The sequence below is a fragment of the Pseudorasbora parva genome, chromosome 14 (assembly GCF_024679245.1).
Source record: "Pseudorasbora parva isolate DD20220531a chromosome 14, ASM2467924v1, whole genome shotgun sequence".
Lineage (NCBI taxonomy): Eukaryota > Metazoa > Chordata > Actinopteri > Cypriniformes > Gobionidae > Pseudorasbora > Pseudorasbora parva.
This window is the reverse complement of record NC_090185.1, coordinates 17,505,585-17,649,763: the sequence shown is the minus strand read 5'-3', so window position 1 is coordinate 17,649,763 and position 144,179 is coordinate 17,505,585. Positions and strand designations below refer to the sequence as shown.

The 144,179-nt window shown below is 36.2% G+C and overlaps 6 protein-coding genes across 9 annotated transcripts in view; 4 read left to right on the top strand and 2 right to left on the bottom strand.

The window, feature by feature from the left end:
* Positions 1–2,181, bottom strand: part of mstna (myostatin a) — an 8,300-nt gene extending 6,119 nt beyond the window's left edge. The window contains exon 1 of the mRNA XM_067415717.1: positions 1–2,181. This exon is cut by the window's left edge and continues 390 nt beyond it. The gene's annotated coding sequence lies outside the window, so the exon portion shown is untranslated.
* Positions 2,182–3,009: 828 nt separating this feature from the next.
* ftcd (formimidoyltransferase cyclodeaminase) lies at positions 3,010–9,014 on the bottom strand. The gene is made up of 14 exons (XM_067415716.1): positions 8,858–9,014; positions 7,967–8,150; positions 7,761–7,889; positions 7,591–7,679; positions 7,024–7,203; positions 6,724–6,861; positions 6,499–6,630; positions 6,368–6,429; positions 6,144–6,273; positions 4,351–4,512; positions 4,137–4,180; positions 3,587–3,725; positions 3,374–3,469; positions 3,010–3,175 (listed from the first exon to the last, which is right to left on the bottom strand). The coding sequence occupies exons 1-14, from the start codon at positions 8,909–8,911 to the stop codon at positions 3,092–3,094; spliced, it is 1,623 nt and encodes a 540-aa protein (XP_067271817.1). The 5' UTR covers positions 8,912–9,014; the 3' UTR covers positions 3,010–3,091.
* A 1,062-nt stretch (positions 9,015–10,076) lies between these two features.
* Positions 10,077–17,416, top strand: cnot9 (CCR4-NOT transcription complex subunit 9). The gene is made up of 8 exons (XM_067415715.1): positions 10,077–10,267; positions 10,748–10,930; positions 14,979–15,094; positions 15,189–15,298; positions 15,386–15,495; positions 15,602–15,700; positions 16,455–16,546; positions 16,886–17,416. Exons 1-8 carry the CDS (start codon positions 10,250–10,252, stop codon positions 17,052–17,054), a joined length of 897 nt encoding a protein of 298 aa, XP_067271816.1. The 5' UTR covers positions 10,077–10,249; the 3' UTR covers positions 17,055–17,416.
* Positions 17,417–18,830: 1,414 nt separating this feature from the next.
* Positions 18,831–38,083, top strand: plcd4a (phospholipase C, delta 4a). Its single transcript, XM_067415714.1, has 16 exons — positions 18,831–20,048; positions 21,771–21,824; positions 22,525–22,683; positions 24,534–24,762; positions 25,026–25,155; positions 25,310–25,541; positions 25,773–25,974; positions 26,135–26,279; positions 27,789–27,941; positions 29,667–29,834; positions 32,628–32,784; positions 32,875–32,991; positions 35,597–35,775; positions 35,857–35,989; positions 36,246–36,395; positions 36,476–38,083. Exons 2-16 carry the CDS (start codon positions 21,785–21,787, stop codon positions 36,565–36,567), a joined length of 2,286 nt encoding a protein of 761 aa, XP_067271815.1. The 5' UTR covers positions 18,831–20,048; positions 21,771–21,784; the 3' UTR covers positions 36,568–38,083.
* A 1,511-nt stretch (positions 38,084–39,594) lies between these two features.
* On the top strand, positions 39,595–55,037 carry slx9 (SLX9 ribosome biogenesis factor). 2 transcript variants are annotated; one of them, XM_067415730.1, is made up of 6 exons: positions 39,595–39,916; positions 40,065–40,191; positions 49,573–49,641; positions 51,680–51,845; positions 53,559–53,627; positions 54,615–55,037. In XM_067415730.1, the coding sequence occupies exons 1-6, from the start codon at positions 39,725–39,727 to the stop codon at positions 54,745–54,747; spliced, it is 756 nt and encodes a 251-aa protein (XP_067271831.1). In that variant the 5' UTR covers positions 39,595–39,724; the 3' UTR covers positions 54,748–55,037. The 2 variants fall into 2 exon arrangements, with proteins under 2 accessions (XP_067271831.1, XP_067271830.1); XM_067415729.1 differs by having other exon boundaries at positions 49,561–49,641.
* Positions 55,038–58,972: 3,935 nt separating this feature from the next.
* On the top strand, positions 58,973–140,096 carry adarb1a (adenosine deaminase RNA specific B1a). 3 transcript variants are annotated; one of them, XM_067415711.1, is made up of 12 exons: positions 58,973–59,183; positions 75,150–75,204; positions 123,999–124,025; positions 126,369–126,437; positions 130,252–131,189; positions 133,396–133,510; positions 133,588–133,756; positions 134,346–134,497; positions 134,619–134,787; positions 136,467–136,648; positions 136,737–136,915; positions 137,027–140,096. In XM_067415711.1, exons 3-12 carry the CDS (start codon positions 124,016–124,018, stop codon positions 137,201–137,203), a joined length of 2,160 nt encoding a protein of 719 aa, XP_067271812.1. In that variant the 5' UTR covers positions 58,973–59,183; positions 75,150–75,204; positions 123,999–124,015; the 3' UTR covers positions 137,204–140,096. The 3 variants fall into 3 exon arrangements, with proteins under 3 accessions (XP_067271812.1, XP_067271811.1, XP_067271814.1); XM_067415710.1 differs by lacking the exons at positions 58,973–59,183; positions 75,150–75,204 and adding an exon at positions 76,817–76,971; XM_067415713.1 differs by lacking the exons at positions 58,973–59,183; positions 75,150–75,204; positions 123,999–124,025 and having other exon boundaries at positions 126,367–126,438; positions 130,206–131,189.
* Positions 140,097–144,179: the final 4,083 nt, after the last annotated feature.

The window sequence follows — 144,179 nt, the reverse complement described above, 5'->3', positions numbered from 1 at the left end:
ATGTCTCTTTGTAGACGTTTACACATTTGGGAATGGACAGCACCTTTACCCACTCTCTCCAAACAGCACTGGACAGATGTGCAGCCTCCCAGGCAGTTTTATACTTAGGATTCCCTGCTGTTAGATATCATGTGATTGGTTGGATTAATAAGAACGAGTCCAGATGAGACAGCACAGAGAAGTTTTGCACTTTGGGTCAATTCTAAAAGCGAGTTTTGATTTGAGGATTTTCAGGGGCTGTATGTTTTGTTGTCCATTCCATATGATTTTTCAGTTTAATGATCCATTTAAATCTGATGAGCCCATGTGTGTAATAATAATGCGTTTGATTTATATAGCGCTTTTCAAGGCACTCAAAGCGCTTTACATTGAAGGGGGGAATCTCCTCAACCACCACCAATGTGCAGCATCCACCTGGATGATGCGACGGCAGCCATATTGCGCCAGAACGCTCACCACACACCAGCTGATTGGTGGAGAGGAGACCGAGTGATGAAGGCAATCAGGATATGGGGATTATTAGGAGGCCATGATGGACAGGGGCCAGTGGGCAAATGGGTGTAGCCATTCAGGTGTTTTTAAATCATTCTAAGACCTCTGGAAATTAATGTTTATCATGCTGCTCTGAGGATATGGATTTCTATGATGTTTCTAGGTGGTCGTTAAGATGGTTACTTGGGAGGTTTTTGCATATTACTATACATTTGTGAGTTTTAGCATGTTATATATTAGTTGCTAGGGTGTTGCTAGGTAGTTATTAGCATGTTTGGTGTTTTTTATGGATCATTACTAGGGGGTGAATGACCTTGTTATGTTGCTTTGACGTTATGGATCGTTACTAGGGGGTTGCTAAGTTGTTCTGAAAGGTTTGTACAGCATTAGATGTGGTTTGATTGTATTTGTAGGTGGTTGCTATGAGGTTGCTAGGGTGATTTTTATCTTGTTGCTATACAGTTGAGAGTGTTTTTTAAAGGCATTGTTATGTTGTAGCTTTGACTTTATGAATTGTTTCTAGGGGGTTGCTGGGTTGTTCTTACAGGTTTTTGAAGTGTTGCTATATGGTTGTCAATGTGTCTAGGTGGCTGCTAGGGGTTTCAGAATGAATTTTCTTTTGTTGCTAATGTTATACAATTCAGAGAGTGTTTTGAGTGTCCTTTTTGACATGATATGAATGGGTAGTTGCTAGGGGGTTGCTAGGTTGTTCTGAGAAGATTTTAGAGTTTTATACAAAATATCTAAACACCTGAAAATGGGTGCATTCACCAGTTTATATTGGTGTATGCGCTTTTTTCACTGTTAGACCACAGCTGTAACTTTTAACATTTGTGTTTTGGTGATGTGGTACTTCTTGAATATGCAGGAGAGTGGACTGAGGAAATTATTGCTACAGCTGTTCTGTACCAATTGCAGATACAGATGTCTCTTCTCTCCCTATCTCTCTTTTTCCAGCAGTGCAGTTTTAATAAATGCATAAATAACAACATGTGATAGCTGTGCTGATATCAGAGGGAGTGAGACGCTGAGGGTTGCCTTTGGTGGGTCAGTCACAGCACCACCTGCTGGTGGATTATCAAGTTCTTTCAAGAATGATTATGCATGCTGTAGGGTTCAGATGCTGAACCACAATACTCATTTATGAAAAATGTAAATTAAACAGGCTGTTTTGCACGCCTAAAACGTTTTTACATGCCAAATCATCTCATTGCTAATATTGTCACTAACTTAAATTAATTACTTGAAAATGGCAAAGTGCGTTATCTAATGGAAAAAAAAAGAGTGGTGGTTGTCAGTGCAGAACTCGCAGCTATTATGCTGAGGTTGCCAGGTTGCCTATGATTTTCTGGCTCTTTGATTGAGTAAAAGATCCCATCCTCAATCTGTTACCAATCCAGTCACCTTGATTTTACCAAGTGAAACGTCCCCGGATCAGCATATTTTGTTGATCCCGGAACAACATTTCTGTCCAAAAATGTTGTCCTAACCCTATCCCTAAACTTAAACCTAACTCTTCCCATAATATATCATTAAAATCAGAAGGAAATGATAGGGGAATAACACTGATGTAACGTAGCTAACCACGGGGTAAGCATTCTTTTTAAGACAACTTCATGTTGTTGCTTTGTAATTATGAATTGTTAGGTCAATGCAAGATTGTTCTGAAAGGTTTTTACAATGTTAGATGTGATTGATTGTAATTTTTGATTGTAATTGTAGGCAGTTGCGCTCAGGTTGATAGACATTTTTCTTAGCTTTTTGCTATACAATCGAGTGTGTTCTTTTTTAAGACATCGTCATGTTGTTGTTTTGCCATTGTGGATCATTATTAGGGCGTTGCTAGGTTGATCTTGTTATATGGTTGACAACTTTAGTTTTATGGTTGACTTTTTTCAATGTGTCTTTCAGGGGTTTCTGAGTGATTTTTTTTCTTGTTGCTATACAGTTGAGAGTGTTATTTTTAAGACATTGTCATGTTGTTGCTTTGCTGTTACGGATCATTACTAGAGGGTTACTAGGTTTTTCTAAAATATAACCAGGGTGTTGAGATGTGGTTGCTATGATGTTCTGGCTATTTGCTTGAGTCAAAAGATCCCGTCCTCAATCTCTTTTATTCTAGCCCCTTTTATGGTTTGGACTCAATGAATTTGCAAAGTAAGGTGTGGATCAGCATAAATTGTTGTCATATCCTTAAACTTATACCTAACCCTACCCATAACTTATCCCTAAATTCAGAGGGAAATTATAGGTGAATAACCTGGTTGTGAGCCTAAACTTGATATAAACTGTACATTTGTCCTTCACCTCTGATTGGTTGGTTTGAATGTTAATCCAGGAACATGTTGCCCTTGGTGAAATCCTGTTCACCGGCATTGTCCACCATGGTAAAATCATAATTCTAGTTACTTTGTAAAGTGGGTAGGCCTATAAACAAATGGAAAATGCATTTAGAGTAACATCCTTACAATGTAAGTCTGGGTCATGTGCACAGAAAAAATCCCCCACAAATTGTAATTCAGTGTGTCTTCAATTCATTGTCTTTATTTATTTGATCTTGTGTGAGTTTCTGCCTGTGCCATCTGTACAGACTGTGCCATCATTTCCTCTGGTCAGCCGCCTGCAGTGCAACATTGGCATTTTCTCTGGCGCTCTTTAACAGCATAGACACTTTCGCTTCAGTCTACAAATTAAGAAACCACAAAAATATCCATGATCACCGGGAACAGCGCCAATTGGTTTTTTTGACATTTATGACTTCCTCAAAACAAGTTTCGTATCACATTGTGTGTGGGTTATTATACATGAGAAGGAAAAACGTGTGGCTTATTAAATGCATCATCATGGCCTAGATAGTTTTTGAATGTTTCCAGATACTCACAGCAGCCCTGAATGAAGCGTCCGTGATGTCCTTCAGGTTTATAATGACGTTGTAATATGCTCCATATACTGCAGTTTCCAAAGCTTTAGCCGCTACCTGCACATGACACGAATCGTGCCATTTTTGTTAACACAAGATGTTAGTGCAAAGTGCTTTGATTAGAAGGACGTTTTTAATTTTATTTTGTGTCTTCACACACATTAAGTAATTCACCTGAATGTCTGATTTACATGCCACGTTTCCGTACTTCACCATCTCTTTGAGAGCAGGCCACAGTGAGTTTATTCTCTCTGCCAGAGACAGAGGGACGCCCACGGCTGCCTTCAGACCCTCCTGCATGGCTTCCTCCCTCCTGTACAATGAAAGAACAAGTTTCAGTACTCATTACTCATTGAAAATAACTGTAGCCACATTAGGGGTCTGATGCATTTGAAAGGTTGTTGTAGCTACAGTGCCATGTTTTTATGTGTTGCTTTGCCAATGCTGTTCTGCAACTACCTTTCCACAAAGGAAGAAGTTTACCTTGGCGGATAAATGCAGGTTGAATGGTTGTGCAATATTATTTGTATAAGTCAGATTCTTATAAAATATAAATGTTGAGTCTATGCATGCGTGGTATGTTTTTCAATAAACCAAACCCTTAAACTGGTTTTACGGGATACAGAATGTTCTTTAATTGTCCAATGACATGTTTTGTCTCTAGGCTGATGGAGGAGAAGTTCCATTTTGCTTGTTTAACCATCACAGAGGCGATGAACCATACCTTTTGATTTCATCTGCCGTGCCTTTGGGTAATTTCAGGGCAGCCTGCAACAACAAACATGCAGGGAAATAATTATTCCCTTTCATCTAGATTCTTGACATATTACAGCAGTTTCCATGGTCTGATGTTACACAAGTGCTGTATTTATAATGGCAAATTAATTCATACATTTCATATCATTTTTAAAGGCAGTGAATGATTTTTGTGTATGTACCATGTAGCTGTTAAAGGCTGTTGAATCAGCGTCCACTTTTAACAATAAGTCGTTCATGGCTTCATGAAATGGAGGGATAAGTTTCCTCATCTCCGCATCCAAAGACTCAAACTGTTTCTTCCCGTATGTCATCTGACCGACCATGCAGCCCAGAGCTGCACCCTTATAATTAGATACATGTATTTAGTCAAATCGATTAATTGTTATTATTTATATCTACATTCAGAAAAAGGGATACAAAAGCTGTCACTGGGGCAGTGCCCCATATTGTACATATTATAATCAAAATGGTGCATATTAAATTATCATTTCATTGACAACTTTTGTACCATATTTTCTAAGACTGTAACATAAAAGTTTGTGAGTTTTTATATATGTGTGTGTGTGTGTGTGTGTGTGTGTGTGTGTGTGTGTGTGTGTGTGTGTGTGTGTGTGTGTGTGTGTGTGTGTGTGTGTGTGTGTGTGTGTGTGTGTGTGTGTGTGTGTTATTATATTTAAATATATATTATATACCGATCAGGCATAGCATGATGAACACTGACAGGTGAAGTGAATAACACTGATTATCTTTTCATCACGGCACCTGTTAGTGGGTGGGATATTTTAGGCAGCATGGGAATATTTTGTCCTCAAAGTTGATGTGTTAGAAGCAAAAAAAAATGGGCAAGCGTAAGGATTTGCACAAGTTTGACATAGCTAGACAACTGGGTCAGAGCATCTCCAAAACTGCAGCTCTTGTGGGGTGTTCCCGGTCTGCAGTGGTCAGTTTCTATCAAAAGTTGTCCAAGGAGAACTGGCGACAGGGTCATGGTGGCCAAGGCTCATTGATGCACGTGGGGAGTGAAGGCTGTCCCGTGTGATCTGATCAAACAGACGAGCTACTGTAGCTCAAGTTGCTCAAGAAATTAATGCTGGTTCTGATAGAACGGTGTCAGAATACACAGTAAATCACAGTTTGTTGCAAATCTGGCTGCATAGCTGCAGACCAGTCAGGGTGCCCATGCTGACCCCTGTCCGCCGCCAAAAGTGCAAACAGGGGGCACGTGGGCATCAGAACTCGACCACAGAGCAATGGAAGGAGGTGGCCTGGTGTGATAAATCATGTTTTCTTTTACGTCACGTCGATGGCCGGGTGTGTGTGCTTCACTTACCTGGGGAACACATGGCACCAGTATGCACTATGGGAAGGAGGCAGTGTGATGCTTTGGACAATGTTCTGGGCAATGTGATGCTTGGGTCTTGCCATCCATGTGGATGTTACTTTGACACGCACCAACTACCTATGCATTGTTGCACACCATGTACATCCTTTCATGTAAACGGTATTCCCTGGTGACTGTGGTCTCTTTTCACAGGATAATGTGCCCTGCCACAAAGCAAAAATTGCTTCAGGAATGGTTTGAGGAACACAACAACCAGTTTGAGGTGTTGACTTGGCCTCCAAATTCCGCAGATCTCAATCCAATCGATGTGCTAAACAAACAAGCCTGATCCATGGAGGCCCTACCTCGCAACTTACACACCTTCAGGGGTCTAGTGGAGTTCATACCTCAATGGGTCAGGGCTGTTTTGGCAGCAAAAGGGGAACCTACACATTATTACATGGTATACACATGATCATAATGTTATGCCTAATCGGTGTATATATATATATATGTGTGTGTGTGTGTGTGTGTGTGTGTGTGTGTGTGTATATATATATATATATATATATATATATATATATATATATATATATATATATATATATATACAGTATATTTTATATTCAGTATGTGTAGCTTTATAATTACCATAGCAGCGATTGCAGCAGAAACGGACCCTCCACCAGGAGCCGCTGTTCTGGCCCCAACGCTGTGGACAAACTTCTGCAGAGACAGAGACACAAGCCGCCCATCATCCTGATTGTCCTGGACCATATACCTAAATTCAGCATTAAACAATCAGATACAGTGCTAGTGTTAGACATTGAGATGGCAAATAATTTTTATTCCACTAACATACTTTTGGCACTTACTCTATGATTCTCTCCTTTGGAACAAATGACCCCAAAGAGTCGAGTCCTAGTTTGCTGATAACCTGAGAGAAAAAAATTGAGAGGAATGAAGTTGAGTTGCTACCAAGTTGAACGTGTTGATTTTAACCCACCAGTCGGATTTTGTGCTCCTCTTCCACAACAAACAGCTTTTCTCTCTGGATGTAGAAGTCTGCACAGTCCAGCATCGTCTTCAGAGGAATCAGACCAACTATCTGAGACCCCACCACTGGCAGGTTCAAATCCTGGACAGGTAGAAGGGACTTTTGATTCATGCAATTTCAAATGTTTTTGATTCTGTTTCTAATTCAGATCTGACTGATTGAATGCTAACTCACCTTGGCATCTCTACAGATCTCTTCATACACCATGTGCATGGGTGTCAACTCAAAGTCCAGGATGTTAGTGGACACCTGAGCCAGGTTGGACTCTTCCAGGTACCATCCCATTCCCTGAACCTTTTTGAGAAGTCCAGGCTGCAGCAGAAGCATTCACAACACTTTCAGTGTATTACCAGAAAGAAGAACATAATAAAAACCTCAAGAACGTGATAGGTATAATTAAGTTGGATTCTCAAGTTCTAGATTTGACGCACAATGAAAACCGAGACAATACAATGACGTCAGACATGGACATACTTGATCTTTGCCACGGCCCTGTTCTCTAATATCCAGTGCGATTCTGTGAGCCTGTTCCTTTGTGCTCAGAAGGTTCACATTGAAGGCGATGAGAAATTTTCGGGCGCCTGTGACAGTGGCGCCCCAAGATGGGACGAAGGTAGCAGGGCCGTATTCAGGGGCCCATTCACTTTTTTTCAACTGGGGAACAAAGAACAAAAGGGCAAAAAAATTTTTGTTAATAAGTGTTTACTGGCACAAAGGCGGGGAAAACCTGTCACTCACATGAGATTGACTAATAGCAAACCACAACTATCCAATGATCAATTCCCGTTGGACAAAATCAAGTCCCGCCCTAAATTTATTCTTGTTCTTGAGCCGTTTCACACATGGATATACATAACAACAGGGAAGAAAAGACTATCCCAAATTCCGTTTCATGCCAACTTTAAGGTATGAGATGTCTTGAGGAATCTTTGGAAAAAGTTCTCTCAAAGTTCTGTCAAAGTTCTGTCAAGTGAGGTCACAGTTATGACATCATGAAGTGAGAAGTGAGGTCACAGAATTAAGGTCAAGATGAATTTTTACCTTTTCTGGTAATGCCTCGTATTCCCCTGCACGGACAGAGGGAAGTGACCTTCTGCTTTCTTTTCTAGCCGCCTCTCCGTAGAGATACACTACAGACCAAGACAAGAGGAATGTAGGATGGAACTGAAGTGATTCTCAAATAGTTATTAATAATAGACACCATGACACACCTGGTACATGCAGCATGTCTGACAATCTCTGGCCAAATTTATTGGCACACTGTACACACTCTTCCATGGTGACGTTCTGCACTGGTATGAAGGGACAGACGTCCATCGCACCCATTCGAGGATGTTCACCTGTTCAAAAATATCATTTTTACCAAATAAATTCATGTGATGCATCTTTACATCTGCTACTGCCTTCACAGCTGTACCTGAGTGTTTGCTCATGTCTATGAGTTTAAACGCAACACGTGCAGCATTCAGTGCCCCCTCGATTACAGCCTCAGGTGGGCCCACAAAAGTGTACACCGTCCTGTTAGTCGAAGACCCTGGATCGACGTCCAGCAAACTGCAGCCCTCCGTAGCAGAGATGGCATCGGCTATGGCGTCAATGACCTGGATATTATATTGCCCAAAATATTGTCATGTAATACAAAGTATGTGATCTAACAAAATAAATGACATTTGTAAAATGTTAAACACACACACACACACACACACACACACACACACACACACACACACACACACACACACTTTGTGTTCTAAGATAAATAGTTTTAAATATTTTGTTTTAAAACAATCTGTAAATGTTGACCTTGTAATGGCTTTTCATAGTCTTTAGTCTAAAAAACACTTATATGTATCTCTAATTGGTAGGTTATCATTAAAACAACCAGGCTAAACCAACTTGATAGATTAAAGTCTCACTAAAGATTCACTAAAGAGAGCCAACTCATTAGAGTTCTATAATCGGGTAACACAGGTCTCGATATTGTTTTTTGATTCACTAAAAAGAACTAGCACGGGCTACACTGAGCTGCAAATTAGATCTGCTGTAAATTACAGTATAAAAAGAAACGACTGGTTTGACTCACTCTTTGTTTTTAAAGAGTCGTTTGTTTGGGAGTCGAACTGCTCGACTGAATAATTTTTCGGCAATCGGACTACAGTAGTTCCTTATGTTTATGATTGCGGCTTTTTCGATGTAGGCTATAAACTCTGTCAGAGTATTTTTGTACAGTGTTCGGTCCACATCTGCGGAAGAACCGATATTTTAATGTTTTATTTTTATTTTTATGAATCCAGTCAATCTGTCTTACCTCTTTGTTTCGCCCCTCTGAGAAATTGGGTACACATTCCACCAATTTAGCCATGACTGCAAGAAAACACTAACTTTCCTTTCACACACTTGTATACTGACTGTGGTTGCCCAAACTGGAACCTATAAAGCGTCTGCAGACATATCTTTTGAATAATTAACCTGTCCTGTGGACTGCATTTAGGTCATTTTGCAATGATTCTTCTATCTTTACAGATAGCCACTTTTGGGGAGGGCTTCCCATCAAACATTATTCAGACTTTGGGAAAACCTCCCAAAAAAGTCTTATGAATGCAGTGTCCTTTTCAAAGCAGTTTCTGGCTGGCTTTATGCTTAGTTAAAGATTTGGCCTTGAACATAATGAAATTTGGTATCATTATGTAGCAACAAATAAGATAACAGACAGTTTAATACATTACTTTTGAAAAGCATCCAAACAGTTGCATCACATCCAAAAGAAACAGAGGCTGTTATGTCTGGTTAATGAATGATCCATAAGGGGCCAAAGAGCGGGAAGAGAACAAATTTACCCCCTTCCCAATGTTTTTGGATGGGACAAAACCTCAAAGTAACAATGATAGGTGTTTAAAGTTCACAGAAAGGTTTCTTATATAGCCTGAAATTTAAAATGATTAAATAATGGCCTGATTTTAAAATTAAATATGAATATAAAAAATGTAATAGGCTAGACTATGAAAAATCACAATTAATTGATGGTATCTTTAAAAAGAAGACCAAATTCATTCTTTTTATAAAGGGTAAATTATCACATTATTTTCTGGACAAATTAACTACTGAACATCATATAATATAATAACAATTGTTTAATAAAAATGTTGCTGTTGTTATTATCCTTGTATTCTTATTGTATTATGTCTATGGCCTATAATGATATATTATATAGCTAATGATTATCATTTATAATATTAATATATGAACATAGTTTAGCATGGGGTAGCAATAAACACTAGATCCTTCATTACCCAAATTATTTTATAAGGGGTAAATTATCGTATTTTCTGGACAAATTAACTAGCCTACTATTAACAACAACAACATTGCTGTTGTTATTATCCTTATATTTATTATTATTTTATTACGTATAATAATATAATGATTATAATTTATAATATCATTTATCATATTAAAATATCAACACTTTTTGTTTTTCAACACGGGGGCAGTAATGAACGCTAGAGCCGTCATTACCCGCCAACATCTCGCGCAGAAGAAGAAACGCCAACCGGAAGAGAACCGTACAAGAAGAAACACCAGCGGAAGGCGGTTGTTTTTTTATTAGCTTATTTGCTAATGTAAACCCGATTTAATTCTCGTTGTTTTAAAAACTACTGCTCACTTTTACTCTGGAGATCACAATAAAGTGGTAGGGAGGATGTTGGCTACAGGAGCGGTGAGTTTTTGAAGGTTTTGAGCGTTTTACGCTTGTTTATGTTGGGGCCTGAGAGAGCTAATGGTTAAAGCTAATGCAGCCGGTTACTATGGTGATTATATTAAAGCATATATGTTGCTTTATATTAGAATATGCGTGTATATATATTGCGCAGTTTGCCTCTACATAGTTATTAGCGCACCTAATTTTTTAAAGAAAGAGTCTTTCGAGTTTTCCACACGTGTGTAGTGCTGTTTGTAAACATGTGTTGGTATTTAGTTAGTTATGAATGTGAGAATAATAATTAAAGATTATATTAGGAAATGTAACCGGTCTATAAGTAATTATAAGATACAGAAATTGGATAGAAAAGAGTGTATTACAATGTGAATGGGAATCAACATTGACTGCCTAATAAAAGTTGGTTCTGAATTCCTAATATACCAGTTGCTTGGATTTGTCTGGTGTTAAATTAAGTTGTGTAATCTCTCTGTCCTGTAGACTGTAACCACGGCGGGTCTGGCGCAGGTGGACCGTGAGAAGATCTATCAGTGGATCAATGAGCTCTCTAGTCCTGAAACGCGTGAGAACGCCCTGCTGGAGCTCAGCAAGAAGAGGGAGTCGGTGACAGATCTGGCCCCGATGCTCTGGCACTCCTGCGGGACTATAGCGGCTCTCCTGCAGGTGCCTGTCAATCACTTAATGCTGAATTCAACACTAGATAAACTGATAATTGTTTAGGAATAAATATTATAGTCTGACATGGTTATACTCACTAAAGGTAAGGGCACACCAAACCGACACCAAAGAACTAGCGCTGATGAAGCTGACTGTGTTTTCGCCTCGCTTCGGGGAATAAAATAGCACCTGAACACAAGAAAAGGACTACAGGCGACTGTCAACTAGAACGCACATTCTGCGCATGCGTGTAAAGTAGGGTTGGGCGATGTCACTTAAATCGGCAGCTGACGATGTGTACAGTAAAACATCGCGATGGACGATATCGGGGAGAAATAATAATAATTTCATTTCGTTTTTGTTTTTTCGAACTAGAGCTTAGATCGGTTCAAAAAAAATCAAGACCGACCCTACCCAAGCCAATGCTCCCGAGAGACCGGCCCTGCCCGACACATTAACTGTAATTATAAGCCCCATTTAAACCCTACCATTTTTTAATTTGTGGACGTTCTGTCGAGAACGAAACTCAATGACTAATGAGCGGAGCGGAGCCAGTGTGACTCAGCTCAATAATCTGCAGGCGCGCGCTCATGAACCCAGCGGTAAAATGATGTTCGTTCAAATCCAGCTCAGACATGACATAAATCTGTAGCTTACTATACTTGTTGTAGCCATTAAACAATGTTTTTAATTTATGTTTAAATATTATATCCTAATATTTTTTAATTTCATCTGATTATGATAGGCTATAAGTGCAAAGATGCGAGTGGGTCAGAAATGATTTTGGTGGTTATATTTAGTTTAATATTAAGTTTTGTTTTGTAAAAATCCTTTCTTTCGTTTTCTACAAATTGTCTCTTAATTTTAATAAAGGTTTCTTCGGCCAATTGCATGTATTTAATTAATAAGAAGCAAATAAGTAGCCTAGACTATGAGGTCGCGGAAGCGATCGCTTTCATTGCTCATGAACTGAAGCACGTCTCAAATAAACTGAAACTCAGCAGGCTTGCCTCACAGACATGAGAAATATGTAGCCTAATATGTGTAGAAACGAAAAGATTTAAATAAGCATGGTGCAGTGTTCAGAACTCACGGTAAACAACCAGCTGGATACAGATGATCACGCCGATGGGCATGAGCGGGATGGTAAAGTTTAAGGGATTTTTTCTTACCTCATACTGAATATTTTCGGGTGAAAGCACATTTTAAACAAGTAGCACTTATTCACACACAAACTAACCGTTCTCTCTAATGCAATCAAAAACATCGTGTAGTGCTTACCTGCATACAGTTATCAGTAGACAGCAGGTAGCCTATTCAGTTATTATATTCTATTATATGATTTTGAATGAGCAGACATCTGTATTGCTCCGTAGATAAAATAACTGATGAAAACGTTCATCTTTCCAAACATACAAACAAATTTGCACTGCAAAAAGCATCAATGATATTTAACTTTTGATAAAGCCAGTTTGGCATAGTGGGGGGAAAATGCACACAAATGTTCCAAGAAACCACGTTGAAACTAGGCTCTTAATCTCCTATTGTTTATTTTTTTTATTTTTTTTTCAGTTAATGCAGGTTATAAACCGAACTTTATGATGATATTTCAGAGCTTACTAAAATACTTTAGCAGTTATTAGCCGCAAATTTCCTCGGAGCGAAGACGGAGCGGTGTTTCTGATATCAGTGGGCGAGGAGAGGGAGATGGTGAACCCGGAGCGGAGCTGGAGTGGAGGGATTCTTGAATGCTTAGAAAGAGCGTGGAGGGGAAATTGCGCTCAGGCTACTCTGGTGTGTTGACTCGCAAGATTCGCAGCTGGGCGGGGGCGGGGCTGCACGATGGTGTTTCTCCATCGTGATGTCGCACAGCCATCACAACCCTAGTGTAAAGGAGTTAATTGTCTATTTAAATGGATATATTCGTCTATATTCATCATTCAAAAAGGGAAAGAGAAACTATGACTGCAGGTATACTCATAAAATTAAGCAGCGCTTGCTTACCATTTTTGAATATCAATCATGTGCTTATTCCACTCCAGTTCAGTTCAGTTCAGTTTATTATTCATCCGTACAGGAAATTTAATTTGCACAAGTGTCCCAAACACATAATTTATACAATCACACACGTCATTACAATTACAGTTGGTTTAACATAGAAACGGCAGTCGGTATGAATGAGTGTTTAAATCTCTTTGTTCTCCCTCCTATTGCTCTGTATCTACGTCCAGATCTACGTCCAGATCTGTATCTACGTCCAGATCTACGTTCTCCCTCCTATTGCTCTGTATCTGCACTCCCCTCATGTTATTATAAAAAAAGTGCTGCTTTTTTGCTCAGGTAAAATTACGTAAAAATTATAACAGCCTTCTGTCTATACAGTTTTGACTGACTTCCTCACTTTCATTACTTTTGCTCTTATTCTCTTGCACTGATATGTTCGCTAAGCGGAACAGCCAATCAGAGTTCTCTCTCTCATCGATGGCCCGACACCGAGTCTACATGTTGAATCACCCAAAACAAACCCAAAAGCGTCCCCCTTACCATGTCAAGGAAAAAGCTACATGTTTAGCACAGCAGAGCTCGCTCGGAGCGCTCAATGTGCTGTAAAGCTTCAATTAATATTAATAATATTTGTTTCAATCACTGAATGAAGCCTGCTATATGTGGGACAAGAGTCGCTTGTCTTGTGACCTTAAATTGCTTGCACAAACCTCTTGATCAGCAAAGTTTGTTCATTTAAACCGTTATCCGCAGTGAGGACGAGAGAGCGCGCGCAGATGCGGGCGCACGAGAGAGAGAGGTCTGCACTCTGCGGTCTTTGCCATTAGTTAATTTGTATATAATAATATATAATAATAATTTATAATAACAATCTACTTCTTTTTGTTTAAGTAATACGTTGTCAAATATGTATAAACTTAAATAGACAAACTATACAAGTAGTTAATGTCTCTTTGTATTCATTTGTCCTGTTATTGACGTAATGCGCGTCATTGACAAAATCGCGCCCAGATGTTCGAATATTCGTGTTTGTTTTTGAGGGGATATTCGAACGTCATTTTTGAGCAATTTTGACAGCCCTATTATGAAGTCAAAAGTGTTAAATAAAATGTATAAAATAATTGCTTCTGTGGCGGAAACAAGCTTCCATACAACATTAAAGAAAATGTTATAACTGCGATTTATGGTACTATAATGCTTTAAGTGTGTAAAATTAATTGAAATGATCTTTAAATATATTTAAAAAGCTAAAAATGTTGTTTAAATACAATGACTACTGTATAGGCCTAAACAAAAATCTGTAGCTGTGTAAAAATTTTATTTAAACAATTGCATTCAAATGAAAATAAGATAAAACTTAACTAATGAATTTATAAAAATACAGTATAAAGTTAGCAATTGATACAAAAATAAAATAAAAACAAATATTTTTATTAAATTGTGATTTGTAATTTATAAAGAGATAATTAGCTAAATTCTTATTGATTTTTAACAATTTTCAATTTATAAATAATTTTAGTTTTGATGACATTTGATAGTCAAAATATTTATGTATAAGGATTGTATCAGAAGATGTATTTGCAGAAAAACTCGTAATGAAAATGTTTTAACAAGTTAAGTATAACATTGAAATTATAATTCTCTCATATATATATATATTATATTTAAAGATTGATTTGTAACTGCATTTTTAATAATTTTGATTTATAAAAATGGAATTTCAGTAAATCTTTTCAAATATTAATAGGGAGAAAAGCAATAATATAAAAAAGTAATTTAACATTTTGCAGGGGGGGGGGGAACAGATGAACTAAAAAGTAATGAAAATTATGCAATAGATAAATTTAATAATTAAAGATATGCAAAAAAAATATTACTTTTCATATATAAAATTGTAACTGCATTTTCATAAATTTGATTTTTCTTTTTCAGTTTAAATATTAATAAATAATATATGTATGAAGTAAATTATAATAATACCAGTAAAGGACAGATTTCTTTATAAAGGTTCAAGCTGTATAAACTAGTTTTTATTTTATTTTTTTTACAGGAAATTGTGAATATCTACCCATCCATAAACCCCCCGACACTGACAGCACATCAGTCTAACCGAGTGTGTAACGCTTTAGCCCTGCTGCAGTGTGTCGCCTCGCACGTAGAGACACGGTAACTCATTTCCTGTATATTACAGAAATAAAGAACAAAAAGACAGTCTTTAATCCTGTGCCACACTGACTCTTTGTATGTTTTTCATCCTCAGCTCTGCTTTCCTGGCAGCTCACATCCCTCTGTTTTTATATCCCTTCCTGCACACGGTCAGTAAAACTCGACCCTTCGAATACCTGCGACTTACAAGTCTGGGTGTTATCGGTAAGAAAACCAGCTAATGCAGGGGAAAAAAACAACTGTTTTAGTAGATATAGATAAGAGTGCATTTGAAATATGGTTCTTTTATAGGAGCACTGGTGAAGACAGACGAGCAGGAGGTGATCAATTTCCTGTTGACCACAGAAATCATTCCTCTCTGTCTGCGCATCATGGAGTCTGGCAGCGAACTCTCGAAAACGGTTTGGTTACAAAAACGTCACTGAATTTCTTCTTGCATATATATAATTTGGGCCAGTTTGAGGTAAATCCAGGATTCAGAACGATTCATGTATTTTTCTCTTTCAGGTAGCCACGTTTATACTGCAGAAGATCCTCTTGGATGACACGGGTCTTGCGTATATCTGCCAGACCTATGAACGCTTTTCACATGTTGCCATGATTCTGGTGATTATCTATTATTCGTATTGTTCAGTATTATTATTATGGTTGATTAGCATCTGTTACTTATGTCAATCAGACTGAACGTTAAACAAGTTTGATACTTTGGGACCTTTTTACCGTTCTCAAGCGCAGGTGCACTTAGGTCATGTCCGAATCCACTTTTGCTAATTTAACGATGAAAAAAAAACATTTGGCTCGCCAGGCACATAAGCAAAAGGGTAGTACCTAGTCTCTTAATGAGTCATGGGTGTGTTTTGGGCATAATATACAACAAATCAATCAGAGTCTCGACTCCCTTTACCTTTAAAACCTGTTGCGCTTGCACCATGGAGGATTCCCTATTTACTATTGATGGTGAAATTTGGTGAGCAGAAAGACTCTTCTCCAGAGAGGAATCCTTTTATTTTTCATATTTAAATATGTTTGTGTGCTGTTGCGCATCCCTGTGTGTGTAATAAGCAGAGTGTACATGCGTTGTGCATCTGCCTATAGGCGCATATTACTAACGCACCCTTTAAATAACACAAAAAATACTACGCTATTGACTTTAGACAAGTTTTCAGTTGCCTCAAAAAATAACCATTGTGTCAGACTGAAACTTGTAAAAAACACTTGTGCCTGGTGTCACATTGCACAAGGTTATGATAGGGTGCCAAATATTGCCTGTTTGGACAGAATGTCTCTGATTGGCTGCTATTTGCAGTTCTGAATTGTGATTGGCTCATTTAAATATTTTTTTGTGATTTTTGTCTTGCAGGGGAAGATGGTTCTTCAGCTGTCTAAGGAGCCCTCGGCTCGCCTGCTGAAACATGTTGTGCGATGTTATTTACGACTTTCTGACAACTCCAGGTATTTTTTCCCCTGTTTTTCTAGTTCCTTGCTAATTTTGTGCCTGTTGGAGGTGCACAAACGCTACAGTTAGGAAGAGAGCACATTTGTGCTGCTTAATCATTTGAGATTGCTATTAATACAATATGAAATAAAAACCTGGTTAAATATGGTAATATTAGAATGATTTCTAGAGGATCATGTGACTGAAGACAGGAGTAATAATGCTTTTTTTTAATCAAAATTTAATGCAATTTAGAAAATACACATTTTTATATTTAAATACATTTTTAATATGCAAATTATATAAAAAAAAAAAATGATTTGGCTTTATAAAACACTATATTTTCTGTTTGTCAGGGCGAGAGAAGCTCTGCGTCAGTGTCTGCCGGACCAGCTGAAGGACACCACGTTTGCTCAAGTGCTAAAGGACGACTCCACCACCAAACGCTGGCTCGCACAGCTCGTCAAAAACCTACAGGAAGGGCAGGTCACAGACCCGCGCGGCATCCCTTTACCGCCTCAGTAACACACACTCGCACTCATTCAAAACCCTCCAGGACGGCCAGCACCTCACCCGTACACACATCAGACTGTTCTTACATACAAGGGCACTTAACATTTTTTGCCAAGAAGCTCAAAAACGGTGCTCAGCATTCACGGTTTGTTTTTCGAGATATTAAAATTGACTTTGGACTCTGCTGGACTGAGGAAGAGTCAGTCTCAACCATTATTAGGTTTTTTTTGTGTTCTTTTTCCTCTATGCCTTTTTGACAGAATCAAGAGGAACTGAAAGACTGTATTGTCTGTATTTTTCATCAAAAAAAGAAGAAAAGAAAACGTGTTTGTAATTTTGAATGCTGTTAAATAAACAGTGTCATGTCATCGTAATTGTCAAGTGAAATTGCCGAACGCTGTGATGGAATTCAGATATTTTGCACTGGAAAGAATTTTTAAACTTTGAAGTTATGAAAAGATGTAAGTGTATAGTATTAAAAGTTTAGCGAGTTTAGTAGTTTTGCGAAAGTCGTTTGGCCGTTCATAAAACGGGTTAGTTTAGGGTTAAGTTTGCCCTGACTTTGAGCTGTTAGCACACGCACCAATACGTTGAGAGCAGATAATTTTGCACTCATAATTATATATATACAGAATGAGATATACATTAATAATTTCACCAGTGTAAACATTTTTCCAAGATCACTGGATGGCACTTGCTGTATTAAACATATAATGGGACAATAATTAGTGTACTATAGTTTCAAAATTTTACAGTTTTAACATTTCATATTTTTTGCATTGGCTGCCACCAGCTGGCTGAAAGCCTGCTCTGGAACAGTAAAATAATGGCCACTTGTTTTCAATTTAGACATTTTAAAAGCAATGTATGTAGTGAAACCAGTGGTAAACAATTTATGTTATTAAAGTACTGTTCCCTGTTCAGTATTATTCAACAGAAATGTAAATGTGCCATTTTCCATAAACCATGAAATAAAGTCCAAGTTGCAAGCGACATCAACTGAACGGTCAGTTGAATTTAGTTGCTAATCACCTTTTATGTAATGAACGATCTGATACGTCGTTAAACCCAAGGTGAGAGTTTCATTGAGGTGCTGTCTGCAATGGAAAGTGTTCGAGCGTGTGTGTTCGTATAGGAGTCTGGAAGCGCTCCAGCCATTGGCTCGATGATATAGCCGGTAGGCAGGGACCCCCTTTTAAAGATGTCTGCTGTGTGTGTGTAAGCTGAGCTCAGACATTGAGCTCAGTTGTGTTTTATTCATGAACAGAAACACGATGAAGGGACAAGAAGTATTCCTAATGGGAGATAAAGCCAGTTACAACCGAACTTGATCGTCGAGACCCCGGTTTGGGAATAAAGTGCTCCAAATGTGTTGATATTTCGAATAAAATGTTTGATATTGGCCTAATACTTTTTTTCCCTCCGTTATCCCCTTTCTTGTTTCTGTCCTAACAGTTTAATGGGGTTACTAAATGTTGAATGCCTATCTGAGTAACTTCATCCGATCATCTGAGGGCTCCGCTAAAGGGCCCCAGGGAAGGAAGCCAAACGTAGACAATAGACTTTTGAGTTGTGCACTACAAACACGTATTAAACTCCCTGACATGCGCGTTTCAGAGCCAGACTGAAAGCGGGCGGTGCTGTTACATATAAGGCTTTCAAGGTGCCATTTGAATATTTAATGAACATTCAGTCACTTATTTGATCATCTGTATATGTAGTAAAGTGATGCCCCTTCATAATTTTTAAAGGGAACACTTTTTATAAACTTAGTGCACATTGCTAACAGTTTCTACTGACCAGATACTGGCATTACTTGTACAGGTAAGTATTTACCGAAGCCTCTTGAAGGTAAGGTTCGCTAAAAAAGCGCTGAATAAACTGTTTTTGAGGGAAAACGGCTTATTATTTAATGAATCGACAGCCCATCAGTTAAACTTCAACATGTTTTCTCTTAAACAAAGTTTTGGATTGAACTATTTTTAAAGTTTATACCGAAAATAAAAAGTTTTATAAGAGAAGTCACAGACAATTTCGCGTGGGATGATTCAGATATTCAGTGCTTTTTCAGTAAAGCACGCCGCCACTGGACTCTAGAGCAGTGGAGACGTGTTCTCTGGAGTGACGAATCACACTTCTCTGTCTGGCAATAGAATGGACGAGTCTGCGTTTGGCGGTTACCAGGAGAACGGTACTCACCTGACTGCATTGTGCCGAGTGTAAAGTTTGGTGGAGGGGGGATTATGGTGTGAGGTTGCTTTTCAGTGGTTGGGCTTTATCTCTTAGTTCCAGTGAAAGGAACTCTTAATGTTTCAGCATACCAAGACATTTTGGACAATTTCATGCTCCCAACTTGGTGGGAACAGTTTAGGGATGGCCCCTTACTATTCCAACATGACTGCGCACCAGTCCACAAAGCAAGGTCCGTGAAGACATGGATGAGCGAGATTGGTTTGGAGGATCTTGACTGGCCTGCACAGAGTCCTGACCTCAAACCAACAGAAACCTCATGGCAACACACTAAAAACACTTAGCAAATGCTACAATACAATCAAAATTGCAATTGTGCAGCAACTCCCTAACATTATGTCTAAAAACCACCCAGAGCATGTGACCCACCCAAAACCTATAGGTTGTCACATCGCAGGAATGCAACACTCCAGTTACGCAGTACCGGGATTGTGTTTCCTCCACAAAACTGACATACCCTCGTTTTATCTGAACAGAGGGACAGAGAGACGCAAGACAGAGCAGCCAGAGGGGGAAGGAAGACAAGATGTTTTGACTCCCAAAGGAGAAAGAAAGTATATTTTGTGGATAACAGCCTGTGTTTGTGTGGATTTGTGTGTGTGTGTCAGAGGGAGGTGTGTTGTGGTAAGATCAGCTGTGGTGAGATGTGGACGGTCAGTCCGGCTCTGTTGCAGCGGGGGCCACATTACACCGGCTTCTCCTGAATTGTGCTCATCTTCAAAGCCGAATACAGATCCGACTATGAGCCCACAGAGGGTAAGTGGATCTTCAACCCTAAGATTTTAACAATTATAATACATAAATAAATAGCCTTCTTTATTATAAACGTTCATGTACCGATCCAGGATACTTGTACAGATACTCTTCATACCTGTTGCTTTTGTCTTTCTGCTGTTAGTTAAATAGTTCTATTTTTTATTTTTAACATTTATACAAATGATGATTAAAAAAAAAACTTTTATATTGTTGTTTTATTTATTTTTAAATTGTTTTAATTTTTAATAAAACAAGATGTAAATAAAAATACAGTGCATATAAAAGTAATATTATTTAGCAGTAATCACTTAATGTTTTCACACATTTCTGTGTGCTGTTGTCATGCTTATAATTTTGGTGTTAGAGTGGGTTGTAACAGCAGTTAGCAATAGATTATTTGAAATAATCTGGAGAATTGAGAAAAATACTTGAGTTGAGCATGCTTTTGTTAAGAACGCAACAGTAATGTTGGACATTTTGTCTGCCATCTTTAAGGCGACTGACCGTTGCCTCGTGAAATCTGAATCTCCATTTCAACTTTGGCTGGGTTTTACAACACGTCTATAAATGCTCACATGGCAAGCTTGTGGTTGTTAATTTTTTTGTTTTAAGATTAGTGTGTTCTTAATTTTAACATAAACTATTGCTGTCAAATCTTGCTTGGTTTGAGTGCCATTTTGTCATGCAAATAAAAACAAAAACTCACCATTATGGTGATCAGTGTTCACTTTGGTTGGGTTTCAAAGGAAAAGTAATGCTTTTAAAAGTTGACCTAGCATCTGAATAAAAACGTAACTATGGTTAAGGATTTAGTCAGAAATTAGGTCACCTTTTTAAATGAACCTATGTAATATTTCCCTTTGTCGTATAGTTGACCATGCTTGAGTCATACACAGACTTCAACATTCAGGATGCAAGTCAAGATTAAATCTAAAGTAAAAGATCAAGCACACTCTACAGTTCTTTTTTATTTACTAGAACTCTTGTGTAGGTGAGCTATACTATTTGTTAGCACAACATACTATTCCTATTTCACTTTACTTAGTTTTAAGGCAATTGGTTGGCATGCTTTTTTAAGTAAGTCTAACTAAATACTAGATTTTAGTTCATACAAATTAATTACATTTCGTTAATAGTAACAGCAGTTTCCTCAATCGTCCTCTTTGTGTGTATTTTTGTCTGATTTTGCATGACTGCGCAGTATTTGAGGGGAAGTGAGAGATGCTTTCACAAAGAACAGATCCGTACAAACATTGATGAGTCTGAGGCAACAGCTCTAGTGCTGATCCCTGTATTAAAGCCTTACGTCCATGGGATTTTCACTAACAACAGGCATTTACACTGTCTGAAAATACTTGTTTGAGGGTGTGCATGTGTTTAAAACAAAAGCAGTGAAAAAGTTGTCAAATGTAGGACTAGACTAAACATAAGTCCTTAGAATTAATATTAAGGGTTATCACTCTGCATGACTGATGCAGTCCAATTTCTTTATATTTCACATTTATGGTTAATGTTCATTTTGTTTGTTTAAAATGGCAGTGTTAAAATCAATATTTTTTTTATTGTACATTTATTTTGTCTTTAATATGCTTGCCTCTAAAATGCTTAGAAGCGTAAATGCTATTGTATGTTATGTTTTATGAACTGTTATCCATTTTAACATACTTCTCCGCTTATGTCAGTGAGACGATTCATTTATTCTCTCTCTTTATTTAAAAATAGGAGACGCCTAAAAAATGACAGAACGACAAATGGCTTCTACTGAAAGGAGCCTACGTAAGTTTACATTGAAACTATGGGGGGGGGGGGGTCCTCATTGCCATCAGTGTATTTATTTCTTCCTTAATCACTGATTGTATGTTGTTTATGTAGCCACACTTTTGTAGTGATATAAAGGTTAGTCCATCAGTTTCAAAACCTACATTGTTGAGGTCCAGACTTTATAAGAGGGCTTGATTGTGTTCTGATTCACAAATAACATTTTTAAAATATTAAAGACAAGTCTTAATAGTTCCTGTAGCTAAACTTGTAGATTCTAGGACTAGACATTATTTTGATAGTCCTCTTTAGAAATTCTACTAACTATAAGTAACTTTGCAGCTAACACTCATTAATTTGTAACTACATGTAAACTAACTCTCATTAGAGTATTAGTAGATTGTTAGGTTAGCTGCAAAGTTATAGTCAATAGAACGTCCTGCTAGTTGACATATATTTGCAAAGTTACTTATATTTAGAAGAATTTCTAAAGTGGAAATAAAGTGTTACTTATTACAGTGCTAGCAACACCATGTTACAAGGACTGCCAAAACTCATCTGGTTGATATCTGTACAACTGAAGGATTCATTATCTGGTCATGAGAGACAAGGGGGTGTTTTTCTGTGTTTTGTTTTCATGTGAATCTGGGTCAGGTGCATTACCTGTCGTCTGACCCCTCCTCGCCCTCTTAGTCTCCTGTGCGGTCTTGCTCCTCAGGTATCCAGGCTGATGACAACCTGAAGTCCATGGTCGTCGGCACAGTGATGAGAAAAATCAAGTCTCGCACATGGAAAAAGCAGCGGTATTTCCGGCTTCAAGAAGACTGCATGACTATTTGGTACAAGAGCAAGAAAGCTGGAAATGCCCACTCCACCTGTAAGTAGAGCTAACAAGACAATCTATAATTATTAGTCATTTATCCAAAGCAACAGACTGTATTAAAATTACAATCCCATAGGCAGGGGTGTCCAATCCTCCTTCTGGAGGGCCACCTTTTTGCAAGGTTTAGTTTCAACAAATCTGCCAGGAAGTTTGGAGGGATCCTGAAGGCCTTGATTGGCTGGTTTAGGTGTGTTTAATTGGGGCTGGAGCAGAACGCAGCTGGAAGGTGGCCCTACAAGAGCAGGATTGGACACCCCTACAACACGAGAAACCTGAGGTTAAGTGTCCAACTTAAGGTCACAATGATGATGTTCATGGATCTACTCTTCCTATCTTTCTATAACCATCCTAGAACAAGTACACCATCACCCTAGACAGAAATATAATAGCATCATACTAGCAGAGTACAAGGTGATATCAGAACCTCTAGACCAGGGGTGTTCACTTCTGCTCCTGGAAGGTCAGTGTTAAGAGTTTAGCTGTAACTTGCTAGTTATTGCAAATACCTTGATTAGCCTGGTTATACCTGAAAATACTTGATTCATGTGTGTTTCATTAAGGTTTGAGCTAATAAGTAGGATATTGGCCCTCTAGGAGCAGGATTGGGTACCTCATGCTCTAGACAGGCAGTATGGTTTGGCTTAGGGTCAAGAGTCTTAATCTTGGACATTCACCTTCCAGGAGCAGGATTGGGTACCTCATGCTCTAGACAGGGTATTGTGTGTGGCTGGGGGGGTCAAGTCTTGAGCTTGGTTATTTGCCCTCTAGGAGCAGGATTGGGTACCTCATGCTCTAGACAGGGTATTGTGTGTGGCTTGGGGGGTCAAGTCTTGAACTTGGTTATTTGCCCTCTTGGAGCAGGATTGGGTACCTCATGCTCTAGACAGGGTGTAGTGTTTGGCTGGGATCAAGAGTTTTGAACTTGGATATTTGCCCTCCAGGAGCAGGATTGGGTACCTCATGTTTTAGATAGAGTGTAGTGTTTGGTTGAAGGTCAAGGGCTAGGAACACACCAAGCCAACGCAGACCAACTAGTGGTGTAGAAAGCAGTCTGCTCACATCTGCAGCGTCTCGGTTCAAATTTGCGCTGAGAAACCAAGCCGACGCTCACATCTGACGGCCAAGTAGCACGTCCGTTCTGCACCTACAGAAATGCCTTTCCGTACCAGCTGGTGGTGGTAGTCTGTTTTCGTTCTTCAACGCAGGAAACCAGAAGAGCTACAGGGATATAAACAAAGCAGATGCTGATTAAATAGTCTTCACTTGCCTCATTCCACACAGCCATATCTTTTTAAAATATTAATGTGTTTTGGAATGACAAATGTAAACAAATGAGACGAGTGTTCTGTGTGTTCCCTCTTGATTCTATCGTTTACTTGCTTCAGCACTTAATTTTTTTCCCCTCATGCACTGCTAGCTGAACAGCCAATCAGAATGATCAAATGACCCAACTGACCGTCAAGCGCCGACGCCAATTCAACATGTTGAATCAGCCAAAAAATAGCTGAGTTGGACCAACTTCAGCGGACAGTACGGAACACACCAAGAAAACTTAGTTGGCCGACGCACGAAAACTGGCTTGGTGTGTTCCTAGCTAAAGTCTTGATCTTGGATACTGGCCCTTCAGGAGCAGGATTGGGTACCTCATCATCTAGACAGTGTGTAGTGTTTGGCTGTTGTTGTTTTTTTTTTTTTGGCACTGACATCTCGAAACCACATAGATGTGGGATTAGTCTGGGTGTGGGCTTTGATGGGTTTAACATTGGTCTAGTCTTGACTCTAACTCTTAGGTTTTGTCCCTATTTGGATAGCTAAATTAAATGTTTGTTTATGTGTGCTTATAGTTTCTCTGGGCGATGTGGAGGCTGTGCGGGAAGGACATCAATCTGAGGTTCTGCTTAGTATTGCTGATGAGTTCCCACCTGACCGCTGTTTCACCCTTGTATTTCGTGGCCGACGGGGCAACTTGGATTTAGTGACCGAATCAGCAGAGGAGGCACGGTCATGGATAAATGGGATACGCAAACTCATCGATAACCTGGAGAACATGGGGCAAAGAGAGAAACTAGACCAGTATCCTTTACTGTGACTCTTTATCTATCTGTCTATCATTCCGCTCTCTGTCCATCTTACTCACACACAAAGGATTCACACAGGCTAAAAGGCATTAAAAGACACTTAAATCTGACACTTAAAGACACATCTGATGTCCTTAAGATTCTTATTTTACTTGGAATTAAGTCCAAGTACCTGAAATCAAATTAGGTGATAGGAACATTTCCTACTTTGGTATATCATGTGGAGCACTTTGGTTTTCCCTTAATTGCTGCTTCCAGGTGGATATGTGATTGGTTTAAAAAGGCAGACAAAAACAGAGATGGACGGATGAACTTTAAGGAGGTCAGAGATCTGTTGAAGATGATGAACGTGGACATGAACGAGCATCACGCTCTCCGTCTATTTACGGTAATGCACTTTCATGGCCAACCTACGGTTGCACTGCTTGATGTAGCTTCAGTTCAATGATGGTTTTGACACTTGACACACTAACGTAATTATTTGGTCATCCATTTCCAGCCAGTTTGTATTTGTACATTTTAGAGCTTCTCTTGTTCTGCAGATGGCGGACAAATCTCAGTCAGGTACTCTTGAAGATGATGAGTTTGTGCTGTTCTATAAGATGCTGACTCAGCGTGAAGACGTCCTGCGAGTGTTTCAGGAATATTCGGGTAATGGGCAGAAGCTAACGCTCCAAGATCTGAAAGATTTCCTGCAGGAGGAGCAGCTACACACGGATGGAGTTCATCAGTATGCACTGAGTCTCATTGAACGCTATGAACCTTCAGACACGGGTGAGTCATTTTGTGATGAAGCACAGCTAAAAGAGTTGTACTTTTCTTGCTCAAGTTTCTTCAAAGCTTATGTTGTTTGTATTTTACTTTCCACTTGCCATTGATCTGTTCAGGTCATCTTTGGGGGTTTGGCCTTCTGTCCCAAACAAATGTTTAACTTTCAAACTCACACTTGATAACTTTTAGTTCAAGGTAACTTAATGCTGCATTTTGTGTTATTCTTGACTTCAGCAAAAATGTTGCAAGCAATGACATTTGATGGGTTCCTGATGTATCTGAGTTCATCAGAGGGCTCCATCTTCAACCCTACCATGGTGGAACTATACCAGGACATGACTCAGCCTCTCTCACATTATTTCATATCATCTTCTCATAACACATACCTTCTGGAGGACCAAATCAGAGGACAAAGCAGCGTGGAAGGCTATATACGGTACACATTTTCAAAACCCTATATCAAGTAGGCATTTCCTAACCCACACAATCAATCAGCATGCTTTTCCATGTTAGAATGAGCATTTATCTGGTATAAAAGATACAGATGGTGTATTTTTTCTTATATTCATAAATATGAACTTGTATGGTTGTTTTAGAGCACTGAAACGTGGCTGTCGATGTGTAGAAGTGGACTGCTGGGATGGACCAAATGGAGAACCAATCGTCTATCATGGACACACGTTGACCTCCAAGATCTTCTTCAAGGATGTTGTCACTGTGCTGAGCAACTATGCCTTCAAAGTAGGTCACAAACTATGTTCATACACTCTTTCACAGCTGTGAGTTCCTAATAAAAAATAACTAATAGTAATGCTATCAAATGGTAATGCCACAGTACTTCAAATGTCATGATAATGAATGATATTCAAAAATGATGATTTTTGTAAGGTATATCAAGGAATACCATGGTATTGGCATTATAATAGTGTTACTGTTATTGTTATTGTTTATGTAAAACAATTTTAACATAAAATATACTGTATTATGGTACAGTGATGGTATCAGATGGTAGTTTATATACCAGGGTGATTGAAGAGTACTTCAATGAAAACCAAGGTATTACCATGGTATTTTGTAATACCGTTTCATTATCAAGGCACATGCATTTTAGTACCTTTAGTACCATGGTATATGGTAACATATTACCATAGTATATATGGTACCATATTACCTAAATACCATAGTATAACCATCTGATTCTATCACTGAACTATGGTACCACAGTACTTTTTTTTTTTTTAAAGGTGCCCTAGAATGAGTTAAATTGACAATATGTTAAATTGTTCTCCGATATCTACATAGAGGGTATGTGGCTTATTTAAGGGCAAATTTTTTTTCTTCAGTTTTACAGGTCCATTTACAACCCTATAAATTGTCCCTAGGATGTAATGCTCTGTTTTTACCTTATTTGGAAGAGTCAAGAATATTATTGTTGAGCTCTGCCTTGATTGGCTTATTTCAGCAGCTCACAGCTCACAGCTCACAACAGTTCAGCAAAGCGGCCTTGCAAAAACATCATAGGCCTACTTCAGTTCTCAAAAATATAAATATATAACTTTTTGAGCCTTGTCAAATGACTATTGTTTTAACTTATATGGTGGAAAAGGTGACGTAAGCAACGTATCTACGGTTGTATTTTGTAATACAAAATAATATTACCGTTTGTCATTAGACACACTATTTAGTTTTGTATGGTACTTGGAGTTTCCTATTGTTACTGTAAGCATCTTGCGTTATCTGGACAATGCTGTCTCTCTAAGAAACTTTCAATTTAATCAGAAATTGTTTAAACAGCTAGTCAATAAGTGTTTAAATCACTACTTACTGCTTGCAGGAATATAGTCGGCCCTTTCTTCAGTTTAAGACGCTGAGTGAAGCTTGCTTGAAATGGGCCGAGTGGGATGATAAATGGGATGATAAATGGGATGTAAAATCCACCTTTAAATGGGATGATATCTGATAGAAATACCATGTTTGATATTAATGTGGTGTTAATTTAATACTTTTTATAAACCTCTTGAGATCTTTCTGTCTCTCCTTATCTTTAATCTTTCTAAACCAGGTTAGAGTACTTGCTTGCATTTTTGTGTGTGTGACAGGCTTGGGCCAGGGCACCATTCCCTTCTGTTTGTGTGTAATGTGATCTAGGGCAGTCGACCCCTGCCTAGCAGTGTGTTAGCCGCTGTTCTCTGTCGAGTGTTCCATTTCACTCCATCACTTATTCACACACACACACTCTCCCCTCCTCAGGCATCGCAGTACCCTGTCATCCTGTCCATTGAGAACCACTGCAGTGTAGAGCAGCAGAAAGTCATGGCCCAACACCTCACCCAGATCCTGGGAGACAAGCTGCTGAAAAGCACTTTAGATGGAAAGATTCCCATCGGCTTCCCATCCCCCGAGGTGAGCCAGAGAGCGTGGATGCATGCGGTCAGTTAAACAAGTACTTAACAAGCCTACTTAATTGGACCGCTTAATGGGCAGTAAACGTCTAGCACTAGTCATTTATCTTGAAGTGTTCTCAAAGATCTTAAAGTTTCCACCCCACCTGCAGACGTGTGTATCAGAGTTCGGTGACCTCTCTATGATACATTCACTTTCTCCGACTGTTCACCTGGGGTGGCAGCCAGATGATCTATGTCCAAGCGACCCAGCCAAACTTAATTATTAAAGCAAACAACAATACCCCCCGCCCCACAAACGCATACGACCCTGGTGAAAAAAAGAAACAGCTCAGACTAACTTGAATTACCTTCCTTGTCAAGGCTAGCATCTCTAGTCTGGTAAAATGTGTTGACTGATGAATTCTTTACAGCTTATAAGCTTGGTGGGGATACCTGCACACAGGGGCGTAGTTTGCACATTTTATGAGACTTAAGATTTGACTCGGGACTCGACCTGAAATGACTTTAGACTTGACTCGACAAAAAAGACTTTAGCTTAGCATCTAGCACAGATCGGCTAGATGCTAATAATGTGTGGAAAACAATTAAAGATGCCGGAATATAATTTTATTAGCCATCGCATCCACAAAGGTTAATGACATTAACTCACACATCTAGCTGTTTTACTGTGGTGTTGCTGGGTGGCTCTTCTGGATTGTTAGCTTATTAAAAAATTAATAAAATCGAACATTTAAACCTAGCACTACGTTTTACTTTTATCAATCTTTTTGCAGCTTTTCTCTCTCTTAATGTGTATACGAGAGATAGAAATATGTTAATCCATTTATTAATAAAGACATAGTTCACCCAAAAATGAAAACTTGATGTTTTTCTGCTTACCCCCAGGGCCTCCAAGATGTAGGAGTGTTTGTTTCTTCAGTAGAGCACAAATTAAGATTTTTAACAACCGTTGCTGTGTTCCAGTCGTATAATGCATGTCAATGGGGTGTAATTCTATGAGAGTAAAAAACACAGACATATGAATCTATATTAAACCCTGTGGCTCGTGGCGACACATTGATGTCTTAAGACACACCGAGCAGTATTTGTTATTTTTTGACCTCATATCAGACGAATCTCATCTAGTATTCCCCAGCGCCATTACTTTGGCCAAAGAAGGTCAAAATACCGGCATAATATATATATATATATATATATATATATATATATATATATATATATATATATATATATATATATATATATATATATATATATTCCTCATTAGTGTCTGCGCGAATCCGTCAAATGAGGCATCTACATAAATATGTCTATGATCACGCCAGTATTTTGACCTTATTCGGTGGATATAATGGCACTCCCCCCATGTTGAAACCAAAACTACGCCCCTTGCCTGAACACCATCATTGTCGTTTTAGCATGGTCTAACCAAAAGTGTCATATTAAGTCCTCCATAGCTGTTTGCCACTAGAAGTATTAAACTGAACATCGTGGACTTCCTGGTGAGGCTAACTGACCAAGGAAGTCTTGCTAGTTTAAGTACAAATTCATTGATTCCTTTAAAAGAGATGTATTCCAATTTGACCAATCACTATTTTTTTCTAGTACTAAATTCAATTGTTTGTGTCAATGTGTGCACTGTTAAAGTCCATTACTGTATGAATTTTTAGATGGCTGCTGATGAAAGTGTATCCTCTCCATATTTGTGTGTGTGTGTGTATAGGATCTGAAAGGGAAGATTCTGTTGAAAGGAAAGAAGATAGGTGGATTAGAGGATAGCATGAATGGGGTGGTGGATGACCCTTTGACAGGAGAGGTGAGCGAAGAAGAGGAGACTGCTGAAATTGATGATGACCATCATCGCAATGACAGCATACGACATAGAGGCAAGGTACAGTGATACGTTCAATTCATATTAGCCAAGTGGACAAAGATCTGAGCTGGCAACAGAAAAGTTGTAAGTTTAAACCCCAGCAAAATTAGATACATGAACTATCAAAAGGAAATAATGGGGCATATCTAAGAGTACAATTTCTTTGGCTACTTCATATGCCAATGGATTGTAAAATATTGAACGGGGTCTTGTCTCACTGGTAGCTTATCAGGACTTCATCAGAGCTCTGCTGAGGCCTCAAGCAAGAGTTTCAGTCTGCCTAGACTTTAACCACAAGATTCGTATCTACTTACGTAACACCTAATGAACACACTCTTTCGTTTGGATCATCAATGGAAACTTCCACTTCTCTGTTCTGGACCGTAAACAGTTTACCGAAAGTAGACCAGCTTGTCTTATATTGTCGGTAGCAAAATATTCTGACTGACAAGAGTTGCACAGTGGCCCTGAAAACGAGCTGATTACATAAAGTGCTAATGAAAGTTGAATGGAGTGAAAAATTAAGCAATGTTGGGAAGGAAGTAGACAAACAAACAAGAAAATCCAAGAAAGAAAGTCAGAGCTAGATAAGACAGAAACGGCATATCTCCTGTGGTCTTCTGCCATCTGATAGGTTGCCATGTGCACTTGCTGGCACTGCTGTTACCATGCGACACTTGATTCTGTGAACTCTGGTTAGCGGCAGTCAGGGATCACCCCTCTTAGTTTCTCCAGTCCGAGATACAGTCATCTTGTTGACTTGTCAACTGGAACATTTTGGCATGTTGTTCAGTGAATAATTTGAACATTAACTGCTCTTTGGACTCTGGTTTAGGTTAACTAATAATAATTATTTAAATTACACATTTATCTCAACTGACTTACGGGGCTTTCGCACCAGAAGAAACTTTTTATAGTTCCTAGAACTATCGGAAGTACCCAGATTTTGGTGTGTTCGCACTGCAGGAACAAGGAGCGATTTCTAGGAACTCCTTTTGAGTAGGGTCTTACCCAGCACAATAGGAACTACTAATGACATAAGTGTACGCTGATTGGCTAAATACACGTGAAACACCGGCAACCGCCTTTTTAAAAAAGCTGCCTACACACACAGATTATAGTCTAAATACTTACTTCAGAAACTAACTATACGAACATGGAAAACCGAGATAAATGGACCTCTCAAACTTTTTGCTAAAGAGAAAACCCAATGCAACTTTGAGGGTGTCCAAATGCCTATTTCTGTCAAAATAAAAGTCACAACAACAAGCGGGAATTACGTCACTTCAGAGTTACTATTGGAGGTGTGAATGCAACCAGGAAAATGTTCCTAGGGGTACTTTTAGTTCTCTGGGAACCACCCTGGTGGCTAGTCTCTATAACTACCTGGTGCGAAAGCCTCATTACAGTACCCTTCCTACAAGGATATTCCCTCTGGAAGTATCTTTTTCAAGGGTACAATTTCGAAGGATTAACCCTTGCTGGCTTTGAACCTACAACTTTTGGTTGCCAGCCAGATCGAGGCTACGCCACCCTAGGCAAGTTGAATATCATGTTAAGATGGCACAGCAGGTTGGCAAGGACAAACCCAACAAATGGTAGTGTAAGATGAAGCCAGGTGGATACCTGTTCTCATTATCCATGGGTCGTCTGTCATGACATTGTCTAAGTAGTCCTGTGTTGAATGGTTTGGGTAGAACTGAATGCTTGCAGTAAAACAACATCATACAATTTAGCTAGTTGACATCTCAAACACCACAGCCATGTCAGAAGGTTTAAGATGCTGTTGGGTTAGTCAAAAGCAGTTGTGACTGCCAACATTTTTGTCTTTTGAGTTCTTAGTAAAGACCGGTACACAGTGCACAATTTGAAATAGATATTTACGACTGATTCTTGTCAGAATGCATTACATGGGAGGATTGAAATGGTGGCTAGCCAGCAAAAACTTCAGTGCTAAGGCTGCAAAAAAGTTCTTGCTCCCAGGGCTGCGAGAACAAAATGACGTAATTTTGTTCTCGCAGCCCTGGTTTGGAGTTCTCGCAGGTTGTTCTCGATACATTGCATGAGCAGAACTTTTTTCTTGCGGGTGTCCGAGAACTATTGTGTGATTGGTCATAGATTTAATGTGGGCGTGGTTAATGCGGAGAAACCCAGATGATCGGCACCTGCTTTTTTCTTGAAGTATGGAATGTACTGGCCTGAACGAACTTTGTTCTTGTTCTTGCCACCTCGAGAAAACGAAAACATTTCTTTGTTCTTGCAGAGTATGTTCCAAGCTTTAATTTTGATCATGGCTTCTCTTGAAAAGACAACTTAAAAGACAATGTGAAGCAAGGTGTTGGTTGGTTTGTTGTTGTCACTAATTGCGTCATCAGGTTTGGCACTCCTACTGTTTTTTGATTTGATGTTGTCATAGAAGTCACACTGCAGGACTGTGCGTCAAATCTTCTGACACTGCCAGAATTTCATCGTCATTAATCGGCTGTCTGAACATGTCAAACTAATGATTATAGATTTCATATTTTGGCCCAGGATCTGAAGAATCTTTTAGGATTTACAAAATTTGTCTCAGGATAAAATCAGTGTGAATCCTGCTGAACCCAGCTAAAAAAGGTGGTTTGCTGGTCTTAGCTGGTGTTCAGCTGGGGGTGGCAAGCTTGCCTCGAAGGCCTGACCTGCTAAAAGGTGTCTGCAAACCCTTTAAAACCATCAAAAAGATCAGCCTGGTCAGCTGAACCACCAACGGCTGAGATAATCAAACCAATGTGGAACTGTCAAACTGAACTGAAGGACTGTTTTTGTACCATCTAGAAATCCAAGCAGCGACTGTCTAAAGAGCTGTCCGACTGTGTGGTTTACTGCAAGAGTGTCCACTTTAGCAGCTTTAAACATTCACGAATTCACTCCAAGTTTTACGAGATCTCCTCCTTCACTGAATCTAAGGCCCGGAAACACATAAGGGAGACAGGTAAAGGAAACATGAGTCTGACTGCTTATAACATTTCAAATTATTATTTTTTTGAGAATTGTATTGTCTTACTTTGTCTCTGTACAACAGGACTGGAGTTTGTTCACCATAACACTCGTCAGTTGAGCCGGGTTTACCCCAGTGGTTTGAGAACAGACTCGTCCAACTTCAACCCACAGGACATGTGGAACGCAGGGTGCCAAATTGGTGAGCCTACCTGAAACAGTAAAAAAAGGGGTTTCAGTTGTTTTTTTTAATAATTCATGAAATTCTGTTTCATCTAGCCTAGCTAAGATACGTTTCTTGAGCGCTTTCATGGAATTTTAGAATATTTTCTATTAATGAACTATGTGATTCATATCAAAGTGTTGGGTCAAACTTGCTATGTACTAGAAATTTGTTTTACTAGTCTTGAAAAATGCAGATTTACAGCCCTAGCTTTAACCAAGTGATGTGCTGGTGTAATCTAGCAATCAAGCTGGTTAAAGGGGGGGTGAAACACTCAGTTTCAGTCAGTGTCATGTCAATCTTAAGTACCTATAGAGTAGCATTGCATCCTGCATATCTCCGAAAAGTCTTTATTTTTTTAATAATTATATAAGAAAGATGCGCTGTTCCGAGTCTTTCCGAAAAAAGCCGAGCGGGTGGGGGCGTATCGTGTGGGCGGAGCTAAATAATGACGTGTGTGCGCTGCTGTTATTGTGTTGAGTGCGTCGTAAAGCTGTGTCATCCCTAACAGCGGGAAAAACTTTATTCAAAATAAAAATATGGCTTTTAATCAGATACAGCCATACATCTATGATCCGGAATCAGACCCAGAGGCTGCAGTTGAACAGGAGCAGCAGCAAAAATGACTAGAGCAGGACGTCTCTATGTGGTACAAGTTATACACAAACTATATAATATGCTTAGCGACTTGTGTTATTTACATATTTACACTTGAATTATATCGTCGTATTTTTGTCTTTGAAGGTGTACATGTGAGAAGTGCAGTTGTGCACGTGTGTGCTTACGCGTGGTTTGTGTAGACAATTGTAACGTTATTAAGCGGACTGGTTTTGCACGGCAGGCTAAGTTAGTGTTTACATAGAAAGACATGGAATAGTAGCACATTTGAATGAAGAAGCGCGCTTATTTAGTTCAACATATTTCCCCACTCTTTGTGTATTGTTGTTTGGAGTGCTTTTACAATACACAAACATAAAGTTACACATATAGTGGCCAGCTAAACAAATGTACACGCACTACACATCGCATGCTCCATTGATCAATTTATATATATAGTAATATATATAGTAACTATACGTGATCATGTTTGGGCTACTTGATGAGCATAGGCAAAAACACAGACATTTGAAGCAGTCTAACTCACCGCCCGCGGTTCTAACGTTGGGACCTTTATCGTTGGGACTGCTCCATCCTTCAGCATTAGGCGATTGGAAAATCCGGCGTCGAGCTGGGCCTTGTTTATGAAACAGTCGGCACCGAAATGCAGCGAACAGATATAAACATTCGCGCAACTCAGTTGCTGATCCGGAAAAGCAAATTCCATCCGCTGTTGCCTTAACGCGGGGGTTTTGGGGAATCTGTGCAGGACTGTCTTGGTCTGGCAACCAAAAACGCACTTTTTGATGTCATTGTTAATTGTGCACATCACCTGTGCAGCGCAGCCTACGAGCCAGCGCTTTACTTTCGCTCTCTCCCTCTCTCTCTCTCACGCTTTTCCGGTAGAATTGTCCGTAAGGCCCATACAAGGAAATTCCGCCCCCATTAACGTCAAAGGGGACGCATGATCGCAAAAAACTTGCCGAAACTTATGACTAACCGGAAGTAGTATTTTTGACAATATAATAATCCATATTTACAACTTTATAAACTAAAATAAGCTTCCAGCAAACGGCCGTACGCATCGATTTACAGCAAAAGATTAACCCTTGACCTGACATATGATGTTTTGATGAAAGCAAATTTTTAAAGAGAAATGTCCGAAGATTTTCAGGTAAGAGAAGAGGAGCTTGAGTTTGTTGCCCAGCGCTATTTGCTTGAACTGCGAGAGGCGTCAATGACTTCTACATCCTACGTCATACATCACATCAAGTCGACTTGCGTAGGCCATCTGCCGGAAGCTAGTTACTTTAGTTGATAAAGTTATAAATATGAATATTTTTCATATGAACAGCATCGGAGACTGACACGGAAGAGTAGAAATTGTTATATAAAGTTTTGCTTTTTGCACAAAAAGAATTCTTGACGTTTCATAAAATTAAGGTTGAACCATTGTAGTCACGTGGACTATTTTAACAATGTCTATACTATCATCCTGTGCCTTGAAAGTGGCTAACGTTGAAGTCTGTGTGGGGTCAGAAAGCTCTTGGATTTCATAAAAAATATCTTAATATTTGTTCTGATGAACGAAGGTCTTACAGGTTTGGAATGACATGGGGGTGAGTCATTAATGACAGAATTTTCATTTTTGCGTGAACCCTTTTTTTCCCCTTTAAACCCAACTTGGAATAGCAAACCATTATAGGCTAGGTTAATGTAGGATATTTAGTTGATGAACATTGCTAGTTAGAGAAACTAGCCAAGACATCACTAGTATAACAGCTTAAATGTCATGCTTTATTCAGGAAAATGTTCTACTGGAAATTGTTTTATGCAGGATCTCTTACTAATACAAACGCTGGTAAATATTTTTCATTGCTAAGTGTAGCCTTCTCTTCTCTTCTCTTCTCTTCTCTTCTCTTCTCTTCTCTTCTCTTCTCTTCTCTTCTCTTCTCTTCTCTTCTCTTCTCTTCTCTTCTCTATTCAGTTGCTTTGAACTTTCAGACTGCAGGGGTTGAGATGGATCTAAACGACGGCTTATTCAGTCAGAACGGGCATTGTGGCTACGTACTGAAACCAGCGTTCATGCGCAACGCTGGCGAAAGGTTTGATCCAGAAAACCCCCAAAACCGAGAAGGTTACAATCCGCTTAGCCTGTCTATACAGGTAGAAACCTTAATTCCTTTGTATGTGCTGGTCTTAGATGACATGCGTATATGTTAAACTTGCATTGTGTGTTCATTCCAGGTCATCAGCGGCCAACAGCTTCCCAAGGTAAACATCAAGGAGGGCTCAATAGTTGATCCTCTCGTTCGGGTGGAAATTCATGGCATACAGCTGGACCAGGCCAAGCAGGAAACCAGATACATAGACAACAACGGTCAGTTAAAACGTATAGAACAGAGTTGTGTCTAGACTGAGAAAGTCTAGACGGAGTAAAACCAGAGATCTAGTTGCGGTTGATAGACTAAAACTTGAAACAAATCTTGTTTTTAAGCAAATGGCTTTAAGCGAATGTACTATGTGAAACTAGTAAGGTCACTGGTATTTTATTAAAAGTACATTGCAGATGTACAGTAGAATGGCATGTCGCGTACTGTTAATGCTAGAAATTTCATTTCAATTCGTCTCTGCAGGTTTCAACCCGGTATGGTACGACACACTTCAGTTCACCGTTCACGCCCCTGAGTTGGCACTGGTTCGGTTTGTCGTAGAGGACTATGATAAAACATCAAAGAACGATTTTGTGGGACAGTTCACTCTCCCTTTCACCTGTATTCAACCAGGTACGTTCCATCTAATGCATTTAAAAATTAATCCTCTGTCGAGCTACTGTTAATACTAAGCACGCTTTTCTTTCTTGTAGGATATCGTCACATCCATCTCCTGTCTAAGGACGGCACCAGCATACCTCCTTCCTCACTTTTTGTTCACATCCGGATAACTAAACTAACGTAAAGCAAAGCGACTGAATGTAATGGTGTCTTGCATTGACACAAGCACAAAAGGAGCATCAATTTCAAGTCTTCCCAGTCAACACTTGTTTGCAGAATGCAAAAATCATAATGAATACAATTTTTAAAAATCTAATTTAAAATTCACACTTTTAAGGTAAACTTGTGTTGCTATAGATTTAGTTCATTTATACGCCAAATAATTTTATAGTAATTTTATTTACTTTTAAGATTTGTGTGATTGTAGTCTACTATGTCTAAGTTCCACTTTAATGAGATACGTGTCCAAGTTGTGTTTTAACTTTAAGGACTAAAAATAAGTTGCTACATTTTGTTAGTCAATGACCCAGATATTTCACATGGTTACCATGCATGGCAAGTCTTAATATCTTGCTTTATGTATTTTAGAAACATTTTAATAGAAAATGTTTGGTTCTTGTTGGAGTCGTACCACTCCAATTCAGTAGTACTTACAGTGGTGTTTGAGTTAACTGCTCCTTTGGAATAAAGCAGAGCGATAATGGCACTAGGGCTCAATTACAATCTACCTTTGGCCCCGAAGTACCTCAGGGGCCAGACTCAATTACACAGAGATACAGAAGGCAGTGAAAATGACCCCGTCTGTTCCCACATCAACCTACCTGGATACAGTATACATTTCAAAATACATTTACTCTTAAAGGGATAGTTCACCCAAACATTTTAATTACCCTATGATTTACTCACCCTCAAGCCATTCTAGGTGTATATGAATTTCTTCTTTCAGATGAATACAATCAGAGTTATTATATAAATGTCTAGGCTCTTCCAAGCTTTATAATGGCAGGGGTTGAGACTTTGAAGCCCAAAAAATACATCAATCATATAAGTACTCCACACGGCTCCAGGGGTTTAATAAAGGCCTTCTGAAGCAAAGCGATCGTTTTTTGTAAGAAAAATGTCCATATTTTAAACTATAGACTAAAATAAATAGCTTCTGACAGATGGCAAGTCGACTTACGGCAAAAGAGTAACCCATGACGCGATGTATGACGTACGATGTAGGAGTTATAGGAAGATAGGAAGGCTTTTATTAACTCCCTCGGAGCCACATGGATTACTTTTATGATGGATAAATGCACTTTTTTGGGCTTCAAAAACTCAACCCTCTTTCACTGCCATTATAAAGCTGGAAGAGCCAGGACATTATGTAACATATCTCAGATTGTATTTATTTGAAAGAAGAAAGTCATACACATCTAGGATGGCTTGAGGGTGAGTAAATCATGGGGTAATTTTCATTTTTGGGTGAACTATCCCTTTAAATGCATCAACTTTCACCTAGTATGTGTAAGATAAATGAAAGTAGATTATTCTGAATCATGTCAAGTCATTTGTTAAATCAAATGTATGCTGCTGGACTAATAGTGTTAATTTTTGTATTTCTAAGCTTTGTATGAGCCTGATCTATACTGTTTTTGTAACATTGCTCAGTAACTAAACTGTCTGTTTTGCTTGTATATATGTATGTATGTATTTATTTGCCATATTCATTAAAGATATTTTAAAAGGACTAACTGTTTCTGTTGCCAACACAAGTTCCAGTTTATACCAATTTTTAAACGATTAAGCAATGAGGAGACTAAAAATTATGAATTGCATCATAAAACAAGCCGGTTTCTTGACCATCTTAAGTATAAGGTATATTTAAAAGGTACTTTAATAGCGGGACATTGTTTAACACGTTAAAAGTGTTGAAAAAAACAAAAATGTACATGAAAGTCCCTTTATCACGCTGTTACAAGTTACATTTCTTATTATTATTTACATGAGGTATGTGTCTTATAGTATAGTTCGTGTTCTTTGATTAGGTTTGTTTAAGGGTGCTTTCACACCTACCTTGTTTGGTCCGGATTTTCGGACTTTTCAGTTTGGTACGAACCAAAATTACAGGTGTGAAACCTCCCCCGGACCATGGTCCGGACCAAACAGACGAAATTTGGTCCGACGAAAAGAGGTAGTCTCGGTCCGGACCAAACAGAACAAAGGTTCGGTTCGTTTCTTGTGTGAAAGCATTTTCTGTATAGTTCGGACTTTCAGACCATTTACAGGAAGTTCTGGTGTAGGATTAGTGAAAAAACACAGATTAAACTCACTGCACATGTGAGCAGCAGTGATGGAGCGCGCAGCATTTTATCCAGAACCGCTTGTGTACTCATGTCAGCTCGCGTGAACAGCGTGCTCTGCTTGACTATATGAGTTTCGGTTTATTTATGAGACCGCTCCAGTTCATGTGCAACGCAAATGATCACTCCGTCACGGGATGTCTGCTATATTATTTATTTAAGCTTATTTATTAAATTCAGGCAAACGATGAAACATTTATTAAAATTAAGATACAAAATAAAGCTTTCTACAAAACAAATCTTAATGTCTTTGACATATATTGCACATCTGTGCACGTTTCATAATCAATTTAGCCTAGATGAAATTTAAAAATAACATTATAATATTTAAACATAACTATAAAATAAAATACATTGTTTGGCTAAAAAGCCTATCTTTTAGGAGCTCCTCCTTTCCTGTCGGCGCCGATAAAATGTTTGCTCAACGAGGACGTTCATTTGGTGAATTTGCCTCGAGTATAGTTGGTGCTGCAGATAGTAATGCCATAATATTAACAGTATTGGCAACGATGCGTCTGCTGTTCATTCTTGTCAAAAGTTAGCCGCTGAATTGACAACACACTGACGTCAGACGCACGTCCGCTAACAAACCAATCAATGTTAAGATGCAGCCCACATAGATGATGACGACAGGACGCCAGTGCGTCATGTAAAGTTCTTTGGTGCGCTGACATAACTGCAATGTGAAAGCAAACCAAAACGAACCAAATGTCCAAACACGAACTTTGGTTCGGACCTTAGTGCGGACTTTCAGGTGTGAAAACGCCCTTAGTTTAAGGTTGGTTTGCTGGGAAACAATACCTGAACATTTTAAAGTATAGTGTCCTCCATGACGACCTGAGGACTTTTGACGGAACTTGTCTTCCGTTTAATTTGTACCCGGACAACATTAACTGTAACACCAAACAAATTGTCCCTTTTAAACACGTGCGGGACGTTTTCTTTACGTTTAAGCGTTGTATATACACATATTGAAATCACATATACTGAATAAGAATGGTGGGGAAAATTAAACGTATCCGACAGAAGCTTCATCACGGCGCCGTAAAGCTGGAAAATGAGCATGAAAACAGATCCATGCTGGGAAATCTAGAGAAGATACCGATTCAATCCATTCAACTCACAAAAACAGATTCACGACAGACCAAAACTACCATATCTGACAGTAGTATAAGCAACAGCTCAAAGGTATGGCCATTTGTCTGTTTAATTCTATTGTCATATGCTATTAAATAACATCATGCCAGTGACACTGTATTCCACATGTAAGTTCTCCTCAGACGACCAGTTCTTCTAAATGAGATCATTCAGTTCATGTGTTTTCCATGTAACTTAGGCTTTCAGTTTTCCCACCGGAGTTTTTGCTGGAACTAAAATCTCCCCCGAGTCTTTAGTTCAAACTCTGAAGGTTGATGAACCATCAAATGTGGTTGTAAGCAAACAGTCTGCAGGAGAACAGAAAGGTGAGTATTTTTTGGGCACACATTTAACTGAATATTTAAAGTATTTAATTGTAATTCATATATAACACGTATATTAGACTGTATAATTTAAATAGGATACATATTTAATATTTTTCACATTTAAATCTGAGTAGGCAGTTTTATGATTTTGAAAATATAAATAATTTAATATTAATTGTATTTTTACTATTATATTTTTTTGCCAAAATTTTCTTTAAAATATGTCAGAATTTCAACTTAATATTAAAAGTTTTTAATACATATTCTAAAAAGTATACTTTTTATATATTGTTTTTATCGCACATTTTCTGTTTTAAATATGTAAATATTTCAACAAAATATTTAAATTATTTAATATTAATACATATTAATTAATTCCATGTTTTCTATTATAATATTTTAATTGTGAATTTTTGCCAAGTTCTTTTTTAAATAAGTGCTAATTATTAATACATATGATTCATTTAAGTTTTACTATTATAATATACAAATTTGATATATTTTAAAAATGTAATTATATTGTAATTGTAATATTTAAAAAATAATATTTAAATGCATAATCTTTTTGGCAAAATGCTTTTGGCCACAAGATGGCAGACAGTGGCACATTTTTGGATTCATGTACATTCTAATTTGGAAATGTATTTGAAAAAATCTGTAATATATATGGAAGATTGGATGTTTGAAATCAAAGAACAAAGATTTGCTTCATGCAAAAAAGGAAAGCAGGGGGTGGTGGAGCGTTGGGGTTAAAGATCCAGGCTGTTAATTGAAAAGTTGTTAGTTCGAACCTTAGAACTAAGAACCAAGCAGTAAAGTTTGGAGCGGTTTAATAAAGGCTTATTGTCATTAGATGAAAGCGAGAGTGTTTTTCACCACACTTTGATTCCCTCTGTATAAATGTCAGCTGTGTGTGAGTATTGAGGTTCTGTTCTATTCCTGGCTGTCTGCAGTATAAATAACTCATGCATGAAGATCACAGTGCTCCTGCATCAATGCACTGACGTGAGCGAATCACTGTTTCTCTCTTATCAAGACAACTAGTGAGGGTGAAGACTGAGGGGCTGTTACAAGACACAATTTTCAAGTAAAAACTTCATGCATTTTGGGGGCAGGAAAACACAAACTTTTGAAAACGTGTTCATGGCATACAGCTTGCACAAAGTGCAAGTTTAAAAAAAAAAATGATACCATTATAATTTCTGTGTAAACTACAAAAATGCAGATTTGTGAAAACTGTGACGTTGTGTGCATGCATATTATCCCTGCGTCCCAATTCGCATACTATTCATACTAAATTGTATTTGAAAATAGAATTAGTATGTCCCGAATCGTAGTATGTTGAAAAGAGTATTCCAAACATACCCGGATGGTTTACTATTCCCGGCCAGAATTCGAAGGACAGATCGACGCACACTCTTAACGCCTGGTATTGCCCACAACCCATTGCGAGTTGGACGAGGATTCGATTAGAACTACAAACATGGATAAAAAGTGTTAAAAAACTACAAACATGGCGGATGTGCGAGTCCAACGGTTAAGTAGAGAAGTTTAGATAAAGGGGTTTGAGTGACCAACTATCAATATTTAACCTGACAAAAATATATTTATTCAGTGTTGTCCACATTATATTTCACCTGCAGCAGCATTGTGAACTTTTGTAATGAGACGTTTGGCCATTAACTTTTAAATGCATCATTATATTTAAACTGCAAACACATGAGGAGAGTCTCAGCATTTAATAGCCACAAATGGCAGATCAACGTGTGGCTACATTTCTTTCCGATACGGTAGGAGATTAAACTGAATGTGGAGGATTTGAACTGTGACGAATCTGACGATGATTGACAGGGCAGTTAAACGGTGATGGGATACTCGTAACTAAGCGACCGAGTCCGTTAAAGATGGCGAAGTAGTATGTCCCGAAGCTTGCATATTTTTCTGCTACACACTCAAAAGTATATGCTTTTACTTCACAAAAAGAGTACATACTTTTAGGACGTAGTATAAGTAGGCGAATTGGGACGCAGCATATGTGTTTGGTGCATAGACTATAAAAAAATATGGACGTAGTGACCGTGATGTCACCAATGAACCCCTGAAGCTTAAAGTAGGGGCGAGCTGGGCGTTGCCATCTTGTGAGCAAGTCATCGCGTGCAAGGGGGTAATCTAGCACTCGGAAAGCGTTCTACCCCTAGGGGCTGCCATTGCTAACCAAGCCATCACCTGCTGTTAGCATCCCATTGACTCCCATTCATTTTTGAGTCACTTTGACAGTGAATAACTTTACATCTGAGACGTTTAAAGACTCCATTTGTCCATTGTTTATTTCTAAAGAAACACAACAATGCATAAAAGGCTCCATTACCTTGTATCTTACACTATCAAGACTATCAGTTGAAGCTGTTTTTGTAAAAATAGGCTAACGATTGCATCATAACCAACGCGACTCTTTTGCACAGTTGAGAAATTACCGTATAGACCTGAGGAGACGCTCGCAGGCAATCTTTTACTGTCTATGAGGCAGTCGGGGGGACGTGGAGACATAAAGTCTGATAAAGTCAAGGGGGAAGAATGGGGAGAAGCCCATAGTGAGCCAAAAGCAACGGGAGAAAATATTTAAACAACGTGATTCAGCTTTCACTTTCCACAACTACTAGAAGACTTACAGCTGTCAGACAGGTTGCTCACGTCACATCTACGTCGTCAAGCTCAGTCTGAGCCTGCGCAGTTCGCTCAGCCATCAGGAAGTGAGTGCCCCTAGGTTGACTTCATTTTTTCGCCGTTGACGTCAATAGGGTCGCTCTGTCCATTTCTTTTACTGTCTATGATCGCGTGTCACTCCCGGATAACAGAAAATGGGCAAAAAGGTGGGATGTAGGCGAAGCTTAGGTGACGCAATGAATATAGTCGGCAGATAAATGGCTATCCACCTGTCACTCAAAATAACCATGCCCTTAATTATGCAGAACTTAAAGGTGTTATATAATGTAAACGAATGAGTTATAAAAAAATTCACCCCCTCACAGTTGTCATGAAGGTCAAAATTAGCCGTATTACCCAAAACCACAATTTGTCCCAGGCTGTAAACATGTTTTTTTTCTGCTGTAAAGTTGGGCATTTTAACATGAGGCTCAATGAGATTCTGATCCCTTCTGGAGTCTGTCCCTAGTGGCCAGTTGAGGAATTGCAGTTTACATTACTTCCATATTAGCTTCAAGAGAGATAGCGGGAGGTTGCCACTTGGTTCAGTGGCGCCTAGTTTTCCTTTACACAGTGACATCGCCATCTACTGGCCTGGCATGAATAATACAGCGTTTTTAGTCATTTTCAGATCCGTGTGAACGGAGATCGTTTTGACAAAGTTGTCGCCTTTACGAAACTTTTCAAAATCATTTTACTACATTGTTGTTGTGTTAATGTACCCTGGGTAAACATATATCATTATGAATGGTATATATATATATATATATATATATATATATATATATATATATATATAGGGAGAGAGTTATACATGACTTTTTAAATGCTTCATATGTAGATGAAGGATCTAATTCTCTCTGAGAGTCGTGGCTGCACTAGAGAGAGGTTGACACAGAGAATCGATGTGCCTGTGGCACTGCTTTGACAGAACGAGATCTTTCGTCTCTTTAATTGGGGGTATCAGTGTCTCGGCTTGACCTCGGAAATTCACCTCCTTCACCTCCAGCTCAGCTCCCCTGACGCCCTGCCACCTCACAGCGCTGCGGGGCGAGGAGAGGAGAAGTGCACATGCAGAGGGGCAGGAAAGGGCAGCCGCTTGTTCTGTCCGCTCCTAATTGGCGGTGTCCGTTTCAGCCAGCTCTCTGAACATGATGCTCTCTCTGGGATGGATGTGGTGGGAATGATGGATTTTTTTCCCTATCCCTCGTTTGCGGCAAACAGACGGATGCAAAGGCGAGATTGGGTTTCCTGCCTCAGGAGTGGTGGAGGGAGATAGCGCAGGACGGAGATCCCTATCGGGCAGATACAGCAGAAAAACACGACTGTTGTTATTTCTGTGGTGGCTGATGGTTGGATCGAGTTTTTCTGATCTGAGAGCAGTTTAGTGAAGATTTTGAATGGTTCAAAAGTATTTGAATGTGGTATTTGAATACTAGTATCACTAGTATTTGAATGTGGAAAACTGTTCGTGGATCGGACAGAGCCTGGAAATTGGCAAACAAATGTTAAATGGAAAGAATATTCTATATACCGGTAGTTGTGCAGAGTTAACAATTGGCGTTATGAATTGGTTCAACATAATTTCAGTGAATTTCAAATAATATTTTTTTGATATCATCAAAATTGATGTAATCTCATCTGGAGAGGTTCATAGCATTCTCTTCAACCCTGTTAAGTTATTGTAAGAAAAAAACTGTAAAAATAATTTTCTATTATATATGGATAAAACAAGTTAATCAGCACCTAAAAACCAACATGGGGTCCTGAACTATCTAGTCACTGATCTTATTTCAGCTATAATAGATATATAGATAGATAGATATAGATATAGAATAATACTTTAAACTTAAACTAAAAATGTTTTTAATTTAAACAAAAAAGGCAGAACAATGAGAAACAGATATATATATATATATGAATACATGCATGCATGAAACTAAGATAATATTTAATATGATAGTATTTTATTATTTTATGTTTTATATAAAATTGTGTGTGTATGTATTGTATGTATGTATGATATATACACATACATACATATGCACACACACTGATCAGGCATAACATTATGATCAGTTTCCTAATTTTGTGTTGGTCCTCATTTTGCTGCCAAAACAGCCCTGACCCGTCGAGGCATGGACTCCACTAAACCCCTGAAGGTGTGCTTTGGTATCTGACACGAAGATTTTAGCAGCAGATCCTTTAAGTCCTGTGAGTTGAGAGGTGGGGCCTCTATGAATTGGACTTTTTCTGTTCAGCTCATCCCACAGACGCGTGATTGGATTGAGATCTGGGAAATTTGGAGGCCAAGTCAACAACTCAAACTCGTTTTTGTGCTCCTCAAACCATTCCTGAACAATTTTTGCATAGGATTATCCTTTACGAAAGAGACCACAGCCACCAGGGGATACCGTTTCTATTAAAAGTGTGTACATGGTCTGCAACAATGCTTAGGTAGGTGATACGTGTATAAGTAACATCCACGTGGATGGCAGGACCCACTGTGTATTCTGACACCTTTCTATCAGAACCAGCGTTAACTTATTGAGCAGTTTGAGCTACAGTAGCTCATCTGCTTGATTGGACCACACGGGCCAGCCTTCACTCCCCATGTGCATCAATGAGCCTTGGCCGCCCATGATGCTGTCACTGGTTCAGCACTGTTCCTTCCTTGGAGCACTTTCGATCGATACTGACCACTGCAGACCAGGAACACCACACAAGAGCTGCAGTTTTTTGGAGATGCTCTGATCATTACACTTTGTCCCTTGTCAAACTCGCTCAAATCCTTACGCTTGCCCATTTTAACTGTTTCTAGCACATCAACTTTGATGACAAAATGTTCACTTGCTGCCTAATATATCCCACCCACTTAAAGGTGCCGTGATGAAGAGATAAGAGATATTCTTTCAATTTAGTATATTAAGTGTTGCCTCATTGTCTTTTTCTCCAGTGTGTTAGCGTAAAAGCAAGCGTTTATATTCTGTTTATCATATCATTGTAGGATGCCGGCCCAGGGCATTTTTGTCTGGACTTACATGTAGGCCTTTCTGTCGGAGATCATCAGTCTGGATTGTGGGCTACTGGGGAAATGTGGGTCGTAGGACATGGCGTTTATCTCTCTTATCGAGTCGCCTCTCCTCTCCAGACTATTTTCCAGAGGACAGAACTGATTGTGCACCGTTCATCCACAGCCACACCATGTCCATATACAGACAAAAACCATAGACGTCTCTGTGTGTTTATAAGGCTTTGAGGGGCTGTTAAAAACGGAGCGAGAAATTGTTTTGAAGTGTACATGACACGTAATCGCTCATGATTAATAAGTAACTCTCGTGTTATTCTCTTGGGTCTCCTGCAGACAGTCAGCATCCCATCTGTAAAGTTTCAGCTTTCCTTCACAGGAAGATGACGGACATTTGAGATGCTATTTTTCTTACAAACACACACAACAACCCAGTCGCCTCCGAGTGATTGACACAAACAAAATAGCAGACATAAATTCACAGAAATGCTGTGGATGTGGCTACATTCTTCCAATTAGATTACAAGTTAATTTGCTTTGCATGGCTGAGAAATCAATGAAAACACTCTTTGGTATTAAAATGTGGAAAGATACTAAGCAAAAAGAAATGTTTTTGAAGACTTTTGTTGTTCACAGCCATGATAAATGTCCACAGCAGGGCAAAAGAGGTCAGCACAGGTCATTCAGCCTGTCAGACTCTGCTGTTTTTTTCTTCCATCTCTCAGTGAGCGGACCTTTGCAGAGATGTGAAGGCGTTTTTGATGAGCAAATATCGCTCTTTTCCTCGGAATGTTGCTCGGCAACCAAAAGCTTGTTGAGCTGAGTTTCTCCCCGGGCGACCGAAATCGCAGAGGTCGACTCATTTTCATGCGCTTCTCTCTAGGTTTAATGCATTTGTGTTATTTTTGGACAAAACGATCACTGTAGTTTAACTGTTTTTTTTGTTGTTGTTTTTTGCATGTTGCACAACACATAATTTCAGAGTGCCAAGTGAATTCATTATTTTAACTTAAAATAATAATAATTATTAATTATTCTAACAATCAGAATGTTATAATGAATAATAATACTAAATTAATAACCCTATGATGCATATGTGTTAATTTAACATTATATATAAATATTTTATTCATTTATATATTATTATTTTATTAATTTCTGTTTGTTTCAGTAATTTTGTTATTGTGTAATTTTTATTATTTTTAATAATCCCTATTTTGCTTTTGTTTGTCATTTTAGTACTCAAACTTATTTTATTTTTCAAATTTTTCATCTAATATTTAAGCTTATTTTATTTGATTTCATATTAACAACTATTATGAATAGTTATTGTGAATAATTTTTGCTTTAGTTAACAGTAATAACTCTGATCTCAACTCTGAACTGTTTTTGCAGGTGTTTTTATGATTCCATATTTAATAATATGGAGTTATCTCTAAATGATTAATTCTGAGAGAATTACGCATCTGTAAGTTACCATGCATCAGTTGTTTAATACAAATTTTAACATTATTATTAAATGCACAAAAATGAATTTTGGGAACGTGAAGAACAAATCTTGACATTTTTATTTTATAATATGAATATATTATAATAATATTAAATTAATAACCCTGTGATTTTTATTTTTATTTCAAATGAAAAAATATGATTATTTTAATATTATTTATATATTTTATTTAAATTTTTTATTTTAGTTTACGATTTAGTGATTTTTTTTCTTTTGTCATTAAATAAAAAAAAAAAAAAAAAAATATATATATATATATATATATATATATATATATATATATATATATATATATATATTTATATATATATATATATATATATATATATATATATATATATATATATATCCCTATTTAGCTTAACTTTATTTTAGTTTAGTACTCTAACCTAATTTATTTATCAAGATTTTCATCTAATATTTATATTATATAATTTGATTTCAGCTTTTTAATAACAATTCATTTATAACAGCTAACAGTTTATAACAATTTATAAACTGTTTATAATAGTTTATAACAACACAAAATTAATAGTAGTCATTATTATTGATTATACTAACAGTTGCAGTATATTAAATGATTAATAACGTGCATTTTCTGAAATTGAAGAATGTACATCTTGTGTTAAATGGTAATTGAGCTGAGCTGATACATACACAAAAGGGTACAAAGAGATTCCACGTCACTCTCCATCTGACCCCCAGAGGTCCGTACAATCGTTAAATACACAACATGCTCACCCTGATAAGACGTCACTATGCGGGAACAGGAAGTTACATGCGGTTAAAACAACAGACATCCCACTATAATCTACATGCTTTAGTTTCCATTCCATATACAATCCCTCAGCCAAGGCACACATGTGGACATGTTCACATGTGGACATTAGATTAAAATAAAATAGTGACTTATAAAAAATAGTGTGTGACTACAAAGAACACATTTTATTCCAACCCTACTTTTTCTGTTGAATATTGTGTTTCACATTATGTGCGTGAACTAAGCAGTTTCTGCATCATTTCGTTTGGGAACTGAACCTGCAACCTTTGTGTTAGCAGCCGTATCCTTAACTGATTGGCTCCCACTGGTGTATTTTGACAGGTGCACAGAGTTCAGTCTCTGCAGACAAAACAAAACCAGAATGAGCCAAAACACCGGCATTCACACCAAGTATAAAGCCCTCTTCAAAGAATAAATTCAAAGTGCATTTGTGTTGCTTTTTTTGTTTGAACAAATTTAGTGATTAAATTATTTCATCAAATTAAAGCTTAAGTAAAATAAAATCTAAATACTATTAGGTGAAAACTTTCAACTTAAAAAAAAAAAAAAAATCACTAACTGAAATACAAAAAAATAGTTTGTTACAAAAATTACAAAAACTGAAATAAAAATACATTTAAGCTAAATAGAAATTAAACTAATTAAAAACGACAAAATCATGTAACAAAATTACAAAAACTTAATCTAAAATTAAAATAAGAACTGAAAATATAAAAAAGTAATGAAACTTTTGCAATCTAATTGGAATTTTTTATTTGAAATACAAATAAATTTAAGCTAAATAGGAATAATAATAATGACAAAAATCATATAATTAAATTACAAAAACTTTTTTTAGAATTTAAATAAGAGCTAAAAACAAAGTTCATTGGAAATTTTAATAAATACTATAATAACACTGGATTAAACTTTTTTTTGATAAACTCATTTTTTTATCCCTTTCTATTGTTTTATTCTATTTATAATTTTTTCCTTTTGCCTTTCTATTTTGGTATAATATAGATTATTTTATTGCGTTTTATATATTTTTTATAATTTAGCATTTTATACCATTGTAATAATTTGAGTTTGTAACCTATTACGGCTTAATATTATGCCGTTTTTATTTTATTATTAATTTTTCTTACTAAATTAGTCATTTGATTTGGTCAATAATCACAATTATTGACCAAATCTAAATTCTAAACTAAATATAAAGCGCTTTTTGTTTAGCTTTTTCTTTGTACGCTTTTGAGAACAAAAAGTGTTTTTAATTTAGTTTTTATTCTTAAATACATAGAATCTTCAAAGGTCAGTCATGCGTGTTATTGAACTGATCAATAATGATCCATATGGAAATGTTTTTAGTTTTTTTTCCAGGCACGGGGGAAAAGAAACATCAGTCGAAGAAAGAAAAAATGAAGGAGCGGAGGGAAAGATGGCTCAACAGTAAGTGTTTTTTTTCCACCTTCTCTTCTTAGAACCTTTTCCCGCAAATGTCCTCAAAAGTCCAGAGAACACAATCCCGAAACGCTCATATATGAGGATATTTCTTTCATCCTGAGCTGGTCTGCGATTCTCCCTCGGGCTGACGGGAACCTCAGAGATGGATATGGCAGGATCATTAACGCCACACCCCGATTCTGACGCCTGTAATCGTTCTGGCCGATCAATGCGTCGTGTAACTCAAGCTCCGTCCGAGGTGATTATAATTAGGATCTAATGGGGCTCAAGGCTCCAGCCGAAACCCAAGCCTCAGACTGCATGTCGGATTTTCAGGAAATTAAAAAGGGGGGTAAAGATGTTGATGGATTCATAAAGCTCAAAGACCTTCACGGTTTAAAAAAAGGGTGTACAGTAACACTTACTGTATATTCAGGGATGTAGATCTTAACGGCAATTGAAAACCCTCAAAATGGCCTCTTGTCAGATGAAGAATTTGAAAAAGGACGAGCTTCTGTCACTTCTCCATCTGTTTTTTTTCCTTCCCTACATGCACTTTGTTATTTTTGGACTGAACCTCCTGATGTGTCCTGCTTTCTGTCTCAGAGGTTTGCTTTGGTTTTAGACGGACAGCTTATGGTGGTTAATTTCTGTCTATGACCTGGACAGGAAGTCATACTGGATATCGGCCTTCCAGAATGAATCGACCCTTTAAAGTTTAAACCAACATTTGGTCAGATTATGTCACTAACATTACTGTGATTGGTGTGATTTCAGACCATTGTTTAAAAACAATGCATTTATTAATTTGATTATTTACCGTAATAAAATAAATTACCATATTTATTTTGACTTATGTTTAACTTTTATATATATATATATATATATATATATATATATATATATATATATATATATATATATATATATATATATATATGCCTTTTTGTTGTTTTGCAAAAATTGTAATTGTTTAAATTACTTTAAAAAATTGTATACCTTTTATTTCATATTCATATTCGAAATCATATTTTTATGCCTTTTATTTTATAACTTAATTTAGTTTAATTGTATAATTGAATGTTTTATTTTTTATGTTACGTTTATTTTATTAATTTTTTCAAATAATAATAATTTTCTCCATTTTATTTTATGAATTTGTATTTTATTGTCGTTGCTTTTAATTGTAAATAAAAAATATTTTATACCTTTGATTTTAGAAATGTATATTTTAGTGTTACATTTTTTCACTTGATACTTTTGTATGTATCTTTTTTTTGTTATTTGTATTCATTTATTTTCTGCTTTTCCACTTTTAAAATGCTTTTTATTTTATCACTTTTTAATGTATACACTTTTTATAGTCTATTTGTTAATTTCATGCTTTTATATTTTTTAAATTCCTTTTATGCCAGTTTTATTTTATGAATTTATATTTTATTTTTGTTGATTTTTATTTTATAACTTTTTAATATCCCTTTTTCATTTTTGTTTTTTAATAACTTTCCTGTAATTATTTTTTTATAATATTAATTTTATATGAATTGTTTATGCCTTTTATTTTATGCCCTTTATTTAATGATATTTTATTGATTTAAGGAAAATAAGTTTTTGAACAGCCTGATAATTTGCAAGTTCTCTCCCACCTAGAAATCTAAATAAATTGTTAAAAAATCATATGTTGTGATTTCTAAATTTTTTTTAAGATTATGTCTCTCACAGTGGACATGCACCTATGATGACAATTTCAGACCTCTCCATGATTTCCAAATGGAAGAACTTGCAAAATAGCAGGGTGTTCAAACACTTATTTTCCTCATTGTGTGTATATATTACTTGTCATTTTATTTTATACATTTTATTTTAAATTATTTTATTCCTTTTTGCTGTTTGCTAGAGAATAAGGAATGGTAAGAGGAGGAGGATCAGGAAAAAAAGAGCATGTGTGAATTTGAATGAATTTGCATCCACTGCTCTGAGTGGTTAGAAAAGCCCTGCCGTTCCGTCTTGGTCTGAATTTTGTTCGTCTCTTTACCATCTGTAGAGATCAGTGCGATCAAACTGGCCCGTGAACAGCAGGTGGCCCAGGTGCGGAGGAAGGCCACGCCTGTAGTGGGCGACATGAGGCCACTGGCCGACGCTCTTCCCGAACTCTCCCAGCTCCTCCCATCTTTCAAAACCTCCGCCAGAGCGCACCGGAAAAATAAAGCGTGAGTACTCGCTTGTCTCGTTTCTGTACAGAAACATAATGTGTATGCTGGCATATCCTCTGATCATTTGTGCATATGCATGTTTATTGGCATGAGTAAGAGCTCGTTAATATCCTCTAAACAACACATCGTACAAACAGATTTCATTCAACACCTGTTTCTCTTGGAATGGGATTCAAACCAAATTTATATTCATTTTCTGTAAGCAATGTAAAAAAATCATTTTTTGATTTACTCAATATTTATAGTGTTATTAAAGTGCCCATATTATGCTATTTTTAAGGCTTCTAATTTTGTCTTGGAGATCTCCCGATACAGGTTTACATGCATCCATTGTCAAAAACACTTTAATTTTCTCATAATATACACTGCAGCATCACCTCTTTCTCACAGTCTGATACGGTTAGTTTGAAGATTCAGTCTCTTTAAAACCCCACCTTTCCGCAAGCATTCTTTGCTCTGAATGGTCAGATGACCCAGTCTGTTGTGATTGGTCTACTCTGCTCTGATTGGTCAGATGGCCCAGTCTGTTGTGATTGGTCCACTCTGCTCTGATTGGTCAGATGGCCCAGTCTGTTTTTTTTTTTTGTTTTTTTTTCCAATAAAATTGAATGGAAGTGTATGTAAGATTGTGGCCAAAATTGGTACTGCAATCGCTATCCCCTCCCCCCTGACTCGAGGTTGCCAGATAAGCTGCAGGATCCAGCAGAAATGTTTGTAGCTGCAGCTGTGGTAAGTAGAGCAGATCTGATTGGTAGATAGGTGGAGGGCGGAGCTTCAGGCCAAAACACAACATGTCAACATCAACATCAGTTGAGGGCTGCAACAACAACTTTTAAATGACAATATCCTGGCCCCGGACTACTGTTGTCAGTGATATAAGTATTTGAAATTAACATAATTTATTAATGTCTAGTGACATATCAGGGCCATTTTATGATTCATTGAAATGTATTTCTTACATACAGTTCCTTTAAAGCTGTATCCAGTAATCACAAACAACTGGAAAAGTCATGAAAATACATTGGTCAGGTGTGGGAATCATGTAATCAAGATTATTTAAAGTGTGACGTGTGAAAGCGTAAACTTAAATGTAAAATAAAAAGTATTTTGTGTTGGATAGTAGGCTTTTTATAATCCGTTTGTGTTATGGTGTTAAGTGTTGAAATGTAAACCTTAAACAGCACTTAAAACATTTCAGGCTCTGATATTTTTTGGCAATCTCCTATAAGCAGATTATAGTAAAAAAAAAAAAAAAAAGTATATTTATATCACTAACACAGGCTCTAAATGTGTTTATTAAGATATAAAGCACGCCACGGGTTGGCAGCAGTCTTGCTGTTTTTGTAGATTAATCAGGCGTTTGGCTGAGCGTGCGAAAGTCCGAAGCTTTTCTGTGTAATTGCTTTGATCCAAAACACATTTGTCTGTTTTTTGCGTTTGTGCCATTTTATCTGTTAGTCATTTGATGTATGTTGTGAAGTCTTGGTTTGTCTTGCACGAGTAACTCAAATAAATAACACTTGTGTGAGGAAAGCCTGTACTCTGGAGAACTTCAAAGCGCATCTTCTAACATGCCTTTAAGTCTCCGTATATAAAACATTTGAGCAAACAGGGTTTTTTCCGACTTGTTTTTTGTTAGTAAGTTAATGATGCTAAATATAAATGGTTCTGCATGTAACACAAATGTTTGCTTTTGTTTTCTCGCTTCAGTTTGGTTAAGAAGAAACCAGAACCCACAGACTTCAGCAAGATGAAACCAGCCCAGAAACGAAAACTGCTGTAAGATAATGGCTTCATTTCACATCAGTATTGTATTTCATCTATCATAAAGCACCCGAATCATTAAAAAAAAAAACTAGTGGTTAATGGGATATCAAAAAACCTGTCGAGAACAAGTCCAGATCACATTTTTCTGCCCCCCATTTTTTATTTATTTATTTTTAAATTATTGTCATGACAATTAAGCACATTACCTTAATAAAAAAACAATAAATTATTACAAACATTATTTATATATATTAAATAAATAATATCTTTTGTTTAAATACAAATTATTTAATATTTAAAGTACTATTATTTAAACTATTTGTTTTAATTGTAAATGTATTATACGTTTGAATAATATAAATCAATAAAAAAAAATGTAAATGATTTAAATATTAAAAAACTATTAACCTTCAAACCATGTGGTGGTTAATGGGAACATCACACCAACCATGTCAAGAACATGTCTAGGTCACATTTTATCAATCAACCAAGAAAGAGGAATGAAATTACATATTTTGCAGTCTACAGCCTATTTTAGGGATATCATGACTTTGTTTTTTAATTATTAAATATTTTTTTTTGCATACATACATATATATAAATGTAAATGTAAAAATGTAAAAAATATACATTATAAATATCAGTTTTAGTTTTATATATGTATTATTTTGTGTCTATTGTATTATTATAAATTGTTTAATTTATATTTTAAAAAATGTAAGTATTTAAATACAATTAACGATGATGGATGGATGGATGGATGGATGGATGGATGGATGGATGGATGGATGGATGGATGGATGGATGGATGGATAGATAGATAGATAGATAGATAGATAGATAGATAGATAGATAGATAGATAGATAGATAGATAGATAGATAGATAGATAGATAGATAGATAGATAGATAGAATCTTGGATTTGTCACGTTTTAATTGTGTACAGGTTATTAATGGTCAAATTTGAATCAAATATTTGTATTACTTTTTTTATTCCAGCGAGACCGAAGCATCTTACTTCAACGAAGCCAGGAAAAATCCCGCCTTCAAGACCAACCCTTTGGCTGCAATTGGTGATCATCTGCGAAAACGACTCAAACAGGAAGACGAACAAAGTTCATCGCAACTCTAGAGCACCGCCCTGTTGTTAGACTACAAAAACTGTATCTTATTACACGCTGGTACATTGAAACAAACCTATACAGTCAAATCGTCTTTTTACTTCACAATAGATTATGAAAACGAAGAGAAATCCCAAGATTTGCATGTTTTGCATTACCTGGCACTGCATAGCAAAAACTATGGAGTGAACACTATCGCAGTTTCTGTGTCATTTCAAAAACGAGTGATCATGTTTAATAAATGTTTTCAGTCTATTCCACATGCTTTTGGCAAGATGATAATAAATCCAGTGGAAAATGATTCCTCAGATATTTCTTTCTTAGGGGTGTTTCCTAAAACAGTAAAATATGTGCATTTCTTATTAGGAGAGTTACTCTACCTGCTGCATTTGTTCATGAAATTCCACTTGCTGGAATATCACAGACAAAAACCTCTAATTAAAGCGAGATCTGATATATCAAATGCCTCTGTATTTCCATGACAACACATTGTGAAAATAAGTAAAGGGCGGCAGCACTTTTCAGAGATAAAGGAGACATGGGAACCTGAACCCTGATTTCTCTTCATGGCTCTTGGATGTCAGATACTGAGGAGGAACTCTTCTTGGATCTTGTCTAGATTCTCTTCACAACCCCGTCAAAGGCTCGCTTGTTCATAAACGGGCGACGTTATTGAACAACACCATTGTAATATTTGATGTTTTTGATTGTTAGTGGAGTTTGGGATCTCTATCCAGAGAGAATTTGAGAAATCTGATGGGAATGTGGGTGTAGATGTTTGATGTTCACCCACACAAATGTTCTAAATCCATTTATTGTAGGTAAGATATTAGCATGTGTTCAATTTTAATGAGAAGTTAAAAGAAAATAAGTAAAAGCTACATTTTCACCTTAATAGATTCTCACCAATAATTATAGCCACATTTCAGAAATTGTGTATATATATATATAGGAACACCATACTAATACTGTGTTTGACCCCTTTCGCCTTCAGAACTTCCTTAATTCTACGTGGCATTGATTCAACAAGATGCTGAAAGCATTCTTTAGAAATGTTGGCCCATATTGATAGGATAGCATCTTGCAGTTGATGGAGATTTGTGGGATGCACATCCAGGGCATGAAGCTCCCGTTCCACCACATCCCAAAGATGCTCTATTGGGTTGAGATCTGGTGACTGTGGGGGCCATTTTAGTACAGTGAACTTATTGTCACGTTCAAGTAACCAATTTGAAATGATTCTAGCTTTGTGACATGGTGCATTATCCTGCTGGAAGTAGCCATCAGAGGATGGGTACATGGTGGTTATAAAGGGATGAACATGGTCAGAAACAATACTCAGGTAGGCCGTGGCATTTAAACGATGCCCAATTGGCACCAAGGGGCCTAAAGTGTGCCAAGAAAAAAACATAAAAAAGCACAGTGGTAACAAGGCATAATGGATCCATCCTCTCATTCTGTTTACACCAAAATCTAACTCTACCACCTGAATGTCTGAACACAAATCGAGACTCATCAGACCAGGCAACATTTTTCCAGTCTTCAACTGTCAAATTTTGGTGAGCTTGTGCAAATTGTAGCCTTTTTCCTATTTGTAGTGGAGATGAGTGATATCTGTTGGGGTCATCTGCTGTTGAAGCCCATCCGCCTTTAAGGTTGTTCGTGTTGTGGCTTCACAAATGCTTTGCTCCATACCTCGGTTGTGATGTGTGGTTATTTCAGTCAAAGTTCCTCTTCTATCAGCTTGAATCAGTCGGCCCATTCTCCTCTGACCTCTAGCATCAACAAGGCATTTTCGCCCACAGGACTGCCGCACACTGGATGTTTTTCGCTTTTCACACCATTCTTTGTAAACCCTAGAAATGGTTGTGCGTGAAAATCCCAGTAACTGAGCAGATTGTGAAATACTCAGACCGGCCCGTCTGGAACCAACAACCATGCCAAGCTTAAAATTGCTTAAATCCCCTTTCTTTCCCATTCTGACATTCAGTTTGGAGTTCAGGAGATTGTCTTGACCAGGACCATACCCCTATATGCATTGAAACAACTGCCATGTGATTGGTTGATTAGATAATTGCATTAATGAGAAATTTAACAGGTTGTCCTAATAATCCTTTAGTGTAGTGTATAGTATACACATATTACATATACAAAATACATATTTTGCCTCAATTGTTTGCAATAACTGTAAAATTTGCAATAACAATAAATTCTAGATCTAAATAGTTAAATTAATATACATGATGTGACAAATTCACAGATTTTATCCTCATGTTATGAATTTTATTTATTTATTTGTATGTATTTTATCTATCTATCTATCTATCTATCTATCTATCTATCTATCTATCTATCTATCTATCTATCGTTCCATCCATCTATCTATCTCTCTCGTTCTATCCATCTATTTATTGTTCCATCTATGTATTTATCAACCATCTATCCATTTATCGCTCCATCATCCATCCATCTATCATCCTGTCCATCTATCATCTATCTATTCATTCATCATCCATCCTTCAGTCTGTTAATCTGTATCTATAGTTCTGTCCATCCATCCATCCATCCATCCATCCATCCATCCATCCATCCATCCATCCATCCATCTATCTATCTATCTATCTATCTATCTATCTATCTATCTATCTATCTATCTATCTATCTATTCTTGGGACTAAAATCTATCGTTCTGTCCATCCATCTTTTAACCAAATACCCATCCATTGTATGTTTTTTCTTTTCTTGTTTTCTTTTACTTTTATATATGGGCAAATGTTTTATTACAGTAAGCTAACGAGCATTTTGCTCTAAATGATCCCAAAAATAAGCTTCAGTTCCTTTTCATTATTGTTTTGGTGTGAAATTAACACATGTTCCAGGATTGCACACTTCTCATTTATCCATCAATTCAGATAGGCTATCATAATCGTTAGACTAATGGCATGTGTGTGGAGTGAGATAGTTGGTCTTAAATGAATGCAGCGTTTCTGAAATAACGAACTGACTGTTATATAAAGCAATAGGCTATGCGTCAGGATGGAGGCGGCCGCTGCTCGCGTGCCCGTTCTGTGATTCCTCCTCGTCTCCTCTTCATCCTTCAGTAGGTCGGACGCTTAACCAAAAGTGACGACACCCCATCATACCCACTCATATGAGTCACATACACATATACACACACACACACACTCACACGCACACGCGCGCGGGTTAGAATATACAGCGAGTGTTCGTCCTGACCTACACCAACTCTTTACACGCGTCTTTATCAAAACGTGCATTATTTGTGTATAGCTTAATAAGTATTTACTTAAATACGAATATTTAGTTTAAAACAAATTGGATTGAAATGCAAAAATAACCCAGCAAACATTTAGTTAGAGGCACTTTTTTAAAGTGTGCAATGCAACTTATTTCAGGAAGTGACAATAAATTATTTAGCATTTTAGTCCAGTTTTGCATTATAATAAAGCATTCACTGGGAAATAGTTTTTCCAAGAGAAGTTAAGTCATTAAATTAAGTCATTAAATAATTTGCGCATAAATAAACAGCTAAACAACTAAAACATTGTTGTAACCTATAGGCTTAGCCTACATTTTTAAAAAATGTTTTAATTTATCTATATAAATAATGCAAAACACATAAGAGATTGAAGGTGGAGAGCATATTGTGTGGGCTTTTGGCAGTTTAACAGATTGCTTTAAGGATGTTTATGTGGTTCAGAATCTATAATCACCCAGCATTTGAAGAAAAAAACAAAATATGATAATATAGATTGTAAGAGGAGACAGCTGGTAAGATAAAATATGCTATTGTGGTAGGCTATGATTTACTGTGGATTGAATGTAAAATCTATCTATCTATCTATCTATCTATCTATCTATCTATCTATCTATCTATCTATCTATCTATCTATCTATCTATCTATCAATCTATCTATCTATCTATCATCCATTCATCTCTGTCTGTGCTGTGTTTAACTATGATAGTTCACGGACCCATCTTTAGGTAAAAGTAAAACACCTTGTAGGCTACATTTATAATCTATGAGTTTTACAGTTTCTCCGTATAAATTAACCCACACGACTTGCTCTCTGACCAATCAGCGCGAGAATTTGGCCCGTCAAGCTCTGATCCACTAATCAAACGGCAGTGAGTAAAGAGCCCGCCCACTCTTTGTCCAATCAGGTGTCAGCAGCGGTTAGTACTCCGTATCATCGCTCTATTCGTATCACAGATGCAAACACGCATAATTAAATGACTCGCGGTGTGAAATGCGGTGATGCTCTCCGCGTGTTTTAATTCAACGGATGTCGACAAGAGCCGCACGCTTGCTTTGTAACATATTCCATTAAGCATTTATCTTTTATTCATTTTATTTCGCGTTGTTCATTTGAGGCTTTTTGTCCATCAGGATTCATCTCTAGGATATCAACCATACATCGTACTGTGAGTAAAATTTACATTTAGGCTATTCATGCACAAAAAACAGGCCTACATTCATTCATTTCATTTTTTATTATCTTGTGTTTTACCAGTGTTCAAATATATAGCCTATATCAAATAAAGAGATGAATGCAGTGAATGGTCCGTGATAGCCTTTACAGTTCAGCATCCATAGGCTTCAAATTTGACTTGGATACTGATGTGGTTTATTTGGTTTTGTATTATTATTTTGTTCTTCTAACCAGACAAACTGCCTTGCAAACAAATGCATTGACTGATTGATGAGTTTTTGACGCTTTAGTGAATAGAGCATCTGTCCCACTGCTTTTGTCATGCAAATATATATATATATATATATATATATATATATATATATATATATATATATATATATATATATATATATATATATATATATATATATATAGTGCTGGGTACTTACAAATTGTTTTTACTTATTTTAGGTAATGTATTGTGACTACTTTTTGATTACTTTTAGATTACTTTTGACCTGACTTGTTTATCACGTTGATCTTAATAGAATAATCTTCCATATTGATATGAATTTTCAAAAAGAAAGAAGATATATTCCTTTGTTATCAACAACATTAAGTGCATAAAATATTACATGTCAGGGTTTCCCTGAGTTTACTGAAAAGGAATTAAGTCATAAAAATATAAAATAAAATAAAATAAAAACTTTTAAATGATTAATTCATTAAATACAAATGAATACTAAATTATTCAAATACAAATTTTAAATACAAATGAATACTTAAGTCATGTGACATCAGAGAACCGTGAACTTAATTGTATTATTGATTATTGTTGTGGACTTAATTTTATTTGTGACCTAACTTATTAACTTAAAATCTAAGGGTTCAACTGACAAAAAAGTTGGGGAATCCCTCCATTGCATGTAAATATAAAATCAACATGAATTTGTACTTTTTAATGTGTTTGAAAGACAAAAACCTTCCAAAGACAGTAATGCTGACTTACAGAGTCATTCAAATAATAATTCATGTGTTCTTCACATTAATGCGTTGTTGTGATGCTTATAAAACATTGAAAATGAAATGTTATGTCAGGGTTTTTCAGAGGGGGTTGTGAGTTTATTGAAAAAAACAAATACTGAAATAAATGTTTGTGATATTAACTGACATCAGAGAACCGTGAACTTAATTGTATTATTACTGTTATTATTACTATTATTATTACGGACGTAATGTTATTATTGACCCAAATTATTAACTTAAAATCCAAGGGCTTACTTCAAGTAAATATAGCCGACAAAAAAGTTGGAGAATCTCTGCATTGCATGTAAACATGAACTATATTTGAACATGTTTGAAAGACAAAGGCCTTCCGAAGACTGTAATACATGGTTAAATGCCTTGAGTGATAGTTCAAATAATAATTAATGTTTTCGTCAGGAGCTGATTGTTGTAATGCTGATAAAACACTACTGAAAAATGAAATGATTTCTGTTAATCCAGTGATCATATGCTTTGTGTGTCTTGGCTGTGGTCAAATCCACAAACTTGGAAGACCTTCTGAACGTGTATAAGCAGTAGACTTTTATAGAAAGGAAAATGTAAAAGATATCAAAGAAGTAGACTCAATGAATAATTTGCAGCCTATGTGAGATTAACATGCAATCAATTCAAATGTAATATAATACTTCATTTTTGGAATCTGATTAAGTAATCCAGATTACATGTAATCAGTTCTGATTACATGTAATCTGGATTACTTATTCAGATTCCAAAAATGTATTTAAAGCACTACATATTGTCATAAAAGGTCAGAGATGTTCACATTAATGAAATGACACCGTGTGAACCATTAATACAAAGTCATTTAGCTGAGTCTCTGTCACTGTTCTATACTGAAGCTGCTTGGCTCTTTTTGTTTGGATTCCAATCATAGTTTGTTTAAAGAAAAACAATCTAAAACTCTTGCCCGGGCGAGTATGAATTCTGCAAGGAGAGAAATGATGTGCGCAAAGAATGGGAACTGCAGCCTGGTCTGATTAAATGAAAGGAAAAACAAAACACACAATCAAAAGACTAGGTTTAAGCTTTTTACTGGTTTAGGATCTTCATCATTTCACGTTCGTGGTTTGGTTTTGAAGGATTTGGTTAGATGATACCAAATTGCTGAATTGCGGCGACCTGTTTTACATCTAACAGTTTAGAATCAGCATGGGGACTACTACATTTCTTTAATATATCACTAATTGCACTTATGTTGCATTAATATCAGCTTGTTTGAAACAAAATACAGGCTCAGTAGATCAGGTGCGCATACCCTTTCGGAAAAAAAACACGCTTTTTTAATAATATAATATAATATAATATAATATAATATAATATAATATAATATATTCATAGATCATAAATATATTAATGGAAATAAATAGTAATATTAAAACATTATTTAAAATGATTTATTATTTAATAAGGCCCTGGTAAATATATTTTTTTTACATATTTAACAAACTATACTGTTCAATAGTTTATCTTTTCCTCATCAGTGACTTTGATAGTTTAGGGATGCATTAGTCTTTTCTGCACAGTTGCTCAGTGAGATCTGGGAAACTAAGGGATGTACACACAACTATCACTTTTGTTGGTTTGCTTTTCCTGGTTTATCAATTAGTTTTTGATGTTTTTGCTGATGCCTTATGGTAAAATATCTTAAATATCTTATCTGTGCGTATTGTTGAAGCCTCTGTGGTTGTTTTTACCTCATAAGTGCTAGGGAATTTGCAGACCCCTGTAGTGACTTTTTCTTCCAGAAGAGTGACTAGCGTAGCGACAAATCTAGCCACTTTTTGGATTGCTGTTACCATGTAGTCAGTCACTGGTTATTATTATACTTGTTCCATCATCTGACAGAAAATATGTAAATGACAACAGCTTTATTGGACATTTGGCTATATATTAAAATTTCAAAACAGATGTAAACTGACGACAGTTGGCACATGCCGTCATCTAGCGATATTTAGCGGCCTTTTGGGCAGGCTTTAACTACTCCATTGAAAATAGTTGGCAATACTGACCTCATATTTACATAGCCAAGGCATTTTTATTTATTTTTTGGAATCTATTTTTAATTTTTTTTAGTATATATATAAATTTTAATATATCCCAGAATCCAATGTGTCCGACTTAACCTTCCATTTCCAGTGTGATGAATGAATCTCCGTGGCTTCAAAAATGGTGTACTGCATACTGCGCAGTAGCTATATACAGCGTTCTTTTCCATTTAAAATTGTATGAAACTGTATGTAATATACAAAACTGTAATATTTAAAACTGTGCTACTAGGGCTGGGCGATATGACGAAGATATCGTCTGGACGATAGAAAATGTCTATCGTTTTATATAAGGCTCTATCGCTTACGCCACGATAAGGCGTTTATGGCAGAATTTTACGTCAAGATGCACCTCACGCCACGGCATGCCCATGCAATACATAAACGCGCTCCCTCTGTCTCTCTCTCGCTCTCTCACTAGTAGTGGGAAGTTCGGATCATTTTACTGACTCGGATCTTTGAGTCTCGTTCAGCAAAATGAACGAATCTTTTTTCGAGTCATTTCGAGTCATTTCGTTCATTTCACCAAAATGACATGTTAAATAGCCCAACACATCTAGTACTTATGAAAATGATTACATTTTAAAACTACATACAAATAAACTATAGGGTACAGCAACCAAAGCCAAATTATAAGAAACTGAAATGTTTAATTAATTGATTAGTTGTTGGGTCAGGGCAGGCTATTGCAGTTTCTCTGTTAGTTCACCTCACCTCCTGATCCAAAACATTCTTTCTCTTGCAACTTCATATTTATCACGTTTGTTCTCCGCCTCTCGTGTCTTCGAGCTCCTCGAGACGTTAGCTGTCGACTCGTCTGTGTCTGACTCTGATCAGATCTGGGGGCTGGGCCGCCCGGACCGTGCGTGACACAGGTCCGGAAACAAAAATGATTAGTTCTTATGAGTCTTTCGGGTTTGAGTCTTTCGTTCTTCCTGTTAGTCCCATAGAGTCTATGCTTTCAATAACGGAAACAGAAAAGATTAGTTCTTTTGATCGAGTCTCGGGTTTGAGTCGTTCGTTCTTTTGTCACGTGACTTGTCACCGTGTATAGAACACAAGTTCACAACCTTTTTTGTAAAAAGCACGTAGTTATTTATTTTATTTTTTATATTATTCTCAGTTAATATCAGACATATACAAATATGGGAAATATATTGACTATCCAAGTCTAACATCACAAATTCAATTAGACTAATTTTGAATCAACTGTGTGTGTGTGTGTGTGTGTGTGTGTGTATATATATATATATATATATATATATATATATATATATATATATATATATATATATATATATATATATATACATACACACACACACACACACACACACACACACACAGCATGTGACTGACAGCAAGAACGAAAGACTCAAACTCGAGACTCAAAAGAACTAATCTTTTCTGTTTCCGTTACTGACAGCATAGACTCTATGGGACTAACAGGAAGAACGAAAGACTCAAACCCGAGACTCGATCAAAATAACTAATCTTTTCTGTTTCCGTTACTGACAGCATAGACTCTATGGGACTAACAGGAAGAACGAAAGACTCAAACCCGAGACTCGATCAAAAGAACTAATCTTTTCTGTTTCCGTTACTGACAGCATAGACTCTATGGGACTAACAGGAAGAACGAAAGACTCAAACCCGAGACTCAAAAGAACTAATCATTCGGAGATTCAGAGCTGATTCAGAGGCCATATGTTGCGTAATGCGCATGCGCGGTCAACACAAAATGAACGAATCACTATCTGAGACAACTCGGTAGTCCCGAGTCATAATAAAGATTCGTTCAAAATGAACGAATCGTTCATGAACGACACATCACTATCTCTCACTCACACGCGCTGCAGCCTCCCTTCCACTCACGTCACTTTTTTAAAATCCCCCACAGCGCGAAACACGAGTCCCGCAAACGCGCCGCAGAGGAGCTTGTTTGTAATCAGAGGACAAATGGCTCCTTAGTTTCGAAATGGTTTGGGTACAAGGTGATCGCGTTGAAAATAAAGGCGTTTGTCCAGGCTTAGAAGCTCATTTGAAACATTGCCGCGGCTCATTTAAGAAAATGACAGCTCCGAAGAGACGCCGCTTTAGTTTGAGGTAGTGCTAACAATAATAAAGAAAGACGATCAACACCTTATGTGTTACCACTGAAATGAAGATGTAATATATTTCCAAATGTAAGCCCATCTTAAGCGAAATGCACGCTTCATACTGTCGTCTGCCCCGGCTCTAACCTCGAGTGTTTACTTTTTGCAAACCTTGTGAGCGCGCAAACCCAAACGCTGTGACCTCGCGCCAAATGTTTTTATTGGTTTATTAAGTACAAACAGGCGAGTTATGAAAAATTGAGTGCGAGGGATATGTTCAATCACACAAAAAGATTTTGGAATGAGACGGCCAACTAGCGTTTAGTCCACTGTCTATAATAGCCTAATTTAGAGATAATTTTTTTATTTATTTTAACCGACAACTTTGATCGGTTAACGTTGATAAGGTCAGCCATCGGTCAAACGTTCATCGGTAAACATCCCTAGGCAGGTGTTAACTTTACTAACAGTCTTGCTTTAAAAAAAGGTTCTAAATAAAATAAAAATGTAGTCCATACTACCTTTATTTGTTTTGTATATCATTTCAAACTGCATTTCCACATTGCAATTTTGTATAGACTATTCATAAACTGAATTAATAGAAAGGTTGCTATATCGTTATGTATATCGTTATCGGGATATCAAATGAGCTATATCGGGATATGAAATTTTGGCCATATCGCCCAGCCCTATGTGCTACGATACCTTCACTTAATTGCGCATCTCAAAAGTGAATAGTTATTTCATCCAGGGTAAAGTCGGCATGAAACAGAAGTTGCGATAGTCTCTCTTCTTCCCTATTGGGACGTATATTCAAGTGAAATGGATTCTCAAACAAGAATAAATTGACGGCGGGATTTGATTTTGTCTATTGGGAATTAATTGGGTCGTTGGATTGTTGTCTGCTATTGATATATCTGATATATTTTTATAATAAATATACAGCAATGTTCCATATAAAAATAGGAAATGTACATTTGTTTAAAAAAAATTGTTGCCATGACTTATTGATTAATAAAGGCCATGTTAGGACCATTTGGTTATTAAACTGAAGCTAATTAAATCCAAAAGCAGGTGATTTTTCATTATTCATTATTATTTATTTTGTTCCTTACAGACAATTTTTTCATAATAAATAAAGCAAAAATAGACATAATAACTGAAAAAAGGTTAGACTGATAGGCTACTCTTTATACATATTTATCTAGTATTAAGCTTCACTTTTTTCACTGAATTTGATTAATACAAGATATTAATATAAACAATATAAAGATATATAAGACATTTTCCAAAATGTACATGATATCTGTAATGTGTACCTTTGTGATTAACACAATAGTTTAAGTGTTAGATATACCAATTATTCATATTGAGTTATATAATTATGCATCACCTTGTTTTTAAACATTTTCTTAAAATTACAAAATGAATGACAGAGTTTTAATTACTTGTAAAAAATATTCTTTTGGTTTACCCCCTTGACAGATATACATCATAAAGATTAATATTATGAACTTTGTTTTACTTAAATTCAGTGAAAGTCTATCATCATGAAACCATTTTTAAAGACCACCAGTTCAATTTTCAAAGTATTCACAAGTTGTTCCCTGAACAATATAAATTTGTCATCAGCAAACAATTTTTTCCAGGTTTTTCCTCTTATTCCATATCTTTCAAGTTTCGTGTCAAAAGCTTTTTTTAACCCACAGTTTATTTATTACTATCCATTGAAGTGGAAATCTCTTCTGCCAGTTATATCACTGCCATTGAGGCCGACCTATCCGCTAAAGCATACTTAACAATATCAATATCTGAACAATATCAACATAAATCAGTGTTGCAGCAGGTGGGCGTTTAGTGGAGTCTTTGTGGTGAAGTGGCTCTTCTCTTCATGATGAGATGCATTTGTAGTTTACCTCTTTTTTTGCAGTCACGAGCCAGCTGTTAGCAAAGACATATAAAGCGTCTCTAGCTGAATCATTAGGTCACGAAGCATGATTCATCATTTTTGGCTCATGGGTTGCGTGAAAGGCCTCACTGAACCTTTTCAGTAAAGGGTCAGTATTTTACACTATTGTAGGTTATATTTTCCCTCAAGTACACTTATAATGTTAGTCAAGGTTTCTTGGACCAAATATGTTGAACTTTACGTGGTGGATTTCAAGTTGAGTGACTGCAAAATCCTATTGCTGAGCTTTCTCTCAAAAAAACAAGATATCCCTCTGTATGAGTCGGTGGTACACACTATAGTAAAACTGTTAAAATCTTGGTTAATTCATAGCTACTGTAGTAATATCTTGGTTCAATTTTAGTGACTATAGTTTTACTGCACATGCTGTAGTAAAACCATGGTTATTTTTGTAGTACTGCTAAACCATGGTTACTGTAGTAAAAACACATGATTTTTTTTTACTGTTTTACTGCAAAAGGTTTTGTAAAACTGGATATTTTTATGGTTTTACAGCTACATACAGTTGGACAAAAGTTACTGTTGTAAAACTACAAACATCATAGTTAAGCCATGGTTAATTTTCGTTAGGGGTCGCTAAGATTGAGAATGCTAATGCTAATGGACAGCTTTCCTTGGTTATTATTGCAGTGCAACTGCAAGTTGTACAAATAATCTTTTAAATCATTTTCTCTAATCTGTGAGTTGAATTGCATCAAATATTAGTTGTGGTTTCATTGTTCAAGCATAAAAGCTGTTTCCATTGAAGTATTGATCTTTTTTGAGTGCATTACAAGAGGGAAAAAGATTTAATCCATCGCTTTAATGATCTTCTTTCAGGCGGTCCCATCTGTGCAGTGTTATTGCCTGTAAATGAATGAGGTTTTGGAGCAGGGCTGAGTAAAGACGGATTACAGAAGATTTGACTGTCTAGTTTGATTTACAATGTGGGACTTAAGAGAAGGATAGGAAATTAAAAATTTGTCTTTCTAGGTCTAGTTCTATGAACTTAGTTGGGCTGCACAACTTCTATTCATTGTGTCTGAACGCAAGTATGAATTCTCTCTGTTGCTGCAAGGGATGCTAGTGAGCGTAAACCGCCTTCAAATGGCAATACTTGACCTGAGAGAGTTTAAAGATAATTGTACTGTGGAAGTTTTCAACTAGTGCTGTAGTAAAGCAACAGGTTTGAGAATATCTTTCTTGGCAAAATTGTAGTTAGCCAAGTATAGCTAATTTCAAGTATGGTGACCATATTTTGATTACTGAAAACCAGGACACTCGGCCCGGCAATGAAATACTCAAATGATACTCGGAAGTTTACTCAAAGATGCCTTAATTATTACAATCCATTAAAACCAGGACATATTTATCACTTTATAAAAAACAGCCAGGACAGGACTTGAAAACAGGACGTTTGGTCACCCTAAATATAGTAACATTTGAAGAAAGTTTTGCTGTGGAAGTTAATGTTAGCAAAGTATAGCTAATATAGCCAAGAATAGCTCATTCAAACTTCTGCCATAGTAAAGCAACTTATTTGAGAGTATCTTTCTCGGCAAAGTTGAAGTTAGCCAAGCTAGCTAATTTGTTGTTAGAGTTTGTTGTAGAAGCTTGCAAAGAGTTTGTTGTAAAGCTTGCAAAGTATAGCTAACATAGCCGAGAATAGCTAATTTCAACTACTGTCATAGTGAAGCAACAGTTTGAAGAGAAGAACAGTTTTTTTGTGGAAGTTAAAGTTTGCAGAGTATAGCTAACATAGCCAAGAATATGAAGAAACAGTTTGAAGAGAATCTTACTGAACAAGTTAATGCTAGCTAGGAATAGATAATGTTGTCAAATAGCTTATTGCAATTAAGAAAATTTTGCTTGTGGAAGTTATATAGCTAATATAAGCCTACTCGGACAGGATTAGTGTAACATGGAACTGGGGTAAAGTAATTTTTACCAGAGCTTCTTCTCAGTGATTTTAGTCCCATCTGAATGTTCCATCTCAGTCATTATTACGGACAATGTCAGTAAAGATTACGGCGGCTTATACCTTTGGTAAAAAGGTACAGAAAAATGACCTCAGGTAATATGAATCTCGTGCTAATATGCTATGTAAATATGTACGTAAATATTCAGTCATTTCCTGTTTAAAAGGTTTTTTTCCCATGGTTTTTCAGATGGACAAGTCTGTGGGAAACCTCAAGTGTTTTCTGCTTGGGCCTACCATTCAGTTAAAAAACAAGAAAGGAAAAAAAAGGTCGAAATCACTTGTTAGAGGCACAAAATATCTTTTAGCTTTAGGTAAGTGTCAGATTTAACTAAGAGATTCCAATCAGATTTTCATTACTTTAATGAATAAATCCTTTGACCGGACCTAATAGCTAATAGTATAATCAAGAATAGTTCATTTTGCTTAACAAATTAGCCAAATATAGCTTATTTCAACTACTGCCTACACCTTGATTATTGAGGTTTGTTAGCACCATAGTAAGACAACACGGCTGTTTTTGTGATACACTGGTTGAGCAAAAGTACGTTTTTAGCCTAAAGCAAAAATTAAATATGACATCTCTAAATAGTGTGTGTGTGTGTGTGTGTGTGTGTGTGTGTGTGTGTGTGTGTGTGAGTGTGTGTGTGATCAACATATTTATTTATTTGTGTGTGTGTGTGTGTGTGTGTGTGTGTGTGTGTGTGTGTGTGTGTGTGTGTGTGTATATAATTTTTGACATACACTGATATATTAACTTGGTGCCATTAGGTATTAAAGGTAGGGTAGGCAATTTCGGAGAGGCTAGAAAAAGCAACCTATCTTTGAAAGCATAAGATCCCACCCTCCCTTTAGAGCGTCTCCAAAGCCACGCAAAGCGCCATGATCATGTCATTAAAATGTCATGTAATTTTAGCTCGTTTTTGACGCTCTGTGACTGTCTGTCTACAGCACAGGCTCATGGATCACACTGATGAGGTATGCAAATACATAGGTTGAGTGGACCGAATGCTATGATTGGATGAACAAAATGTTGGTCCTGAGACTGATACATCCACAAAATATATATGTAAATTTTTTAAAATATTTAGACCACTTCTATAATTGAATAGTATCAGGATGTGAAGAGAGTTTCAACAAAAAGTTTTTTTTTTGAAAAACACTTTAAATATCGTTAATACCTTGATATTAATATATTGTGCATTTCTCTGCCAATTATCCTCTGATGAATAAGACTCGTTTGCGGCGGGCTGACACAGTGAAACATTAGTTCATACCCTTGCAGATACGAGCCCATTATAGGAGTGGGGACTCTGTGAACTTATTCAACTGGAACATTTTAATTTGATATCCTCAGAGCAGGTCAAACCATTTTTGTCATTGATTTTCAAGCTAGTTTTCTCTGTTTTTTTTAAGCAACGATTTTGCCTGCATAGTTGAATAATTGGTCTTAAGGAAGCCCTGTTTAATTAAGAATTTATATTTTTGGGGTCACCTGACCCTGATCGGATGAATTTAAGCAAGTTATTCACAGAAATTTTCAGGTGCATCATAAGATTTTTTGGTCTCCCTCCTTCTTAGAGACTGACGCAAGTATTTTTCTCTTCTGAACATGGAAAGCTACTTTATGAATTATATCCATATTAATTTAACAGATCATACACCGAATTGCACATTCAACTGCTATCAATTTGTTTTCACAATCTGCCCTCTGATTTCATTTGACGTGCCTCTTGATGTTAAACAAGCCTTTGTCTAATTATAGATTGTTTTTAGCAGCTTGTATTTGTCTCATAAATGGGGCAGTTAAACATTTTACACAGTTAAATTGTGACCGCAGAGGTGAACTGCTGGATTCCGCGCTGCGTGTATTTTCATCTTTAATCATGAATGTTAATTGTTAAGCAAAAGGCGGCCGTACACAACCGGAGGAGATTAGACGGGGAGTTGTTAAAAAAACTATTTGCATTTTTTCCATGCAGCATCGTAAATGTTTTTTTGCTTGGAACGCTTCCTCCTGAGGGCTTGCAACAGAAAACTCATTTGAGTGTTTTGTTTTCTTGTTGTAAACGAATTGGTATTTTCCAAAGAATTGGGAGTTGCTAGCATTTGCCATACAGAGCCAATTCTCTAGGTATTTGCAGGGGTTAAAGGACAACTCCGGTGAATTTTTAAGTTTATTTTGATCGTTATATCTTTGTGAGTACAGAAAAAAAAAATGAACCGGATTGGTGCTTGCAACACGGAGGTATTACAGTTATTGCCCAGAGCCCCCCCTCAGCTAAAACGGCAGCTTTGGGGGCATGCACGTAACGGTGTCTTTGTGCCTCTTAACAGACACAAAATGTAATTAAAATGTCTGTCCAACATGAACAGGGCCCTTACATGACAACAAGATGCGTTTAGCCACTTAGCCATTGTTTAAATTCACCTGTTTTAGGCGGCTAGCTGTGTCTCGCGCTGAAGTCCTGCAGTAGATGAAAAAACAGTCCAGTGGGGACAAGCATCGTGTGTATGAAAAGGCTCTGCTCATCGGCTCGACGGTTCTCAGTATTGAACGTGTTCGAGAGAAACAGTTTTCGTCGATTCTGTACTGCTGATCCTGAGGAGAGGACCGCTGCTCGTTCAGTTACTCGCTTATGCTCAGTATCAGCGGCTCGTGAGTTCATCAGATCTCTCAGCAAAACATGACTCAGTTCAGTGAACAGTTGGAGTTACAAAATATAATTCAAGACATTCGTTTATTTATATTCAGAGGGACTGTCACTCATGTCAGAAAGTGAGTAACTAAAATAATGTGTGTGATCAGCGCTGATTTGAGACGCGAACTGTTTAGAACGATTCAGTCCGATTTGGTGAACTGGTTCGCCCCGTTCACTAAAAAGAACCGGTTCAATTGAACGATTCGTTCATGTCCGGACATCCCTAGAGCGAGAAATTGTTCGCGTTTGTGCCTTTCTGAATTGTATGAATTTGCAGCGAACACTTGACTAACTTATAAAGACACAACACAGCCGGGCCAGTTGAAGAAAAACGCCATTCTGTGGTTAAAGACGGGTGCAACCACTGTGGACAAGTGTAATGTACACTTTATTTATCCTTCCATTTGGTCACACACGGCTTGAGGAAAGATGTGCAGTAATTTAAAATCTTGCTTTACACACGACGCTCTTCCCCAACTGGACAAGAAGCATTTCCTCCTTTTTTTCCGTCTACCGCTGAGTTCCCACGGGACTTCAGCGCGAGACACAGCTAGCCGCCTAAAACAGGTGAATTTAAACAATGGCTAAGTGGCTAAACGCATCTCGTTGTCATGTAAGGGCCCTGTTCAAGTTGGACGGACATTTTAATTGCATTTTGTGTCTGTTAAGAGGCACAAAGACACCGTTACGTGCATGCCCCCAAAGCTGTCGTTTTAGCTGAGGGGGGGGCTCTGGGCATTAACTGTAATAACTCCGTGTTGCAAGCACCAATCTGGTTCGGGTTTTTTGTGTATAGACTGTACTCACAAAGATATAACGATCAAGATAAACTTAAAAATTCACCGGAGTTGTCCTTTAATAAGCAAAATGTATAGCCTACTAACTGGGTCTAAATGATTCATATGGAACTGAAGGTCTGGTCTTAAATGTTAAATGAGTTAACGAAGGGACAATTATTTTAGGAATGAATACTAAGGGTCTGCTGTGATACTCTAATATTTCAACTGTGTGTGTGTGTGTGTGTGTGTGTGTGTGTGTGTGTGTGTGTGTGTGTGTGTGTGTGTGTGTGTGAGTGAGTGAGTGAGTGAGTGAGTGAGTGAGTGAGTGAGTGAGTTTCTTTCATGGTGGTTTAATTTTAATGTTTGTAATATTCAGTCACTATTTTTTCCTCTAAAATGGTTGTGTGTGTGTGTGTGTGTGTGTGTGTGTGTTTGTGTGTGTGTGTGTGTGTGAGTGAGTGAGTGAGTGAGTGAGTGAGTGAGTGAGTTTCTTTCATGGTGGTTTAATTTTAATGTTTGTAATATTCAGTCACTATTTTTTCCTCTAAAATGGTTGTGTGTGTGTGTGTGTGTGTGTGTGTGTGTGTGTGTGTGTGTGTGTGTGTGTTTGTGTGTGTGTGTGTGTGTGAGTGAGTGAGTGAGTGAGTGAGTGAGTGAGTGAGTGAGAGTTTCTTTCATGGTGGTTTAATTTTAATGTTTGTAATATTCAGTCACTATTTTTTCCTCTAAAATGGTAATGTCTGTGAGAAATTTCACAAATATCCAACCTTGTGTATTTGTAGCTCAAGAATCAAAAGTAGTTTGATTCATCAAATAATTTTCTATATGTAACCCAGAACAACAAAACCAGTCATAAGTCACACGGTTATATTTGTGGCGATAGCTAATACATTTTATGGGTCAAAATTATAAAATTTTCTTTTATGACAAAAATCATTAGGATATTAAGATCATGTTTCATGAAGATATTTTTTAAACGTTCTACTGTAATTATATATAAAAAAATATTATTATAGTAATATGCATTGCTAAGGACTTGATTTGAACAACTTTAAAGACGATTTTCTCAATATTTAGAATTTTTTTTTCCTGATTGTCTAATAGCCTAGTTGTATCCCGGCCAAATATTGTCCTACCCTGACAAACCGTACATCAAGTGAAAGTTTATTTATTCAGCTTCCAGATGATGTATAAATCTCAGTTTAAACAAATTAAACTGTATGACTGGTTTTATGGCCCAGGGTCACATATATCTTCCTTCGATTGCAACTTGCAGCTATTTATTTTTTCTTTATTTAATTTGCTTATTTTTTATTTTATTTTTTATTTAAATTGATTTGTTTATATTTTATCATTTTTTTTATAGGCTATGATCTAAATTATTATTATTTATTTAACAAAAATGAATTTGTATTTTTTTAATAATGATTATGATTATATTATTTTAAATTAAAATATTGTATTTTCATTTTTTGTTAGATTTGTATTTATAAGATTTTATTATATTGTTGTTCGATAAGAGACTGGCATCTATTTATTATTTGTGGTAAAAATCCCTTTATTTAGCTTTTTATATTTTTATCTTGTTTGTAATGCACATGAGAACTATGTTTCAAAATAATAATGAAATTCAGTACAATAAGGAAAACATTGGTTTCCTGTATGCATAGTTTCAGAAAATGATCTGTCAGGACTTGATCTAGCGCATGTGTTTTGTTTTTTAGTGGTTTTTTTTTTTTGGTACACATATGTGGGCTCTTATCGCAGCAGGTGGTGTTTTACTGTGTGCGAGTTTTTACCACGGCTCAGAAGTCAGTGAGAAACTCTTTCTTTAAGAATATACAAAAGCTGTTTGGTAGCACTTCCTGTGTTGGTCAATCAGATCTTTTCAATAAAAGTCAGTCAGCTGTTAGCAATTATATTTTTTTATTTGTATTGCTAAAGTTGTAAGAGACAGCTTTTGTATTATTGGTTTTAGTAATTCATTTGTCTTGTTTACATCAGTGTTGCTTAAGCTGGTCCATGTACAGATCCTGTAGTCTGAATGAATGAGACGGTTCTAGGACTTCCTGTTCCCATTCAGGACAGTGAAGCACATCACAAAATGCACATATATACATGATGCTGCATGTTAAACTGGCTCTCTTATTTTAGGCCTTACACAAGGTCACCCCGAATCCTTTACAAAGCGAATCTGCAGTGTCAAACACGAGTTCATGATTATGACAGCTAATCATAACTGAAGGTCTTTTGACGTTTTATTCTCCTCTGATCTAACCCAAAATTAGTTACAAATTAGGCCTAAAATTCTTCATCTACACATTTGATACTAATACATCATATTTAAAAGAACATGACAAATAAATGCGTTTTTGAAGGTAAATCAGCAATAAATGTAAGTTTATGAACTTTAGGTGTGACATTAAGTGTGACAAATGTGACCCTGGACCACAAAACGTCACACGGGTATATTTGTGGCAATAGCCAACAATACATTGTATGGATTAAAAATAGATTTTTCTTTAATGCCATAAATCATTAGGATATTGAGTAAAGATGTTCCTTGAAGATATTTTGTACATTTTCTAACGTGTGTATATATATATAAACGTATTAATAGCATTGCTAGGTCTTCGTTTGGACAACTTTAAAGGCGATTTTACCAATATTTAGATTTTTTTTTTTTGCATCCATCTCGGCCAAATAATGTCCTATCCTAGCAAACCATACACCAAAGAAAAAAATATTTATTCAGCTTTCGGATGTAAATCTCCATTTTTATTTCTTTTAAATGAGACTTATGACTAGTTTTGTGGTACACTCCAGGGTCACAAATTTGTCCAAAAGTGTAGCCTAGCGAAAGTGCTGCTTGACGCTACATTTGGAGAGTTCACCGCGCGATAGGCAGAGCTTTCACAACGCGACGCAAAGGAACACATTTTGTTGGTGTTGACACATTTGGCAGATTTAGCCACATGATTCATTCAGTATTTTTGCAAACAGCGACAAAATGTTTGTGATGATATTTAGCTTTCTTGGGGTGTATCTTTTTATTTGTGTCTGTTTCCTTCTTGTAAAGTCTTCATCAATATGTTTGAGTATGCGGGAATTCACCCTTTGTTTACACTGGAGTTACAGCGCCATCTTCTGGCAGCGTTTAGCGAGTGCGTATGAGAGCTCAACACGTGCGTTTTTTTCTTCCGTTTAACATAAAAGAAAATATTTTGAAGAATGTTGGGAACCAGACCATTGACGGTAACCATTGACTTCCTTAGTAGGAAAACAATACTATGGAAGTCAATGGCTAGCTTCTGATTATAATATGAAAATGCTGATAGGCCTATCTCTGTGCTTTTGTTACAGGTTGCAAAACACTTGTAAGGCTTGTTCGGAAAAGGAGAGTACACGTCACGTACAGGTGGGTTTCACGTGTTTATTCAACTTCATATGCAAAATATAGCAATCCGCCGCTCTGATTACCTGCTCTCTATACTTTGCATTTATTGGTGAGCTGAGTGACTGAATGTCAGTTATCAACCATGGCGGTGCTTTAGTGAATGTCCAGCAGAGGGAGGCAGAGGATTGCAAATCTTAGTTTTGACTTCACCTTTCACATGCTTACTGCCTTAAAATGTGTCTGAAGTTTTTGACTAATTGCAAGGATCTTCAACTTTTAGTATAAGAACACTTTTGTGTGTTCTTCGGGTTATTATTATTATACACACTAATCCAAATTAGTATCAAAGATCTTTAACAAAAGACCCCCCCATACCCTATACTATTTTTCGTAGATTTTTTTAATACAATTGATCAATTATTATTTATGTAAAACGTGTATTTAATAAATAAAATAAAATAAATGATTAAATGTAAAACATTTACTGAAGATTTATTGATAATGGTTTGAAAATATATTGTAACTTTATTTTAACTGATTTTAATGAAAATCTTTTTTTTTTCCGGTAACACTACAATAAAGTTTCATTAGTTAACAACAGTGTGGTTGTGAACTGCAACCACTCACCCCTGCCTTTTGAAGCACGTAGAGAAGCTACAGTGGGTGACACAGGACACAAATGCCGTCTGAGACAGCAAAGAGTAGCCAGCGCTCTGTAGAGAAGTTTGTCCGTTTAGGGCTACTGTAGAAACGGCGGAGCAAAATGGCGAGTTCACTGTAAGGAGACCCGCGGTTTTATTGAGATGGAAATGGGACATTCTAAGGTAATAAAAATGTAACGGTTTATTATGTAAGGTCTTTATACACCACTAAAAACATAGTTGTGTATATTATAATGCATTTCTCTCAGTAGAGCCTCATTAATACTACAAACTGCACCTTTAAAATTAAATGTAAATGTTATTTATTATTATTAATATTATATTATTTTTTTATGTAAAAACTGTATTTAAGTTACATTTAAATAGAATGAAAATTGCTGAAAGATTTTGTTATAATCACCCCATTTTTTTAAACAAATTTTATAATAAATTTGATATTTATTTATTATATATACCAATATACAAGTATTGGTACAAATACAAGTATTATTATAATAAATAATATTAATTCAAATTAAATGTGTATATATATATATATATATATATATATATATATAGACATATAGACATATATATATATATATATATATATATATATATATATATATATATATATATATATATATATATATATATATATATATATAGCTTATTATTATTTATTGTGTAAAAAATGTTTAATTTAAATTATTTATTTGAATAAAATGCTATTTAAATATAATTCTTTTACAAATGTATTTTATATTTAATCTTAATTTAATGAAAAAGGTGACTATTAATAATAAAAGTCTGCAAATATCCGGTACTTCTGTTGAAGGTAAATGGTGTTCTGTAAGCTTCTGACTAAGGAAACAAAGCTGAAATGCCAGTGACACGAGGGAGTGTCTAGTAGAGTTCACAGCAGGTACATCCCACCGCCAGCCCTATAACAGTCCCGTCAGCCCTCCCTCTCCTCAGAGCCTCAGTCCTGCTCTCCTCCTCCGTCTCACCCCTCACTCCAGACAGACAGAGATCGTGTGATTTGCTATGGCTCAGTGTCAGAGCTGCTCTCAAAGCATGGGTGCGTATTACTGCCTCGTTCGCAGGAGGTTCAAGAGGAGACGCAAAAAGCGATCCGAGCGCAAAGGTAAACGGTTCGTTTTTCCTCATAAAGGCTAAATCACTTTGAGCCGTTCTGGATCGAAATTCTTAAATGTAAACATTTGACACTTGTTTTTTTAGTTAGTTTTGTTTGACTGATTTATTTTAACTACATACAAAATATCTTTAAATGAATATTTATTTTGTGATGTAGATTTTTGTTTGCGCACATTAATATTGTTTGCGTCGCTTTTATTTGCGATGTGTTAACGATGCCGAGATGCAGTTAAAAACAGGGTTCACGGCCATGAAAAAAAAAAGTTTTTAAGTTGTGCAGCGAACATATTTATTTTGAGTTGAGTATACTTGATTTTTGTTTGTACCACAAACTGTAATGTTTATTATTTTCAAAACTAAAAATTTTAAATAAAATTCAATTAAATCAAAAAATATATTAAATTAATATAAATATTAATTTCAGTGACTTTATTATTTATATTTTTTTATATTTAATAGAAATTAAAATATAATGAATGTATCATATTTATATAAAATGTAAAGATATTTAGCATTTTATAAAAAGTTTGATAACTCTGTATTTTACAGTCTCATTGTTACATACGTTTCATATAGTTACTGTAGTAATAACTATACATTTTGCATAATTATATCCAACTAACACTTAATAATAACAATTATTATTAGTTTTATTATTTAACAAAAAATTATTATTATTTTTATTATTATTATTATTAATCCTAAATCAATCCAAACCCTAACCCTATAGTAAGTACATGTAGTTAATTATTATTACTCAGTACTTAATTTTATAATTACAGTGTGAAAAAGACACCTTAAAATAAAGTACAACAATATGATTGGTTTTTTAACATTTAATCTGCCAATTTTTATGATTGGTTCTTAAACATTTAATCTGCTGTTTTTATTATTGTCTTATTTCGGTGAACATAAAATGATGCTTAAAAATCCAGTAACGTAATGTAATGGGAAAGCCATGGAAATGTATCGGACAAAGGGTCTTTGAAGAAGTTCAAATAGCTGTTATAGTACAATAGTTACAATATCGAGTCTCAGACTGACTTTGCTGTTTTCTGTACAAGCTAGTTCTTTCGTTATGTCTGCCTGGTGTGTTTTAGCTGTGTCTTGTGTTATTTTCACCTGTGTCTTGCCCTTAGACGAGGTTGAGCTCATGTAGTGCTTCTCTCTCTCTCTCTCTCTCTCTCTCTCTCTCTCTCTCTCTCTCTCTCTCTCTCTCTCTCTCTCTCTCTCTCTCTCTCTCTCTCTCCTTGAGACTGTCGTGTCGGTGCTGAAGGCAGCAGATAGCAGGTTCAATTCAGACAGCTCCTCATGTGTGAAGTTTAATCCGTCTCATTAGAACGGCCACTTCACGCTGCTAATCTTCTCACCATGGTTACGCCGCCAATCCAGTCCAGCGCAGCCGCGAGTCGAAAGACGAGCAGTCGAGTTAGAATTAAGATAAAAGATAACCTTTTAATTCCCTCTCACTTCCGCAGATATGTGATGCTTCGATGGACGGACGCCCTCCCTGAGATATTACTTAATAAGCAGTTGTTTTAGTATAAAAACTTTCCATTTTGATACGATCTTGCTTTTGTTCCCATAATCCCCTTTACAATGGCAGCGACTTCTTTGGTGGTTAAGCAGTTCATTTAGCAGCTGAAATGATATTAAGCAGGGATTTTTGAATCACAAGCGATTTTATGTTTTGATTCATTTGAATAACTCCGATTTATTTGATTATTCTGATAATGATTCTTTTAGTATTTTCGAGTGTTTATTCTTATTGCATTTATGACCCTCAGAAGCTATCTATCTATCTACCTATCTATCTATCTATCTATCTATCTATCTATCTATCTATCTATCTATCTATCTATATATATATATATATATATATATATATATATATATATTAATTTACTATAATATATAAATGTTATAAATGTGGTTATGTTTCATTGTATTTTTTAGGTGTTTTGATTTGTTGAAAAAAAGTAAATTTCTTTAATTTTTTAAAATTTGTTTTAAGAAATATCACAAAACATTTATGGATGACTTCTAAAACTTTAGAACAGTGTACTACTGTTTTTATTATTAATGTATTACAATAATGTCTTATTGTTAGTAATTTAAACAATGTAATTTTTTATATAGAATTTAAGCTAAAATATTGTTTAATTTTTTATTATTTTACTCGTTATTTTTACTGAAACTGTTTTGAATAAGATGTTCTTGATTTCTTTGGAAAATGCTGTTTACCTTCTTTCTTTCTTTTTTAATCGGTCGACTGCTTTCTTGAAATAATTCTGCATAATCCTAAAGCAAGGATTGCAAACATTCTGGCATCAGCTGGTGAACACACACACACACACACACACACACACACACACACACACACACACACACACACACACACACACACACACACACACACACACACACACACACACACACACACACACACACACACAATTGAACCTGGAGGTTATTTCCTTTTGCATGCCTGGTTGAAAATATTTAATTTTTTAACAGAAATGGGCCAGAGCAAATTAGATAAACATGGTTACTTAAGCGTTTCTACACCCTGTGCCATCGTCTCTCATGCTCAAACACGGAGATAAAAAATAAAAAAACCCATTTCCTCTAGACCAAGTGTAGTGGAGTGAAGTCCTGAGGGACGGACTGTGAGTTTAATCTACTGGAGGGGGGGAATAAATTCAGCATTAGCTCAAGCGGCTCAGGTTTGACCAGCCGGAACCGAGACCGTGTCCAGTCCACCTGTCTCCTCCTCTCACTTTCACCCTCTCTCCCCCTTTTCCCTTCTGATGGACTTTGCGATAGACCCGTCTCCATGGCATGTGGTCTGTTCTGGAGCTTTGCTGATAAAATGTGTTATCTACCCCACCTGTTCTCATCCGCAACTTCAGTGGCATCTGTGTTTGCTCCTTTAGACACTCCTTCATGCACTGAGGATAATAGTGGCTTTTCACTTTTTTTAGATGTTTACTCGTAGTTTACCTACAAGTAAAAAGTTACCTTGTTTACTCGCGCTCATGGCATTTCAAACCTGTATGACTTGCTATCTTTTGTAGAACAAAAAGAAGATATTTTGAACAATGTTTCAACTGTTTTCGTCCATACAATGGAAATCAATGGGCAGGGGCGCCTGAGGTTGAGCCCCTACTGTACCAAACATACAAGCCAACCTATAGTGATCCAAAATCATCTGGGGGGTGTAATTTGGCCAGAAATGCAGAAATAAAAAATAATTTAGTTCCCTTTCAGTCGGTCACGTTCGACGTACGTCAGAACTAGACCGACGAATGGGGATCACTTTTGGGAGCCCCTATCAGCTTCGAGATTTAGAAAACGGGCCAATGAACATTGGCGTGCGTGCTTTGCATATCGCACCCCGCCCCGCTGCGTGGGTATAAAGCGGAAGTGCTCACCACTCACCATTGTCATTCACTTCTGAGCCGAACGGCGTTGATGAAGCATCTGACTGCCTGCTATCTAGCAAGAGAGACAGAGAAAGCGTGTGGCGGGGGAAATTGCTTTTGTGTTGGCCAGACGGCACAAGACAGCGCGACCGCAATCTCACTGCTGCTGAGAGAGCTGCTGTTTTCACAGCAAACTGAGCAAGTTGCACTTACACACACACACACACACACCAAACACAGTTGGTTCGGTGGGCGTGTTCCTTTTTCTGGTGAGAGCAGAAAACAGGCTGCACACAAATCCTGTCGTTTCTGCCGCAGTCGATCCCTGGGTGCTTCAACACCTAAAAGAGCAGATTTTCCTCACAAAAAGAGCTACACGGGTGACGTGCCGTTCTTTTCAGGATGTCTTTCCACCCGTGCGTTTCTGGATGCAGTCGTTCCCTGTCGCCCGCTGACGTTAACAAGCGCTGTATCACGTGTCTGGGCTGAGGCAGCATTTGTGGATAGTTCGTGTTCTCACTGCGGGAACATGACTATCGCGGCACTGAGGTCGAGACTCGCCTTCCTTCGGGGAAGGGGGAGTCCCCCTACCCATAGCTCAATCTAGGTGAGCTGGGCAACCGGTGGTGTTTTCGGGAGACCCCTTCGGCCCCCCACATGCGCGGCCGACGGTGTCTTTTGGGGCACCCGCGGACGAACAGATGTTGTTTGCTGCATCGGAGGGGGAGTTTCAGTCCTCTGGGGATGAAGATTCGACTGTGCTGCCTCCCTCTGGGAGAGTGGCAACGGTTGAGTCGAACCCGGAGTTGATGGCTATGCTTTCCCGGGCTGCCGAAAAGGTCAGGCTTGAGTGGAACCCTCCACCACATCCCGAGCCTTAGGTTGGACGATTGGTTTCTCGGGGCGGGCCGCGCTGGTTCTCAGCGTCCCGCCCCGGTACCTTTCTTCCCGGAGGTGCATGAGGAGCTGACTAGGTCGTGGAAAGCACCGTTTAGCGGCCGCGGGCGACCTAGTGGCTCCTCCCCCCTCACTACTCTTGACAGCGGGCAGGCCAGGGGGTATGAGGGTCTCCCACCGCTGGAGCGGGCGGTCGCGATGACACTGTGTCCGACGTCCGCCTCCGCCTGGCGCGGGGACCCGAAGCTCCCGTCCGGGGCTTGTAGGTTCTCTTCCGGTCTGACCGCGAAGGCCTATAGGTCCTGTGGCCAGGCCGTGTCCGCCGTGCATGCCATGGCGTTGCTTCAGGTGTATCAAGCACATGCACTCATGGATGCGCACGAGGGTAGTCCTGGCCCAAAGCTCCTCCGGGAGCTCCGGGCGGCGACGGACCTCGCCCTACGGGCGATGAAATCTGCCGCCCGTACTATTGACCAGGCGATGTCCACTTTGGTGGTCCAGGAGCGGCATCTCTGGCTCAACCTGGCCGACATGAAGGGAGACCGATAAAGTCCCGGTTCCTGGACTCCCCTATTTCATCGGCTGGGTTGTTCGGCGACGCGGTCGAGAGCTTTGCTCAGCAGTTCTCGGCCACCCAAAAGCAGCCTCCACCCCACCGCCGGCGGCAGCACCTCCGCCTGCTCGTCGCCGAGGGCGGCCGCCCGCCCCCGCTCTCGCTGCCCAGCAGCAGCCTCCACCCGGGCATAGACGTGGAGCCGGCCGCAGGAAGGACGTCCAGCCCGCTCAGGCCGCTGCCAAGCCAGGTGGCAAGAGCCGTCATAAGAGACCCTGAGACGGGCCACCCAGAGATGGAGGATCCTGCTCGACAGGAAGTGGCAGCAGCACCACTTCCTCCCCTCGGAGGAGGGCCGGGGGGCTTTCCTGTGACTATACCATCCGTCCCCAAAACTTCACACAAAAGAGCAGTTTCCAAAATCTCTGGGTGCCTAGAGAGCGCGCCTGGTGGTGTGCGACGCTTCCATGCCTTGTCGCCCTCAGGCGCCTCTTCAATCGCCAGCAGGGGGCGCGCGGGACGCCCCCACGCGGCCTCCCCTCTGTTCCTCGCCCCCTCAGCGGACAGTCGCTGGGAGCCTGGCTAGCACTCCCCAGCCCGTCCCGCAGGGTCTTCCGCACCATCAGACTCGGCTGTGCGATTCAGTTCGCCCGGCGTCCCCCCAAGCCCAGAGGAGCTCTCTTCACCTCTGTGCTGAGGGTGTTCGCCCCAGTGCTTCAGGCGGGGACCGCAGTCCTACTGGCGAAGGACGCGACCGAGCCGGTCCCTCCAGCCGATATGAAGACCGGCTTTTTCAGCCCGTACTTCATTGTACCCAAGAAAAGCGACGGGTTAAGGCCGATCTTGGATCTGCGGTTCTTGAACCGGTCCCGTCTCAGGCTACCGATCAGAATGTTAACGCAGGAACGCGTCCTCTGACGCATCGGTCCCCGAGATTGGCCTGCAGCGATCAACCTGAAGGACGCGTACTTGCATGTAGGGGTGTGCATTGGCTCTGCCTTCACGATTCGATTCGATTACGATTCACCAGGTAACGATTCGATTCGATTCGATTCTACGATGCATTGTGATGCATCAAAATTCTACTGCACACAAAGCAAATTTTTCATCAGTCATGATGCAATACAAGCAGATATTAAACAACAGATTGTATTGGCTGCTATGTGTCTCCTGTATCTTTGACATAAAAGTTATTAAATAAAATAAAATGTAATTAAATAAAATTAAATAAAATGCAATTAACCCTTAAATGCATGACTGTTTCACCAAACATTCTTACATATTCAGGTCGTTAGCAACCCGGATCTATATTTAACATGGATAGACCTCTACCTGTCGTGATAATATATAAAACTCCTGATTTTAGAGTAACAGCTACAGAAGAATAAAATTAAACCTATTTCGTTACCTTTTGGAGCTTGGAAGGATTCAGTTTGAGCAGATGTTTAATACCATCATCATATGACCTCGTCAGAGTTTACCAGTAGATTCAGCATCTGCGTCATATTCGCGATCTCGAGCATATTATCCAAACTCATTTTCAACGTCTTCAAAATCAATATTTTGATCACTGACAGCTTCTTGACCACATCCATCATCAAGAGACAGTGACACTAACATATGATTGTGTTTAGTACTTGATCTCTGAAGTAAATCACTAACCCATTTCAAGTTTTGCAGATTATAATTATTGTTTCGTTTTCTGTCAGAGGTAACTATGAGTGAAACGTCACTTCATCATTGGGTATCAGACATTGCCACCTTGTGGAATAAAGGGGAATTGCACATAATCGATTATGGCACTTTGCCGCATCGATGCTGAATCGTTCATGCCCCGCATCGCGATGCATCGCCGAATCGATTATTGTTGACACCCCTACTTGCATGTCTCGGGTTCTTCCACGCTCTGTGTTCGCCGTACGAGCATTTTAGTATGAGGTCCCCCCCTTCGGGCTTTTGGTGCTCGAGCACATCAGCCAGTGGGGGCTTCAGGTCAACTGGGAGAAGAGCAAACCCTGCCCGAGGCAGAGGTTTCCTTTTCCCGGTATGGAGCTGGATTTGGTCGCCCTGACAGCGCACCTCACTGAGGAGCGCGTCCAGTTGGTGTTGAATTGCTTGAATTCATTCAAATGCAGGACGGCGGTCCCACTGAAACTATTTCAGAGGCTCCTGGGGCATATGGCACCCGGAGCGGCAGGCGCGCCGCTCAGGGTGCTTCAAATGAGACTGCTTCAACGCTGGCTACACGGCCGAGTCCCGAGGTGGGCGTGGCACAGCGGATCCCTCCGTGTCTTAGTTACACTGAGATGCCGCTAAACCTTCAGCCCATGGGTGGACCTTGTGGTTCTACTGGTGGGGGCGCCCCTAGAACAGGGTTCCAGGCATCCGATTGTCTCCATGGATGCCTCATTCATTGGCTGGGGTGCCACGTACAATGGGCTTGCGGTTGCGGGTCTGCGGACGGGCCTCAACTGCAATGGCACATCTACTGCCTAGAGTTGACAGCAGTTCGTCTTACCCTGAGCGCTGTGGACAGGACGGCATGGCGGTTGTAGCATACATAAACAGGGTGGTCTACGCTCCCGTCGCATGTCACAACTCGCCTGCCACCTCCTGTTATGGAGTCTGAAGTATCTGAGGTCACTTCGGGCCACTCACATTCCAGGCCGACTCAAGCGTGCGGCCGACGAGCCCTCACGGCAGCCAGTGTTTCCGGGAGAGTGGAGACTCCATTCCCAGGTGGTCCAGCTGATTTGAGATCGCTTCGGGACTGCACAGGTAGACCTGTTTGCCGCCCCGGGTACAGCCCATTGCCAGTGGTTTTACTGCCTGACCGAGGGGACCCTCAGCGCGGAGGCGCTGGCACACAGCTGGCTACGCTAACATGCGTTTTCCCCAGTGAGCCTTCTTGCACAGACACTGTGCATGGTCAGGGAGAATGAGGAGCAGGTCCCGTTGACATGGTTCCGGGACCTAGTGCTCCTTGTGACAGCACCTCCTTGGCCCATTCCTCTGAGGAAGAACCTCCTGACTCAGAGACGGGGCACCCTCCGGCACCCGCGTCCGGACCTCTGGAAACTCCATGTCTGGTCCCTGGACGGGACACGGAGGTTCTAGATGGCCTGCCACAGGCCTGTGGCAGACTCCATTGCTTCCGCTAGAGCTCCCTCTACGAGGCACCTCTATGCGTTGAAGTGGAACCTGTTCGTCGACTGGTCTTCTCATCGAGAAGTCACTGCACGTCCAAAATCCACTGCAAGTCCAAAATCACTGCACGCTCCCTAGGTCAGGCGATGTCCACACTAGTGGTCCAGGAACAGGGGGCTAACCTGGCAGATATGCACAAGAAAAGCCTGTCTGTTGGGCTGGCCTCCTCGGCGATGCCATCGAGAACTTGCCCAGCAGTTCTTGGTGGCCCAGAAGCAGACGGCGGCGTTGTACCAGGGTGCCGACGACCAGCTGCTCGGTCGTCGGTCGCAGCGCATCTGCCGGCTTGTCGCCGAGGGCATCCCCTCCTGCGTCCGCCTCCACCCTGCTAGAGCCGAGCAGCAGCCTCCACTGGAGGAGCAGGGTACCGGACGCGAGGGAGGCGCCCAACCCGTCCAGGGCCCGCTAACCGGCAGGCAAGCGCAAGGGGACGCGGCCCTGAGACGGGCCGGCTAGGGAGAACAGGAGCTGCACAGGGGAGGCGATGTTCGCATCCCTCCCCCACCCCCCCGGAGGAGGACCGGGGGGCCCTGACTGGTTACTGTTCTGCCACTGGCTCTCTCTGGAGTCCAGCGGTACCCACATTTTTAAGAGCAGTTTCCTCTCTCTCTGGGCCCCAAGAGGGCCAGGTTGGTAGTGTGCGACGCCCCCGGGCCTTGCCGCTTCTTTCCTCCCCTCCCCTCCCCTCGCCAGGGGGCAGTAGTGTGGGCACCGAGACCGCCTCCGGGCCTTCTCACCCGCACACCGCCCCAACCTGGAATACTCAGTCATCACTCCGGGCCGCCCCCGGGCCTTCCGAGTCGGGACTGAGTACTCCACCTCCCTGCCTCCGGGCAGTAGACAGCAGAGTAGGCTTCGAGGACGCTTCCGGGCCTTCCGAGTCGGGGCTGAGTACTCCACCTCCCTGCCTCCGGGCAGTAGACAGCAGAGTGGGCTTCGAGGACGCTTCCGGGCCTTCTCACCCACACTCTGTCCAAACCAGGAGTGCCCGCGCAACACTCCGGGCCGCCTCCAGGCCTCCCGATTCAGGCCAGAGCATTCCGCTTCGCTGCCCCACCCGGGCACGTCTGTGGTGCCGTTGGTCCCACTTGCACGGTCTCTTGGGGCCTGGCTAGGTCTTCCCAGGCCGTCTCGCCGGCTCATCCATACCATCAGAATCGGCTTCGCGATTCAGTTTGCGTGCCGGCCGCCCAAGTACAAGGGCATCCTCTTCACCTCCGTGCGAAGCAGCGATGCTCATGTCTTGAGGTCAGAGATTGAGGTCCTACTGGCGAAGGACGCGATCTAGCCGGTTCCTCCAGCCAATATGAAAACGGGGTTCTACGGCCCCTACTTCATTGTGCCCAAGAAAGGGGGTGGGTTTTGACCGATCCTGGACCTGCGTGTCCTGAACCGGGCCCTGCAGCAAGCTCCCGTTCAGGATGCTAACGCAGAAACACATTTTTCAGTGCATCCGTCCCCAGGATTGGTTTGCAGCGATCGACCTGAAGGCCGCGTACTTCCATGTGTCTATTTTCCCTCGACACAGACCGTTCCTACGTTTTGCGTTCGAGGGGAAAGCATATCAGTACAAGGTCCTGCCCTTCGGGCTGTCCCTGTCACCCCGCGTCTTTATGAAGGTCGCGGAGGCAGCCTTGTTCAGCTCTGAGAACGCGGCGTTCGTATCCTCAACTACCTCGACGATTGGCTGATTCTAGCCCAGTCGAAGGTCCAGTTGTGTGAACACAGGGACCTGGTGCTCAGTCACCTCAGCCAGTTGGGCCTTCAGGTCAACCGAGAGAAGAGCAAACTCTGTCCTACACAGAGGATCTCTTATTTCGGTATGGAGTTGGACTCGGTCAACCGGACTGCGTGCCTCACCGAGGAGCAAGTCCAGTCGGTGTCGAAATGCTTGAATATGTTCAAGGGCAGGACAGCGGTCCCACTGAAATTCTTTCAGAGGCTCCTGGGGCATATGGCATCTGCAGCCGCGGAAACGCCGCTCGGATTGCTTCATATGAGACCGCTTCAACGCTGGCTCAATGGCCGAGTCCCGAGGTGGGCGTGGCAGAGCAGTCAGTAACGGGTCCAGTGACTCCTTACTGCCGCCAAACCTTCAGCCCGTGGTCCAGCACTTCGTTCTCCGGGCCGGGGTGCCCCTAAAACAAGTGTCCAGGCATGCTGTGCTGTTCACGGATGCCTCGGTCACCGGCTGGGGGGCCACGTACAACGGGCATGCAGTTGCAGGTCTGTGGACGGGGCAGCAATTGCACTGGCATATCAATTGCCTCGAGTTACTGGCAGTACACTTGGCACTCTGCCGCCTCAAGGGGCCGCTAAGTGGCAAGCATGTACTGGTCCGTACGGACAGCACCACGGCCGTTGCATACACCAACCGTCAGGGTGGTCTATGCTCCCGTCGTCTGTTCCAACTCGCCCGCCACCTCCTCCTGTGGAGTCAGAAGCAGGTTGCTTCGGGCCATTCATGTCCCTGGTGCGCTGAACCAGACAGCTAACGAGCTCTCGCGTCAGCCGACACGTCCGGGAAGGTGGCGACTCCACCCCCAGGCGGTCCAGCTGAATTGGGACCAGTTCGGAGCCGCACAGGTAGACCTGTTTGCCTCTCGGGACTCGACCCATTTCCAGTGGTACTATTCCCTGACCGGGGGTACCCTCGGCACAGATGCACTGGTGCACAGCTGGCCCCGGGACCTACACAAATATGCGTTTCCCCCAGTGAGCCTTCTTGCACAGACTCTGTGCAAAGTCAGGGAGGACGAGGAGCAGGTCTTGCTAGTTGCACCGTACTGGCCCAACCGGACCTGGTTCCCAGAACTTACATTCCTTGCGACAGCCCCTCCTTGGCCCATTCCCCTGAGGAAGGACCTTCTTTCTCAGGGACGGGGCACTCTATGGCACCCGCGTCCAGACCTCTGGAATCTTCATGTCTGGTCCCTGGACGGGACGTGGAGGTTCTAGATGGACTACCACAAGCTGTCGTAGATACCATCGCTTCAGCTAGAGCCCCCTCTACGAGGCGCCTCTATGCTCTGAAGTGGAACCTGTTCATTGAGTGGTGCGCTTCCCGCCGGGAAGACCCCCGAAGGGGTTCGATTAGTGTCGTTCTTTCCTTCCTGCAAGATGGGTTGGAGCGAAGGCTGTCTCCCTCCATCCTCAAGGTATATGCCGCCGCAATAGCGGCATACCATGATGTAGTAGAAGGTAAGTCCGTGGGAAGGCACGACCTAATCATCAGGTTCCTCAGAGGTGCGAGGAGACTAAATCCTCCTCGTTCAACCTCGATACCCTCTTGGGATTTAGCTCTAGTGCTGAGAGCACTTCAGAGCCCCCTATTCGAGCCTTTGGCATCCTGTGAGCTTAAGATATTGTCAATGAAGACAGTGCTCCTGACCGCATTGGCCTCTATGAAGAGGGTAGGGGACCTGCATGCACTTTCGTCCAACGAATCGTGCCTAGAGTTCGGGCCTGGTAACTCTCACGTGCCCAAGGTTCCTACCACTCCCTTTCGAGATCAGGTAGTGAACCTGCAAGCGCTGCCTTCGGAGGAGGCAGACCCAGCCCTGGCTTTGTTGTGTCCGGTCCACGCTATTCGCGCTTACATCGACCGGCCCCAAAGCCTTCGGACCTCAGAGCAACTCTTCGTCTGTTACAGAGGCCAGCAGAAGGGAAAGGCTTTCTCCAAGCAGAGGTTAGCCCACTGGATAGTGGATGCTGTAGTCTTGGTTACCAGTCCCAAGACGTGCCTTGCCCGTTCGGTGTAAGGGCACACTCCACTAGGAGTGTTGCTTCTTCCTGGGCGCTGGCTCAAGGCGCCTCGCTGACGGACATATGTAGAGCTGCGGGCTGGGCGACACCTAACACGTTCGCTAGATTCTGTAGCCTACGTGTAGAGCCGGTATCTTCCCGCATCCTCGCCCCCAATGGCCAGGAGCGTTAAGTGCCTGTTCTAAGTGTCGGCTTGCAAACGCCAATCCCGCCTGCTGGGCCGGATACATGCGTCTATTGTCTCCAGTTGTGTTCCCCGGGAAACCAGCTAACCCTGTCGAGCTACTCCGTCACCCCTTTGGTGTCAGAGGTTGCGGACCGTCTGACACCAGGCCTGCACCCGTATGCTTGTGAAACGTGGTTGTAGGCTGGGTTCCATATGTAGCGGTTCCCTCACGGCAACCCCATATGTGTATTCCTCCACGGTTCCAGCTACCCTGACGGCTGGCCCCGTGTCTTTCCCTTGACAGAGCCCGCTCTGTCATCTCTGGGCGTGTACTTTCCCCCCTACAATTAGGTTGGAACCACCCCAGAGACTGCCATATGTTGTACTACCCTCCCAGGTTAGTGCTTATGTGTGTTCCGCCACCTCTCCTTCCCTGAAGGACGTGGCCCAGCAGCGTACCTTCTTCCGAGACGGGCACGCTTTCCCAGCGTTCCAATAGTCATTCTGAGTGGGTCTTGCAGAAACCCAGCAGTGACTGTACTCCCTGCTTGGAGCCCTGACTTCCGTGCCATACAAGACGGTACAGTGTGCTCAAGCAGGACGCTGGAAGGGCCAGCATCCGGGCGTTTTCAATAGGGATCCCATTCGTCGGTTCAGTTCTGACGTACGTCGAACGTGACCGACTGAAAGGGAACGTCTCGGTTACGTGTGTAACCCTCGTTCCCTGAAGGAGGGAACGGAGATGTAGGTCCCGTCGCCAGGTGCTGTGCTTCCGCTGGGAGTCCGGTCACCAGTCGGCTCCTCAGCAGGAAAAGCGCTGATCTACCATTCCACTTCCTGTTTTATACCCGCGCTGCAGGGTGGAGCGTGGAATGCGTGGATCGCATGCCAAATTTCATTGGCTTGTTTTTAAACACTCGAAGTAGGATTGGTCTCTAAAGTAAGATCCCATTCGTCGGTTCAGTTCTGACGTTCGTCTCCGTTCCCTCCTTCAGGGAACGAGGGTTACACACGTAACCGAGACGTTTTTGATCATAATTTTGACTATGATTAGCATGACATTTTTGATCATAATTTTGACTATGATTAGCATGACGTTTTTGATCATAATTTAGACTATGATTAGCATGACATTTTTGATCATAATTTTGACTATGATTAGTATGACGTTTTTGATCATAATTTTGACTATGATTAGAATGATGTTTTTCATCATAATTTTGACTATGATTAGTATGGCGTTTTTGATCATAATTTTGACTATGATTAGTATGACGTTTTTGATCATAATTTTGACTATGATTAGCATGACGTTTTTGATCATAATTTTGACTATGATTAGTATGATGATTTTGATTATAATTTTGACTATGATTAGTATGACGTTTTTGATCATAATTTTGACTATGATTAGTATGACGTTTTTCATTAAAATTTTGACTATGATATTAGTATGACGTTTTTCATCATAATTTTGACTATGATTAGTATGACGTTTTTCATCCTAATTTTGACTATGATTAGTATGGCGATTTTGATAATTAATAATTTTGACTATGATTAGTATGACGTTTTTGATAATAATTTTGACTATGATTTGTATGACGTTTTTCATCATAATTTTGACTATGATTAGTATGATGTTTTTGATCATAATTTTGACTATGATTAGTATGACGTTTTTGATCATAATTTTGACTATGATTAGTATGACGTTTTTAATCATAGTCAAAATTATGATGAAAAACGTCATACTAATCATAGTCAAAATTATGATTAGTGTGATGTTTTTCATCATAATTTTTACTATGATTAGCATGACGTTTTTTATCATAATCTTGACTATGATTAGTATGGCGTTTTTGATCATAATTTTGACTATGATTACTATGACGTTTTTGATCATAATTTTGACTATGATTAGTATGACGTTTTTGATCATAATTTTGACTATGATTAGTATGACGTTTTTTATCATAATTTTGACCATCAATAGTATGACGTTTTTGATCATAATTTTTACCATCAATAGTATGCCGTTTTTGATTATAATTTTGACCATCAATAGTATGCCGTTTTGGATCATAATTTTGACCATCAATAGTATGGCGTTTTTGATCATAATTTTGACCTTGATTAGTATGATGTTTTTCATCGTAATTTTGACTATGATTAGTATGGCGATTTTGATAATAATTTTGACTATGATTAGTATGGCGTTTTTGATCATAATTTTGACTATGATTAGTATGACGTTTTTGATCATAATTTTGACTATGATTAGCATGACGTTTTTGATCATAATTTTGACTATGATTAGTATGATGATTTTGATTATAATTTTGACTATGATTAGTATGACGTTTTTGATCATAATTTTGACTATGATTAGTATGACGTTTTTCATTAAAATTTTGACTATGATATTAGTATGACGTTTTTCATCATAATTTTGACTATGATTAGTATGATGTTTTTGATCATAATTTTGACTATGATTAGTATGACGTTTTTGATCATAATTTTGACTATGATTAGTATGACGTTTTTAATCATAGTCAAAATTATGATGTAAAACGTCATACTAATCATAGTCAAAATTATGATTAGTATGATGTTTTTCATCATAATTTTTACTATGATTAGCATTACGTTTTTTATCATAATTTTGACTATGATTAGTATGGCGTTTTTGATCATAATTTTGACTATGATTACTATGACGTTTTTGATCATAATTTTGACTATGATTAGTATGACGTTTTTGATCATAATTTTGACTATGATTAGTATGACGTTTTTTATCATAATTTTGACCATCAATAGTATGATGTTTTTGATCATAATTTTTACCATCAATAGTATGCCGTTTTTGATTATAATTTTGACCATCAATAGTATGCCGTTTTGGATCATAATTTTGACCATCAATAGTATGGCGTTTTTGATCATAATTTTGACCTTGATTAGTATGATGTTTTTCATCGTAATTTTGACTATGATTAGTATGGCGATTTTGATAATAATTTTGACTATGATTAGTATGGCGATTTTGATAATAATTTTGACTATGATTTGTATGACGTTTTTCATCATAATTTTGACTATGATTAGTATGACGTTTTTGATTATAATTTTGACTATGATTAGTATGACGTTTTTTATCATAATTTTGACCATCAATAGTATGGCATTTTTGATCATAATTTTGACTATGATTAGTATGACGTTTTTGATTATAATTTTGACCATCAATGGTATGACGTTTTTGATCATAATTTTGACCATGATTACTGGGACGTTTTTGATCATAATTTTGACCATCGTTAGTATGATGTTTTTGATCATAATTTTGACTGATTAGTATGTCGTTTTTCACCATAATTTTGACTATGATTAGTATGTCGTTTTTCACCATAATTTTGACTATGATTAGTATGTCGTTTTTTGATCATAATTTTGACCATGATTAGTATGACGTTTTTCACCATAATTTTGACCATGTTTAGTATGACGTTTTTTGATCATAATTTTGACCATGATTAGTATGTCATTTTTCACCATAATTTTGACCATGATTAGTATGTCGTTTTTCACCATAATTTTGACTATGATTAGTATGACGTTTTTGATCATAATTTTGACCATCAATAGTATGGCTTTTTATAATAATTTTGACCATCAATAGTATGCCGTTTTTGATTATAATTTTGACCATCAATAGTATGACGTTTTTTTTATCATAATTTTGATTATGGTTAGTATGATGTTTTTGATCATAATTTTGACTATGATTAGTATGACGTTTTTTATCATAATTTTGACCATCAATAGTATGACGTTTTTGATCATAATTTTTACCATCAATAGTATGCCGTTTTGGATCATAATTTTGACCATCAATAGTATGCCGTTTTGGATCATAATTTTGACCATCAATAGTATGACGTTTTTGATCATAATTTTTACCATCAATAGTATGCCGTTTTGGATCATAATTTTGACCATCAATAGTATGCCGTTTTGGATCATAATTTTGACCATCAATAGTATGGCGTTTTTGATCATCATTTTGACTATGATTAGTATGATGTTTTTCATCGTAATTTTGACTATGATTAGTATGGCGATTTTGATAATAATTTTGACTATGATTAGTATGACGTTTTTTATCATAATTTTGACCATCAATAGTATGGCATTTTTGATCATAATTTTGACTATGATTAGTATGACGTTTTTGATCATAATTTTGACCATCAATAGTATAGCGTTTTTGATCATAATTTTGACTATGATTAGTATGACGTTTTTGATCATAATTTTGACCATCAATAGTATAGCGTTTTTGATCATAATTTTGACTATGATTAGTATGACGTTTTTGATCATAATTTTGACCATCAATAGTATGGCGTTTTTTATCATAATTTTGACTATGATTAGTATGACGTTTTTGATTATAATTTTGACCATCAATGGTATGACGTTTTTGATCATAATTTTGACCATGATTACTGGGACGTTTTTGATCATAATTTTGACCATCAATAGTATGGCATTTTTGATCATAATTTTGACTATGATTAGTATGACGTTTTTGATCATAATTTTGACCATCAATAGTATAGCGTTTTTGATCATAATTTTGACTATGATTAGTATGGCGTTTTTCATCATAATTTTGACTATGATTAGTATGTCGTTTTTCACCATAATTTTGACTATGATTAGTATGGCGTTTTTCCATCATAATTTTGACTATGATTAGTATGGCGTTCTTCACCATAATTTTGACCATGATTAGTATATCGTTTTTCACCATAATTTTGACCATGAGTAGTATGGCGTTTTTTATCATAATTTTGACCATCAATAGTATGCCATTTTTTATCATAATTTTGACTATGATTAGTATGACGTTTTTGATTATAATTTTGACCATCAATGGTATGACGTTTTTGATCATAATTTTGACCATGATTACTGGGACGTTTTTCATCATAATTTTGACTATGATTAGTATATCGTTTTTCACCATTATTTTGACTATGATTAGTATGTCGTTTTTCACCATAATTTTGACTATGATTAGTATGGCGTTTTTCATCATAATTTTGACTATGATTAGTATGGCGTTTTTCACCATAATTTTGACCATGATTAGTATATCGTTTTTCACCATAATTTAGACTATGATTAGTATGACGTTTTTCATCATAATTTTGACTATGATTAGTATGTCGTTTTTCATCATAATTTTGACCATCGTTAGTATGTCGTTTTTCACCATAATTTTGACTATGATTAGTATGGCGTTTTTCATCATAATTTTGACTATGATTAGTATGGCGTTTTTCACCATAATTTTGACCATGATTAGTATGGCGTTTTTCACCATAATTTAGACTATGATTAGTATGACGTTTTTCACCATAATTTTGACCATGATTAGTATGTCGTTTTTCATCATAATTTTGACTATGATTAGTATGACGTTTTTCACCATAATTTTGACCATGATTAGTATGTCGTTTTTCACCATAATTTTGACCATGATTAGTATGTCGTTTTTCACCATAATTTTGACTATGATTAGTATGACGCTTTTCACCATAATTTTGACTATGATTAGTATGACGTTTTTCATCATAATTTTGACTATGATTAGTGTGTCGTTTTTCACCATAATTTTGACCATGATTAGTATGTCGTTTTTCATCATAATTTTGACCATGATTAGTATGTCGTTTTTCATCATAATTTTGGCCATGATTAGTATGTCGTTTTTGATCATAATTTTGACCATGATTAGTATGACGTTTTTCATCATAATTTTGACTATGATTAGTGTGTCGTTTTTCACCATAATTTTGACTATGATTAGTGTGTCGTTTTTCATCATAATTTTGACTATGATTAGTATGTCGTTTTTCACCATAATTTTGACTATGATTAGTATGTCGTTTTTTGATCATAATTTTGACCATGATTAGTATGTCGTTTTTCACCATAATTTTGACTATGATTAATATGATGTTTTTCACCATAATTTTGACTATGATTAGTATGTCGTTTTTTGATCATAATTTTGACTTTGATTAGTATGTCGTTTTTGATCATAATTTTGACCATGATTAGTATATCGTTTTTCACCATAATTTTGACTATGATTAGTATGTCGTTTTTCATCATAATTTTGACTATGATTAGTATGTCGTTTTTGATCATAATTTTGACTATGATTAGTGTGTCGTTTTTCACCATAATTTTGACCATGATTAGTATGTCGTTTTTCATCATAATTTTGACTATGATTAGTATGATGTTTTTCATCATAATTTTGACTATGATTAGTATGACGTTTTTCATCATAATTTTGACTATGATTAGTATGTCGTTTTTTGATCATAATTTTGACTATGATTAGTATGACGTTTTTCATCATAATTTTGACCATGATTAGTATGTCGTTTTTTATCATAATTTTGACTATGATTAGTATGTCGTTTTTGATCATAATTTTGACCATGATTAGTATGTCGTTTTTCATCATAATTTTGACTATGATTAGTGTGTCGTTTTTCATCATAATTTTGACCATGATTAGTATGTCGTTTTTCACCATAATTTTGACCATGATTACTATGACGTTTTTCATCATAATTTTCACTATGATTAGTATGACGTTTTTCATCATAATTTTGACTATGATTAGTATGACGTTTTTCATCATAATTTTGACTATGATTAGTGTGTCGTTTTTCATCATAATTTTGACTATGATTAGTATGACGTTTTTCATCATAATTTTGACTATGATTAGTATGACGTTTTTCACCATAATTTTGACTATGATTAGTATGACGTTTTTCATCATAATTTTGACTATGATTAGTATGGCGATTTTGATAATAATTTTGACTATGATTAGTATGGCGTTTTTGATCATAATTTTGACTATGATTAGTATGACGTTTTTGATCATAATTTTGACTATGATTAGCATGACGTTTTTGATCATAATTTTGACTATGATTAGTATGATGATTTTGATTATAATTTTGACTATGATTAGTATGACGTTTTTGATCATAATTTTGACTATGATTAGTATGACGTTTTTCATTAAAATTTTGACTATGATATTAGTATGACGTTTTTCATCATAATTTTGACTATGATTAGTATGATGTTTTTGATCATAATTTTGACTATGATTAGTATGACGTTTTTGATCATAATTTTGACTATGATTAGTATGACGTTTTTAATCATAGTCAAAATTATGATGTAAAACGTCATACTAATCATAGTCAAAATTATGATTAGTATGATGTTTTTCATCATAATTTTTACTATGATTAGCATTACGTTTTTTATCATAATTTTGACTATGATTAGTATGGCGTTTTTGATCATAATTTTGACTATGATTACTATGACGTTTTTGATCATAATTTTGACTATGATTAGTATGACGTTTTTGATCATAATTTTGACTATGATTAGTATGACGTTTTTTATCATAATTTTGACCATCAATAGTATGATGTTTTTGATCATAATTTTTACCATCAATAGTATGCCGTTTTTGATTATAATTTTGACCATCAATAGTATGCCGTTTTGGATCATAATTTTGACCATCAATAGTATGGCGTTTTTGATCATAATTTTGACCTTGATTAGTATGATGTTTTTCATCGTAATTTTGACTATGATTAGTATGGCGATTTTGATAATAATTTTGACTATGATTAGTATGGCGATTTTGATAATAATTTTGACTATGATTTGTATGACGTTTTTCATCATAATTTTGACTATGATTAGTATGACGTTTTTGATTATAATTTTGACTATGATTAGTATGACGTTTTTTATCATAATTTTGACCATCAATAGTATGGCATTTTTGATCATAATTTTGACTATGATTAGTATGACGTTTTTGATTATAATTTTGACCATCAATGGTATGACGTTTTTGATCATAATTTTGACCATGATTACTGGGACGTTTTTGATCATAATTTTGACCATCGTTAGTATGATGTTTTTGATCATAATTTTGACTGATTAGTATGTCGTTTTTCACCATAATTTTGACTATGATTAGTATGTCGTTTTTCACCATAATTTTGACTATGATTAGTATGTCGTTTTTTGATCATAATTTTGACCATGATTAGTATGACGTTTTTCACCATAATTTTGACCATGTTTAGTATGACGTTTTTTGATCATAATTTTGACCATGATTAGTATGTCATTTTTCACCATAATTTTGACCATGATTAGTATGTCGTTTTTCACCATAATTTTGACTATGATTAGTATGACGTTTTTGATCATAATTTTGACCATCAATAGTATGGCTTTTTATAATAATTTTGACCATCAATAGTATGCCGTTTTTGATTATAATTTTGACCATCAATAGTATGACGTTTTTTTTATCATAATTTTGATTATGGTTAGTATGATGTTTTTGATCATAATTTTGACTATGATTAGTATGACGTTTTTTATCATAATTTTGACCATCAATAGTATGACGTTTTTGATCATAATTTTTACCATCAATAGTATGCCGTTTTGGATCATAATTTTGACCATCAATAGTATGCCGTTTTGGATCATAATTTTGACCATCAATAGTATGACGTTTTTGATCATAATTTTTACCATCAATAGTATGCCGTTTTGGATCATAATTTTGACCATCAATAGTATGCCGTTTTGGATCATAATTTTGACCATCAATAGTATGGCGTTTTTGATCATCATTTTGACTATGATTAGTATGATGTTTTTCATCGTAATTTTGACTATGATTAGTATGGCGATTTTGATAATAATTTTGACTATGATTAGTATGACGTTTTTTATCATAATTTTGACCATCAATAGTATGGCATTTTTGATCATAATTTTGACTATGATTAGTATGACGTTTTTGATCATAATTTTGACCATCAATAGTATAGCGTTTTTGATCATAATTTTGACTATGATTAGTATGACGTTTTTGATCATAATTTTGACCATCAATAGTATAGCGTTTTTGATCATAATTTTGACTATGATTAGTATGACGTTTTTGATCATAATTTTGACCATCAATAGTATGGCGTTTTTTATCATAATTTTGACTATGATTAGTATGACGTTTTTGATTATAATTTTGACCATCAATGGTATGACGTTTTTGATCATAATTTTGACCATGATTACTGGGACGTTTTTGATCATAATTTTGACTATGATTAGTATGACGTTTTTGATCATAATTTTGACCATCAATAGTATGGCATTTTTGATCATAATTTTGACTATGATTAGTATGACGTTTTTGATCATAATTTTGACCATCAATAGTATAGCGTTTTTGATCATAATTTTGACTATGATTAGTATGGCGTTTTTCATCATAATTTTGACTATGATTAGTATGTCGTTTTTCACCATAATTTTGACTATGATTAGTATGGCGTTTTTCCATCATAATTTTGACTATGATTAGTATGGCGTTCTTCACCATAATTTTGACCATGATTAGTATATCGTTTTTCACCATAATTTTGACCATGAGTAGTATGGCGTTTTTTATCATAATTTTGACCATCAATAGTATGCCATTTTTTATCATAATTTTGACTATGATTAGTATGACGTTTTTGATTATAATTTTGACCATCAATGGTATGACGTTTTTGATCATAATTTTGACCATGATTACTGGGACGTTTTTCATCATAATTTTGACTATGATTAGTATATCGTTTTTCACCATTATTTTGACTATGATTAGTATGTCGTTTTTCACCATAATTTTGACTATGATTAGTATGGCGTTTTTCATCATAATTTTGACTATGATTAGTATGGCGTTTTTCACCATAATTTTGACCATGATTAGTATATCGTTTTTCACCATAATTTAGACTATGATTAGTATGACGTTTTTCATCATAATTTTGACTATGATTAGTATGTCGTTTTTCATCATAATTTTGACCATCGTTAGTATGTCGTTTTTCACCATAATTTTGACTATGATTAGTATGGCGTTTTTCATCATAATTTTGACTATGATTAGTATGGCGTTTTTCACCATAATTTTGACCATGATTAGTATGGCGTTTTTCACCATAATTTAGACTATGATTAGTATGACGTTTTTCACCATAATTTTGACCATGATTAGTATGTCGTTTTTCATCATAATTTTGACTATGATTAGTATGACGTTTTTCACCATAATTTTGACCATGATTAGTATGTCGTTTTTCACCATAATTTTGACCATGATTAATTAGTATGTCGTTTTTCACCATAATTTTGACTATGATTAGTATGACGCTTTTCACCATAATTTTGACTATGATTAGTATGACGTTTTTCATCATAATTTTGACTATGATTAGTGTGTCGTTTTTCACCATAATTTTGACCATGATTAGTATGTCGTTTTTCATCATAATTTTGACCATGATTAGTATGTCGTTTTTCATCATAATTTTGGCCATGATTAGTATGTCGTTTTTGATCATAATTTTGACCATGATTAGTATGACGTTTTTCATCATAATTTTGACTATGATTAGTGTGTCGTTTTTCACCATAATTTTGACTATGATTAGTGTGTCGTTTTTCATCATAATTTTGACTATGATTAGTATGTCGTTTTTCACCATAATTTTGACTATGATTAGTATGTCGTTTTTTGATCATAATTTTGACCATGATTAGTATGTCGTTTTTCACCATAATTTTGACTATGATTAATATGATGTTTTTCACCATAATTTTGACTATGATTAGTATGTCGTTTTTTGATCATAATTTTGACTATGATTAGTATGTCGTTTTTGATCATAATTTTGACCATGATTAGTATATCGTTTTTCACCATAATTTTGACTATGATTAGTATGTCGTTTTTCATCATAATTTTGACTATGATTAGTATGTCGTTTTTGATCATAATTTTGACTATGATTAGTGTGTCGTTTTTCACCATAATTTTGACCATGATTAGTATGTCGTTTTTCATCATAATTTTGACTATGATTAGTATGATGTTTTTCATCATAATTTTGACTATGATTAGTATGACGTTTTTCATCATAATTTTGACTATGATTAGTATGTCGTTTTTTGATCATAATTTTGACTATGATTAGTATGACGTTTTTCATCATAATTTTGACCATGATTAGTATGTCGTTTTTTATCATAATTTTGACTATGATTAGTATGTGGTTTTTGATCATAATTTTGACCATGATTAGTATGTCGTTTTTCATCATAATTTTGACTATGATTAGTGTGTCGTTTTTCATCATAATTTTGACCATGATTAGTATGTCGTTTTTCACCATAATTTTGACCATGATTACTATGACGTTTTTCATCATAATTTTCACTATGATTAGTATGACGTTTTTCATCATAATTTTGACTATGATTAGTATGACGTTTTTCATCATAATTTTGACTATGATTAGTGTGTCGTTTTTCATCATAATTTTGACTATGATTAGTATGACGTTTTTCATCATAATTTTGACTATGATTAGTATGACGTTTTTCACCATAATTTTGACTATGATTAGTATGACGTTTTTCATCATAATTTTGACTATGATTAGTATGACGTTTTTCATCATAATTTTGACCATGATTAGTATGAAGTTTTTCACCATAATTTTGACTATGATTAGTATGACGTTTTTCATCATAATTTTGACTATGATTAGTATGACGTTTTTGATCATAATTTTGACTATGATTAGTATGTCGTTTTTCATCATAATTTTGACTATGATTAGTATGACGTTTTCATCATAATTTTGACTATGATTAGTATGTCGTTTTTCACCATAATTTTGACTATGATTAGTATGTCGTTTTTTGATCATAATTTTGACTATGATTAGTATGTCGTTTTTTGATCATAATTTTGACTATGATTAGTATGACGTTTTTCATCATAATTTTGACCATGATTAGTATGTCGTTTTTGGATCATAATTTTGACTATGATTAGTATGACGTTTTTCACCATAATTTTGACTATGATTAGTATGACGTTTTCATCATAATTTTGACTATGATTAGTATGACGTTTTTCATCTTAATTTTGACCATGATTAGTATGTCGTTTTTTGATCATAATTTTGACTATGATTAGTATGACGTTTTTCATCACAATTTTGACTATGATTAATATGACGTTTTTTGATCATAATTTTGACTATGATTAGTATGACGTTTTTCATCATAATTTTGACTATGATTAATATGTCGTTTTTCACCATAATTTTGACTATGATTAGTATGTCGTTTTTTGATCATAATTTTGACTATGATTAGTATGACGTTTTTCATCATAATTTTGACCATGATTAGTATGTCGTTTTTGGGATCATAATTTTGACTATGATTAGTATGACGTTTTTCACCATAATTTTGACTATGATTAGTATGACGTTTTCATCATAATTTTGACTATGATTAGTATGACGTTTTTCATCATAATTTTGACCATGATTAGTATGTCGTTTTTTGATCATAATTTTGACTATGATTAATATGACGTTTTTTGATCATAATTTTGACTAAGATTAGTATGTCGTTTTTCACCATAATTTTGACTATGATTAGTGTGTCGTTTTTCATCATAATTTTGACTATGATTAGTATGACGTTTTTTGATCATAATTTTGACTATGATTAGTATGACGTTTTTCATCATAATTTTGACTATGATTAGTATGACGTTTTTTGATCATAATTTTGACTATGATTAGTATGACGTTTTTCATCATAATTTTGACTATGATTAGTATGACGTTTTTCATCATAATTTTGACTATGATTAGTATGAAGTTTTTCATCATAATTTTGACTATGATTAGTATGACGTTTTCATCATAATTTTGACTATGATTAGTATGACGTTTTTCATCATAATTTTGACCATGATTAGTATGTCGTTTTTGGATCATAATTTTGACTATGATTAGTATGACGTTTTTCATCACAATTTTGACTATGATTAATATGACGTTTTTTGATCATAATTTTGACTATGATTAGTATGACGTTTTTCATCATAATTTTGACTATGATTTATATGACGTTTTTTGATCACAATTTTGACTATGATTAGTATGACGTTTTTCATCATAATTTTGACTATGATTAGTATGGCGTTGTAACGATTCGATAGGTAAGGAAGGAAGAGGACACGGGGGTCGGCTGGAGTGCTGACGTCTTTTATTACATGTATATAACTCAAATCACAACATGCACACTTCAGTGTGTGACTCTTTCTCATAAACTCAGGTTTCACTTCCGGATTGCGGCACTTCCGGTTTCCGGGTTCTCAGTGTCTCTGGGGTGCGTCAGCAGTCCGTCTCTCTCTCTCCTGCTTCCGTTTCTCCAGGCGTTTTATACTCTCTCCGCGCCCTTTACTGAAACGAGAGACAGGTGTTATCAATCTGCGTCCAACCCACTCACTTACCGCTCGTCCCGCGGCTCTCTTTCCCGCTGCAGACCTCGCTGAACCACGCCTCCCTTGCCAATGGCGTTTTTCACCATAATTTTGACTATGATTAGTATGACGTTTTTCATCATAATTTTGACTATGATTAGTATGACGTTTTTCACCATAATTTTGACTATGATTAGTATGACGTTTTTCATCATAATTTTGACCATGATTAGTATGTCGTTTTTGGATCATAATTTTGACTATGATTAGTATGACGTTTTTCATCACAATTTTGACTATGATTAATATGACGTTTTTTGATCATAATTTTGACTATGATTAGTATGACGTTTTTCATCATAATTTTGACTATGATTAATATGACGTTTTTTGATCACAATTTTGACTATGATTATTAGTATGTCGTTTTTCACCATAATTTTGACTATGATTAGTATGTCGTTTTTGATCATAATTTTGACCATCAATAGTATGGCGTTTTTGATCATAATTTTGACTATGATTAGTATGACGTTTTTGATTATAATTTTGACCATCGTTAGTATGTCGTTTTTCACCATAATTTTGACTATGATTAGTATGGCGTTTTTCATCATAATTTTGACTATGATTAGTATGACGTTTTTCACCATAATTTTGACTATGATTAGTATGACGTTTTTCACCATAATTTTGACTATGATTAGTATGTCGTTTTTCACCATTATTTTGACCATGATTAGTATGACGTTTTTCACCATAATTTTGACTATGATTAGTATGTCGTTTTTCACCATAATTTTGACTATGATTAGTATGACGTTTTTCACCATAATTTTGACTATGATTAGTATGTCGTTTTTCACCATAATTTTGACTATGATTAGTATGACGTTTTTCACCATAATTTTGACTATGATTAGTATGACGTTTTTCACCATAATTTTGACTATGATTAGTATGTCGTTTTTCACCATAATTTTGACTATGATTAGTATGTCGTTTTTCACCATAATTTTGACTATGACTAGTATGACGTTTTTCATCATAATTTTGACTATGATTAGTGTGTCGTTTTTCACCATAATTTTGACCATGATTAGTATGTCGTTTTTCACCATAATTTTGACCATGATTAGTATGTCGTTTTTCATCATAATTTTGACCATGATTAGTATGTCGTTTTTCATCATAATTTTGACTATGATTAGTGTGTCGTTTTTCACCATAATTTTGACCATGATTAGTATGTCGTTTTTTGATCATAATTTTGACCATGATTAGTATGTCGTTTTTCACCATAATTTTGACTATGATTAGTATGTCGTTTTTCATCATAATTTTGACTATGATTAGTATGACGTTTTTCACCATAATTTTGACTATGATTAGTATGACGTTTCTCATCATAATTTTGACTATGATTAGTATGACGTTTTTCACCATAATTTTGACTATGATTAGTGTGTCGTTTTTCACCATAATTTTGACCATGATTAGTGTGTCGTTTTTCACCATAATTTTGACTATGATTAGTGTGTCGTTTTTCACCATAATTTTGACCATGATTAGTGTGTCGTTTTTCACCATAATTTAGACTATGATTAGTATGTCGTTTTTCACCATAATTTTGACTATGACTAGTATGACGCTTTTCACCATAATTTTGACTATGATTAGTGTGTCGTTTTTCACCATAATTTTGACCATGATTAGTATGTCGTTTTTGATCATAATTTTGACCATGATTAGTGTGACGTTTTTCATCATAATTTTGACTATAATTAGTGTGTCGTTTTTCACCATAATTTTGACCATGATTAGTATGTCGTTTTTTGATCATAATTTTGACCATGATTAGTATGTCGTTTTTCACCATAATTTTGACTATGATTAGTATGTCGTTTTTCATCATAATTTTGACTATGATTAGTATGACGTTTCTCATCATAATTTTGACTATGATTAGTATGACGTTTTTCATCATAATTTTGACCATGATTAGTATGACGTTTTTCACCATAATTTTGACTATGATTAGTATGTCGTTTTTCACCATAATTTTGACCATGATTAGTATGACGTTTTTCACCATAATTTTGACTATGATTAGTATGACGTTTTTCACCATAATTTTGACTATGATTAGTATGACGTTTTTCATCATAATTTTGACCATGATTAGTATGACGTTTTTCACCATAATTTTGACTATGATTAGTGTGTCGTTTTTCACCATAATTTTGACCATGATTAGTATGACGTTTTTCACCATAATTTTGACCATGATTAGTATGTCGTTTTTCACCATAATTTTGACCATGATTAGTGTGTCGTTTTTCATCATAATTTTGACCATGATTAGTGTGTCGTTTTTCACCATAATTTTGACTATGATTAGTATGTCGTTTTTTGATCATAATTTTGACTATGATTAGTATATCGTTTTTCATCATAATTTTGACTATGATTAGTATGTCGTTTTTTGATCATAATTTTGACTATGATTAGTATATCGTTTTTCACTATAATTTTGACTATGATTAGTATGAAGTTTTTCACCATAATTTTGACTATGATTAGTATGAAGTTTTTCACCATAATTTTGACTATGATTAGTATGAAGTTTTTCACCATAATTTTGACTATGATTAGTATGACGTTTTTCACTATAATTTTGACTATGATTAGTATGACGTTTTTCATCATAATTTTGACTATGATTAGTATGTCGTTTTTGATCATAATTTTGACTATGATTAGTGTGTCGTTTTTCACTATAATTTTGACTATGATTAGTATGACGTTTTTCACTATAATTTTGACTATGATTAGTATGACGTTTTTCATCATAATTTTGACTATGATTAGTATGTCGTTTTTGATCATAATTTTGACTATGATTAGTGTGTCGTTTTTCATCATAATTTTGACTATGATTAGTATGACGTTTTTCATCATAATTTTGACTATGATTAGTATGTCGTTTTTGATCATAATTTTGACTATGATTAGTATGTCGTTTTTCATCATAATTTTGACTATGATTAGTATGTCGTTTTTCACCATAATTTTGACTATGACTAGTATGACGTTTTTCATCATAATTTTGACTATGATTAGTATGACGTTTTTCACCATAATTTTGACCGTGATTAGTATGTCGTTTTTCATCATAATTTTGACTATGATTAGTATGTCGTTTTTCACCATTATTTTGACTATGATTAGTGTGTCGTTTTTCATCATAATTTTGACCATGATTACTATGACGTTTTTCATCATAATTTTGACTATGATTAGTATGACGTTTTTCATCATAATTTTGACTATGATTAGTATGACGTTTTTCATCATAATTTTGACTATGATTAGTATGACGTTTTTCATCATAATTTTGACTATGATTAGTATGTCGTTTTTCATCATAATTTTGACTATGATTAGTATGTCGTTTTTCACCATAATTTTGACCGTGATTAGTATGAAGTTTTTCACCATAATTTTGACTATGATTAGTATGACGTTTCTCATCATAATTTTGACTATGATTAGTATGACGTTTTTCACCATAATTTTGACCATGATTAGTATGACGTTTTTTGATCATAATTTTGACTATGATTAGTATGTCGTTTTTGATCATAATTTTGACCATGATTAGTATATCGTTTTTCATCATAATTTTGACTATGATTAGTGTGTCGTTTTTCACCATAATTTTGACCATGATTAGTGTGTCGTTTTTCACCATAATTTTGACTATGATTAGTGTGTCGTTTTTCACCATAATTTTGACCATGATTAGTGTGTCGTTTTTTGATCATAATTTTGACTATGATTAGTATGTCGTTTTTGATCATAATTTTGACCATGATTAGTATGTCGTTTTTGATCATAATTTTGACTATGATTAGTGTGTCGTTTTTCACCATAATTTTGACCATGATTAGTATGTCGTTTTTCATCATAATTTTGACTATGATTAGTATGACGTTTTTCATCATAATTTTGACTATGATTAGTATGTCGTTTTTCATCATAATTTTGACCATGATTAGTATGTCGTTTTTGATCATAATTTTGACTATGATTAGTGTGTCGTTTTTCACCATAATTTTGACCATGATTAGTATGTCGTTTTTCATCATAATTTTGACTATGATTAGTATGACGTTTTTCATCATAATTTTGACTATGATTAGTATGTCGTTTTTTGATCATAATTTTGACTATGATTAGTATGTCGTTTTTGATCATAATTTTGACCATGATTAGTATATCGTTTTTCATCATAATTTTGACTATGATTAGTATGGCGTTTTTCACCATAATTTTGACTATGATTAGTATGACGTTTTTCACCATAATTTTGACTATGATTAGTATGTCGTTTTTCACCATAATTTTGACCATGATTAGTGTGTCGTTTTTCACCATAATTTTGACTATGATTAGTATGTCGTTTTTTGATCATAATTTTGACTATGATTAGTATATCGTTTTTCATCATAATTTTGACTATGATTAGTATGACGTTTTTCACTATAATTTTGACTATGATTAGTATGAAGTTTTTCACCATAATTTTGACTATGATTAGTATGACGTTTTTCACTATAATTTTGACTATGATTAGTATGAAGTTTTTCACCATAATTTTGACTATGATTAGTATGACGTTTTTCACTATAATTTTGACTATGATTAGTATGACGTTTTTCATCATAATTTTGACTATGATTAGTATGACGTTTTTCACTATAATTTTGACTATGATTAGTATGACGTTTTTCATCATAATTTTGACTATGATTAGTATGTCGTTTTTGATCATAATTTTGACTATGATTAGTGTGTCGTTTTTCACTATAATTTTGACTATGATTAGTATGACGTTTTTCACTATAATTTTGACTATGATTAGTATGACGTTTTTGATCATAATTTTGACTATGATTAGTATGTCGTTTTTGATCATAATTTTGACTATGATTAGTGTGTCGTTTTTCATCATAATTTTGACTATGATTAGTATGACGTTTTTCATCATAATTTTGACTATGATTAGTATGTCGTTTTTGATCATAATTTTGACTATGATTAGTATGTCGTTTTTCATCATAATTTTGACTATGATTAGTATGTCGTTTTTCACCATAATTTTGACTATGACTAGTATGACGTTTTTCATCATAATTTTGACTATGATTAGTATGACGTTTTTCACCATAATTTTGACCGTGATTAGTATGTCGTTTTTCATCATAATTTTGACTATGATTAGTATGTCGTTTTTCACCATTATTTTGACTATGATTAGTGTGTCGTTTTTCATCATAATTTTGACCATGATTAGTGTGTCGTTTTTCATCATAATTTTGACTATGATTAGTGTGTCGTTTTTCATCATAATTTTGACCATGATTACTATGACGTTTTTCATCATAATTTTGACTATGATTAGTATGACGTTTTTCATCATAATTTTGACTATGATTAGTATGACGTTTTTCATCATAATTTTGACTATGATTAGTATGACGTTTTTCATCATAATTTTGACTATGATTAGTATGTCGTTTTTCATCATAATTTTGACTATGATTAGTATGTCGTTTTTCACCATAATTTTGACCGTGATTAGTATGAAGTTTTTCACCATAATTTTGACTATGATTAGTATGACGTTTCTCATCATAATTTTGACTATGATTAGTATGGCGTTTTTCACCATAATTTTGACCATGATTAGTATGACGTTTTTTGATCATAATTTTGACTATGATTAGTATGTCGTTTTTGATCATAATTTTGACCATGATTAGTATATCGTTTTTCATCATAATTTTGACTATGATTAGTATGACGTTTTTCATCATAATTTTGACTATGATTAGTATGTCGTTTTTCATCATAATTTTGACCATGATTAGTATGTCGTTTTTGATCATAATTTTGACTATGATTAGTGTGTCGTTTTTCACCATAATTTTGACCATGATTAGTATGTCGTTTTTCATCATAATTTTGACTATGATTAGTATGACGTTTTTCATCATAATTTTGACTATGATTAGTATGTCGTTTTTTGATCATAATTTTGACCATGATTAGTATATCGTTTTTCATCATAATTTTGACTATGATTAGTATGACGTTTTTCATCATAATTTTGACTATGATTAGTATGTCGTTTTTGATCATAATTTTGACTATGATTAGTGTGTCGTTTTTCACCATAATTTTGACCATGATTAGTATGTCGTTTTTGATCATAATTTTGACTATGATTAGTGTGTCGTTTTTCACCATAATTTTGACCATGATTAGTATGTCGTTTTTCATCATAATTTTGACTATGATTAGTATGTCGTTTTTGATCATAATTTTGACTATGATTAGTGTGTCGTTTTTCATCATAATTTTGACTATGATTAGTGTGTCGTTTTTCATCATAATTTTGACCATGATTACTATGTCGTTTTTCATCATAATTTTGACTATGATTAGTATGTCGTTTTTGATCATAATTTTGACTATGATTAGTGTGTCGTTTTTCATCATAATTTTGACTATGATTAGTATGACGTTTTTCATCATAATTTTGACTATGATTAGTATGACGTTTTTCATCATAATTTTGACTATGATTAGTATGGCGTTTTTCACCATAATTTTGACTATGATTAGTGTGTCGTTTTTCATCATAATTTTGACTATGATTAGTATGAAGTTTTTCATCATAATTTTGACTATGATTAATATGACGTTTTTTGATCATAATTTTGACTATGATTAGTATGACGTTTTTCATCATAATTTTGACTATGATTAGTATGACGTTTTTGATCATAATTTTGACTATGATTAGTATGATGTTTTTGATCATAATTTTGACTATGATTAGTATGACGTTTTTCACCATAATTTTGACTATGATTAGTATGATGTTTTTGATCATAATTTTGACTATGATTAGTATGATGTTTTTGATCATAATTTTGACTATGATTAGTATGGCGTTTTTCACCATAATTTTGACTATGATTAGTATGACGTTTTTCATCATAATTTTGACTATGATTAGTATGACGTTTTTGATCATAATTTTGACTATGATTAGTATGTCGTTTTTCACCATAATTTTGACTATGATTAGTATGTCGTTTTTCATCATAATTTTGACTATGATTAGTATGACGTTTTTCATCATAATTTTGACTATGATTAGTATGACGTTTTTCACCATAATTTTGACCGTGATTAGTATGTCGTTTTTCATCATAATTTTGACTATGATTAGTATGACGTTTTTCACCATAATTTTGACTATGATTAGTATGACGTTTTTCATCATAATTTTGACTATGATTAGTATGACGTTTTTCACCATAATTTTGACTGATTAGTATGTCTTTTTTTGATCATAATTTTGACTATGATTAGTATGACGTTTTTCACCATAATTTTGACTGATTAGTATGACGTTTTTTGATCATAATTTTGTCCATGATTAGTATGGCGTTTTTCACCATAATTTTGACTATGATTAGTATGACGTTTTTCATCATAATTTTGACTATGATTAGTATGGCGTTTTTTGATCATAATTTTGTCCATGATTAGTATGGCGTTTTTCACCATAATTTTGACCGTGATTAGTATGTCGTTTTTCATCATAATTTTGACTATGATTAGTATGACGTTTTTCATCATAATTTTGACTATGATTAGTATGACGTTTTTCATCATAATTTTGACTATGATTAGTATGGCGTTTTTCACCATAATTTTGACTATGATTAGTATGACGTTTTTCACCATAATTTTCACTATGATTAGTATGACGTTTTTAACCATAATTTTGACTATGATTAGTATGACGTTTTTCACCATAATTTTGACTATGATTAGTATGACGTTTTTTGATCATAATTTTGACTATGATTAGTATGACGTTTTTCGATCACAATTTTGACTATGATTAGTATGGCGTTTTTCACCATAATTTTGACTATGATTAGTATGACGTTTTTCATCATAATTTTGACTATGATTAGTATGACGTTTTTCATCATAATTTTGACTATGATTAGTATGGCGTTTTTCACCATAATTTTGACTATGATTAGTATGACGTTTTTCACCATAATTTTCACTATGATTAGTATGACGTTTTTAACCATAATTTTGACTATGATTAGTATGACGTTTTTCACCATAATTTTGACTATGATTAGTATGACGTTTTTTGATCATAATTTTGACTATGATTAGTATGACGTTTTTCGATCACAATTTTGACTATGATTAGTATGGCGTTTTTCACCATAATTTTGACTATGATTAGTATGACGTTTTTCATCATAATTTTGACTATGATTAGTATGACGTTTTTGATCATAATTTTGACTATGATTAGTATGTCGTTTTTCACCATAATTTTGACTATGATTAGTATGTCGTTTTTCATCATAATTTTGACTATGATTAGTATGACGTTTTTCATCATAATTTTGACTATGATTAGTATGACGTTTTTCACCATAATTTTGACCGTGATTAGTATGTCGTTTTTCATCATAATTTTGACTATGATTAGTATGACGTTTTTCACCATAATTTTGACTATGATTAGTATGACGTTTTTCACCATAATTTTGACTATGATTAGTATGACGTTTTTCACCATAATTTTGACTATGATTAGTATGACGTTTTTCACCATAATTTTGACTATGATTAGTATGACGTTTTTCACCATAATTTTGACTATGATTAGTATGACGTTTTTCACCATAATTTTGACTATGATTAGTATGGCGTTTTTCATCATAATTTTGACTATGATTAGTATGAAGTTTTTCATCATAATTTTGACTATGATTAGTATGACGTTTTTCACCATAATTTTGACTGATTAGTATGTCGTTTTTTGATCATAATTTTGACTATGATTAGTATGTCGTTTTTCATCATAATTTTGACTATGATTAGTATGACGTTTTTCACCATAATTTTGACTATGATTAGTGTGTCGTTTTTCATCATAATTTTGACTATGATTAGTATGTCGTTTTTCACCATAATTTTGACCATGATTAGTATGGCGTTTTTCATCATAATTTTGACTATGATTAGTATGTCGTTTTTCACCATAATTTTGACTATGATTAGTATGACGTTTTTCACCATAATTTTGACCATCGTTAGTATGTCGTTTTTCACCATAATTTTGACCATGATTAGTATGTCGTTTTTCACCATAATTTTGACTATGATTAGTATGACGTTTTTCACCATAATTTTGACTATGATTAGTATGTCGTTTTTGATCATAATTTTGACTATGATTAGTATGGCGTTTTTCATCATAATTTTGACTATGATTAGTATGACGTTTTTCACCATAATTTTGACTATGATTAGTATGACGTTTTTCACCATAATTTTGACTATGATTAGTATGACGTTTTTCACCATAATTTTGACTATGATTAGTATGTCGTTTTTCACCATAATTTTGACTATGATTAGTATGACGTTTTTTGATCACAATTTTGACCATGATTAGTATGTCGTTTTTCACCATAATTTTGACTATGATTAGTATGATGTTTTTCATCATAATTTTGACTATGATTAGTATGGCGTTTTTTGATCATAATTTTGTCCATGATTAGTATGGCGTTTTTTGATCATAATTTTGTCCATGATTAGTATGGCGTTTTTCATCATAATTTTGACTATGATTAGTATGGCGTTTTTCACCATAATTTTGACTATGATTAGTATGACGTTTTTCATCATAATTTTGACTATGATTAGTATGGCGTTTTTTGATCATAATTTTGTCCATGATTAGTATGGCGTTTTTCACCATAATTTTGACTATGATTAGTATGACGTTTTTCATCATAATTTTGACTATGATTAGTATGGCGTTTTTTGATCATAATTTTGTCCATGATTAGTATGGCGTTTTTCACCATAATTTTGACTATGATTAGTATGGCGTTTTTCACCATAATTTTGACTATGATTAGTATGACGTTTTTCATCATAATTTTGACTATGATTAGTATGGCGTTTTTTGATCATAATTTTGACTATGATTAGTATGGCGTTTTTCACCATAATTTTGACCATGATTAGTGTGTCGTTTTTCATCATAATTTTGACTATGATTAGTGTGTCGTTTTTCACCATAATTTTGACTATGATTAGTATGACGTTTTTCACCATAATTTTGACTATGATTAGTATGACGTTTTTCACCATAATTTTGACTATGATTAGTATGACGTTTTTCACCATAATTTTGACTATGATTAGTATGACGTTTTTCACCATAATTTTGACTATGATTAGTATGACGTTTTTCACCATAATTTTGACTATGATTAGTATGACGTTTTTCACCATAATTTTGACTATGATTAGTATGACGTTTTTCGATCACAATTTTGACTATGATTAGTATGGCGTTTTTCACCATAATTTTGACTATGATTAGTATGACGTTTTTCACCATAATTTTGACTATGATTAGTATGACGTTTTTCACCATAATTTTGACTATGATTAGTATGACGTTTTTTGATCACAATTTTGACTATGATTAGTATGGCGTTTTTCACCATAATTTTGACTATGATTAGTATGACGTTTTTCACCATAATTTTGACTATGATTAGTATGACGTTTTTCATCATAATTTTGACTATGATTAGTATGGCGTTTTTTGATCATAATTTTGACTATGATTAGTATGACGTTTTTCACCATAATTTTGACTGATTAGTATGTCGTTTTTTGATCATAATTTTGACTATGATTAGTATGACGTTTTTCACCATAATTTTGACTATGATTAGTATGACGTTTTTCACCATAATTTTGACTATGATTAGTATGGCGTTTTTCATCATAATTTTGACTATGATTAGTATGGCGTTTTTTGATCATAATTTTGACTATGATTAGTATGACGTTTTTCACCATAATTTTGACTGATTAGTATGGCGTTTTTGATCATAATTTTGACTATGATTAGTATGACGTTTTTCACCATAATTTTGACTATGATTAGTATGTCGTTTTTTGATCATAATTTTGACTATGATTAGTATGACATTTTTCACCATAATTTTGACTATGATTAGTATGTCGTTTTTGATCATAATTTTGACTATGATTAGTATGTCGTTTTTGATCATAATTTTGACCATGATTAGTATGGCGTTTTTCATCATAATTTTGACTATGATTAGTATGACGTTTTTGATCATAATTTTGACTATGATTAGTATGGCGTTTTTCATCATAATTTTGACTATGATTAGTATGGCGTTTTTCACCATAATTTTGACTATGATTAGTATGACGTTTTTGATCATAATTTTGACTATAATTAGTATGGCGTTTTTGATCATAATTTTGACTATGATTAGTATGGCGTTTTTCACCATAATTTTTACTATGATTAGTATGACGTTTTTGATCATAATTTTGACTGATTAGTATGTCGTTTTTCACCATAATTTTGACTATGATAAGTATGTCGTTTTTCACCATAATTTTGACTATGATTCGTATGACGTTTTTCATCATAATTTTGACCATGATTAGTATGTCGTTTTTCACCATAATTTTGACTATGATTCGTATGACGTTTTTCATCATAATTTTGACTATGATTAGTATGACGTTTTTCACCATAATTTTGACTATGATTAGTATGGCGTTTTTCATCATAATTTTGACTATGATTAGTATGGCGTTTTTTGATCATAATTTTGACTATGATTAGTATGACGTTTTTCACCATAATTTTGACTGATTAGTATGGCGTTTTTGATCATAATTTTGACTATGATTAGTATGACGTTTTTCACCATAATTTTGACTATGATTAGTATGTCGTTTTTTGATCATAATTTTGACTATGATTAGTATGACATTTTTCACCATAATTTTGACTATGATTAGTATGTCGTTTTTGATCATAATTTTGACTATGATTAGTATGTCGTTTTTGATCATAATTTTGACCATGATTAGTATGGCGTTTTTCATCATAATTTTGACTATGATTAGTATGACGTTTTTGATCATAATTTTGACTATGATTAGTATGGCGTTTTTCATCATAATTTTGACTATGATTAGTATGGCGTTTTTCACCATAATTTTGACTATGATTAGTATGACGTTTTTGATCATAATTTTGACTATAATTAGTATGGCGTTTTTGATCATAATTTTGACTATGATTAGTATGGCGTTTTTCACCATAATTTTTACTATGATTAGTATGGCGTTTTTCACCATAATTTTTACTATGATTAGTATGACGTTTTTGATCATAATTTTGACTGATTAGTATGTCGTTTTTCACCATAATTTTGACTATGATAAGTATGTCGTTTTTCACCATAATTTTGACTATGATTCGTATGACGTTTTTCATCATAATTTTGACCATGATTAGTATGTCGTTTTTCACCATAATTTTGACTATGATTAGTATGACGTTTTTCATCATAATTTTGACTATGATTAATATGACGTTTTTCACCATAATTTTGACTATGATTAGTATGATGTTTTTGATCATAATTTTGACTATGATTAGTATGACGTTTTTCACCATAATTTTGACTATGATTAGTATGTCGTTTTTTGTTCATAATTTTGACTATGATTAGTATGTCGTTTTTCATCATAATTTTGACTATGATTAGTATGACGTTTTTCACCATAATTTTGACTATGATTAGTATGACGTTTTTCACCATAATTTTGACTATGATTAGTATGACGTTTTTCACCATAATTTTGACTATGATTAGTATGACGTTTTTCATCATAATTTTGACTATGATTAGTATGTCGTTTTTTGTTCATAATTTTGACTATGATTAGTATGTCGTTTTTTGATCACAATTTTGACTATGATTAGTATGTCGTTTTTTGTTCATAATTTTGACTATGATTAGTATGTCGTTTTTCATCATAATTTTGACTATGATTAGTATGACGTTTTTCACCATAATTTTGACTATGATTAGTATGACGTTTTTCACCATAATTTTGACTATGATTAGTATGACGTTTTTCACCATAATTTTGACTATGATTAGTATGACGTTTTTCACCATAATTTTGACTATGATTAGTATGACGTTTTTCACCATAATTTTGACTATGATTAGTATGATGTTTTTTGATCATAATTTTGACCATGATTAGTATGTCGTTTTTCACCATAATTTTGACTATGATTAGTATGACGTTTTTCACCATAATTTTGACTATGATTAGTATGACGTTTTTCACCATAATTTTGACTATGATTAGTATGACGTTTTTTGATCATAATTTTGACTATGATTAGTATGACGTTTTTCACCATAATTTTGACTATGATTAGTATGACGTTTTTCGATCACAATTTTGACTATGATTAGTATGGCGTTTTTCACCATAATTTTGACTATGATTAGTATGACGTTTTTCACCATAATTTTGACTATGATTAGTATGACGTTTTTCGATCACAATTTTGACTATGATTAGTATGGCGTTTTTGATCATAATTTTGACTATGATTAGTATGGCGTTTTTCACCATAATTTTGACTATGATTAGTATGTCGTTTTTCACCATAATTTTGACTATGATTAGTATGACGTTTTTCATCATAATTTTGACCATGATTAGTATGATGTTTTTCACCATAATTTTGACTATGATTAGTATGTCGTTTTTTGTTCATAATTTTGACTATGATTAGTATGTCGTTTTTTGTTCATAATTTTGACTATGATTAGTATGTCGTTTTTTGTTCATAATTTTGACTATGATTAGTATGTCGTTTTTCATCATAATTTTGACTATGATTAGTATGACGTTTTTCACCATAATTTTGACTATGATTAGTATGACGTTTTTCACCATAATTTTGACTATGATTAGTATGACGTTTTTCACCATAATTTTGACTATGATTAGTATGACGTTTTTCATCATAATTTTGACTATGATTAGTATGATGTTTTTCACCATAATTTTGACTATGATTAGTATGTCGTTTTTTGTTCATAATTTTGACTATGATTAGTATGTCGTTTTTTGTTCATAATTTTGACTATGATTAGTATGTCGTTTTTTGTTCATAATTTTGACTATGATTAGTATGTCGTTTTTTGTTCATAATTTTGACTATGATTAGTATGTCGTTTTTTGTTCATAATTTTGACTATGATTAGTATGTCGTTTTTCATCATAATTTTGACTATGATTAGTATGACGTTTTTCACCATAATTTTGACTATGATTAGTATGACGTTTTTCATCATAATTTTGACTATGATTAGTATGTCGTTTTTTGTTCATAATTTTGACTATGATTAGTATGTCGTTTTTTGTTCATAATTTTGACTATGATTAGTATGTCGTTTTTTGTTCATAATTTTGACTATGATTAGTATGTCGTTTTTTGTTCATAATTTTGACTATGATTAGTATGTCGTTTTTTGTTCATAATTTTGACTATGATTAGTATGTCGTTTTTTGTTCATAATTTTGACTATGATTAGTATGACGTTTTTCACCATAATTTTGACTATGATTAGTATGACGTTTTTCACCATAATTTTGACTATGATTAGTATGGCGTTTTTTGATCATAATTTTGACTATGATTAGTATGACGTTTTTCACCATAATTTTGACTATGATTAGTATGACGTTTTTCATCATAATTTTGACTATGATTAGTATGGCGTTTTTCATCATAATTTTGACTATGATTAGTATGACGTTTTTCACCATAATTTTGACTATGATTAGTATGACGTTTTTCACCATAATTTTGACTATGATTAGTATGGCGTTTTTCACCATAATTTTGACCATGATTAGTATGGCGTTTTTCATCATAATTTTGACTATGATTAGTATGACGTTTTTCATCATAATTTTGACTATGATTAGTATGTCGTTTTTGATCAAAATTTTGACTATGATTAGTATGACGTTTTTCACCATAATTTTGACTGATTAGTATGTCGTTTTTTGATCAAAATTTTGACTATGATTAGTATGACGTTTTTCACCATAATTTTGACTGATTAGTATGTCGTTTTTTGATCATAATTTTGACTATGATTAGTATGTCGTTTTTGATCATAATTTTGACCATGATTAGTATGTCGTTTTTCATCATAATTTTGACTATGATTAGTATGTCGTTTTTCATCATAATTTTGACTATGATTAGTATGTCGTTTTTCACCATAATTTTGACCGTGATTAGTATGTCGTTTTTCATCATAATTTTGACTATGATTAGTATGAAGTTTTTCATCATAATTTTGACTATGATTAGTATGACGTTTTTCATCATAATTTTGACTATGATTAGTATGTCGTTTTTCATCATAATTTTGACTATGATTAGTATGAAGTTTTTCATCATAATTTTGACTATGATTAGTATGACGTTTTTCATCATAATTTTGACTATAATTAGTATGTCGTTTTTCATCATAATTTTGACTATGATTAGTATGAAGTTTTTCATCATAATTTTGACTATGATTAGTATGAAGTTTTTCACCATAATTTTGACTATGATTAGTATGACGTTTTTTGATCACAATTTTGACTATGATTAGTATGACGTTTTTGATCATAATTTTGACTGATTAGTATGACGTTTTTCACCATAATTTTGACTATGATTAGTATGTCGTTTTTCACCATAATTTTGACTATGATTCGTATGACGTTTTTCATCATAATTTTGACCATGATTAGTATGTCGTTTTTCACCATAATTTTGTCTATGATTAGTATGACGTTTTTCATCATAATTTTGACTATGATTAGTATGATGTTTTTCACCATAATTTTGACTATGATTAGTATGTCGTTTTTTGTTCATAATTTTGACTATGATTAGTATGTCGTTTTTTGTTCATAATTTTGACTATGATTAGTATGTCGTTTTTCATCATAATTTTGACTATGATTAGTATGACGTTTTTCACCATAATTTTGACTATGATTAGTATGACGTTTTTCACCATAATTTTGACTATGATTAGTATGACGTTTTTCATCATAATTTTGACTATGATTAGTATGATGTTTTTCACCATAATTTTGACTATGATTAGTATGTCGTTTTTTGTTCATAATTTTGACTATGATTAGTATGTCGTTTTTTGTTCATAATTTTGACTATGATTAGTATGTCGTTTTTTGTTCATAATTTTGACTATGATTAGTATGTCGTTTTTCATCATAATTTTGACTATGATTAGTATGACGTTTTTCATCATAATTTTGACTATAATTAGTATGTCGTTTTTCACCATAATTTTGACCGTGATTAGTATGTCGTTTTTCATCATAATTTTGACTATGATTAGTGTGAAGTTTTTCATCATAATTTTGACTATGATTAGTATGAAGTTTTTCACCATAATTTTGACTATGATTAGTATGACGTTTTTCATCATAATTTTGACTATGATTAGTATGACGTTTTTCATCATAATTTTGACTATAATTAGTATGTCGTTTTTCATCATAATTTTGACTATGATTAGTATGTCGTTTTTCACCATAATTTTGACCGTGATTAGTATGTCGTTTTTCATCATAATTTTGACTATGATTAGTGTGAAGTTTTTCATCATAATTTTGACTATGATTAGTATGAAGTTTTTCACCATAATTTTGACTATGATTAGTATGACGTTTTTCATCATAATTTTGACTATGATTAGTATGACGTTTTTCATCATAATTTTGACTATAATTAGTATGTCGTTTTTCATCATAATTTTGACTATGATTAGTATGAAGTTTTTCATCATAATTTTGACTATGTATGGCGTTTTTCATCATAATTTTGACTATGATTAGTATGAAGTTTTTCATCATAATTTTGACTATGATTAGTATGTCGTTTTTCACCATAATTTTGACTATGATTAGTATGACGTTTTTCATCATAATTTTGACTATGATTAGTATGTCGTTTTTTGTTCATAATTTTGACTATGATTAGTATGACGTTTTTGATCATAATTTTGACTATGATTAGTATGACGTTTTTCATCATAATTTTGACTATGATTAGTATGACGTTTTTGATCATAATTTTGACTATGATTAGTATGATGTTTTTGATCATAATTTTGACTATGATTAGTATGACATTTTTCATCATAATTTTGACTATGATTAGTATGATGTTTTTGATCATAATTTTGACTATGATTAGTATGATGTTTTTGATCATAATTTTGACTATGATTAGTATATCGTTTTTTGCTCATAATTTTGACTATGATTAGTGTGTCGTTTTTCATCATAATTTTGACTATGATTAGTATGATGTTTTTCATCATAATTTTGACTATAATTAGTATGTCGTTTTTCATCATAATTTTGACTATGATTAGTATGAAGTTTTTCATCATAATTTTGACTATGTATGGCGTTTTTCATCATAATTTTGACTATGATTAGTATGAAGTTTTTCATCATAATTTTGACTATGATTAGTATGAAGTTTTTCACCATAATTTTGACTATGATTAGTATGACGTTTTTCATCATAATTTTGACTATAATTAGTATGTCGTTTTTCACCATAATTTTGACTATGATTAGTATGACGTTTTTCATCATAATTTTGACTATGATTAGTATGTCGTTTTTTGATCATAATTTCACCATTAGTATGACGTTTTTTGATCATAATTTTGTCCATGATTAGTATGGCGTTTTTCACCATAATTTTGACTATGATTAGTATGACGTTTTTCATCATAATTTTGACTATGATTAGTATGGCGTTTTTTGATCATAATTTTGTCCATGATTAGTATGGCGTTTTTCACCATAATTTTGACTATGATTAGTATGACGTTTTTCATCATAATTTTGACTATGATTAGTATGGCGTTTTTTGATCATAATTTTGACTATGATTAGTATGTCGTTTTTCACCATAATTTTGACCGTGATTAGTATGTCGTTTTTCATCATAATTTTGACTATGATTAGTATGACGTTTTTCATCATAATTTTGACTATGATTAGTATGGCGTTTTTCACCATAATTTTGACTATGATTAGTATGTCGTTTTTCACCATAATTTTGACCGTGATTAGTATGTCGTTTTTCATCATAATTTTGACTATGATTAGTATGACGTTTTTCATCATAATTTTGACTATGATTAGTATGGCGTTTTTCACCATAATTTTGACTATGATTAGTATGACGTTTTTCACCATAATTTTCACTATGATTAGTATGACGTTTTTAACCATAATTTTGACTATGATTAGTATGACGTTTTTCACCATAATTTTGACTATGATTAGTATGACGTTTTTTGATCATAATTTTGACTATGATTAGTATGACGTTTTTCGATCACAATTTTGACTATGATTAGTATGGCGTTTTTCACCATAATTTTGACTATGATTAGTATGACGTTTTTAGTATGTCGTGTTTAGTATGACCGTGATTAGTATGTCGTTTTTCATCATAATTTTGACTATGATTAGTGTGAAGTTTTTCATCATAATTTTGACTATGATTAGTATGAAGTTTTTCACCATAATTTTGACTATGATTAGTATGACGTTTTTCATCATAATTTTGACTATGATTAGTATGACGTTTTTCATCATAATTTTGACTATGATTAGTATGACGTTTTTCATCATAATTTTGACTATAATTAGTATGTCGTTTTTCATCATAATTTTGACTATGATTAGTATGAAGTTTTTCATCATAATTTTGACTATGTATGGCGTTTTTCATCATAATTTTGACTATGATTAGTATGAAGTTTTTCATCATAATTTTGACTATGATTAGTATGAAGTTTTTCACCATAATTTTGACTATAATTAGTATGTCGTTTTTCACCATAATTGTGACTATGATTAGTATGACGTTTTTCATCATAATTTTGACTATGATTAGTATGTCGTTTTTTGTTCATAATTTTGACTATGATTAGTATGACGTTTTTGATCATAATTTTGACTATGATTAGTATGACGTTTTTCATCATAATTTTGACTATGATTAGTATGACGTTTTTCACCATAATTTTGACTATGATTAGTATGAAGTTTTTCACCATAATTTTGACTATGATTAGTATGACGTTTTTCATCATAATTTTGACTATGATTAGTATGACGTTTTTCATCATAATTTTGACTATGATTAGTATGACGTTTTTCATCATAATTTTGACTATAATTAGTATGTCGTTTTTCATCATAATTTTGACTATGATTAGTATGAAGTTTTTCATCATAATTTTGACTATGTATGGCGTTTTTCATCATAATTTTGACTATGATTAGTATGAAGTTTTTCATCATAATTTTGACTATGATTAGTATGAAGTTTTTCATCATAATTTTGACTATAATTAGTATGTCGTTTTTCACCATAATTGTGACTATGATTAGTATGACGTTTTTCATCATAATTTTGACTATGATTAGTATGACGTTTTTCACCATAATTTTGACTATGATTAGTGTGTCGTTTTTCATCATAATTTTGACTATGATTAGTATGATGTTTTTCATCATAATTTTGACTATGATTAGTATGACGTTTTTCACCATAATTTTGACTATGATTAGTATGTCGTTTTTTGATCATAATTTTGACTATGATTAGTATGACGTTTTTCATCATAATTTTGACTATGATTAGTATGACGTTTTTCACCATAATTTTGACTGATTAGTATGTCTTTTTTTGATCATAATTTTGACTATGATTAGTATGACGTTTTTCACCATAATTTTGACTGATTAGTATGGCGTTTTTTGATCATAATTTTGTCCATGATTAGTATGGCGTTTTTCACCATAATTTTGACCGTGATTAGTATGTCGTTTTTCATCATAATTTTGACTATGATTAGTATGGCGTTTTTTGATCATAATTTTGTCCATGATTAGTATGGCGTTTTTCACCATAATTTTGACCGTGATTAGTATGTCGTTTTTCATCATAATTTTGACTATGATTAGTATGGCGTTTTTCACCATAATTTTGACTATGATTAGTATGTCGTTTTTCACCATAATTTTGACCGTGATTAGTATGTCGTTTTTCATCATAATTTTGACTATGATTAGTATGACGTTTTTCATCATAATTTTGACTATGATTAGTATGACGTTTTTAACCATAATTTTGACTATGATTAGTATGACGTTTTTCACCATAATTTTGACTATGATTAGTATGACGTTTTTTGATCATAATTTTGACTATGATTAGTATGACGTTTTTCGATCATAATTTTGACTATGATTAGTATGACGTTTTTCATCATAATTTTGACTATGATTAGTATGAAGTTTTTCATCATAATTTTGACTATGATTAGTATGACGTTTTTCACCATAATTTTGACTGATTAGTATGTCGTTTTTTGATCATAATTTTGACTATGATTAGTATGTCGTTTTTCATCATAATTTTGACTATGATTAGTATGACGTTTTTCACCATAATTTTGACTATGATTAGTATGACGTTTTTCACCATAATTTTGACTATTTATATCCTAATCTCCCCCTTAGCAGTGTCAATGGGGTCCAAAACAACATCACATTGGACCCCATTGACATACGGAGAAAAAAATATTTTGCGTTCCAAATGCAAAAAAAAAAGTCATGCAGGTTTGGAATGACATGAGGTTGACTAAATTCAAATCTTTTTCTTTTTAAAAATGTTTGGGTAAATGTTAGAGTGTATTTTATTAGATATTAGACATCGTAAACTCTGAAAATGAACTTGAGATTGCCCTAAAATTACAAATGCCTCCTGTCTAAGTATGTCTGACTCCATTTTTCTAGCTCTGTTTCCATCTCATTGCTGGCGTGTATGTCTCGGTGCATGTGCGGTAAATGATGAAATCGCTTGATTAGCTTTACGAATTGACACGCAGCCCTGCCGCTGCCCGCTGAGTCCCGATGGAGTCGGCACTAAACGAATGCTGTCATAAAAATTTTACAGGTCCTGCGGTGAAGACACGGCAATACTGGCAGATGCTAATTGTCTGAAAGATGGCAAGCTTTATTTGATGACTTGCAGTTATCAAGAGACTATTATATTGGACGCAAAATTTTTTGCTGCTTTATCAGTAACATTGTTAAATATATATATATATATATATATATATATATATATATATATATATATATATATATATATATATATATATATATATATGTATATATGTATATATCATATGTATGTGTGTGTGTATATATGTATAGATATATATGTTTTATTTTAATTTGTGTGTATATTATATATTAACTATATAATATAGTAAATAATTTAGTAATATTATGACATATAAATTGGATATTGGTCTGTCACTATAATATTTTTTTTCTTCCATAGGGATCATCAGCAAGACAATGAATGAAGGTAGGCAAAGTGTATTGTGTCTATTAAAAATATATGTTCATTAATTAATGTATTTCTTTTAGACTAATGTGTCAAATATTGCATGTTAAATTTGACACATTTTATTGCCATTGAAACACATTTCTGAGACTTCAAAGCATCTGCTAGGAATTTTCCATGATCTAGGAAATTGTAAAACATCTTCTAGGTCTTAATCCAAGTTTCTACTCAAGGAAACCGTTCTCAACCAATGAAGTTTTCGCCTTACTAGTCTCACCAAATGTAAAAACTGATGTTTTCATAACGGTTTTCTTAACATTGTACCCTCTCTGCCATTGGCCTGCCAAACAGATAGCCACACCCCAAACTCACACCATTGTTTGAGTCAAAACAATGCATTGTTAGGGGCAGAATAATAGTCAACTGGGTAGAAGGAGTTGGAATTTTCTGTTTGGTGATGCTTGCCTTCATCTTTAGTCCAAGAAAAATCGTATTAGTTGTGGACCGTAATACCTTATAGGCTGACTCCAGAAGTTTGTTTCTTTACTTGTGCTGACACTTGGAGAGAATCAGGCCAAGTGTCTTTCTCTATCTGCACAGGAACAGAGTGAAAGTCTGTTCACACTCCCAACACATACACACCTTTCTCTGTCCAGATCTCTCTTTTCTTCAGCTCGCCCTTTGGATTCTCTCACTCCCATGAGCTGGAGGGTCGTAGAGCTGAGCTATTGCCCGCGTTCAGACTGCGCCTTGTGATCGTACATCTACCCTTCACTCAGAAAGACCCGCTGTGCATTTAAAAGCCGGCTGCTTTCTGTGGTCCTGAATTCATCTTTCTTAGCTCGCTGCTCTCCATGGTGCTGAACAAGTGGCATTTAATGCACCGTCCCGTGCTGTTTTAAAGCACCAAATGCAGTTTCCAACATGCTAAAATCGTCTTCAATACCATTTCAACTCAAAAATGCCTTTGGCTAATAGCTGATATCTTAAATGCTCCGTTAAGAGACCCAAGCGCTGTTGTTTTAAACTCAAAGAATTATGAAGTTTTTAAGTTCAAGGCAAAAGTTCAGTTTTAGAGTCACAAGCAAGTTTAGAGATCAATTCATACAGTTTGACTCCAATTTGACTGAAAGCGAGAAGAAAAACTGTTGTAAAAGAGACCATAATTATGAGATGAAAACATTCCTGTGAGGTTGATCTGTATGCGTGTTCCCTTTTATAAAAACAGATGCTGAATGGTGAGTGATGTCGGCTAATTCGTCGGCACCACTAATGTACCAGGCGTCACACTGTGAGAAATGCCTCCTATTATTCCACAGGCTTTCATTTTCATGAGGTTTGCCACAGCTAACCTTTCTTTTATGGCATTTTACTGTCGTCAACATCAATCGGTGATCGCCATCAGCGAGCTGGTGCACTTATCTCAGAGTGAAACGCGGACCGATTTCGCATTCAGAATATGTGATTTTATCCAACTCCCGACACCTTATTTTCCAGTTCTTGCATGCATAATGGTTTCTAAGAGGAAGGTCTTTTGAGCGTGTTTGTTCACCTAAAACTTTTCCTCAGCTCAGTCCGGCATCAAATGGGACATTTCAGAAAGATTGAAAACTTGAGATGACAGGAAATAAAATGCTGTTTATGTCTTGAGTGTCGGTATATCGCCTTTAAAAAGCTTCTGTTGAAGTGCCTGCACACGTCACTCGCTTTAATAGCTTTCGTGATTTATCGAGCTTCTCAGGCTTGTTTATCACAGAGTCTCTTATCAACTGTATCCACTTCACTCAGCCCCTTCAAAGAGTCATACTGACGGCCGTATCCTCATTCAAGCCTATCCGTACAGACGCGTCCATATCTCCCTGCAGTTGGATTCAGTTATTTTGTTTCTGCCAATATTTGTTTCAAAAGATTCCATAAATGTTGCTACAGGGGTGTGGCGAAGCTTGAGAATGAATATATTCTTCATTTGAGAGAAAAGTGATTGTAAAATATCTTCATTTTTCCCTTTCGATGTTGCTTCTAACCGTCATGACCTGGCATGTTGAAGTATTAGATCCAATAAATAGAACTGTTCCTTCCCAACAGACGCCTAATTCTTTTGAACTTGTTTCTTGCCTCAGCTCGAGTGCTAAAAGTGACTGTTTTCTCAAAGCGTATCTTTCCCTGATTCATTAGGGGGATGTTAGCATTTAATTGGGCAATAATTGCACCTGCACATTAGTTGTCTCCCGTCATTAAAGCTGGTTAATTAGCCTCATTAAGGGAGCAGGCGGAGGGTGTAAGTGGGAACAGATGACTTCAGTAAGCAGAAATCATGATCAGAGATGAATTTTAAATGTCCTTCCCTTCGTTTCTCTGCAATAGGAGCCGGTGGGCGGCCCAGGGGCCAGCAGAAGTTCTGCAGTCTGGATGTGGATGAGGAGAAACGCATAAGTGGGTGTTTTGTCATTTTTCCTTATCTACCTCCATCTCTCTGGAAATTCATATGTGGATAACGCAAGATGTTTCAGTTTCAACAATCCTCCGATTTTGCGTTATTGAAAGATTGACAAAGAGTACCAACATTTTTGGAAGATGGGAAGGATTACCCTCAAGACCTAGTCAGATATTCCTGTCCATTTGTCTGATCCTAAGTTCAGCATGGTATTTTTCCATTCAGTAGTCCTTGTTATGGCTGTGGCTTAGCAGTTACCACACTTTTGGGTGGGTGAAACATACTCGCATTTGCAATCACGCGTACTCCTTAGATTTTTACAACATAAGATATTTGCCAGTAGGGACTTTCGCACCAGAAGATTCTTTTCATAGTTCCTAGAACTAATGGCGGGAGTACCCGCGTTTAGTTGTGTTTGCACCACAGGAACTGGAAATGATTTTAGCTCTACAAACTCCATATGGGAAAAATAGATTAGCTCCTACTTCAGAGTAGGGTCTTACCCAGCACTAAAGGAACTACCAGTGACATAAGTGTTCGCTGATTGGCCAAACGCATTAAAAAAAATCAGCACCTGCCATTTAAAAAAAAAGCCATGTACACTCCACAAACTAACTCAACAAACATCGAAAACGGTGAAAGATGGAACTAACCATTATGCTAAAGAGAAATTCCATCGCAACTTTGAGGGAAACAAGCAAAACATGATTATGTGTTTCTGCTCAGCTTGCGACACTGGACAACAATCACACGGCAATCACTAATACTTTTTCACATACTGTCTTCTTTCTTTGTATAGTTTATCTAATAACATATTAGACTAGTCTGTTAAACAGATTGTAAACTAATAAAGACGGAGAATGTGAGAGCTGTTCACTCAGGCTCTGGCGTTCTCAGCACCGCCAAAATAAGCGTCCGCTGCGCAATCAAAATAAGTCACAACAACATGCATGGCTTACACCACTTCTGAGTTCTTAAGGGTTTAAACGAATGGGAGCGCTGTGTTCGGGCTCTGTCGTTCTCATTTCCATCAAAGTAAATGTCCGCTGCACTGTCAAAATAAAAGTCCCAACAACAAGCGTGGCTTACGTCACTTCAGAGTTCCTACTAGCGGTTTCGAGTGCAACTAGGAAGATGGCCCTAGGGGAACATTTAGTTCTCAGGGAACCGCCCAGGTGGCTAGTTCCTATTACTACCTGGTGCAAAACCCCCAATAGACACTCTGTGCGCACCAAATCCTCCACCATCGTCTTGTCAGTCATCTCTCCTTACTCTTGTCACATGATAATAAATATGATTCCTGCTGCAGTGACTCTGCAGCCTGTGCTGAATGGAGTAGAGCAGACACTTTCAGTTTATAGTTGTAGTTTAACCCGTTGTCCAGCTGAACAAGTGTTTTTTATTTAAAAAAGCAAAACAACAGTGCCACGGTGGCCAAGTTATGTAATTGTTAAGCCTGTTACTGTCATATGGAAGCCTGCATACTCCAAAAAATTGCGATGTAGAATTGTTATCAGCAGCATAATTAAAACATTTTTTTTGCTGTTAACTGATATAGATCACACCTTAAAGCTCAGAAAGAATACAAGCATCTTGAACAGAATAGCAGATGCACACGAATATAGTGACATCCGTTGAATTCTGCACTCTTCCTCCTCTCTATCATGTTTTTCACCTATCATTTTCCACTTGATTGTTGTCTTTGAGGGTACTGTGCACTAGCTCACAGTCTGTAGGGGGCATGGTCAGGAAGTTAACCCCATGCCCAGGAGGACATTTTTTTTTAGACAGGCAGTGCAGTGGAAAGTGAAGGTTGTTGACAACTCTGAAATTGGACTGTGATGATTCAGTCTGGTGAGGATTATAAACTCTGCCTGCGGATTCACCAATTTTCATGACTTTAGAAGTTAAAGGACAGCTGTTTGTAGGAACAGGCAGCATGCTGATAAATCTCAAGTGAAATGCAGCCAAAAATGCGTTGCAGGCTTGCAGATTCCCAGTGAAACTAAGACTCACTTCTCCATGGCATTGCCACACACCACTTAAAGCCATATGGACTATCTTGACCTGCTATTGAATACACTCTTAATCTTAAACAAACTTCAACCAGTACTAAAGTGTAAACTTTTGGTGAAGAGTGGCCATAGCCATAGCAAAAACACAGCCTTTTTGAAGTTGTGAGATAGGGATACTCCTTAGATTGACCTCAACAGTCTAACCCTTATGGCAGCCCATTCTCTTTCTTTTGTATTTTATTCACACTATTCTTGTCCTAAGCACCTGAGTAATATTATACTGCAGGATGTTTTAAGTTAATGCTCATGACCGCATGATAAATGGTTGTGATAATTTTTTTGTAGCTTGCAGTTCCTCATTATGCACTCACCCTCATGTTGTTCCAAACCCATAAGACCTACGCTCATCTTTGGAACACAAATTAAGATATTTTTTGATGAATTCCAGGAGTTGTTTTTTTTGCACACAAAAAGTATTTGTTGCTTCCACTGAATATGCCACTGCTTTAAGGTTGAACCACTGTAGTCTGTACTATTTCAACAATGTCTTTACTACCTTCCTGGGCCTTGAAGTTGATGTATATTGGCGGTTATGGCGTTGCTGTCTTTGAGGGTCAGAAAACTCAAATTTCATCAAAAATATCTTAATTTGTGTTCTGAAGATAAACAAAGTTCTTAATGTGTTTGGAACGACATGGGGGATAGTAATTTATGACAGAAATTTCATTTTTGGGTGAATAACCCTTTAATAGTAGATTGAACTTGATTTTTTATGATATGACCCATTTAATGTAATATTTTTAACATTTACCTACATAATTGTTAGTGTTGTTTGCCATAGTTTTTTGGAAGATAACATTTAAATCGAGTTACAGGGAAATGAATAAGTCTTTTGGAGTTTGTGCACCAAAGTTACTTACTCTGGACATCACATGTTTGTGTATTTACTTGTGTACATCCACCGAAGGATATAGGAAACCACCCAATAGAGGAGGACAACAACAAGTCATGTCCACTCCACTTTCCAAGAGCTGATAAAACTGGCTAAAACTGATAAAGCTGGCTAAAACATCCTGTGATGAGAAGTACAGGCCCAACGCAGAAGTAATCCAAGATAAATGCAGAGGAAAACACTTGGACTCTTTACAGTTTCCCAGTGCACCTGAGGCTTAGATACACATCACCTGCAAACAGGTGGATCTTCCCAATCAGAAATTTGGGAAGACCCTACAACACTTAAAAATTAAAAATATATATATTGTCTCAAATAAGCTTTCATTTAGATTATACTGACATCTCATATTTGCCTTCGGGTAGCACAGTGTATTTCAGTCTGTCTGTTTCTTGTCTGTTTGCTCTCTTTCAATTTACTTTTCCTGAGCACCAAATGGAGTAACTTGTCAAGCTTTTAATGCAGGATGTTATAAATGAAAATTTACACTCATCAGCTTTGGCAACTGGTTGGTATGATGTTACTTGTTTTGGTGTGGGTAGGGGGGGGGGGGTCTACTTTTCTAGGACATATTATGTAGAAATGGATGTGTGTTAATATAGTTTTTATGTGCTTTAAGCAAGGTCTACAAATGTATTAGTCATTTTAACAAGGTAATTACTTAATATGTAGCTAAAAATGCTTCTAAAAGCAATATTAATATTTTTAAAACCATATGTTTTAGATTGATTTCAAGACTGTATCATTTCCATCCAGTTACAAAGAGAGATGTAAGAATCTCTAAATTTTACATTTACAAGGTCCTGCACCGAAGGCATTGTAAGTTACTCTCTCTGGACATCACAGGTTCATGTAGCATGGACGTTAAAGAAAACCGCAATCTGGACAACCTCTCCTCCAAGGAAGCACTGGGGGAGGGGCCTCACATAGCCAATGGGAACGCTCGGGGATTGAGCAGGAAACGCCCTCTGGAGGAGGGCAACAAAAGCCACGGGCACTCCAAATTCCGCCCCAAGAAGCGCAGGAAACCACAAGGGCCGGTCTTGCCGAAAAATGCTCTCATGCAACTGAATGAAATCAAACCAGGACTGCAGTATAAACTTCTGTCGCAGACGGGGCCGGTACATGCACCCGTGTTCGTTATGACCGTCGAGGTTAACGGACAATTATTTGAAGGCTCAGGCCCAACGAAGAAGAAAGCCAAACTTAATGCGGCCGAAAAAGCGCTGCGCTCTTTTGTTCAGTTCCCCAATGCATCCGAAGCTCATCTCGCGATGGGCCGCACGCTGACCGTTAATGCAGACTTCACCTCAGATCAAGCTGATTTCCCAGACATGCTGTTTAACGGATTTGAGACACCCGCACCACCTGATGAACCCTTCTACCTGAGTCTTGGCAGCAATGGGTCTCTCTACTCTCTGAACGAATACCCTCTCCATGTGACTCTGAAAAGCAACAACAGGTCACATCTTCCTCTCCGACTACCCCCTGCACTCACAACTCCCCCTACAGGCAGTGGCAAAAATGCTGTGATGATCCTAAATGAGCTTCGGCCGGGACTAAAGTATGAGTTTGTGGCGGAGAGCGGTGAAAGCCATGCCAAGAATTTCATTATGGCAGTTACCGTGGATACGCAGGTGTTCCAAGGTTCAGGCCGGAATAAAAAGCTGGCAAAATCGAGGGCAGCCCAAGCGGCATTGTCAGGTCTCTTTAACATGCAACTGGACCAGACCCCATCTCGACAGCCAATCCCCAGAGAGGGACTTCAGCTACACCTGCCTCAGGTGAGAACTGTTTATACCATAATTTATTAGAGTTGTCTTTACAGTACTTTGCCCTTTAACATGAGTCATGACTAAAGGCCAATTCACACATAGAATGAAAACTATAAAGATAACTATATTAGTGTCCACACCAGCAGATGATATCGTTCTGTTTATTCCATAGACTTTAAAAAAAAATATGAATGTAGTGTCTGTGACATTACCAATAGGATTCCGATGAGCCGTTCTGAAGCATAAAGTAGAGACGAGCTGGCCGTTGCCATCTTGGCAGTGCGTCATGCCCTAATAACAGAAAATGGGCAAATATGGTGTGACGTGGGCTGAGCTTAGGTGACACAATGACTATAGACAGCGGATAAATGGCTATCCACCTGTCATTTAAAGTAACCCTTAATTATGCAGAACTTTAAGGCTTTATATCATGTAAACAAACAAGTTATAAAAAAATTCACCCCCCTCACAGTTGTCATGAATAGACTAAAACCACAATTTGTACCAGGCTGTAAACATGTTTTTTTTTTCTGCTGTAAAGTTGGAAATTTTAACTTGGGGATCAATAAGATTCTGCGCCCTTATGGAGTCTGTCCCTAGTGGGCAGTCGATGAATTGCAGTTTAAGTTACTTCCGTTTTGGCTTTAACAGAAACTGGGGGAGGCTGCCGCTTGGTTTATTCTAAGCACGTGCTAGTCTGTAACTTTAAATGCTCAAGCTCATTACAGCAGGATGGATTCTGATTGGCTGTTTTTATCATTCATCAGCTGAATAAAATAGTTCTGAAAGTAATTCCAACGATATTGTTTGTCTGTGCAGTTATTGTTATATCTGTGGTGTGAACTCAGCTATTCTTTAATATTGAGAACAATATATCTCTATTGTTATTTTTTTAAAGGTAACAATGTGTTAATGGTTACCATGTCAAAATGACCTCATATGATGGGCTAAGTTTAGACTATGATGCACATAACTGACTACGCCATAAATTAATTCCGTTCATTTCTATAAGACCACATACATTGGACCTCTGTCTTGTATTTTATCAAGCTTGATATTGAAAAAGCAATTTTAATGCGATTAAATGCTATGCTTCGGTAGCTTTACTTAACCATCATTTGTCCTTTATAAAGCTTCTGCCAGTCTTCATTTAACAATTTTAATTAAATCAGAATCTACACACGAATGTTTCAGTTGGATTTCAGATGAAGTCAAGCATTAAACCTTTAATCAGTGCGCCAGTGTACACAGCATTATTTACACATTAGATAATCCTGTTCATAATCCCTCCCATTCCCCCTTGATAACAACCGAAGAGAATAAACAGGATCTTAATTAAAATCAGATACAGGAGCACTTCTCAAACAAAAAAAAGGCATCACTCTCACCTTTCGGTCTGAAGAGATCTTTAAGTAAAAGTCTGTCAGTCAAGCAATTCATTTCTTTTGAGATCGAGCATTAAAGGGTTAGTTCTGCCAAAAATGAAAATTATCACATAATTTACTCACCCTCAAATACTTTCTTCTGTCAGCCAAACACAATCTGCGTTATATAAAAAAATATCCTGGCTCCTCCAAGCTTTTTGAAGAGTGAATGGGGGACGAGATTTTGAAGTCCAACAAAAGTGCATCCATTCATCATAAAAGTAATCCATATGGCTCCAGAGGGTTAATAAAGACCTTCTGAAGCGAAGCGATGCATTTTTTGCAAGAATAATCACTGGCTTCCGGTAACGGCCATTCGCTAGTCTAGTTCTGGTGGAAGAGTGACCTCTACGACGCATGGATGAAGACGGAATTGCAGAGGATAGAGCAAAACAAAACCTGGATAAAACGAGAGTTTTTAAAGAGAAATTTCAGTGGAGCTTAAGTTTGTTGGAGATTTGTTTTAGAATCGCGAGAGGTGCCTACTCTCAACTAAGCTTACGGTAAGCCTAAATCTTACGTCATGTGTCGGGTCAGGGGTCACTCCGATTGTGTTTGGGTGAAAGAAGAAAGTCATATACACCTAGGATGGCTTGAGGGTGAGTACATTATGAGATCATTTTTGTGTTAACTAACCCTTTAACGATGCATTTTATCAGCCATTTTCAAATAGCATATGCTATGTTTAAAATACATTTGTAGTCTTTTAGCAGTTTTGCTGTTGCTGATTTGTAAGGCGACGTCATGCTAGAATACAGATGTTTGTACAGTTACGGTTGTGGGTTCCACAGGTCCTCGCGGACGCCGTCTCCCGTTTAGTTGTGGAGAAGTTCAGTGAGCTGACGGACAACTTCACATCTCCACACGCAAGGCGGAAAGTCCTTGCAGGTGTTGTCATGACAACTGGTAAGCACGAGGCATACTTCTGATTGGAACGTTGATCTAGGAACTTGTTCTCTAAATCACATCGATGGTTTCATCAGGTACGGATGTGAAGGATGCACAGGTTATTTGTGTCACCACGGGAACCAAGTGTATAAACGGAGAGTACATGAGTGATCGAGGACTAGCTCTTAACGACTGCCATGCTGAGATCATCGCACGCCGTTCCCTACTCAGATTCCTGTACAGTCAGCTGGAATACTTCCTCAGGTGACACACACACACACACACACACACACACACACACACACACACACACATACATCCATCTCTTATACTACAATTATGTATTTGTATTCATACTAAATGAACGCTTTATAAATAAATAAATGTATGTATGTGTGTGTACAGTATGTGCGTGCTGCTGTTATGTAATGGCTGTCAGATTAATGTTAATTTAATGTGGATAAAATTATAATAGGTAATAAATATATACATTTATTCAAACAATTATTAGCCAAAAAAATTATTCACACTAGCCTGTGGATATGGAAATCATTTTTGGTTAAAATTTTTTCAGATGTTTTTCAAAGTTTCTCAGATGTTGATTAGCATGAATTAATATGGACATGGCTGTGTGTGTGTGTGTGTGTGTGTGTGTGTGTGTGTGTGTGTGTGTGTGTGTGTGTAATCAATTAGGCATGACCTTTTATTCACTGTGAAATAATAAATGACAGATTTGATGAGATGGGTGTCAGGCCAAGGACCTATTTTCAATTATATACATTTCAAAGCCCTCTTAGTGGATCTCTGTTGACATCATAGATCACACAAGTGTGTTTGTGTGTTTTCTCTGTAGCGACAGCACTGAAGAACATGAGAAATCCATATTCAGATGGTGCAGTGAACATGGCTACCGGCTAAAAGACGATATTCAGTTCCATCTGTATATCAGCACGTCGCCCTGCGGAGACGCCCGGATTTTCTCCCCTCATGAGGCTGGTGCCGAAGGTATGTCATTTTTTATGATGGATGGGTGGATTTCCACATGCACATTTTGTTTTTGTATGACAATAAAATATGGACAGGCTTTTAAAAAGAATAGACTAAACTCTATTCTCTTTCATGGTAGACCAGGGTGACCGGCATCCAAACCGCAAGGCCCGTGGACAACTGCGAACCAAGATTGAGTCTGGCGAAGGTACGATACCCGTTCGTACGAGTAACACCATTCAGACCTGGGATGGAGTCTTGCAAGGAGAGCGACTGCTAACCATGTCATGTAGCGACAAGATTGCAAGGTAGGATGCCATCAACAGAGAACAGGGGTCGTATTATGTTAAGTCTTAACTTAATATATGATAAGCTAATTCAGGATTTTTCACAATTTCGTATTACAGAAGCAAATCTTAACTTGATTTAGGATTCTTATCCTATCTTACCAAATCTCATCTTATTTGTTGTTATGAAATCTTAAACCGTTCGGTAATCAACTGGTAAAGTTTGTAAACTGTTACAAAGCAACCAACAATGTGCAAACTGCTTCAGAGGTAAACCTAATATCAAAATGGAGAAACGTGTGCTTTTAATTTCAGTGCGGCTGAGATTTCAATTTTAATAAACTCTGTTGAAAAGTTAAAACCTGTTTTATAAATTGCCTTTTGCAAAAAAACAAAGTTCCGTGACGGCTCGTTGGCCTCTGTAATGTTGGTCACAATTCGTCAACTAACTGCAAATTCGTGTGTCGTGGGAGTCTGATTATTTAAGAGTATTTTATCATCAAAGCACAGCACATCCTCTGGGTCCTCCAGAAGTCTCTTCACATTAAACGTCGCTGCTCTGTGTCTTGTATAATCAATAAATGTAAAACCAATAGCAAAAGAGGATTTTGTATGTGATTTTTACCATTGGATTACAAAAAGGTTAGGACATCAGTGACATCATTTACATATTTAAAGAAAAAAATGAAGAGTGGACCTTTTTATCCATCAGGAATTGACTGTTTGGAGGGGTAGGATTAAAAATGGTATTATGTGAAATAATGTGCATTGATTACTTTAAAGATTAAAAAATACAAGTAGTATTAATTCCGAATTAAAAGTTTGTCTTTGGACTAATTATGAACTTTATTTTATTTTGCAAATCTATTTGACCTTTTCATGTTTTAAGCTAAAACCGGCTGTATCTTTTTGATTTTCATCTTTCTTTGATGTATTCAGTTTAGACATTTTTTTTCAATATGTAAAACATGGCTGAAGCTTCGGTTGATGATTCGTATAAAAAAAAAGGCTGCTGACATCAGGTGGCCCACTTTTGTGTCGACACCTATCCTTGATTCCCTCCCCCCACCTTTAATGAGTCCATCTTGTTAGCATTCTGTCGCCTGCAGAAAGCAGCTGATTGGCTGTCTTCTTGGCTCTGAAACCCCAATCACTTCAGCTCTCTCCAGAGCGGGGGCTCCCTGGAGCAGGGGCATTTGGCCCCTGATTAGAACTCTGATTATGGCCTCCAAAAAACAGCCGTCCTGCTGAGGGAAGCCTGCTGCCGCAAACACATCCGCATGCCTCATGTTGGATGCCAAGAATCCTACTCCACTTAAACGCGGTCGTTATCACCCAGCTGTGAGCTAAGGCTTTTTGAGAGCTCGGATCTTATGCGTCACCTTTGGAAAAAAACTTGTTCTAAAGGCCTTGAAGAAATTACGGTGATTGAGATTATAGACTCCAGGTGTTATTTTTTCGATCATTTCAATGGTTCCCGTAAATATGTCTGTGCAAGTGCTTTTTCTTGACATCAGGATGTTGTTTCATCCCGTTGTGGCTTGTTCTGCAACATAAGTGTTTTGCTGTATGTCCAAAGGGGGTGACGCATTTTGTACCGTTTGCAAACGATGACTTAAACCTTTTCTTTCCATCGTCAATGAACAGGTGCACACCTGTATTTTCAATAGCATTTACAGGTTTTCTTTCTGTCTTTGTAGATGGAACGTGATTGGAGTGCAGGGATCTCTTCTGAGTTACTTTACAGAACCCATCTATTTCTCCAGTTTAATTTTGGGAAGTCTGTACCATGCCGACCATCTTTCCAGAGCCATGTACCAGCGCATCGCAGACATGGACGATCTGCCCCAGCAGTTCACCATTAACAGACCCCTTCTTAGTGGTAAATCATCTCGAATTAATGAATGGTTGATTGTATTCGTTTTTTCAGCTCTTTGCCCAACCATCTTTGTTTCTTCTCTCATCTGCAGGTATTAGTAACGCAGAAGCAAGGCAACCTGGGAAAGCTCCCAACTTCAGCGTAAACTGGACGGTCGGAGATCAGGGGTTGGAGATCATTAACGCTACCACAGGGAAAGATGACCTCGGAAGACAGTCTCACCTCTGCAAACATGCCCTCTTCAGTCGCTGGGTCTGTCTACATGCCAAGGTAAAGCATTTCTTTAATGATAATGGAACAATCAAAACAACCAAGGATTACTTTTTAATTAATATGGTAACTTGGTATATTAAAATGCCAATATCCATTTACCTCTCTCAGCTTAGTGGGACTCTGCGGATCCGAGGATCTCGTCCAGGCTCCTACCATGAGGCAAAACAAGCAGCAGTGGAGTATCATGCGGCTAAAGAGACTCTCTTCAAAGCTTTCAACAAAGCGGGACTGGGAGCGTGGGTTGAAAAGCCCATCGAACAAGACCAGTTTTCCCTAACCCCTTAAGATAAACCGAAAAAAGGGGTTGTCTGCAAAAGATCTTTTGTACATTTACATGGAATGCAAGGTTTTAATCTAACCTCAACATTTGTCACTTTTTATGCTTCTTATTATTGCAAGTTGCTCAGTTTCTTTTAAGTTCACCTAAAAAACGTCTGGCTTAAAAAACAACAACAACTGGAAACTTGGTGTTAGGGAAGAGGTGGATAACATGTTGCTCTAAACAAACCCATCATGGTGGCTTGCACAATAACCCCTATTGACTAAGCCTACATTAATCCGGATACATTTGAAATGAGCGTTTTTATTTCGAAACACCCTGTCCACACTAGCGTTTTCAACATCGAAACTGAAATCTGAAAATGCTTAAATCAATTTACTGTGCATGCATAAAACATAGTAAAAGTTCCCAGGATAATACAGGGAAGACAGACATGATAAAGATTTGTTAGGAAATCTTAAATTGCTCCATCGAGTTTGGTAATCAACTCTCAGGTCGGTTACCAAGCAACCAACAACGCGCAAACTGCTTTTGAGGTAAACCTAAAATCAAAATGGAGAAACAAAAGGTGTGCTTTTAATTTCAGTGCCGCAGAGATTTAAAATTTAATAAACTCTGTTGAAAAGTTAAAGCCTTTTTTATGAATTGCCTTTTGCAAAAAAAATATATATATTAAGGCGTTAGTCACTTGAAGAATGACCGGGAATGCTCCATGACAGCTCATTGGCTTTTGTAATGCTGGTCATAATTTGTACACTAACTGCAAAATCATGTGTCGTGGGAGTCTGTAATTATTTATGAGTATTTCGATAGTTCTCACTCTATTCTTTTGGCACAATCATTCTATTAGCAAAATATCCCACCACTCAGTGCTGCACTCAACAACGCAGTTGTCATAATGTTTTGCCATAGGATGGCAATTGCGAGTACATTTTCAGTCATCTTTGGATGAATTCAATATGAAGACTGTACAAAGGAACATTTCTTTTTAGCAACACTATGAAAGTATATAGCAGGCACAATAATCCCGGTGTAACCATAGATATATATATGGGTAGAATATGCATCACATGTCTAAACGTGCATCATGGTGCTCAAATACAGTCCACCCAACAATGCAAAAATTATGTTTTAAATTTATCAACTTTGGAGAGCATTTTCAAAAAGCTTCATTGACAAAATGTCTCAAAGTGTGGATGGAAGGTCAAAATGGAAGAAAAAAAGATTATCAGTGTGGACAAGGCCTATAATGCTGCCTTAATTTTAAATTTGTAATAAAAGAATGATTTTAACCTGTTAACTTTTTAAACATAGATCTGAACATAAATTATTGTAATTCATGAATGCTTTTGAATACATACCTAAGGTTGGCATCTTTTTTTAAAGATTATTGCAACACTAAAAGCAGTTCAAAAAAAATAACGTAAAAAGAGTAGTTCACTTTATTTAAATCTTTTAGAGTAAAATACCTAGCTTCCGGCAGACTTACGCCTTTCGTATTCAACGTAAGAAAAAAAGTATAACTGGTAGCCTAAGCATTTTGAATTGCAAGAGACGTTACATTTTATTTGTAAGTTGAATACGGAAGGAGGTCTGGCAGAAGCTAGATAATTTACTTTTTTAGATATTTTAGATAGTTCTTACAAAACCGCTTCGAATAGCTTCAGAAGGCCTTTATTAACCCCATGGAATCAGATAAACAAGAACATCTTCTGACACCTGTAGTTTGCCACCTTTTTAAACACACTCATATTCAGGACATAATACAAATGAATAATGGAATTCTCTATAACAACTTTTCCACATTTAGCTAACTTAAGGTGCTTTATGAAATAAGTCAAACTCCGATTAGGAAAATAAACTATTAATTAGCAAGCTAGGAATGCATTTTGCAACGGCCTGCTTCCCTTTTGATTGCTAGAACATAAATTGGCTGTTTAAATAATCAGCCGATGATTAATAAATCAGATATTTACATATATTGGCCAATATCTGATTGACCAGTCCATGCGTAGCTAAAAATAATCTTACAAAATGACTCAAGAGGCACAACTTAATTTCGGTAACCCAGAGTGCTGAACAGTTTTATTTTTAAATGTATTTCTACGTGTACGTTTTTGTCTAAAACTGTTTCCGCTTAATTGTAAAATGAACTATTTAGTTATGTCTAAAATGCTTATTTTTTCTCCCAATTTCTCATTTAATGTTAAGAATGCAATGCTGTTTTATTGACTAAATGACTCCAATCACTGTATCATCAGAAATGTGGGAATAATTTTTTTATTTTATTTTTAAGGTGGAAAAGGGATTTGATTATCAGACTTTTCAATTATTGTAATTATGTAAATACTAAATTACAATGTTACAGATTTAAAAAAAAAAAAAAAAAAAAAACTGGTTTGGATTTCTTATAGACTACTTTGGTCTTTCCCCAAATGGTCATTCTGTGTGGATTTGTTCTTGTTTGCACGTGTCCATGAAGTACACAAGATGTTTTGTAGCCGTAGTGCACACTTTTGCAATGAGCTGGTGTGAACGTCACAGCATGTTTCTACCCAACAGTCTATGCTGCATTGCATCACCAAAGTGTGGGCTTCACCACAGGACTGAGAGCAACCATTTGGGGCCAGGCCTTTATTGTTTTTGTTGGATTTTGTTTGTCTCTGCTCAGCAGGAGATTTAAAATCATTGTAAACTCTAGAACTCAACCTAGTTATGTCGATACAAGAACTTTTCCTGGAAAATTCCCATGATGCCACAGTGTTCTGCAATTCAGGTTGCTCTTTGTTGTCTGGACTAGAGTCCCGCATGGATTCGGTTTGAACTGGTTCTGCCGGGCCGGAATCAGAAATTGCTTTAAGTGCTGCATGAGTTTTCACATGAGAAGAAAGAATAAAACCGTCAATCTTTGTGGTTTCATTTGGTTCATCATTCTTTTGTCTCGTGCTTCTCAAATAACACATAATGGACATGGCAAAAGGTTTTTCTTATAATCCTGAAAGTTTTGCATAATTTCCAATAAGTAGCATTGTGCGCAGTTGTACTGACTTTTGAAAGCTTGAAAGTTTTTAAATACCCAAACAATTTAATTAGGGATTAAAACCACATTATCAGTGTGTTTCGTTCTTAAGAACAAACGAGTTTCAAGTGGATTCGTTGCTTGAATCCTAATTCCACTAAATTATGACCTTTTGTTTACCCGCAATAGCGACAGGCAAAATGAAGCGATTAGTGGTGTGGTAATCGCAGTGACTAGAGTGAAATTGTGTTTATCTGTGCTCACAGACTTGTTGTGCAGGATTGGTCTTTGAACAATGGCACTTTCGTCTAAAGTGCTTTTATCCGTGACTTCTTTAATTCACATTCTGGAGTGTTTCCTCTCTTTTTCTAATTTTACATTAACATTTATCAGCTTTGAAGGCTGAAGCCTTTATTTCTCTAAAGAATGCAAGAGGTCCTAAAAGCATGTTTGTATCCTGTTACATGTGTGTTTTTATAACACATTTTAATCATCAATGATTTTTTAATATTGCACAATGTTTGTGAACTGGATTTAAACAATGGATTTTTTTTTTTACTTTTATTTATTTGAGATTAGGCATAACATTATGACGTGAAGTGAATAACATTTCTTCATCATGACACGGTTAGTGGGTGTGATATACTGTATTAAGCAGCAAGTAAACATTTTGTCCTTAAAATTGATCTGTTAAAAGCAGGAAAAATGGTGACGAGTTACTGTAGCTCAAATTGCTCAAGAAGTTAATGCTGGTTCTAATAGAAAGGTGTCAGAATACAGAGTCCATCGCAGTTTGTTGCGTATGGGACTGCATAGCCGCAGACCAGTCAGGGTGCTAATGCTGACCCCTGTCCACCACCGAAAGCGCCGACAGTGGGTGTGTGAGAATCAGAACTGGACCAAGAAGCAGTGGAAGAACGTGCCTGTTCTGATGAATCCCGTTTTCCTTTACATCACGTGGATGGCCAGGTATGTGTGCATCGGTTACCTGGGGAACACATGGCTCCAGGATGCACTATGGGAAGAAAGCACGATTGAAGTTTGATGCTTTGGGCAATGTTCTGCTGGGAAACCTTGGGTCCTGCCATCCATGTGGATGTTACTTTGACACGTACCACCCTACCTAAGCATTGTTGCAGACCATGTACACCCTTTCATAGAAATGGTGTTTCCTGTGGCTGTGGTCTCTTTCTGCAGGATAATGAGCTCTGCCACAAAGCAAAAATGGTTCCAGAATGGTTTGAGGAGCACAAAGAGTTTGGGGTATTAACTTGGCCTCCAAATTCCCCAGATCTCAATCCAATAAAGCATCTGTGGGACGTGTTAAACAAACAAGTACGATCCATTGAGACCCAACCTCGCAAATCACAGGACTTAAAGGATCTGCTGCTAACATATTGGTGCCAGTTACCACAGTACATCTTCAGGGGTCTAGTGGAGTCCATGCCTCGATGGGGCAAGGGGGAACCATGTTATGCATGGTCCGTATGTGTGTATATATATATATATATATATATATATATATATATATATATATATATATATATATATATATATATATATATATATATATATATAATGAGTGTGTGTATATATACACACACAAATATAGTAGTAGGACCTAAATGGAAATATAATACAATGGTAAAATACTCAAATGTAAATAACCATACAATCTTAGGATCACAAGATAAAATGGCTTATCAACTTTTAAAAGGGAGAAGGAACTAACTTTACAAAACTTATTAATGGTCATATATTAATTTATTTCAGTGTTTGATTTTAAGAGCATATTTATTTTTGAATAATAAAATAATTTATCAGATTGTGTTTATCAAAACATGTTTTGCAGTTTCATCTCTACATGTCTGTTTATTATAGCTATATATTATTTAGCTATAGCTATATATTATTTATTATTGGTATATTTATTGGTGTCTTTGTTGGGGGCGGGGGGCACTCCAATCCAGACAGAATTTTGTAGGGTGGGGTCATATATATTATTTAATTTTGACTGAATACAGGGGGAAATCATTTTCACTTTTTTACAGTGTGTGCCAGTAATTTCACTGCAAATATAAAAGGAAGTATGAAAAACTTTTTCTTGTGTATGTGCGTCCAAAAAAAACCTAAAGTTCAGACAGGCGAGATATTCTCAAGCGGTTAATTTTTCTCCCCCATTTGTATGAAAGTAGAGAATGGTTTCTGATAATCTGTGCAAACCTGTGGCTTCCCTCTCACAGCTGTCCCACTTCTACCCATGGTGCATCGGGAGCATGTGGGTTTGGGCCATATCAGCTCTCCGCACCTGTGCAAGGTGAGAAAGTGGGAGATAATCCCGGCACGGATTTGCCTCATCTCTGCGCTTCACAGAAACCTGAACAAACAAAATAAAGTAACCTTATCGGCCATCAAAACTTTAAAAACTTCCACAATCTGTCGGTACCATCTTTAGCTTCAGAGAACTTCCAGTGCGAGAAGAAGAAAGCTTCCCTCAGTTGTGCGAACTGTGTGGATGCATTTACGGTTTAGGGAAGAAACGAGAGATTTGCGGATGATTTTCAGAGTTCGATCAGACTCAAGGTGAGGCAGGATTAGCGTTAGACGCCTTTCATGGCTTCCAGCTTCAACCTTTATCTCCAAATTGCCTTTCAGGAGGTGAAGTGTGTAAAAAGAGAAAAGCTTTGCTCTTTCTGCCCTTGTCGTTGGAGTCATAGTGTTATGCGTTTCACTCCACTTAAACTGTTTTTGTTGAGCGTAATTTCAAGGCATTGTACGCGAGCGCAACATGTCGGTTGTTTTGGTTGCTTCAAATTGGCAAAGCGAGATAAGATGATTTGAAGTGTGGGGGAAAAAACCTTCAGGGGCTTTTCGGATGAAAGCATTTTACCTCAAAGAAAATTGACTCAAGTACTTATGACCGAAATCTCAGACAAAGCACGCAAAGTTCAATTTTTGATGGACATTTTTCTTTTTTTTCTCAAGTAAACATGCACGCAAAGTTCAATTTTTGATGGACATTTTTCTTTTTTTTCTCAAGTAAACATGCACGCAAAGTTCAATTTTTGATGGACATTTTTGTTTTTTTTCTCAAGTAAACATGCAATTGTATTTCGCACAGCTAAACTAATGCTAGTTCAAATCCATAAACAAATACATTTATAATAACGTGTTTATAACAATCATTATTTATTTAGAACACACTTCAAGTTCAAATGTAAATTTCAGCTCTAAATTAAATTCATTAAACTATCATTTAATTAAACTCATGTAGGCTATATACAGTATGACGTACGCATTCAAGTTTCAGGCCTTAGTCACAAGTCTAGACCAGATCAATGCTGAATGAGTTGGCCTAGACTTTTGTGATAACATTGATTTGCCTGTCTTTAATCCAGAAACCTCTGCACCTCAATTCATTTGTCACGGCTCGTTTATTCATTTGATTAAACTACTTAATGGACCTTCCAGGCCTTTTAATGTCAACAGACCCCAGAGCATCTTAGACTGGGTAAACCCAGCGCAATCTGCTGGCGATTTTATTTCGCCCTGCAGCTCAGGCTGGAAACCTGTACATACTTTTATCCTAATTCTGTTACAAATTAGCAGGGACTGCTGGTTGAAGGACTATCTAATGTCGTACAGTCATTTGAACTATGCCCGTTGATCACACCTCTTGTGCTGTAAAAATACAGAGCAGACTCCCCAGACCAGTGTTCAATCTTAAAAGATTGAGCTTGGTCTGGTGATAGCCAGACAATTTTACCTGAGTTAACGGAGCATCAATGTGAATCGGTCACGTGGTGCTGAAAACATGACCTGCTCAACATGTCAAGGATGAAGAAATGTGCTTCTGTCTAAGAATGTAGAATCTGACATGAAATATACAACATAACATGGTTACTATATTTAAACCATGGTAACCACAAATGAACCATGGTTTCGCTATACTAACCATATTT

Coding starts and splice junctions, on each gene's coding strand:
- ftcd (XM_067415716.1), bottom strand. CDS start 8,911: ATGGCTAAATTGGTGGAATGTGTACCCAATTTCTCAGAGGGGCGAAAC. Junction 6,430..6,498: donor AGGAGCACAAAATCCGACTG/GTGGGTTAAAAT, acceptor TTTTTCTCTCAG/GTTATCAGCAAACTAGGACT. Junction 4,513..6,143: donor CTGCTGCAATCGCTGCTATG/GTAATTATAAAG, acceptor TCTAATTATAAG/GGTGCAGCTCTGGGCTGCAT.
- cnot9 (XM_067415715.1), top strand. Junction 15,299..15,385: donor TACAAGTCTGGGTGTTATCG/GTAAGAAAACCA, acceptor GTTCTTTTATAG/GAGCACTGGTGAAGACAGAC. Junction 16,547..16,885: donor CGACTTTCTGACAACTCCAG/GTATTTTTTCCC, acceptor TCTGTTTGTCAG/GGCGAGAGAAGCTCTGCGTC.
- plcd4a (XM_067415714.1), top strand. CDS start 21,785: ATGACAGAACGACAAATGGCTTCTACTGAAAGGAGCCTAC. Junction 21,825..22,524: donor TTCTACTGAAAGGAGCCTAC/GTAAGTTTACAT, acceptor CTTGCTCCTCAG/GTATCCAGGCTGATGACAAC. Junction 35,990..36,245: donor CAGATACATAGACAACAACG/GTCAGTTAAAAC, acceptor TCGTCTCTGCAG/GTTTCAACCCGGTATGGTAC.
- slx9 (XM_067415729.1), top strand. CDS start 39,725: ATGGTGGGGAAAATTAAACGTATCCGACAGAAGCTTCATCACGGCGCC. Junction 49,642..51,679: donor GAGGGAAAGATGGCTCAACA/GTAAGTGTTTTT, acceptor TACCATCTGTAG/AGATCAGTGCGATCAAACTG. Junction 53,628..54,614: donor GCCCAGAAACGAAAACTGCT/GTAAGATAATGG, acceptor TTTTTATTCCAG/CGAGACCGAAGCATCTTACT.
- adarb1a (XM_067415710.1), top strand. CDS start 76,872: ATGGCTCAGTGTCAGAGCTGCTCTCAAAGCATGGGTGCGTATTACTGC. Junction 133,757..134,345: donor CAGCTGGAATACTTCCTCAG/GTGACACACACA, acceptor TTTTCTCTGTAG/CGACAGCACTGAAGAACATG. Junction 136,649..136,736: donor TAACAGACCCCTTCTTAGTG/GTAAATCATCTC, acceptor TCTCATCTGCAG/GTATTAGTAACGCAGAAGCA.